A 137,095-nucleotide genomic window follows, 5' to 3' on the forward strand; every position below is an offset into this window, starting at 1 on the left:
TTGCAGCTGCATGAGTCACAGTCCTAAACCTCGCCCATTTACCCTCGACATCAGGAGAAGTGGGGGACGATGCTAATCCCAGCCGCAAGCGATGATGAAATTCTCGCTTGCAACTTTCATCAGATAACTGAGACCTGGCCACTTTAGGTTGGAATGGGGTCCTGGGTGTACACCCACCACCGGAGTGGAAGAATGGGAGGCGCATCTTACAGATGACTAGTCGATGGTCAGAGGGCAGATCAGCTCCACGGTAGGTCTTTGTGTCAAGGGCATGGGCTCGCATCCGCTGGTCCGCAACAACGAAGGGCGGTGGAGCGACGCTCACAACAACGAGCGGAGCGCCGGGTGGCTAAAGCACAGCAGGTTGGCACAGTAGGGGGCACAGGTGGTGCATCAGCCAGTCATCTCGGTCATCTCAGTCAGTCGACCCGTGGCACCTGCTGGGTCTGCCCCGTGACCTCCTGCCAGCGGGCGTTCGACACTTCACGTGGTAGCCTCAAGGTGCACGTGGCCTGGCACAAGCGTCGGGGATGACGTCACCGCCACTTAGTGGCGAATGGCGGTTGTTGTTGTTGTTGTGTGGGTCTCTATGAGTCTGAACAAAGCTGCGTTCAAAGCAGGCGTGGGGATCCTTTTGTTCTGCCAAGGGCCATTTGGAAACTTAAACAACGTAATTCGCGGGCCATAACAAAATTGATCGACTTAAAAGTTAGCCCCCTTGTATTCGGCCAAACGTTTAGTCAACTCGCCCCTAATGCGACGGGCTGGAACTGCTTTCTCTTTGGCGAGGCGTGGTGGTGACGTTGACCCGGGAACTGACGATGTCGTCGCTGCTCGCAACAGATCTTTCCAGGTTTTGCTCTCCTAGATTTTGTTGAATTTTCGAGTCCCGCCCGCCTGCGGTTGCCTTGGCAGGGCCAGAGACCCAAATAATTTCGCGGTGCCTCACTCGGCCTACGGTGGGCCGGACGTTTCTCCACCCCTGGTTGAAAGGGAATATGGTTGCTATACTCTTTGGGTTCTATTATGGGTAAAGTCACGTAGGTGAAAATAAAATAACAACTTTACCCAATAGAACCAAAGAGTATGGATCCTAGCAGTCACGAAAGCTTTAAATCTAGAATATGGTTACTAGGAATAGGTTTTACCCTTTTAACTGGCACAAAAACTGACACCTTTATTCAAGGCATCATGTTTGCAATAACCACAACACAAGCAGTCAAAATGCAAACAAAAAAGACAACTCTGATAATAATATTAATATTATTGATATTGGCACTGTCCTTGAATTTGATTGGTCCACACCCGAGACGGCTTTTCTTCGAGCCCCTTAGTCTCTCCCATTGGTGTTGGACCAGAAGACGCCAACATGATGCCTTGAATAAAGGTGTCAGTTTTTGTGCCAGTTAAAAGGGTAAAACCTATTCCTATATCTTGTTTCTGGCAAAGGAGGTCTCATAATATGGTTAATCTTTGTTTTTGTTCGGTAAAGTCACGTATAAATAGGAAATAATAAAATTAACATGATAGCGCACGACGTTTCGGTTGCGACATGAGCAGCCATCATCAGGTACAGAAGAGCTAAATTTAGGAGAGAGAGGGGAAACACACAACCCCAGATGTATATTTACAGACACCCAAGTAGGGGGGAACTGACGCAGATACAACAGGGGACACCAGAGAGAGAGAGAAGCATATCAGACAAACAGGGTTTAGCAACATTTTTGGAAACCATATAAAGCAACACAGACGGTCGGTCAAAACACAATTGACGCACAGTCCGGTTGACCACGCTATTTCAAAGATTGCTAAATTGCAAGTTAAGTATGAAACTCAAATTACAGACCACGCACACACACACAGACACACACAGACATCCAAGAAGAGCGGACCAGCACAGAGACAAGCACACGGCAAAGTCGCCTTAAACAGGCGGAGAAGGTAAGGCTGAGAGATAATGAAACTAAATGAGGAATATGATTGCTGCTTTGCATTTCCACGAAATGACGACGACGACGACGATGATCAGCCGCTCCGTTAAGTTGTCACTTGTGACGGGCAAGTCGCTTATGAGGAAAGATCTACATAGCTCAGCGAGCCTTACCTCTGGTAAAATAAAATAACAAATAAAATAGTTTCGCTTTCGTTTGGCTCTCTATGATTATAATCATGATTATAATCACGGAGAGCTATGTAACACGATTTTTGTTCTTCAGTAGTAAGCATTATTTCCTGATTGCTTATGCCTAAAAAGTATAGAAAATGTCTATTATTATTATTAGCGTTCACCAGAAACGTTGCTTTTGTGAGCAGGACGGTGATTTTTGTTAAAAATGTTTTTACCTATTTTTCAAACGAGAAAACGTGCGGATTTGTGTCTTATCGTCCGCATGCAGACAGAAAGAACACCCCACGAATCAAAACTAACATGCACATAAACTAAAGCGATGCTAAACAATTGCTGCAACAACAAAACAAAAGATTTAGAAGCGAGTCGTTTTTCGAGATTCACGATTGTACACTGCCGCAAATCACTTCCGCGAACCAGCCTTCCCGACCCCCCCCAAAATGTCGTCCCCCTCCCCCCCCCCCATCGCGTTCTCTTCACCGCTGCCCTTGGTAGCGGCCTTCAAAGTATCCCGGCACGTCTCGGTGGAAGTGCTCGCCTTGCTCCACCCTCCGAGCACGACTCCGACAGCCCGTCGCGTCTTATCTCTTCACACACCCCCCCACAAAAAATCCGCGACGGAGCCGCCCCAAGCCGCTTCCTCCTTTGCCGGCCGAGCTTCTTGGCGAATCCGCTTTTACTCCGGGATGATCCCAAACCCCACCCCCCCACCCACCCGTCCCACCCCCCTTTTTTATTTTATTTATATCCTGCGGTCCGTCGACGGACACCGGCTTTGGCCTTTGCCTCGGGCCGCTTCGGGAAGAGGTCTTGACGGTAACCTGAAGGGTACCGACTCCTCGTCCACGGCTCTTGCAGGCCGCTTCACGGGGGGCCCGAAATTTGACGCGCAGTGGCTCCACCGGCACCTTCCGGCGGTGGCGGTGGTGGTGGTGGTGGTGGTGGTGAGGGGTGGCGGTGAGCGGTGCGGTGGTGGGCGGTATCCACCAGTGGCTCCCGCTTTCCCACGGAGGGCTCGGTCCGCTGTGGCCAGTCCCGCTCGTGGCGTTTCCGCCTGCCACCGTTCGTGAACCCGACGTTGGGTCGAACTTTCCACGGCCCCTCAATGTCCCCGACTGCTCGTGCACCGGATCTCCCCTGCTGCCGGATCTCCTCTCCGTTGCGGAGAACAAATGCGACCCCGGGTTCTTCGCTCATCTACCAGATTCGCGTTGCCTATTTGCCGTAGCAAAAACAAAATACTGGAGGAAGGGCCTTTGCTTATTGATGCCCCCACCCCCCCCCCCCCCCCCCCCAGGGTCTGGAATGCTATTGCCAATAAACTGCAACTCGAATCGCTGTCCATGGGATCTTGACTGAAGACTGCTCTAGAGGAGTTGTACAACACTAGCTGCCACTGATATTCAGTGGCCTGAAATGAAATGTTTCGCTCCGGATGGCCGCTGCAAGCTATGATCTTGTGTTTTTCATTTAGAGTGCTGATCTTCAAAGGTGCACTGAAAATGTTGGATACTCCCACTGATGCTCCTGCTGTTGTGGAGTGACTCATGCAGCCAGCTATGGCTACAGGGTCTGGTGGCACATGTTGTTTATGTCGTTGATTGTGAAAATTCGGTCACTGTTCCTATGATCACTGTTACATTGCAATTATGGCTTTATTTTGGTGATTTAAAAACGTTGTTTTTTTTTTGGTTTGGCCATGTTTGTGTCTGTTGTAGTACGGAGTTCGACTGATGGCCTAAATCTAAGTTGTACACCACCTCTATGCTAAGTCGGCCAATCAAATGCTAATTGTTTATGCTAATTCCTTTGTCAAGGCACCTTGTTTCCTCTCACACAAGCTTAAAGGTCCGCGGTCTGAGCGTGGCTGTGTTTCCACTCCAGCGCTGTCCTCCAGACAGCCTGGTCCCTTCACCTGATGAAGGCCGCTTGTGTTGTGGCCGAAACGTCGTGATTTTTTGTTATTTTATTTTCACCTACGTGGTGACTTTACCCAATAGAACCAAAGAGTATGGACGATGTCGCTCTGCTGGAGACCCCTGGGAATATTCCCCCTGGAAGAAGCTAGGAGTGAGTGTGAGTGTGTGTGTATAGTGTAGTGTATAATGTAGTGCATAGTAGCGTGAAGTGTAATAGTAGTGTCGTGTTTTATGTTTGTTTTTTTTACCGACGTGACTTTACCGAATAGAACCAAAGAGTATCGAGCAGACTGGTCACATCGTGGCAGAAGATAAGCTGCAATAATGGTTTGGTGACACTTCCTCCGACCCGCGTTGACGTCTAGGGCGTTGACATGGCAGATATCTCTCCACTTTTGGGCAGCTGGAACTGAACTGAACTGGTGGGGCGTAAGGCCCCGGTAATTCACACCACGATTTAATACCACCAGAACGTTCGGGAATGTTCTAGAAGTTGCCCCAGGCTTACGCGGCGCTGAATCTACGTGGAATGTTCCGGGGAAGAGGCGAATTTGAAAACATCCCCTGGTCACGGAAGCAAACGTTTGTGGGGAATAATAGCTGAGTGTCTGTACTTTTATGAACTAACACTTACTACCCAGGAACAAAAATAATGTTACACAGTGTTATGGATGATCAGTTTAACATGTTAGGCTTTCGCGACCAATTTTATTCATAATAAAGGTTTTTTTTGGGGTGAGATCGGGTTATTTATAAATGTGTGTCGTAACCCTCCACCACCCGACACGGCCAATCAGCAAAATAAAGTGTCACGTTGACAAAGGACAAAATAGTTCACTACTTTAGCCCCCACACCGGAGGTGTTGTTGTTGAAGAGTGAATCCACAACATTTACAGTTTCACCATCATTACACAGCAATAATAAAAATATAAAACAATAAAATAATAAAAATATAAAACAATAAAATAATAAAAATATAAAACAATAAAATAATAAAAACATAAAACAATAAAATAATACAAATATAAAACAATAAAATAATAAAAATATAAAATAATAAAAATATAAAACAATAAAATTCTCACGACGCTTCTACTGCAACACAAAGCAGCAATCATCATCGTCATCAGGTAATGAAAACCACAACAACAATAAAATAACAAAAACATAAAACGAGAAAATTCTCGCGACGTTTCGACTGCGACGCAAAGCGGCAATCATCATCGTCGGCACCGCTTGGCTCGAACCAAAGTTGTCGAATCCGCGTTGACGCTTTGCCGGGGTTTTTTCCCGCACCCAAGCTGCTGGTGGGGATCCCCCTTGACTTCGAGAGGCTGCACAACGTGAAGCGGGTCCTGAACTTCGTCATTTTACTTGCGTGGTTTCTGGTCCATGGTCACTTACGGCATTGGCCGCCATCGGCGGCGTCTCGCTCTCTCTCTTTATTGTATTGAGTCGAGAAGGCTCAGAGCGCTCATCCTCGCCGGTGTTGCCGATTCGGTGTCCCGGCGTTTTTCCCGATGGTTGCAGCGATTTCCCAGATCTTGGCAGCGTCCCAAACCGTGATCTGGTGCCGTCTGTGGAAGATGCGATTCCGGACGCGCAGTAGCACCCTGGCGTCTACAAACTGAGTTGCCTCGGTGGTAGCAGTTACATTGGAGAAACCAAACGACATGTCTCGGACCGCATCCGCGAACACAAAGCAGACCTGAAACACGGTAGGACCAACACCTCGGCCGTGGCAGATCACTGTTATAATTCGGTAGGCTCACATGACATTGACTTCTCCAAGACGGAGGTTTTTTGCAAACCAACCGGCTACCATGAGAGATTCGTTCATGAGGCTATCCGCGTATACAAGCACAGAGAAAATTTAAACCGAGAAGATGGATTCTGGGCTTAGCAATCATTGGAAGGATTTGATAAACCATTTGGGGTCTTAATTGATTGTTCACGCTTACGGTTATCATGAGAGATTCGTTCATGAGGCTCTCCGCATATACAAGCACAGAGACAATTTCAACCGAGAAGATGGATTCTGGGCTTAGCAATCATTGGAAGGATTTGATAAACCATTTGGGGTCTTAATTGATTGTTCACGCTTACGGTTACCATGAGAGATTAGTTCATGAGGCTATCCACATATACAAGCACAGAGACAATTTCAACCGAGAAGATGGATTCTGGGCTTAGCAATCATTGGAAGGATTTAATAAACCATTTGGGGTCTTAATTGATTGTTCACGCTTACGGTTACCATGAGAGATTCGTTCATGAGGCTATCCGCATATACAAGCACGGAGACAATTTCAACCGAGAAGATGGATTCTGGGCTTAGCAATCATTGGAAGGATTTGATAAGCCATTTGGAGTCTTAATTTATTGTTCATGCTTACGGTGGCTTTCAGACAGCGTACATTAATTTTTCGTCTCCCCCCTCCTCTTTTCAGAACATAGATGGACTCGTCCTTCTAAACAAACTGCCAAATCGCTGCGCGTGGCGCTGACGTTTTTTAAAATAAATAAATAGTACACCGTTTAAAAATAAATAAATTTATGCTAACCGACACACCTGATGACGACCGTTTGTGTTATGGTCGAAACGTCGTGAGAATTTTTTTTATTGTTTTACATATATATTTTTTGTTGTTTTGTCATTTCCCTTCAACGTGACTTTACCGAAAGAGCTAAGAATGTGTGTCGCAAACCCTTAAGGGTCACGTGGACCTGGGCAAATGGCATCGTGCACTGGGAAGTGTCTAGGGGTGACTGCGAAATTGAACCATTTCGGCCAGAACCGATTTTTATTTTACGGCTGTCAGAAATTGGACTGTTACACCATGATCGATACTGCCTCTACTTGACTACTGTGACATCATATTCTTAGTTTTTTCGGTAAAGTCACGTTGAAGAGAAACAACAAAATAACAAAATATATATAAAACAATAAAAAATTCTCACGACGTTTCGACCATAACTCAAACGGTCATCATCAGGTGTGTCGGTTTGCATAAATTTATTTTAAAAACGGCACATTTATTTATTTATAAAAAACGTTTGCGTCACGCGCAACGATTGGCAGTTTGCCCAGGACTAGTCCATCTATTTTTTTTAAAAGAGGAGGGGGGAGACGAAATTTTTTATAATGTATGCTGTCTGAAAGCCACTGTAAGCGTGAACAATCAATCAAGAACTGAAATGATTTATCAAATCTTTCCAATGATTGCTAAGATAGAATCCATCTTCTCGGTTGAAATTGTCTCTGTGCTTGTATATGTGGATAGCCTCATGAACGAATCTCTCATGGAAGCCAGATGGCTTACAAAGAACCTCCGTCTTGGAAAAGTCAATGGCATGTGAGCCTACTGAATTAGAACAATGATCTGCTACGGCCGAGGTGTTGGTCCTACCGTGTTTAAGGTCTGCTTTATGATGATGACCGTTTGAGTTATGGTCGAAACGTCGTGAGATTTTTTTATTGTTTTATATTTTGTTATTTTGTTGTTTCTCTTCAACGTGACTTTACCGAAAAAACTAAGAATATGAATTACTGCAGTCACGAAAGCTTTAAATCAAAATTTACTGTGACATCGTGTATGAATCAGCCCCAAGAACTGTAAGGAAGAAGCTTGATTCCATCTATCGCTCGGCCTTAAGATTTGCACTGAACTGCCCGTATAGGACTCACCGTCTGTGATCTCTACATTGGGGGTCAAACTTTAACGTCTCTTAATGTCCGACGGCTTGTGCACCAGATGATCTTATTTATTCACGATGTGCTTACTAAAAAAATCCGCAGACTTACCTGCTGCTGGATCTCCTCGCTGTTTCAAAGGACAAATTTGACCTCAGGTCTTCGCTCATCAACCAGCTTCACATTCCCCTTATTGCCGTGTACAAAAACCGGAGGAAGGGCCTTTGCTATTGATGCCCCCAGGGTCTGGAATGATATTGCCAATAAACTGTAACTTGAATCGCTACCTATGAGATCTTCACTCAAAACTGTTCTAGAGGAGTTGTACAACCCTAGCTGCCACTGCTATTCAGTGGCCTAAAATACGGCTCTAGATTTTGGTGTTATAATTTATTTACGTAGTTTATTGTTAAAAAAATCGCTCACAGTCCCTATGATCACTGTTTACATTGCATTTATGGCTTTTATTTTGGTGATTTCGAAAACGTTTTTTGTTTGGTTTTGGCCATGTTTTTGTTTATTGTAGTACGGAGTTAGACTGATGGCCTTAATCTTAGTTGTCTTGTGGTTGATGTTGCTGTTGTTGTTATTTTGACTTGCATCCCACTGGGAATTTTGCACACAGCCTTGGTGTACACGGCGCTATTTCAGGAATATTTTGATATATTTTTTCCCCTGGATTTTCTGTTTGCACAGTCACACACAAAGTAGTCACTTTAAGATGTTTTTTTTTCTTGTTCATGTTTGTTTTGTTTGTTGCTGTTGCACCCGATTCAAGAGCCGAATGGCTCACAGGGCTATACCAACAACATAAATGCTGGATGTATTTACCAGCGAAACGTCGTACTACTCAAACTGCAAATGCTGTGGATTCACTCTTCAACACACCGATGTGGGGCTAAAGTAGTGAACTATTTGTGCCTTTTTTGGTCAACGTGACACTTTTTGTTTTGCTCATTGGCCGTGTCGGGTGGTGGAGGGGTTACGACACACATTTATAAATAAACGCCATCTACCCCAAAAAAAACCTTTATTATGAACGAACGAAACTATGAACTAACCGTGGACTATAACAACAGCTTGAACGTCGTCGGATTTTTTTTTGCTTGCTTTTGCGCGTCCTTTTCACTTGAGACCGATCCACGCGACGTTACCACGAGGCCCGGGTAACAGGAATTCCTGCAGCCAACCTTAAGCTTCAGGCCAGGGTTCGCGAATGCACCGCGTGGCGAAAGGCAACGCCAAAAAAACGTCAAACGCCACACGGCGTTCAAGCGGCGTTCGCATTACAAAGCGGCCGGCGTTGGTGATTCTCAATTTTTTTTTTTTGGAAACGTTTCAACTTTCTCAAGCCGCCGAGCGGAGCGGCCAAGGGGGCATACCTCCATCTCCTCGCCCTGTGTGTCGTGTGTGTGTCGTGTGTGTGGTGTGTGTGTGTCGTCCACCCACCCCTCCACCCACCCACCCATCCACCCACCCACCCACCCACCCACCCCTCCACCCACCCACCCACCCCTCCACCCACCCCTCCACCCACCCCTCCACCCACCCACCCACCCCTCCACCCACCCACCCCTCCACCCACCCACCCACCCACCCCTCCACCCACCCACCCACCCCTGTGTGGTGAGTCTATGGGTCTCTGTGTTGTGAGTCTATGGGTGTCTGTGTGAGTGAGTCTGTGGGTCTCTGTGTGAGTGAGTCTGTAGGTGTCTGTGTGAGTGAGTCTATGGGTCTCTGTGTTGTGAGTCTATGGGTGTCTGTGTGAGTGAGTCTGTGGGTCTCTGTGTGAGTGAGTCTGTAGGTGTCTGTGTGAGTGAGTCTGTGGGTGTCTGTGTGAGTGAGTCTGTGGGTCTCTGTGTGGTGAGTCTGTGGGTCTCTGTGTGAGTGAGTCTGTGGGTGTCTGTGTGAGTGAGTCTGTGGGTCTCTGTGTGAGTGAGTCTGTGGGTGTCTATGTGAGTGAGTCTGTGGGTGTCTGTGTGAGTGAGTCTGTGGGTGTCTGTGTGAGTGAGTCTGTGGGTTTCTGTGTGAGTGAGTCTGTGGGTGTCTGTGTGAGTGAGTCTGTGGGTGTCTGTGTGAGTGAGTCTGTGGGTCTCTGTGTGAGTGAGTCTATGGGTGTCTGTGTGAGTGAGTCTATGGGTCTCTGTGTGAGTGAGTCTATGGGTCTCTGTGTGAGTGAGTCTATGGGTCTCTGTGTGAGTGAGTCTATGGGTCTCTGTGTGAGTGAGTCTGTGGGTGTCTGTGTGAGTGAGTCTGTGGGTGTCTGTGTGGTGAGTCTATGGGTCTCTGTGTGAGTGAGTCTGTAGGTATCTGTGTGAGTGAGTCTATGGGTCTCTGTGTGAGTGAGTCTATGGGTCTCTGTGTGGTGAGTCTATGGGTCTCTGTGTGAGTGAGTCTATGGGTCTCTGTGTGAGTGAGTCTATGGGTGTCTGTGTGAGTGAGTCTATGGGTCTCTGTGTGAGTGACTCTATGGGTCTCTGTGTGGTGAGTCTATGGGTCTCTGTGTTGTGAGTCTATGGGTGTCTGTGTGAGTGAGTCTGTGGGTCTCTGTGTGAGTGAGTCTGTGGGTCTCTGTGTGAGTGAGTCTATGGGTCTCTGTGTGGTGAGTCTGTGGGTCTCTGTGTGGTGAGTCTGTGGGTCTCTGTGTGAGTGAGTCTATGGGTCTCTGTGTGAGTGAGTCTGTGGGTCTCTATGTGAGTGAGTCTATGGGTCTCTGTGTGAGTGAGTCTATGGGTCTCTGTGTGAGTGAGTCTGTGTGTCTCTGTGTGGTGAGTCTATGGGTCTCTGTGTAAGTGACTCTATGGGTCTCTGTGTGGTGAGTCTATGGGTCTCTGTGTTGTGAGTCTATGGGTGTCTGTGTGAGTGAGTCTGTGGGTGTCTGTGTGAGTGAGTCTGTGGGTGTCTGTGTGAGTGAGTCTGTGGGTGTCTGTGTGAGTGAGTCTGTGGGTGTCTGTGTGAGTGAGTCTGTGGGTGTCTGTGTGAGTGAGTCTGTGGGTCTCTGTGTGAGTGAGTCTATGGGTCTCTGTGTGAGTGAGTCTATGGGTCTCTGTGTGGGTGAGCCTGTGGGTCTCTGTGTGAGTGAGTCTGTGGGTCTCTGTGTGGCGAGTCTATGGGTCTCTGTGTGGTGAGTCTGTGGGTCTCTGTGTGGTGAGTCTATGGGTCTCTGTGTGAGTGAGTATATGGGTCTCTGTGTGAGTGAGTCTATGGGTCTCTGTGTGAGTGAGTCTATGGGGCTCTGTGTGAGTGAGTCTATGGGTCTCTGTGTTGTGAGTCTATGGGTGTCTGTGTGAGTGAGCCTGTGGGTCTCTGTGTGAGTGAGTCTATGGGTGTCTGTGTGAGTGAGTCAATGGCTCTCTGTGTGAGTGAGTCTATGGGGCTCTGTGTGAGTGAGTCTATGGGTCTCTGTGTGGTGAGTCTATGGGTGTCTGTGTGAGTGAGTCTGTGGGTCTCTGTGTGGTGAGTCTATGGGTGTCTGTGTGGTGAGTCTGTGGGTCTCTGTGTGAGTGAGTCGATGGGTGTCTGCGTGAGTGAGTCTGTGGGTCTCTGTGTGGTGAGTCTGTGGGTCTCTGTGTGAGTGAGTCTATCGGTCTCTGTGTGAGTGAGTCTGTGGGTCTCTGTGTGAATGAGTCTATGGGTCTCTGTGTGAGTGAGTCTATGGGTCTCTGTGTGGGTGAGGCGTGTGGGTCTCTGTGTGAGTGAGTCTGTGGGTCTCTGTGTGGCGAGTCTATGGGTCTCTGTGTGGTGAGTCTGTGGGTCTCTGTGTGGTGAGTCTATGGGTCTCTGTGTGAGTGAGTCTATGGGTCTCTGTGTGAGTGAGTCTATGGGTCTCTGTGTGAGTGAGTCTATGGGTCTCTGTGTGAGTGAGTCTATGGGTCTCTGTGTGAGTGAGTCCATGGGTCTCTGTGTGGTGAGTCTGTGGGTCTCTGTGTGGTGAGTCTGTGGGTCTCTATGTGGTGAGTCTGTGGGTTTCTGTGTAAGTCTATGGGTCTCTGTTTGGTGAGTCTCTGGGTCTCTGTGTTGTGAGTCTATGGGTCTCTGTGTGGCGAGTCTATGGGTCTCTGTGTGAGTCTCTGGGTCTCTGTGTGAGTGAGTCTATGGATCTCTGTGTGAGTGAGTCTATGGGTCTCTGTGTGAGTGAGTCTATGGGTCTCTGTGTGATGAGTCTATGGGTCTCTGTGTGGTGATTCTGTGGGTCTTTGTGTGAGTGAGTCTATGGGTCTCTGTGTGAGTGAGTCTATGGGTCTCTGTGTGTGTGAGTCTATGGGTGTCTGTGTGAGTGAGTCTGTGGGTCTGTGTGTGAGTGAGTCTGTGGGTCTCTGTGTGGGTGAGTCTATGGGTCTCTGTGTGAGTGAGTCTATGGGTCTCTGTGTGGTGAGTCTATGGCTCTCTGTGTGAGTGAGTCTGTGGGTCTCTGTGTGAGTGAGTCTGTGGGTCTCTGTGTGAGTGAGTCTATGGGTCTGCGTGTGAGTGAGTCTATGGGTCTCTGTGTGAGTGAGTCTATGGGTTTCTGTGTGAGTGAGTCTATGGGTCTCTGTGTGAGTGAGTCTATGGGTCTCTGTGTGAGTGAGTCTATGGCTCTCGGCGTGTGAGTCTGTGGGTCTCTGTGTGAGTGAGTCTATTGGTCTCTGTGTGAGTGAGTCTGTGGGTCTCTGTGTGAGTGAGTCTATGGGTCTCTGTGTGAGTGAGTCTGTGGGTCTCTGTGTGAGTGAGTCTATGGGTCTGCGTGTGAGTGAGTCTATGGGTCTCTGTGTGAGTGAGTCTATGGGTCTCTGTGTGAGTGAGTTTATGGGTCTCTGTGTGGTGAGTCTGTGGGTCTCTGTGTGAGTGAGTCTATGGGTCTCTGTGTGAGTGAGTCTGTGGGTCTCTGTGTGAGTGAGTCTATGGGTCTCTGTGTGGTGAGTCTATGGCTCTCTGTGTGAGTGAGTCTGTGGGTCTCTGTGTGAGTGAGTCTATGGGTCTGCGTGTGAGTGAGTCTATGGGTCTCTGTGTGAGTGAGTCTATGGGTCTCTGTGTGAGTGAGTCTATGGGTCTCTGTGTGAGTGAGGCTATGGGTCTCTGTGTGAGTGAGTCTGTGGGTCTCTGTGTGAGTGAGTCTGTGGGTCTCTGTGTGAGTGAGTCTATGGGTCTCTGTGTGAGTGAGTCTGTGGGTCTCTGTGTGAGTAAGTCTATGGGTCTCTGTGTGAGTGAGTCTATGGGTCTCTGTGTGAGTGAGTCTATGGGTCTTTGTGTGAGTGAGTCTATGGGTCTCTGTGTTAGTGAGTCTATAGGTCTCTGTGTGGTGAGTCTGTGGGTCTCTATGTGGTGAGTCTGTGGGTTTCTGTGTGAGTGAGTCTATGGGTCTCTGTGTGGTGAGTCTATGGCTCTCTGTGTGAGTGAGTCTGTGGGTCTCTGTGTGGTGAGTCTGTGGGTCTGCGTGTGAGTGAGTCTATGGGTCTTTGTGTGAGTGAGTCTGTGGGTGTCTGTGTGAGTGAGTCTATGGGTCTCTGTGTGAGTGAGTCAATGGCTCTCTGTGTGAGTGAGTCTATGGGTCTCTGTGTGAGTGAGTCTATGGGTCTCTGTGTGATGAGTCTATGGGTCTCTGTGTGGTGATTCTGTGGGTCTTTGTGTGAGTGAGTCTATGGGTCTCTGTGTGAGTGAGTCTATGGGTCTCTGTGTGTGTGAGTCTATGGGTGTCTGTGTGAGTGAGTCTGTGGGTCTGCGTGTGAGTGAGTCTGTGGGTCTCTGTGTGGGTGAGTCTATGGGTCTCTGTGTGAGTGAGTCTATGGGTCTCTGTGTGAGTGAGTATATGGGTCTCTGTGTGGTGAGTCTATGGCTCTCTGTGTGAGTGAGTCTGTGGGTCTCTGTGTGAGTGAGTCTGTGGGTCTCTGTGTAAGTGAGTCTATGGGTCTGCGTGTGAGTGAGTCTATGGGTCTCTGTGTGAGTGAGTCTATGGGTTTCTGTGTGAGTGAGTCTATGGGTCTCTGTGTGAGTGAGTCTATGGGTCTCTGTGTGAGTGAGTCTATGGCTCTCGGCGTGTGAGTCTGTGGGTCTCTGTGTGAGTGAGTCTATGGGTCTCTGTGTGAGTGAGTCTGTGGGTCTCTGTGTGAGTGAGTCTATGGGTCTCTGTGTGAGTGAGTCTGTGGGTCTCTGTGTGAGTGAGTCTATGGGTCTGCGTGTGAGTGAGTCTATGGGTCTCTGTGTGAGTGAGTCTATGGGTCTCTGTGTGAGTGAGTTTATGGGTCTCTGTGTGGTGAGTCTGTGGGTCTCTGTGTGAGTGAGTCTATGGGTCTCTGTGTGGTGAGTCTATGGCTCTCTGTGTGAGTGAGTCTGTGGGTCTCTGTGTGAGTGAGTCTATGAGTCTGCGTGTGAGTGAGTCTATGGGTCTCTGTGTGAGTGAGTCTATGGGTCTCTGTGTGAGTGAGTCTATGGGTCTCTGTGTGAGTGAGGCTATGGGTCTCTGTGTGAGTGAGTCTGTGGGTCTCTGTGTGAGTGAGTCTGTGGGTCTCTGTGTGAGTGAGTCTATGGGTCTCTGTGTGAGTGAGTCTGTGGGTCTCTGTGTGAGTGAGTCTATGGGTCTCTTTGTGAGTGAGTCTATGGGTCTCTGTGTGAGTGAGTCTATGGGTCTTTGTGTGAGTGAGTCTATGGGTCTCTGTGTGAGTGAGTCTATAGGTCTCTGTGTGGTGAGTCTGTGGGTCTCTATGTGGTGAGTCTGTGGGTTTCTGTGTGAGTGAGTCTATGGGTCTCTGTGTGGTGAGTCTATGGCTCTCTGTGTGAGTGAGTCTGTGGGTCTCTGTGTGGTGAGTCTGTGGGTCTGCGTGTGAGTGAGTCTATGGGTCTTTGTGTGAGTGAGTCTGTGGGTGTCTATGTGAGTGAGTCTATGGGTCTCTGTGTGAGTGAGTCAATGGCTCTCTTAGTGAGTGAGTCTATTGGTCTCTGTGTGAGTGAGTCTATGGGTCTCTGTGTGAGTGAGTCTATGGGTCTCTGTGTGGTGAGTCTGTGGGTCTCTGTGTGGTGAGTCTGTGGGTCTCTATGTGGTGAGTCTGTGGGTTTCTGTGTAAGTCTATGGGTCTCTGTTTGGTGAGTCTCTGGGTCTCTGTGTTGTGAGTCTATGGGTCTCTGTGTGGCGAGTCTATGGGTCTCTGTGTGAGTCTCTGGGTCTCTGTGTGAGTGAGTCTATGGATCTCTGTGTGAGTGAGTCTATGGGTCTCTGTGTGAGTGAGTCTATGGGTCTCTGTGTGATGAGTCTATGGGTCTCTGTGTGGTGATTCTGTGGGTCTTTGTGTGAGTGAGTCTATGGGTCTCTATGTGAGTGAGTCTATGGGTCTCTGTGTGTGTGAGTCTATGGGTGTCTGTGTGAGTGAGTCTGTGGGTCTGCGTGTGAGTGAGTCTGTGGGTCTCTGTGTGGGTGAGTCTATGGGTCTCTGTGTGAGTGAGTCTATGGGTCTCTGTGTGGTGAGTCTATGGCTCTCTGTGTGAGTGAGTCTGTGGGTCTCTGTGTGAGTGAGTCTGTGGGTCTCTGTGTGAGTGAGTCTATGGGTCTGCGTGTGAGTGAGTCTATGGGTCTCTGTGTGAGTGAGTCTATGGGTTTCTGTGTGAGTGAGTCTATGGGTCTCTGTGTGAGTGAGTCTATGGGTCTCTGTGTGAGTGAGTCTATGGCTCTCGGCGTGTGAGTCTGTGGGTCTCTGTGTGAGTGAGTCTATTGGTCTCTGTGTGAGTGAGTCTGTGGGTCTCTGTGTGAGTGAGTCTATGGGTCTCTGTGTGAGTGAGTCTGTGGGTCTCTGTGTGAGTGAGTCTATGGGTCTGCGTGTGAGTGAGTCTATGGGTCTCTGTGTGAGTGAGTCTATGGGTCTCTGTGTGAGTGAGTTTATGGGTCTCTGTGTGGTGAGTCTGTGGGTCTCTGTGTGAGTGAGTCTATGGGTCTCTGTGTGAGTGAGTCTGTGGGTCTCTGTGTGAGTGAGTCTATGGGTCTCTGTGTGGTGAGTCTATGGCTCTCTGTGTGAGTGAGTCTGTGGGTCTCTGTGTGAGTGAGTCTATGGGTCTGCGTGTGAGTGAGTCTATGGGTCTCTGTGTGAGTGAGTCTATGGGTCTCTGTGTGAGTGAGTCTATGGGTCTCTGTGTGAGTGAGGCTATGGGTCTCTGTGTGAGTGAGTCTGTGGGTCTCTGTGTGAGTGAGTCTGTGGGTCTCTGTGTGAGTGAGTCTATGGGTCTCTGTGTGAGTGAGTCTGTGGGTCTCTGTGTGAGTAAGTCTATGGGTCTCTGTGTGAGTGAGTCTATGGGTCTCTGTGTGAGTGAGTCTATGGGTCTTTGTGTGAGTGAGTCTATGGGTCTCTGTGTTAGTGAGTCTATAGGTCTCTGTGTGGTGAGTCTGTGGGTCTCTATGTGGTGAGTCTGTGGGTTTCTGTGTGAGTGAGTCTATGGGTCTCTGTGTGGTGAGTCTATGGCTCTCTGTGTGAGTGAGTCTGTGGGTCTCTGTGTGGTGAGTCTGTGGGTCTGCGTGTGAGTGAGTCTATGGGTCTTTGTGTGAGTGAGTCTGTGGGTGTCTGTGTGAGTGAGTCTATGGGTCTCTGTGTGAGTGAGTCAATGGCTCTCTGTGTGAGTGAGTCTATGGGTCTCTGTGTGAGTGAGTCTATGGGTCTCTGTGTGATGAGTCTATGGGTCTCTGTGTGGTGATTCTGTGGGTCTTTGTGTGAGTGAGTCTATGGGTCTCTGTGTGAGTGAGTCTATGGGTCTCTGTGTGTGTGAGTCTATGGGTGTCTGTGTGAGTGAGTCTGTGGGTCTGCGTGTGAGTGAGTCTGTGGGTCTCTGTGTGGGTGAGTCTATGGGTCTCTGTGTGAGTGAGTCTATGGGTCTCTGTGTGAGTGAGTATATGGGTCTCTGTGTGGTGAGTCTATGGCTCTCTGTGTGAGTGAGTCTGTGGGTCTCTGTGTGAGTGAGTCTGTGGGTCTCTGTGTAAGTGAGTCTATGGGTCTGCGTGTGAGTGAGTCTATGGGTCTCTGTGTGAGGGAGTCTATGGGTTTCTGTGTGAGTGAGTCTATGGGTCTCTGTGTGAGTGAGTCTATGGGTCTCTGTGTGAGTGAGTCTATGGCTCTCGGCGTGTGAGTCTGTGGGTCTCTGTGTGAGTGAGTCTATGGGTCTCTGTGTGAGTGAGTCTGTGGGTCTCTGTGTGAGTGAGTCTATGGGTCTCTGTGTGAGTGAGTCTGTGGGTCTCTGTGTGAGTGAGTCTATGGGTCTGCGTGTGAGTGAGTCTATGGGTCTCTGTGTGAGTGAGTCTATGGGTCTCTGTGTGAGTGAGTTTATGGGTCTCTGTGTGGTGAGTCTGTGGGTCTCTGTGTGAGAGAGTCTATGGGTCTCTGTGTGAGTGAGTCTGTGGGTCTCTGTGTGAGTGAGTCTATGGGTCTCTGTGTGGTGAGTCTATGGCTCTCTGTGTGAGTGAGTCTGTGGGTCTCTGTGTGAGTGAGTCTATGAGTCTGCGTGTGAGTGAGTCTATGGGTCTCTGTGTGAGTGAGTCTATGGGTCTCTGTGTGAGTGAGTCTATGGGTCTCTGTGTGAGTGAGGCTATGGGTCTCTGTGTGAGTGAGTCTGTGGGTCTCTGTGTGAGTGAGTCTGTGGGTCTCTGTGTGAGTGAGTCTATGGGTCTCTGTGTGAGTGAGTCTGTGGGTCTCTGTGTGAGTGAGTCTATGGGTCTCTTTGTGAGTGAGTCTATGGGTCTCTGTGTGAGTGAGTCTATGGGTCTTTGTGTGAGTGAGTCTATGGGTCTCTGTGTGAGTGAGTCTATAGGTCTCTGTGTGGTGAGTCTGTGGGTCTCTATGTGGTGAGTCTGTGGGTTTCTGTGTGAGTGAGTCTATGGGTCTCTGTGTGGTGAGTCTATGGCTCTCTGTGTGAGTGAGTCTGTGGGTCTCTGTGTGGTGAGTCTGTGGGTCTGCGTGTGAGTGAGTCTATGGGTCTTTGTGTGAGTGAGTCTGTGGGTGTCTGTGTGAGTGAGTCTATGGGTCTCTGTGTGAGTGAGTCAATGGCTCTCTGAGTGAGTGAGTCTATTGGTCTCTGTGTGAGTGAGTCTATGGGTCTCTGTGTGAGTGAGTCTATGGGTCTCTGTGTGAGTGAGTCTGTGGGTCTCTGTGTGAGTGAGTCTATGGGTCTCTGTGTGAGTGAGTCTATGGGTCTCTGTGTGAGTGAGTCTATGGGTCTCTGTGTGAGTGAGTCTATGAGTCTCTGTGTGAGTGAGTCTATGGGTGTCAGTGTGAGTGAGTCTATTGGTCTCTGTGTGAGTGAGTCTATGGGTTTCTGTGTGAGTGAGTCTGTGGGTCTCTGTGTGAGTGAGTCTGTGGGTCTCTGTGTGAGTGAGTCTATGGGTCTCTGTGTGAGTGAGTCTGTGGGTCTCTGTGTGAGTGAGTCTATGGGTCTCTGTGTGAGTGAGTCTATGGGTCTCTGTGTGAGTGAGTCTATGGGTCTCTGTGTGTGAGTGAGTCTATGAGTCTCTGTGTGAGTGAGTCTATGGGTCTCTGTGTGAGTGAGTCTATGGGTCTCTGTGTGTGAGTGAGTCTATGGGTCTCTGTGTGAGTGAGTCTATGGGTCTCTGTGTGAGTGAGTCTATGGGTCTCTGTGTGAGTGAGTCTATAGGTCTCTGTGTGAGTGAGTCTGTGGGTCTCTGTGTGAGTGAGTCTATGGATCTCTGTGTGAGTGAGTCTATGGGTCTCTGTGTGAGTGAGTCTGTGGGTCTCTGTGTGAGTGAGTCTATGGGTCTCTGTGTGAGTGAGTCTATGGGTCTCTGTGTGAGTGAGTCTATGGGTCTCTGTGTGAGTGAGTCTGTGGGTCTCTGTGTGAGTGAGTCTGTGGGTCTCTGTGTGAGTGAGTCTATGGGTCTCTGTGTGAGTGAGTCTGTGGGTCTCTGTGTGAGTCTATGGGTCTCTGTGTGAGTGAGTTTATGGGTCTCTGTGTGAGTGAGTCTATGGGTCTCTGTGTGAGTGAGTCTATGGGTCTCTGTGTGAGTGAGTCTGTGGGTCTCTGTGTGAGTGAGTCTGTGGGTCTCTGTGTGAGTGAGTCTGTGGGTCTCTGTGTGAGTGAGTCTATGGGTCTCTGTGTGAGTGAGTCTGTGGGTCTCTGTGTGAGTGAGTCTATGGCTCTGGGCGTGTGAGTTTGTGGCTCTCTGTGCGGTCTCGGGAAACCCCTTACGAAACTACAGGCAGTGACGTCACTTTTGAGTGACTAACAAAGACAAAGATCCCCCGTATAGCCTTAACAGACTGTAGGGGCAAGTGCTGTTAGCGAGCACCTATGAAGGCCGGCACGGTACACTAGGGGGTGGGTGGTCAGCACCACGCCCGACCGCCTTTGTCTCCCCAGTGGCAATGTTTACACACTGCACCAGGTACTCATTTGAGGCTGAGTCGACCTAGGGGAAGCCCGGGACCGGTTCAGATAATCGTCACTGGTGTTGGCCGTGAGCGGGAATCGAACCTGGGTCGCCAGGTTCGTTGCGACGAGTGGCGCTAACCGCTACACACACACACAGACATACACACAGACACACACACAGACACACACACAGACTCTAACACACACAGACACACACACATACACACAGACACACACACACAGTCACATACACACACAGACTCTAACACACACACACAGACACACACACAGACACACACAGACACACACACATACACACACAGACTCTAACACACACACAGACACACACACATACACACACACACAGACTCTCACACACACACAGACACACACACATACACACACACAGACTCTCACACACAAATACACACACAGACACACACACACATACAGACACACACACAGACTCTAACACACACACAGACACACACACATACACACACACAGACTCTCACACACACACAGACACACACACACATACACACACAGACTCTCACACACACATACACACACAGACACACACACACATACAGACACACACACAGACTCTAACACACACACAGATACACACATACACACACACAGACACACACACATACACACACAGACTCTAACACACACACAGACACACACACACAGACTCTCACACACCGACTCTCACACACACAAAGACCCTCACACACAGACTATCACACACAGACTCTCACAACACACACTCACACATACTCTCACACACACACTCTCACACACATACTCTCACACACAGACTATCACACACAGACTATCACACACATACATACCCTCACACACAGTGTCACACACAGTGTCACACACAGAGTACACACACACAGTGCACACACACACAGTGTACACACAGGTACACACACAGGTACACACACACAGACACACACACACACGCAGACTCTCACACACAGGTACACACAGGTACACACACAGACACACACACAGACACACACAGACTCTCACACACAGACACACACACAGACACACACACACATACACACAGACTCTAACACACACACAGACACACACACAGACACAGACTCTCACACACCGACTCTCACACACACACAGACTATCACACACAGACTCTCACAACACAGACACACACACACCCATACTCTCACACACACTCTCACACACAGACTATCACACACAGACTATCACACACATACATACCCTCACACACAGTGTCACACACACAGTGTCACACACAGAGTACCACACACAGTGTACACACAGTGTACACACACACACAGACACACACACAGATACACACACAGACACACACACAGACACACACAGACTCTCACACACAGACACACACACAGATACACACACAGACACACACACAGACACACACAGACCCTCACACACAGGTACACACACAGGTACACACACAGACACACACACAGACTCTCACACACAGGTGCACACACAGGTACACACACAGACACACACACAGACACACACAGACTCTCACACACAGGTGCACACACAGACACACACACAGACACACACACAGACACACACACAGACTCTCACACACAGACACACACACAGAGTCTCACGCACAGACACAAAGACAAAGACAAAGATCCCCCGTATAGCCTTAACAGACTGTAGGGGCAAGTGCTGTTAGCGAGCACCTTCACACAGACACACACACAGGTACACAGATACGCACACAGACACACACACAGACTCTCACGTACAGACGCTCACACACAGACACACACATACTCTCTCACACACACACACAAAGACACACACACAGACACACACACACAGACACACACACAGACACACACACAGACACACACACAGACTCTCTCTCACACACACAGACACACACACAAAGACACACACACAGACACACGCACAGACACACACAGACACACACAGACACAGACACACACACACAGACTCACACACACAGACACACACACACAGACACACACAGACTCCCACACACACACACAGACACACACACACGCAGAGCGCTGGTGCCAGGCTAGGTGCACCACTCACATCACCGCAGACTCGTCTGCTGGCGGGAACAGCAACAGAGGGATGGCCAGTGAATGAGAACAAGACGAACAAAAATCCCCAGGGACTTAGCAACGCCTCGGTTCGACTCCGGGAATCATCTCGCGTGAGCTACTGCTGCTGCTGTTGATGATGCTGATGATGCTGCTGCTGCTGATGATGCCGTTAATGGTAATGGAAGCTTACTGAAGGAATTCCTGGGAATCTGTAATTGTGAGAGCGCGTGGATGAGTGTGTGACAGAGGGAAAGAGAGGGAGGGAGGGAGATTTTTACATTTTCGAAGTAACCGAAAGTAATGGGAGACCGAAAGAAACTGGGATTTTTGTGGGAGGGGGAACTTTAAAATCTCGATGTATATATAGAGAGAGAAGGGTTGAGAGAGGTACTGAGACTCAGAGACACACACACACATACAGAGGGGCTGACTGAGAGACACTCACAGAGAGACAGAGAGACACACAGAGACACACACACACAGAGGGGCTGACTGAGAGACACTCACAGAAAGACAGAGAGAGACACAGAGACACACACATACAGAGGGGCTGACTGAGAGACACTCACAGAGAGACACAGAGAGAGGGACTGAGAGACACAGAGACACGCACACACACAGAGGCTGACTGAGAGACACTCACAGAGACACACAGAGAGACACACAGAGGCTGACTGAGAGACACAGAGACACACACACAGAGGGGCTGACTGAGAGACACTCACAGAGATACACACAGAGAGACAGAGAGAGACTGAGAGACACAGAGAGACACACACAGAGGGGTTGACTGAGAGATACTCACAGAGAGACACACAGAGACACAGAGAGAGAGACTGAGAGACTCAGAGACACACACACACAGAGGGGCTGACTGAGAGACACAGACACACAGAGACACACACAGACAGTGAGAGAGACACAGAGACACACACAGACAGTGAGAGAGACACAGACACACAGAGACACACACAGACAGTGAGAGAGACACAGAGACACACACAGACACTGAGAGAGACACAGACACACAGAGACACACACAGACAGTGAGAGAGACACAGAGACACACACAGACACTGAGAGAGACACACAGAGACACACACACAGACACTGAGAGAGACACAGACACACAGAGACACACACAGACAGTGAGAGAGACACAGAGACACACACACACAGACAGTGAGAGAGACACAGAGAGAGAATCTGGTCAACATAATTACGAGTACGTACCTAAGTTGTGATGGTGGTGATGGTGATCTTGTTAATGATCGTGGTGATGTTAATGGTGGTGATGGATGGTAGTGATTGTGGTGGTGGTGGTAATTATGGTGGTGATTAGGATGATGGTGATAATTGTGGTGATGGTGATGTTATTAATAATAATGGTGATGATGGTGGTGGTGTAAGGTGATGATGGTGGTGGTGGTGGTGATGGTAATAATGATGATGATGGTGGTGGTGAGGTCTGTGGCCTGGATAGTCGACGTTTCAAGCAATGGGCCTCCTTCAGAGAACCTGCTGCTGCTGCTGATGATGATATCGATGTTGAATTTAACAACGCACGGAATTCCACATTCCGTTGGCGAGTCCAGTCCATCCGCACAGAGACCACGTGGTTAACCAGAGTCACGTGGCTCCCTGTGTCCCCCCACCCCGCCCCCTTCCAGTGTCGCGCGCCGCAATCGTCCTCCTCCTGATTGGCTGCCTGGGCACGCGGTCCGTGACGTCACGGCCCGCGGCACCGCCGCCCGCGGTGACGTCGCAAAGAGAGGCCACGCCAACGGCGGCGATGACGTCACGCGAAGAGGGCTCGACCACGGCGATGACGTCACACGAGAACACGCCCGCCACAGCGATGACGTCACCCACAGAGGACTCAACCTCAGCGATGACGTCACACGAGAGCACGTCCGCCACAGCGATGACGTCACCCACAGAGGACTCGACCACCGTGATGACGTCACATACAGAGGACTCAACCACTGCGATGACGTCACCAAAAGAGGACTCGACCACCGTGATGACGCCACACACAGGGGACTCGACCACAGCGATGACGTCACACACAGAGGACTCGACCACAGCGATGACGTCACCCACAGAGGACTCAACCACAGCGATGACGTCACACACAGAGGACTCGACAACAGCAATGACGTCACCCACAGAGGACTCAAACACAGCGATGACGTCACACACAGAGGACTCGACCACAGCGATGACGTCACACACAGCGGACTCGACCACAGCGATGACGTCACCCACAGAGGACTCAACCACGGCGATGACGTCACACACAGAGGACTCGACCACAGCGATGACGTCACCCACAGAGGACTCAACCACAGTGATGACGTCACACACAGAGGACTTGACCACAGCGATGACGTCACCCACAGAAGACTCGACCACAGCGATGACGTCACACACAGAGAACTCGACCACAGCGATGACGTCACACACAGAGGACTCGACCACAGCGATGACGTCACACACAGAGGACTCGACCACGGCGATGACGTCACACACAGAGGCCTCAACCACAGCGATGGCGTCACACACAGAGGACTCGACCACAGCGATGACGTCACACACAGAGGACTCGACCACGGCGATGACGTCACACACAGAGGACTCAAGCACTGCGATGACGTCACCCACAGAGGACTCGACCACATCGATGACGTCACACGTGAATACGCCCGCCACAGCGATGACGTCAACCACAGAGAACTCAACCTCAGCGATGACGTCTCACGAGAGCACGTCCGCCACAGCGATGACGTCACCCACAGAGGACTCAACCACTGCGATGACGTCACCCACAGAGGACTCGCCCACGGCGATGACGTCACATGAGAGCACGCCCAACACGGCGATGACGTCACCCACAGACGACTCAACTACGGCGATGACGTCACCCACAGAGGACTCGACCACAGTGATGACGTCACACGAGGGCATGCCCGCCACGGAGATGGCGTCACCCAGAGAGGACTCGACCACGGCGATAACGTCACCCACAGAGGACTCGACCACGGCGATGACGTCACACGAGAGCACGTCCGCCACGGCGATGACGTCATCGGCAACCTCAACGCAGTCGCCTCCGCCGCCGCCGCGCGTGACGTCCCCGCGGCTGAAGGCCACGCCCCCGCCGCGCGTGACGTCGCGACGTGCGGCCACGCCCCCGCCGCGCGTGACGTCGCGAAGGGCGGCCACGCCCCTGCAGAAGGAAAGTCTCGAGTCGTGCCTCCTATTGGTCAGCAAGATGATGACGTGCGCGAAACGCCTACTCACAGACTACGTGAGTATTAAATTTTTATTTAAAGCTTTCGTGACTGCAGTAATTAATATTCTTAGCTCTTTCGGTAAAGTCACCACGATGAAGGGAAACAATAAAATAATAAAAATATATAAAACAATAAAAATTATCACGACGTTTCGACCATAACACAAACGGTCGTCATCAGGTGTGAGAATTTTTATTGTTATTATTTTTTATATTTTGTTATTTCATTGTTTCCCTTCAACGTGACTTTACCGAAAGAGCTAAGCATATAAAATAAAGGTTTTTAATGCTCAATATTCATCAGCTGTGCTATATATATAAAATAAAACCAGCTCGTTTGTAACGTTACATTGCTAGGGCCGTCATTTGCCAGATGGGAAAAAAAAATATTCCAGTAATAAATAATACCTATGAATATTTTGTCACTAAAGTAAAGGTTTTTAATGCTCAATATTCATCAGCAGTGCTATATATATAAAATAAAACCAGCTCGTTTGTAACGTTACGTTACAATTCGTAACGTTATATTGCTAGGGCCGTCATTTGCCGGAAGGGGAAAAAAATATTCCAGTAATAAATAATACCGATGAATATTTTGTTAGTAAAGTAAAGGTTTTTAACGCTCAATATTCATCAGCTGTGCTATATATATAAAATAAAACCAGCTCGTTTGTAACGTTACATTGCTAGGGCCGTCATTTGCCAGAAGGGGAAAAAAAATATTCCGGTAAAAAATAATACCGATGAATATTTTGTTAGTAAAGGTTTTTAATGCTCAACATTCATCAGCTGTGACATATATATAAAATAAAACCAGCGCGTTTGTAACGTTACGTTACAATTTGTAACGTAACGTTACGATTTGTAACGTTACATTGCTAGGGCCGTCATTTGCCAGATGGGGAAAAACAATATTCCAGTAATAAATAATACCGATGAATATTTCGTTACTAAAGTAAAGGTTTTTAATGCTCAATATTCATCAGCTGTGCTATATATATAAAATAAAACCAGCTCGTTTGTAACGTTACATTGCTAGGGCCGTCATTTGCCAGATGGGAAAAAAATATTCCGGTAAAAAATAATACCGATGAATATTTTGTTGCTAAAGTAAAGGTTTTTAATGCTCAATATTCATCAGCTGTGCTATATATATAAAATAAAACCAGCTCGTTTGTAACGTTACATTGCTAGGGCCGTCATTTGCCAGAAGGGGAAAAAAAATATTCCAGCAATAAATAATACCGATGAATATTTTGTTAGTAAAGTAAAGGTTTTTAATGCTCAACATTCATCAGCTGTGCTATATATATAAAATAAAACCAGCTCGTTTGTAACGTTACAATAGGATTCGTAACGTGACATTGCTGGGCGAATTATATAATCATTCGACCTCCTTTGCCAGTTCCGAAAAATCACAACAGTAGGGTTCTTCCACCTTTTTCCCCGGCAACAAATCTGAAACCTTTCTGCAAAAGGATTCACGTCGCTGCGTTCGAGGACAAATTAGTTCAACCACTTTAGCCCCCACGCCGCTGTGGTGGTGTTGTTGAAGAGTGAATCCACAACATTTACAGTTTGAGTTAGTAGTGCGACGTTTCGCTGGTAACTGCATCCCCAGCATCATCATCGTCGTCGTCGGGCAATTCGCCAGAATGGTGAATTGCCCTCTCCACTTGCTCCCGGTCTTAAATAGAGCAATAGTGTGACATCGTCATCATTGAACTTAATTCAGGTGCAGTGATTTGAGACGGAGGCCGTAATTATAATATTGAGTGGGACACATAATTCGTTCCGGAAACGTGTTTGGTAATCCAAAGCGCTCGTACGTCAAAGCGCTCGTACGTCAAAGCACTCGTACGTCAAAGCACTCGTACGTCAAAGCACTCGTACGTCAAAGCGCCCGTACGTCAAAGCACTCGTACGTCAATGCACTCGTACATCAAAGCACTCTTGCATCCAAGCACTCGTACGTCAAAGCACTCGTACATCCAAGCACTCGTACATAAAAGCACTCGTACATCAAAGCACTCGTACGTCAAAGCACTCGTACATAAAAGCACTCGTACATCAAAGCACTCGTACATAAAAGCACTCGTACATCCAAGCACTCGTACATAAAAGCGCTCAGACGTCAAAGCACTCGTACGTCAAAGCATTCGTACGTCAAAGCACTCGTACTTCAAAGCGCTCGTACGTCAAAGCACTCGTACGTCAAAGCACTCGTATGTCAAAGCGCTCGTACGTCAAATCACTCGTACGTCAAATCCCTCGTCATATATCAATTGTGATCACGTGACGCTCGGGCATTACAAAGCGTCTACCACGTGCTGCTGCTGCTGCTGCTCGTATTGCCAGACCCTCGCTCGTTTATCAAGTTAATGTTTATATTTAAACAACGTTTGCTCGTCTTGCAAAAACAGACCAAGTCGCTCGTAATCCAAGGTTTTTACTGTTTGCTATAAAATGTATTGCTATAAAATTGATTGTGGTTATGGTTTTACTTTATAAATCCCTAATCTCTGCCATTGCATACAATGCAATGTAATACAATAATGCACTCTTAGACATTATTGTAAAACCTAAATAAAAAGTCCATAGTGAATTTTTTTTTATAATATTTTAGGCAGGAAATGGCACGAAATTAGTTTTCAAATTAAGATTTTTTTTTGTTTTCCTGTGGGAGAGGGGGGGGGGCACCCCCAAACCGTCTGGGAAATTTCGTCCACCCCAACCCCCCCAATGTTGACTCCATGACTATGTACGACCTTGCAATGAACCACCACCACCACTACCACCACTACCACCACCACCACCACTACCACCACCTACCACCACTACCACCACCACTACCACCACCACAACCAGCACCACCACCTACCACCAGCACTACCACCACCACTACCACCACCACCACTACCACCACCACTACCACCACCACTACCACCACCACCACCACTACCACCACTACCACCTACCACCACCACCACTACCACCACCACCTACCACTATCACCACCTACCACCTACCATCACCTACCACCACCATCACCTACCACCACCACCACTACCACCACCACTACCACCACCACCTACCACCACCACCACTACCACCACCACTACCACCACCACCACTACCACCACCACTGCAACCACCTACCACCACCACCTACCACCACCACCACCACTACCACCACTACCACCACCACTACCACCACCACCACCTACCACCACCACTACCACCACCACCACCACCTACCATCACCTACCATCACTACCACCACCACCTACCACCACCACCACCACCACCTACCATCACCTACCATCACTACCACCACCACCTACCACCACCACCACCACCTACCATCACCTACCATTACCACCACCTACAACCACCACCTACCACCACCACCTACCACCACCACCACCTACCACCACCACCTACCACCACTGCAACCAAAATATGTGGTTGTTGTTGTAACCATACTTCACCGTTCTCACCCTCCCTCCCTCCCTCCCCTCTCTCCCTCCCCTCCCTCCCTCCCTCTCTCCCTCTCTCCCTCCCTCCCTCCCTCCCCTCCCTCCCTCCCTCGCAGGCCATGGAGAAGTTCCAATACGTGCCCACGTCCGTCGGTCTGGGTGTCCACCTACCGGGTGCTGAAGTCTCGTATAGCCACTGGCGTGCACTGTCGGTGAGTCGCCGGATCAATGGATCGATACTTCTGCTACACCACCACCACCACCACAACAACAACCACCACCACAACAACAACAACCACCACCACAACAACAACAACCACCACCACAACAACAACAACGACCACAACAACAACCACCACCACAACAACAACAACCACCACCACCACAACAACAACCACCACCACCACAACAACAACCACCACCACAACAACAACAACCACCACCACAACAACAACAACCACCACCACAACAACAACAACGACCACAACAACAACCACCACCACAACAACAACAACCACCACCACCACAACAACAACCACCACCACCACAACAACAACCACCACCACAACAACAACAACAACCACCACCACCACAACCACCACCACCACAACAACAACAACAACCACCACCACAACAACAACCACCACCACCACAACAACAACCACCACCACCACAACAACAACAACCACTACCACCACAACCACCACCACCACAACAACAACAACAACCACCACCACAACAACCACCACCACCACCACAACAACAACCACCACCACCACAACAACAACCACCACCACCACAACAACAACAACAACCACCACAACAACAACCACCACCACAACAACCACCACCACCACCACAACAACAACCACCACCACCACCCCCTTAAGAACCCAACCCTCTATATATTTCGATTTGAAGTTTTCGTGACTGCAAGGATTCATCTTCTGTTGGTTCTTTCGGTAAAGTCACCGCCACCACGTAGAATGAGAATAAAAATAATAAATTGATAAAATACAAATAACGCGAGGATAATATTCTCACGACGTTTCGGCCACAACACAAGCGGCCTTCATCAGGTGAAGGGACGAGACTGTCTGGTAGGACAGCGCTGGAGTGAACAAAGCCACGTTCAGATCACGACCTTTAAGCTGTGTCAGAAGAAACAAAGCGCCTTGACAAAGGAATTAGCATAGAATTTAGCATTGAAATAGCTGAGTGATTAGCTTGTGACTGGTCACAGAAATGGCTATGTTAAAGTCAAAGCCTACACATCCACAGAGGCACCTAGTACAAATCAAACAGGAAAATTTAGCATTGAAATGGCTGAGTGATTAGCTTGTGACTGGTCACAGAAATGGCTATGTTAAAGTCAAAGCATACACATCCACAGAGGCACCTTAGTACCAATCAAACAGGAGAATTTAGCATTGAAATGGCTGAGTGATTAGCTTGTGACTGGTCACAGAAATGGCTATGTTAAAGTTAAAGTATACACGTGGCGACTTTACCGATAGAACCAAGAATATTAATTTTATTGTTTTATATTTTTATTATTTTATTGTTTCCCTTCTACGTGGTGGTGACTTTACCGAAATAACCAAGAATAATAATTTTATTATTTTATATTTTTATTGTTTTATATTTTTATTATTTTATTGTTTCCCTTCTACGTGGTGAATTTACCGAAAGAACCAAGAATATTAATTTTATTGTTTTACAATAATTTTATTGTTTTATATTTTTATTATTTTATTGTTTCCCTTCTACGTGGTGACTTTACCGAAAGAACCAAGAATATTAATTTTATTGTTTTATATTTTTATTATTTTATTGTTTCCCTTCTACGTGGTGGTGACTTTACCGAAAGAACCAAGAATAATAATTTTATTGTTTTATATTTTTATTATTTTATTGTTTCCCTTCTACGTTGTGACTGTACCGATAGAACCAAGAATAATAATTTTATTGTTTTATATTTTTATTATTTTATATTTTAATTATTTTATTGGTTCCCTTCTACGTGGCCCCGACTTTACCAAAAGAACCAAGAATAATAATTTTATTATTTAACAATAATTTAATTGTTTTATATTTTTATTATTTTATTATTTCCCTTCTACATGGTGGTCACTTTACCAAAGGAACCAAAAATAATACTTTTTATTGTTTAACAACAATTTTATTGTTTTATATATATTTTTTATTTTTTTATTGTTTCCCTTAGGTACTTTCTCTACTTTTTAGGCATAAAGCAATTACAAAATAACATGCTCAATTTAAAATAAATCATAAAGTTAACATTTACGAAAGCTTCAATTCTCGATTAGAAAATAACGCTGCACAGGGAACAACCAAACAAACCCAAACAAACAAAATTTGTTCCACAGTCTTATAAAGGCGCCGGTTTATTTTTTTTTTAATCATAACGAACGAATATACACCGTTAAAAACCAAACTTTTATTTTGAAAAAAAGTTAATTATTACAGCGAAAACATTTTTAATTCATTAACAATTTCCACACCCCCTTGCCCCCAACAGGAGATTTCCCGCGTCCAGGCCGCGTGGAGCGCCCTCGGACGCTTAAGCCGCGAGCTGAGCGAGCTGAGCGCGCGCAGGGGAGGGGGAGGGGCGGAGCGGGAGAAGATTTTGGCGGGAACGGCGACCGGAAGAGGAGGGGCGCGCGCCGGGAGCTCCCTGGGACGCTCCCTGCGCGTGCTCGCCACGGACATGGCGGACCTGAGGGAGCGCCTGCGCGTGCAGGTGCACTGTACACACACACACCCCCGGGGCCCCGCCACTGTACACACACACCCCCCCGGGGCCCCGCCACTGTACACCCTCGGCCCGCCACTGTACACCCCGGGCTCGTACTGTACACCCGGCTCGTACAGTACACCCCGACTCCTACTGTACACCCGACTCCTACTGTACACCCGACCCGTACTGTACACCCCGACTCGCACTGTACACCCCCGGCCCGCACTGTACACCCCGGCCAGCACTGTACACCCCGGCTCGCACTGTACACCCCGGCTCGCACTGTACACCCAGACTCGTACTGTACACCCCGGGCCAGCCACTGTACACCCCCGGCCCGCACTGTACACCCCCGGGCCCGCCACTGTACACCCCGGCTCGCACTGTACACCCCGGGCTAGCACTACACCCCCCGGGCTCGCACTGTACACCCCGGGCTCGTACTGTACACCCCGGCCCGCACTGTACACCCCTGCCCGCACTGTACACCCGACTCAGCACTGCCCCATAGACTTAACACTGCCCCATAGACTCAACACTGCACCATAGACTCAACACTGCACCACAGACTCAACACTGCACCACCACAGACTCAACACTACACCATAGACTCAACACTGCACCATAGACTCAACACTGCACCACCATAGACTCAACACTGCACCACAGACTCAACACTGCACCATAGACTCAACACTGCACCACAGACTCAACACTGCACCACCACAGACTCAACACTGCACCATAGACTCAACACTGCCCATAGACTCAGCACTGCACCATAGACTCAGCACTGCCCATAGACTCAACACTGCACCATAGACTCAACACTGCACAACCACAGACTCAACACTGCACCATAGACTCAGCACTGCACCATAGACTCAGCACTGCCCATAGACTCAACACTGCACCATAGACTCAACACTGCACAATAGACTCAACACTGCACCATAGACTCAGCACTGCACCACAGACTCAACACTGCACCATAGACTCAACACTGCACCATAGACTCAACACTGCACCATAGACTCAACACTGCACCACAGACTCAACACTGCACCACAGACTCAACACTGCACCACAGACTCAACACTGCACCATAGACTCAAAACTGCACCATAGACTCAACACTGCACAATAGACTCAACACTGCACCATAGACTCAACACTGCACCATAGACTCAACACTGCACCATAGACTCAACACTGCACCACAGACTCAACACTGCCCATAGACTCAACACTGCACCATAGACTCAACACTGCACCACAGACTCAACACTGCACCACAGACTCAGCACTGCCCATAGACTCAACACTGCACCATAGACTCAACACTGCACGACAGACTCAACACTGCACCATAGACTCAACACTGCACCACAGACTCAACACTGCACCACAGACTCAACACTGCACCACAGACTCAACACTGCACCATAGACTCAACACTGCACCATAGACTCAACACTGCACCATAGACTCAACACTGCACCATAGACTCAACACTGCACCATAGACTCAACACTGCACCATAGACTCAACACTGCACCACAGACTCAACACTGCCCATAGACTCAACACTGCACCATAGACTCAACACTGCACCACAGACTCAACACTGCCCATAGACTCAACACTGCACCATAGACTCAACACTGCACCACAGACTCAACACTGCACCATAGACTCAACACTGCCCCATAGACTCAACACTGCACCATAGACTCAACACTGCACAATAGACTCAGCACTGCACCATAGACTCAACACTGCACCATAGACTCAGCACTGCACCATAGACTCAACACTGCACCATAGACTCAACACTGCACCACAGACTCAACACTGCACCACAGACTCAGCACTGCACCATAGACTCAACACTGCACCATAGACTTAACACTGCACCACAGACTCAACACTGCACCACAGACTCAACACTGCACCATAGACTCAACACTGCCCCATAGACTCAACACTGCACCATAGACTCAACACTGCACCATAGACTCAGCACTGCACCATAGACTCAACACTGCACCATAGACTCAGCACTGCACCATAGACTCAACACTGCACCATAGACTCAACACTGCACCACAGACTCAACACTGCACCACAGACTCAGCACTGCACCATAGACTCAACACTGCACCATAGACTTAACACTGCACCATAGACTCAACACTGCACCATAGACTCAACACTGCCCCATAGACTCAACACTGCACCATAGACTCAACACTGCACCATAGACTCAGCACTGCACCATAGACTCAACACTGCACCATAGACTCAACACTGCACCACAGACTCAACACTGCACCACAGACTCAGCACTGCACCATAGACTCAACACTGCACCATAGACTTAACACTGCACCATAGACTCAACACTGCACCATAGACTCAACACTGCACCATAGACTCAACACTGCACCATATACTCAATACTGCACCATACACTCAACACTGCCCATAGACTCAACACTGCACCATAGACTCAACACTGCACCACAGACTCAACACTGCACCATAGACTCAACACTGCACCATAGACTCAACACTGCACCATAGACTCAGTACTGCACCATAGACTCAACACTGCACCATAGACTCAACACTACACCGTAGACTAACGTTGAATGTCCATCTCCACCTCCCTTCCCCCCATTCCACAGCTGTCGTCTCTGGGGGCGGAGCCACAGCCTGGAGCCTCCTCCCCCCCAGGCCCCGCCCACACGCTCACCCAATCATCACGCGACCTGCACGGCTTCCTCGTGCTGAGCGAGCTGGGGGTGTGGCTCCAGCGGCTGGGTCGCGACCTCGTGAGACTCCGACTCCTGGCGGCCTAGCCCACACCCACCACCCCCACCAACCTTGTCCACCGTGCCACTAGCCACGCCCATTACACTACTTGCCACGCCTACCACCCCCACTGGCCACGCCCACCACTAGACACGTCCATTACACTACTTGCCACGCCTACCACCCCCACTAGCCACGCCAACCACTAGCCACGCCCATTACACTACTTGCCACGCCTACCACCCCCCACTAGCCATGCCCACCACTAGCCACGTCCATTACCCCACTATAGCCACTCCTACCACCCCCACTAGCCACGCCCACCACTAGTCACGCCCACCACAAGCCACGCCCATTAACACTACTTGCCACGCCTACCACCCCCACTAGCCACGCCCACCACTAGCCACGTCCATTACCCCACTAGCCACTTCCTAACCACCCTGCTAGCCACGCCCACCACTAGCCACGCCCATTACACTACTTGCCACGCCTACCACACCACTAGCCACGCCCACCCATCACTAGCCACGTATATATACGTACACATACGTGTGTGTACGTATGTATACGTGGGTATGCATGGCACCTGGGTCTGCCCCGTGACCTCCTGCCAGCGGGCGTTCGACACTTTACGTGGCCTCAAGGTGCACATGGCCTGGCACAAGCGTCGTGGTGACGTCACCGCCACTTAGTGGCGAATGGCGGTTGTTGTTGTTGTATACCCACGTGCGTATGTAAATCCTGCCGACCTGAGTTCGATTCCCGCTCACGGCCGACACCACTGTGACGATTATCTGAAATGGTTCTGGGCCTCACCTAGGTCGACTCAGCCTCAAATGAGTTCCTGGTGCGGTGTGTAGTGATGGTGCTGCTGCTGCTACTCACTGCTAACGGCACTTGCCCCCCAAACAGTCTGTTAAGGCTTTCAGGGGGGATCTTTCTATTTATATACGTATACGCGCGCGTGAACACACGCACACACACGCGCGTGCTTTATTTATTACTAATTGTTGTTACGACTGACCGATTAATATACGCGTATTTATGGCTTTTATATATTTGTATTTATTTGTAATAAACGACTTCCACGGCGAACTCTTAAACCGGCGTCTTTCATTCAACGGAGGTGTCTGCACAGTTCCGCGTTCTCTCTCTCTCTGTCTCTCTGTCTCTCTCTCTGTCTCTCTGGGTATAATGTTCCCTCGCTTCCCCGCCAACTCTGCCCTGACGATCCGCCCTCCGGAGATGCGGCGTCGCCGGTGGTTCGCCACTCGTGTCCGCGGCGAGGCGGAGCGGCCGATGCAGTCCGGAGTCCCGAGGGGTTCCCACACACCGACCCCGAGTCCTCTCCCGTAACCCCCCGCTTATAAGCCTCCCCGCCGTACGGCCACGCCCCACTCTCCACCCTCCTCTCCTCCTCCTCTCCTCCTCCACCATCGTGGAAGAAGCCTCCTCTGGATGGTTCACGAATGTTCCCCCGTAGCTCCGCCCCGTTACCTTTGGCCTAGAATCGGACGCTGGGCGTTTTGATCCGGCCCGCCGAGCCTGTCCAAATATCGTTATCATTATTATTCATATTCTTAGCTCTTTCGGTAAAGTCACGTTGAAGGGAAACAATAAAACAATAAAGAATAAAAAATATAAATATATGTATTGTTATATATTTTATTATTTTACTGTTTCCCTTCTACGTGGTGACTTTACCGAAAGAGCTAAGAATATGAATTACTGCAGTCACGAAAAGCTTTAAATCAAAATATTAAATTAAATTTTACCTTTCTCCTGCAATGCCCCCATTCACCCATTAGATGGCGCACTTTGACCGGCGAGTGGCCCGGACCCCTCCGTCGAATCTTGGAACCCATTTGTGGCCCAGCGAGTCCAAAAATTTGCCCCCCCGCCCCCCCGGCCGAGATCGAATCCCCCATACTCCAGATCGGATACCGGTTACCCAGCGGCGGACATGCAGATGTCCCCTGTAACAGCCCTCCCCTCCAGGTGACGCTCTCTCATTACATATTCATGATCGGGTGACTGTTTCGTTGGGACTACGCGGATGGAAGTGAAGAGCTGTGTCGAGGTGTCGGCTTTTTTTTTTTGTGGTCGCGAATTTATCCGCGGGGGGAAATTCCACGTTTCCGCGGCAGGGTCATCCGCCCGTGGGTTCCTCGGCCTCCGGGATGGCGGCTGTTGACGGGCGTGAGCGGTGGTGACGGTTGATGCTGTCGCGACGCCGATGCCGGATTATAAATGTTTGATTTGAAGCTTTCGTGACTGCGGGGATTCATTCATGTTCGTGGTTCTTTCGGTAAAGTCACCGCCACCACGTTGGAAGGGAAGCAATGAATTAAAAAATATAAAACAATAAAATAATAAAAATATAAAACAATAAAATTATTTTTTGATTTAAAGCTTTCGTGACTGCAATAATTCATATTCTTAGTTTTTTCGGTAAAGTCACGTTGAAGAGAAACAACAAAATAACAAAATATATATAAAACAATAAAAAACAATAAAAAAATATATATATTTTGTTATTTTGTTGTTTCTCTTCAACGTGACTTTACCGAAAAAACTAAGAATAATAAAATTATTGTAAAACAATAAAATTAATATTCGTGGTTCTTTCGGTAAAGTCACCACCGCGTTAGAAGGGAAACAATAAAATAATAAAAAAATAAAACAATAAAATTAATATTCGTGGTTCTTTCGGTAAAGTCACCACCACGTTAGAAGGGAAACAATAAAATGATAAAAATATAAAACAATAAAATTATTATTCTTGGTTCTTTCGGTAAAGTCACCACCACGTTAGAAGGGAAACAATGAAATGATAAAAATATAAAACAATAAAATTATTATTCTTGGTTCTTTCGGTAAAGTCACGTGGTGGTGACTTTACCGAAAGAACCAAGAATAATAATTGTATCAATATTTTTATTGTTTTATATTTTTATTATTTTATTGTTTTATATTTTTATTCTTTTATTGTTTCCCTTCTACGTGGTGGTGGTGACTTTACCGAAAGAACCAAGAATGTTGTTGTTGTTCATATTCTTAGCTGTTCACATTCTTAGCTCTTTCGGTGGTGTACGCGGTGAATTTTTCAGGAATATTTTGCTGTTTTTTCTTTTCCCATGGATTTTTAGTTTTGCACAGTCAACACGCGTGGTCACTTTAAGATGGTTTTTTTTCTTGTTCGTCAATTTTTTTGGTTTGTTGCTGTTGCACCCGATTCAAGAGCCGAACGGCTCACAGGGCTGTACCAAAATAAATAAACTGAAAATAAAATAAATAAAACTGACAGGTGAGGCTCTGTAGGGACTTAACCACGGAATATGAATTTTCTGAAGTCACCAACGTTTAAAAGTCAGCATTTATTTAAACGTTATAAATATTTTATTTAATATTCTTGGTTCTTTCGGTAAAGTCACGTGGATAAAAAAGTTAAAATTAATTAAAACAATACATAAAAATTAACAATAAAAGCAAATTGGAATTTAACTTTTTAATTAAAATTATTTTTTTATTTTCTATCTGCGTGACTTTACCGAAAGAACCATAGAATATGAATTTTCTGCAGTGACGAAAGTTTAAAGTCAACATTTATTTAAACGTTATAAATATCTTATTAATATTCTTGGTTCTTTCGGTAAAGTCACGTGGATAAAAATATAAAATTAATTAAAAAATAAATAAAAATTGAAGTCAACATTTATTTAAACGTTATAAATATCTCATTAATATTCTTGGTTCTTTCGGTAAAGTCACGTGGATAAAAAATAAAATGAATTTAAAAAATAAATAAAAAATAAGCCAACATTTATTTAAACGTTATAAATATCTTATTAATATTCTTGGTTCTTTCGGTAAAGTCACGTGGATAAAAAATAAAATTAATAAGAAAATAAATACAAATTTAAGTCAACATTTATTTAAACGTTATAAATATCTCATGATATTCTTGGTTCTTTCGGTAAAGTCACGTGGATAAAAATTAATAATTAAAAATAAATAAAAATTTAAGTCAACACTTATTTAAACGTTATAAATATCTCATAATATTCTTGGTTCTTTCGGTAAAGTTACGTGGATAAAAATGAAATTAATAAGTAAATAAATAAAAATGTAAGTCAACATTTATTTAAACGTTATAAATATCTCATTAATATTCTTGGTTCTTTCGGTAGAGTCACGTGGATAAAAAATATAATTAATTTAAAAAATAAAGAAAAATTAAAGTCAACATTTATTTAAACGTTATAAATATCTTATTAATATTCTTGGTTCTTTCGGTAAAGTCACGTGGATAAAAAATAAAATTAATAATGAAATAAAAATTAAAGTCAACATTTATTTAAACGTTATAAATATCTCATTAATATTCTTGGTTCTTTCGGTAAAGTCACGTGGATAAAAAATATAATTAATTTAAAAAATAAATAAAAATTAAGCCAACATTTATTTAAACGTTATAAATATCTCATTAATATTCTTGGTTCTTTCGGTAAAGTCACGTGGATAAAAAATAAAAATTAATAAAATAAATACAAATTTCAGTCAACATTTATTTAAACGTTATAAATATCTCATTAATATTCTTGGTTCTTTTCGGTAAAGTCACGTGGATAAAAAATAAAATTAATTTTAAAAATAAATAAAAATTTAAGTCAACATTTATTTAAACGTTATAAATATCTCATTAATATTCTTGGTTCTTTCGGTAAAGTCACGTGGATAAAAAGATAAAATTAATAAGAAAATAAATAAAAATTTAAGTCAACATTTATTTAACGTTATAAATATCTTATTAATATTCTTGGTTCTTTCGGTAAAGTCACGTGGATAAAAAATATAATTAATTTAAAAAATAAATAAAAATGTAAGTCAACATTTATTTAAACGTTATAAATATATTATGTAATATTCTTGGTTCTTTCGGTAAAGTCACGTGGATAAAAAATAAAATTAATAATAAAATACAAATTTAAGTCAACATTTATTTAAACGTCATAAATATCTCATTAATATTCTTGGTTCTTTCGGTAGAGTCACGTGGATAAAAAATTAAATTAATAAGAAAATAAATAAAAATTTAAGTCAACATTTATTTAAACGTTATAAATATCTCATTAATATTCTTGGTTCTTTCGGTAAAGTCACGTGGGGAAAAAATAATTAAAAAATAAAAAATTAACAATTTAAGCAAATTAGAATTTTACTTTTTAATTATTTTTTTTTATTTTCTATCTGCGTGACTTTACCGAAAGAACCATAGAATATGAATGTTCTGCAGTCACGAAGGTTTAAAGTCAACATTTATTTAAACGTTATAACGTTATAAATATATTATATTAAGCTCACGCGCGCGCGCCTAACCTCTGACCCCCTGCAGCGGAAGTGGTGGGTGGTGGGGAGGCGGAGACTTTCCCGCCAAAACCCTCGGCCCCGGTCACGTGACGCCGACGGCCGCTGTTGCTGGCTGCGGCCCTTACAAACTCTTACCGCTGTTGGTTGACGAACGTCGCTGTTCGGACGTCGCCACGACGTTGGCTCTCGATTCGCTGTTAGGTTTCTTCTTTTTTTTTGTTGTTTAAGGGTTCACACAGACGACCGCGGTTTTTCCCCCCTCAGAACCGCTGTTGTTTTTTCGCCTCCGAGACCCGCCACTCGCGAACGCCTCCACCACCACCACAACCACTATCACAACCACCACCACAACTATCACCACAACCATCATCACCACAACCATCATCACCACCATCATCACCACAACCATCACCACAGCCATCACCACAACCATCACCACAACCATCATCCTCATCACCACAACCACCACAACCACCACCACAACCATCATCACCACAACCATCACCACAACCATCATCATCACAACCACCATCCTCATCACCACAACCACCACCACAACCACCACCACAACCATCATCACCACAACCATCATCACCACAACCATCATCACAACCACCACCACCACAACCACCATCATCACCACAACCATCACCACAACCACCACCATCACCACAACCATAACCACTACCACCACTACAACCACAACCACCATCATCACCACAACCATCCTCATCACCACAACCACCACCATCACCACCACCACAACCATCCTCACCACCACCACCACAACCACCACCATCCTCATCACCACCATCATCGTATCGTCTCCCGCCGTGGACATGACGGACGTGCTGGAGTTTAACGAGGTGTTCCAGGAGGTGAAAGGAGTCATGGTGAGACGCCCGGGATAAATCATCGTCGACGCATTCTTGTTCGATTATTGATCGTCGGTCATCGATAAGCAGCTGGAGGAGCGAGAGAGAGAGAGAGAGAGGTTAGGGGTGGTGCATTACATTGGAAGGGGTGGGTGGACGACGTCCTCTGAGGAGACGGAGCGATGTAATGGTCTCGTCTTGTGTGGATTGTTAATTACCAATGATCTATGCATTTTTGTGGAGTCTTTAAGCCATCGGTGGTTAGACCATCTCCTATGAATTATAATATTAGCGTTGTATAGTTATCGTTAATGCATAGGCGGGCGCACTCTCTTGAGGAGATGGAATGATGAAATCGTCACGTGTGGATTATGAATTCCTAGGATCTAATGGATTGGAGAATCCTTTAATCTAGCGGCGGCTTTACCACGGCTGAGTAGTAATTATTGTAATATTGTATCGTGTTATTTTATTACTGGGTGAGTGGATGGGTGGTTGGGTGGGTGGGAGGGTGGTTGAGTGGGTGGGTGGGAGGGTGGTTGGGTGGGTGGTTTGGTGAGTGAGTGGGTGAGTGTGTGGGTGGGTGAGTGGGTGGTTGGGTGAGTGGGTGAGTGGGTGGGTGATTGAGTGGTTGGGTGGGTGAGTGGGTGGGTGAGTGAGTGAGTGGGTGGATGGGAGGGTGGGTGGGAGGGTGGGTGAGTGGGTGGGTGAGTGGGTGGATGGGAGGGTGGTTGGGTGAGTGGGTGGGAGGGTGGGTGGTTGAGTGGGTGGTTGAGTGGGTGGGATGGTGGTTGGGTGAGTGGGTGGGTGATTGAGTGGGTGGGTGGGTGAGTGGGTGGTTGGGTGATTGAGTGGGTGGGATGGTGGTTGGGTGGGTGGGAGGGTGATTGAGTGGGTGGGAGGGTGATTGAGTGGGTGGTTGGGTGGATGAGTGGGTGGTTGAGTGGGTGGGATGGTGGTTGGGTGAGTGGGTGGGTGGTTGGGTGATTGAGTGGGTGATTGAGTGGGTGGGATGGTGGTTGGGTGGGTGGTTGGGAGGGTGAGTGGGTGGGTGGTTGAGTGGATGGGAGGGTGATTGAGTGGGTGGGAGGGTGGTTGAGTGGGTGAGTGGGTGGGAGGGTGGTTGGGTGGGTGAGTGGGTGGGAGGGTGGTTGAGTGAATGGGAGGGTGATTGAGTGGGTGGTTGGGTGGATGAGTGGGTGGGATGGTAGTTGGGTGAGTGGGTGGGAGGGTGGTTGGGTGAGTGGGTGGGAGGGTGGTTGGGTGGGTGGGAGGGTGGGTGGGAGGGTGGGTGGGAGGGTGATTGAGTGGTGGGAGGGTGATTGAGTGGGTGGTTGGGTGGATGAGTGGGTGGTTGAGTGGGTGGGATGGTGGTTGGGTGGGTGGTTGGGAGGGTGGTTGGGTGAGTGGGTGGGTGGGTGAGTGAGTGGGTGGTTGAGTGGGTGGTTGGGTGGGTGGGTGGGAGAGTGGGTGGGTGAGTGGGTGGGTGGGTGAGTGGGTGAGTGGGTGGGTGAGTGGGTGGGTGGGTGAGTGGGTGGGTGAGTGGGTGAGTGGGTGGGAGAGTGGGTGAGTGGGTGGGAGGGTGGGTGAGTGGGTGGGAGGGTGGGAGGGTGGTTGGGTGGGTAGTAAACATCGCCACTGGGGGAGACAAAGGCGGACGGGCGGACGTGGTGGTGCTGGCCACCCACCCCCTCTGTGTGTGCCACAGTGCCGGACTTCATAGGCGGTGCTGCTGCTACTCGCTACTAACAGCACTTGCTTACACACCCTCACAAACCCACACGCTCACACCCACCCACACACACCCACACACACCCTCACAAACCCACACACACCCACACACACCCTCACAAACCCACACGCTCACACCCACCCACTCATTCACCCACACACGCTCACACCCACCCACACACACCCACACACACCCACACACACCCACTCATTCACCCTCACACACCCACACACACCCACACACACGCTCACACCCACTCACTCATTCACCCACACACACCCACACACACCCACACACACCCTCACGCTCACACCCACACACACCCACACACACACCCACACACACCCTCACAAACCCACACGCTCACACCCACCCACTCATTCACCCACACACACCCACACACACCCACACACACCCTCACAAACCCACACACTTACACCCACCCACTCATTCACCCACACACACCCTCACGCTCACACCCACCCACTCATTTACCCACACACACCCACACACACCCTCACACACCCACGCGCTCACACGCCCACACCCACCCACTCATTCACCCACACACATCCACACACACCCTCACACTCACACGCTCACACCCACCCACTCATTCACCCACACACCCACACACACCCTCACACACCCTCACAAACCCACACGCTCACACCCACCCACTTATTCACCCACACACACCCTCACAAACCCTCACACGCCCACACAAACCCTCACAAACCCTCACAAACCCACACAAACCCACACACACACCCTCACACACCAACACCCACACACACACCCACACACACCCACACACACCCACACACACCCACCCACACACACACACACGCCCACACACACACCCACACACACCCACACCCACCCACTCATTCACCCAAACCCACACACACCCACACCCACACACATCCACACACACCCTCACACACCCACACACACCCACACACACCCACTCATTCACCCACACACATCCACACACACCCTCACAAACCCACACACACCCACACACCCGCACGCTCACACCCACCCACTCATTCACCCACCCACACACACACCCACCCACACACACCCACACACACACCCACACAAACCCACACACAAACCCACACACACACACACCCACACACACACCCACACACACACACCCACACCCCCGCCGCCGTGACGGTCTCCCCTAACGCTTTCCCACGCTGGTATCCCCCTCTCTCCCCCTTCCCCGCCTCTCCCTCTCCTTCCCCGCCTCTCCCTCCGCCCCTGTCCCAGATGGACGGCCGTCTGCGCCTGGGGCGCCAGGGCGTGGTGTTCAAGAACCAGCGCACGGGCAAAGTGGACTCGGTGTCGGGTGCCGAGCTCAGCGAGGGCCTCTGGCGTAGGGTGGCACGCGGGCACGGACTCCGACTCAGCACGCACGCGGGCATGGTGCACAAGTTCCACGGGTTCAGAGACAACGTGAGTGTGTGTGATGGTGTGTGTGTGTGTGTGGTGGTGTGTTAGTGTGTGTGTGTGTGATGGTGTGTGTGTGTGATGGTGTGTTTGTGAGTGTGAGGCATGGTGCACAAGTTCCACGGGTTCAGGGACAACGTGAGTGTGTGTGATGGTGTGTGTGTGTGAGAGAGAGTGTGTGATGGTGTGTGTGTGTGTTAGTGTGTGTGTGTGGTGTGTGTGTGATGGTGTGTGAGAGTGTGTGATGGTGTGTGTGTGTGTTAGTGTGTGATGGTGTGTGAGAGTGTGTGATGGTGTGTGTGTGTGTGTGTGGTGGTGTGTGATGGTGTGTGTGTGATGGTGTGTGAGTGAGAGTGTGTGAGAGTGTGAGGCATGGTGCACAAGTTCCACGGGTTCAGAGACAACGTGAGTGAGATGGTGTGTGTGATGGTGTGTGTGTGTGTGTTAGTGTGTGATGGTGTGTGTGTGTGTGTGATGGTGTGTGTGTGATGGTGTGTGTGTGAGTGTGTGTGATGGTGTGAGTGTGAGGCATGGTGCACAAGTTCCACGGGTTCAGGGACAACGTGAGTGAGAGAGTGATGGTGTGTGTGTGTGTGATGGTGTGATGGTGTGTGTGTGTTAGTGTGTGTTAGTGTGTGTGTGTGGTGTGTGTGTGATGGTGTGTGAGTGAGAGTGTGTGAGAGTGTGAGGCATGGTGCACAAGTTCCACGGGTTCAGGGACAACGTGAGTGAGAGAGTGTGTGATGGTGTTAGTGAGAGTGTAATGGTGTGTGTGATGGTGTGTGTGTGTGAGAGAGAGTGTGTGATGGTGTGTGTGTGTGAGTGTGTGTGATGGTGTGTGTGTGTGAGAGAGAGTGTGTGATGGTGTGTGTGTGTGAGTGTGTGTGATGGTGTGTGTGTGTGAGAGAGAGTGTGTGATGGTGTGTGAGTGTGTGATGGTGTGTGTGTGTGTGTGTGAGAGAGAGTGTGTGATGGGGTGTGTGTGTGTGTGAGAGAGAGTGTGTGATGGTGTGTGAGTGTGTGATGGTGAGTGAGTGTGGTGATGTGAGTGTGTGATGGTGTGTGTGTGTGATGGTGTCTGTGATGGTGTTAGTGTGATGGTGTGTGTGTGTGAGTGTGTGTGATGGTGTGTGAGTGAGAGTGTGAGGCATGGTGCACAAGTTCAACGGGTTCAGGGACAACGTGAGTGTGATGGTGTGTGTGTGATGGTGTTAGTGTGTGTGTGGTGGTGTGTGTGTGTGAGAGAGAGTGTGATGGTGTTAGTGTGTGTGTTAGTGTGTGTGTGTGTGAGAGTGTGTGATGGTGTGTGTGTGATGGTGTGAGTGTGAGGCATGGTGCACAAGTTCCACGGGTTCAGGGACAACGTGAGTGTGATGGTGTGTTTGATGGTGTGTGTGTTAGTGAGAGTGTGTGATGGTGTGTGAGTGTGTGATGGTGTGTGTGTGTGTGTTAGTGTGTGTGTGATGGTGTGAGTGTGTGATGGTGTGTGTGTGAGTGTGATGGTGTGTGTGTGTTAGTGTGTGTGTGATGGTGTGTGTGATGGTGTGTGTGTGTGTGATGGTGTGTGTGTGTGTGTGAGAGTGTGAGGCATGGTGCACAAGTTCCACGGGTTCAGAGACAACGTGAGTGAGAGAGTGTGTGATGGTGTGTGTGTGTTAGTGTGTGTGTGTGAGTGTGTGATGGTGTGTGAGAGTGTGATGGTGTGTGAGTGAGAGTGTGAGGCATGGTGCACAAGTTCCACGGGTTCAGGGACAACGTGAGTGAGAGAGTGATGGTGTTAGTGGGAGTGTTAGTGTGTGATGGTGTGTGTGTGTGTGAGTGTGTGATGGTGTGTGTGTGTGTGGTGGTGTGTGTGTGATGGTGTGTGTGTGTGTGATAGTGTGTGTGTGTGATGGTGTGTAAGTGAGAGTGTGAGGCATGGTGCACAAGTTCCACGGGTTCAGAGACAACGTGAGTGAGAGTGTGATGGTGTGTGTGTGTGTGGTGGTGTGTGTGTGGTGGTGTGTGTGTGATGGTGTGTGTGTGATGGTGTGTGTGTGTGTGATGGTGTGTGTGTGTGTGATGGTGTGATAGTGTGTGAGTGTGTGTGTTTGTGTGATAGTGTGTGAGTGTGTGTGTGATGGTGTGTGTGTGTGATGGTGTGATGGTGTGATGGTGTGATAGGGTGTGATAGTGTGTGAGTGTGTGTGTGAGTGTGTGTGTGATGGTGTGGGTGAGTGTGTGATGGTGAGTGAGAGAGTGTGTGATGGTGTGTGAGTGTGTGATGGTGTGTGTGTGTGTGATGGTGTGAAAGTGAGTGATGGTGAGTGTGTGTGATGGTGTGAAAGTGAGTGATGGTGAGTGTGTGTGTGTTAGTGTGAGGGTGTGTGTGTGTGTGTGATGGTGTTAGTGAGAGTGTCCGATGGTGTTAGTGAGAGTGTGTGATGGTGAGAGTGAGTGTGATGGTGTGTGTGAGAGTGTGTGATGGTGTGTGTATGTGATGGTGTATGAGTGTGATGGTGTGTGAGTGTGTGTGATGGTGTGTGAGTATGTGTGATGGTGTGTGTGAGAGTGATTGTGATGGTGTGTATGAGAGTGTGTGATGGTGAGAGTGAGTGTGATGGTGAGAGTGAGTGTGATGGTGTGAGTGAGAGTGTGTGATGGTGTGAGTGAGAGTGTGTGATGGTGTGAGTGTGAGTGTGTGTGATGGTGTGAGTGAGAGTGTGTGATGGTGTGAGTGAGAGTGTGTGATGGTGTGAGTGAGAGTGTGTGATGGTGAGTGTGTGTGATGGTGTGAGTGAGAGTGTGTGATGGTGTGAGTGAGAGTGTGTGATGGTGTGAGTGATGGTGTGTGATGGTGTGAGTGAGAGTGTGTGATGGTGTGAGTGAGAGTGTGTGATGGTGTGAGTGAGAGTGTGTGATGGTGTGAGTGAGAGTGTGTGATGGTGTGAGTGATGGTGTGTGATGGTGTGAGTGAGAGTGTGTGATGGTGTGAGTGATGGTGTGTGATGGTGTGAGTGATGGTGTGTGATGGTGTGAGTGATGGTGTGTGATGGTGTGGGTGTGAGTGTGTGTGATGGTGAGTGTGTGTGATGGTGTGTGATGGTGTGTGATGGTGTGGGATGGTGTGGGTGTGAGTGATGGTGTGATGGTGAGTGTGTGTGATGGTGTGAGTGTGTGTGATGGTGTGAGTGAGAGTGTGTGATGGTGTGAGTGAGAGTGTGTGATGGTGTGAGTGATGGTGTGTGATGGTGTGAGTGATGGTGTGTGATGGTGTGTGTGATGGTGTGTGATGGTGTGAGTGATGGTGTGTGATGGTGAGTGTGTGTGATGGTGTGAGTGAGAGTGTGTGATGGTGTGAGTGAGAGAGTGTGATGGTGTGAGTGAGAGTGTGTGATGGTGTGAGTGAGAGTGTGTGATGGTGTGAGTGAGTGTGTGTGATGGTGTGAGTGTGTGTGATGGTGTGAGTGAGAGTGTGTGATGGTGTGAGTGAGAGTGTGTGATGGTGTGAGTGATGGTATGTGATGGTGTGAGTGAGAGTGTGTGATGGTGTGAGTGATGGTGTGTGATGGTGTGAGTGATGGTGTGTGATGGTGTGGGTGTGAGTGTGTGTGATGGTGAGTGTGTGTGATGGTGTGAGTGAGAGTGTGTGATGGTGTGAGTGATGGTGTGAGTGATGGTGTGTGATGGTGTGAGTGAGAGTGTGTGATGGTGTGAGTGAGAGTGTGTGATGGGGTGAGTGAGAGTGTGTGATGGTGTGAGTGAGAGTGTGTGATGGTGTGAGTGTGATGGTGTGAGTGAGAGTGTGTGATGGTGTGAGTGAGAGTGAGTGATGGTGTGTGATGGTGTGTGTGATGGTGTGAGTGATGGTGTGTGATGGTGTGTGATGGTGAGTGTGTGTGATGGTGTGAGTGAGAGTGTGTGATGGTGTGAGTGAGAGAGTGTGATGGTGTGAGTGAGAGTGTGTGATGGTGTGAGTGAGAGTGTGTGATGGTGTGAGTGATGGTGTGTGATGGTGTGTGTGATGGTGTGTGATGGTGTGAGTGATGGTGTGTGATGGTGAGTGTGTGTGATGGTGTGAGTGAGAGTGTGTGATGGTGTGAGTGAGAGAGTGTGATGGTGTGAGTGAGAGTGTGTGATGGTGTGAGTGAGAGTGTGTGATGGTGTGAGTGAGTGTGTGTGATGGTGTGAGTGTGTGTGATGGTGTGAGTGAGAGTGTGTGATGGTGTGAGTGAGAGTGTGTGATGGTGTGAGTGATGGTATGTGATGGTGTGAGTGAGAGTGTGTGATGGTGTGAGTGATGGTGTGTGATGGTGTGAGTGATGGTGTGTGATGGTGTGGGTGTGAGTGTGTGTGATGGTGTGAGTGTGTGATGGTGTGAGTGAGAGTGTGTGATGGTGTGCGTGATGGTGTGAGTGATGGTGTGTGATGGTGTGAGTGAGAGTGTGTGATGGTGTGAGTGAGAGTGTGTGATGGGGTGAGTGAGAGTGTGTGATGGTGTGAGTGAGAGTGTGTGATGGTGTGAGTGTGATGGTGTGAGTGAGAGTGTGTGATGGTGTGAGTGAGAGTGTGTGATGGTGTGAGTGTGTGATGGTGTGAGTGTGTGTGATGGTGTGAGTGTGTGTGATGGTGTGAGTAAGAGTGTGTGATGGTGTGAGTGAGAGTGTGTGATGGTGTGAGTGAGAGTGTGTGATGGTGTGAGTGAGTGGGTGTGAGTGTGTGAGAGAGTGAGGGTGTGAGTGTGAGGGTGTGAGTGTGAGGGTGTGAGTGTGTGATGCCTTGTGTGAGAGTGTGAGTGTGTGAGGGTGTGAGTGTGAGAGGGTGAGAGTGTGAGAGTGTGAGTGGGTGAGAGTGTGAATGTGAGAGTGTGAGTGGGTGTGAGTGAGTGTGTGATGGTGTGAGTGTGAAGGTGAGAGTGTGAGTGGGTGTGAGTGTGAGTGGGTGTGAGTGTGAGAGAGGGTGAGAGTGTGAGTGGGTGAGAGTGTGAGTGGGTGTGAGCGTGAGAGGGTGGTTGCCAGTGTGACCGGGTGAGTGTGGTGAGCGGTAGTGTAGTGGTTAGCGCTACGCTGCGCTATGAACCCGGCGATCCGGCTTCGATTCCCGCTCACGGCCAACACCAGTGACGATTATATGGACCGGTCCCGGTCCTCCCCTAGGTCGACTCAGCCTCAAATGAGTACCTGGTGCGGTGTGTAGTAAACATCGCCACCGGGGAGACAAAGGCGGTCGGGCGTGGTGCTGGCCACCCACCCCCTCGTGTACGGTTACCGACCTTCATAGATGCTGCTCGCTAACAGCACTTGCCCCTACAGTCTGTCAAGGCTACACGGGGGATCTTTGTGTGAGTGTGACCGGCTCCAGTTTAGCAGCAGAGGTCTCACTCCGAATCAGTCGAGCGGCAATATCTTTTCATCGGTTGCGTAACGCTGTGTGGAAGCTGCCTGGTCTGTCGCTCCGCACTAAGCTTCAGGTCTTCTCGGCCACGGTCATTCCCTCCCTTCTCTACGCTTGCGAAACGTGGACCCCCCTAATGGAACATCTTCGCCGGTTAGAAACATTTAGGCTGGCCTGCCTACGACCCATCCTGGGTTTAACCAGGCTGGATTGTGTGAGGAGCTCACAAATCCTTGAAAGATCTGGGCGCAAGGTCCCATCGGTGAGCTGGGTCATGTAGCCCGCATGCCCAGCCACCGCATGCCGAAACAGCTTTAGTTCGGCCGGATCGAGGGGGCTAAACGGGCGCGGCACGGGCTAGAGAAGAGATGGAGTGATGTGGTACAGGAGGACGTGGAGCTGAGTGGACTTGCCGATGACTGGTACCAGCGGTGTCAAGATCGGCCTCTGTGGAGGAGGCTCGTGAAGGATGCTACTGGGCAGTTGGAGGCAGTCGCCCTCCAACAACAACGGAGGGCGGAGGAGCGACGCTCACAACAGCGAGCGGAGCGCCGGGTGGCTAAAGCACAGCAGGTTGGCACAGTAGGGGGCACAGGTGGTGCATCAGCCAGTCATCTCAGTCAGTCGACCCGTGGCACCTGGGTCTGCCCCGTGACCTCCTGCCAGCGGGCGTTCGACACTTCACGTGGCCTCAGGGTGCACCTAGCCTGGCACAAGCGTCGTGGTGACGTCACCGCCACTTAGTAGCGAATGGCGGTTGTTGTTGTTGTTGTGGCAGGGTGAGCGTGACAGGGTGAGTGTGACAGGGTGAGTGTGACAGGGTGATCGTGACAGGGTGAGTGTGACAGGGTGAGTGTGACAGGGTGAGTGTGACAGGGTGATCGTGACAGGGTGAGTGTGACAGGGTGAGTGTGACAGGGTGAGTGTGACAGGGTGAGTGTGACAGGGTGATCGTGACAGGGTGAGTGTGACAGGGTGAGTGTGACGGGGTGAGTGTGACAGGGTGAGTGTGACAGGGTGAGTGTGACAGGGTGATCGTGACAGGGTGAGTGTGACAGGGTGAGTGTGACAGGGTGAGTGTGACAGGGTGATCGTGACAGGGTGAGTGTGACAGGGTGAGTGTGACAGGGTGAGTGTGACAGGGTGATCGTGACAGGGTGAGTGTGACAGGGTGATCGTGACAGGGTGAGTGTGACAGGGTGAGTGTGACAGGGTGAGTGTGACAGGGTGAGTGTGACGGGGTGAGTGTGACGGGGTGAGTGTGACAGGGTGATCGTGACAGGGTGAGTGTGACAGGGTGAGTGTGACAGGGTGAGCGTGACAGGGTGAGCATGACAGGGTGATCGTGACAGGGTGAGTGTGACAGGGTGATCGTGACAGAGTGAGTGTGACAGGGTGAGTGTGACAGGGTGAGTGTGACAGGGTGAGCGTGACAGGGTGAGTGTGACAGGGTGAGTGTGACAGGGTGAGTGTGACAGGGTGAGTGTGACAGGGTGATCGTGACAGGGTGATCGTGACAGGGTGAGCGTGACAGGGTGAGTGTGACAGGGTGAGTGTGACAGGGTGATCGTGACAGGGTGAGTGTGACAGGGTGAGTGTGACAGGGTGAGTGTGACAGGGTGAGTGTGACAGGGTGAGTGTGACAGGGTGAGCGTGACAGGGTGAGCGTGACAGGGTGAGCGTGACAGGGTGAGCGTGACAGGGTGAGTGTGACAGGGTGAGTGTGACAGGGTGAGTGTGACAGGGTGAGTGTGACAGGGTGAGTGTGACAGGGTGAGTGTGACAGGGTGAGTGTGACAGGGTGAGTGTGACAGGGTGAGTGTGACAGGGTGAGTGTGACAGGGTGAGTGTGACAGGGTGATCGTGACAGGGTGAGTGTGACAGGGTGAGTGTGACAGGGTGAGTGTGACAGGGTGAGTGTGACAGGGTGAGTGTGACAGGGTGAGTGTGACAGGGTGAGCGTGACAGGGTGAGTGTGACAGGGTGAGTGTGACAGGGTGAGTGTGACAGGGTGAGTGTGACAGGGTGAATGTGACAGGGTGAGTGTGACAGGGTGATCGTGACAGGGTGAGTGTGACAGGGTGAGTGTGACAGGGTGAGTGTGACAGGGTGAGTGTGACAGGGTGAGTGTGACAGGGTGAGTGTGACAGGGTGAGTGTGACAGGGTGAGTGTGACAGGGTGAGCGTGACAGGGTGAGTGTGACAGGGTGAGTGTGACAGGGTGAGCGTGACAGGGTGAGTGTGACAGGGTGAGTGTGACAGGGTGAGTGTGACAGGGTGAGCGTGACAGGGTGAGTGTGACAGGGTGAGCGTGACAGGGTGAGTGTGACAGGGTGAGTGTGACAGGGTGAGTGTGACAGGGTGAGTGTGACAGGGTGAGTGTGACAGGGTGAGTGTGACAGGGTGATCGTGACAGGGTGAGTGTGACAGGGTGAGTGTGACAGGGTGAGTGTGACAGGGTGAGCGTGACAGGGTGAGCGTGACAGGGTGAGCGTGACAGGGTGAGTGTGACAGGGTGAGTGTGACAGGGTGAGTGTGACAGGGTGAGTGTGACAGGGTGAGCGTGACAGGGTGATCGTGACAGGGTGAGTGTGACAGGGTGAGTGTGACAGGGTGAGTGTGACAGGGTGAGTGTGACAGGGTGAGTGTGACAGGGTGAGTGTGACAGGGTGAGTGTGACAGGGTGAGTGTGACAGGGTGAGTGTGACAGGGTGAGTGTGACAGGGTGAGTGTGACAGGGTGATCGTGACAGGGTGAGTGTGACAGGGTGATCGTGACAGGGTGAGTGTGACAGGGTGATCGTGACGGGGTGAGTGTGACAGGGTGAGTGTGACAGGGTGATCGTGACAGGGTGAGCGTAACAGGGTGATCGTGACAGGGTGAGTGTGACAGGGTGAGTGTGACAGGGTGAGTGTGACAGGGTGAGTGTGACAGGGTGAGCGTGACAGGGTGAGCGTGACAGGGTGATCGTGACAGGGTGAGTGTGACAGGGTGAGTGTGACAGGGTGATCGTGACAGGGTGATCGTGACAGGGTGAGTGTGACAGGGTGATCTTGACAGGGTGAGTGTGACAGGGTGAGCGTGACAGGGTGAGCGTGACAGGGTGAGTGTGACAGGGTGAGCGTGACAGGGTGAGCGTGACAGGGTGAGCGTGACAGGGTGAGTGTGACAGGGTGAGTGTGACAGGGTGAGTGTGACAGGGTGAGTGTGACAGGGTGAGTGTGGCAGGGTGAGTGTGACAGGGTGATCGTGACAGGGTGAGTGTGACAGGGTGAGTGTGACAGGGTGAGTGTGGCAGGGTGAGTGTGACAGGGTGATCGTGACAGGGTGAGTGTGACAGGGTGAGTGTGACAGGGTGAGTGTGGCAGGGTGATCGTGACAGGGTGATCGTGACAGGGTGATCGTGACAGGGTGAGCGTGACAGGGTGATCGTGACAGGGTGAGTGTGACAGGGTGAGTGTGACAGGGTGAGTGTGACAGGGTGAGTGTGACAGGGTGATCGTGACAGGGTGATCGTGACAGCGTGATCGTGACAGGGTGATCGTGACAGGGTGAGCGTGACAGGGTGATCGTGACAGGGTGAGTGTGACAGGGTGAGTGTGACAGGGTGAGTGTGACAGGGTGAGTGTGACAGGGTGAGTGTGACAGGGTAATCGTGACGGGGTGAGTGTGACGGGGTGAGTGTGACAGGGTGAGTGTGACAGGGTGAGTGTGACAGGGTGAGTGTGACAGGGTGAGTGTGACAGGGTGAGTGTGACAGGGTGAGTGTGACGGGGTGAGTGTGACGGGGTGAGTGTGACGGGGTGAGTGTGACAGGGTGAGTGTGACAGGGTGAGTGTGACAGGGTGAGTGTGACAGGGTGAGTGTGACAGGGTGATCGTGACAGGGTGATCGTGACAGGGTGAGTGTGACAGGGTGATCGTGACAGGGTGATCGTGACAGGGTGAGTGTGACAGGGTGATCGTGACAGGGTGAGTGTGGCAGGGTGAGTGTGACAGGGTGAGCGTGACAGGGTGAGCGTGACAGGGTGAGTGTGACAGGGTGAGTGTGACAGGGTGAGTGTGACAGGGTGAGTGTGACAGGGTGATCGTGACAGGGTGAGTGTGACAGGGTGATCGTGACAGGGTGAGTGTGACAGGGTGATCGTGACAGGGTGAGTGTGACAGGGTGAGTGTGACGGGGTGAGTGTGACGGGGTGAGCGTGACGGGGTGAGTGTGACAGGGTGAGTGTGACAGGGTGAGTGTGACAGGGTGATCGTGACAGGGTGAGTGTGACAGGGTGAGTGTGACAGGGTGAGTGTGACAGGGTGAGTGTGACAGGGTGAGCGTGACAGGGTGAGCGTGACAGGGTGAGCGTGACGGGGTGAGTGTGACGGGGTGAGTGTGACGGGGTGAGTGTGACGGGGTGATCGTGACGGGGTGAGTGTGACGGGGTGAGTGTGACAGGGTGAGTGTGACAGGGTGAGTGTGACAGGGTGAGTGTGACAGGGTGAGTGTGACAGGGTGAGTGTGACAGGGTGAGTGTGACAGGGTGAGTGTGACAGGGTGAGTGTGACAGGGTGAGTGTGACAGGGTGAGTGTGACAGGGTGAGTGTGACAGGGTGAGTGTGACAGGGTGAGTGTGACAGGGTGATCGTGACAGGGTGAGTGTGACAGGGTGAGTGTGACAGGGTGAGTGTGACAGGGTGAGTGTGACAGGGTGAGTGTGACAGGGTGAGTGTGACAGGGTGAGCGTGACAGGGTGAGCGTGACAGGGTGAGTGTGACAGGGTGAGTGTGACAGGGTGAGTGTGACAGGGTGAATGTGACAGGGTGAGTGTGACAGGGTGATCGTGACAGGGTGAGTGTGACAGGGTGAGTGTGACAGGGTGAGTGTGACAGGGTGAGTGTGACAGGGTGAGTGTGACAGGGTGAGTGTGACAGGGTGAGTGTGACAGGGTGAGCGTGACAGGGTGAGCGTGACAGGGTGAGTGTGACAGGGTGAGCGTGACAGGGTGAGTGTGACAGGGTGAGTGTGACAGGGTGAGTGTGACAGGGTGAGCGTGACAGGGTGAGTGTGACAGGGTGAGCGTGACAGGGTGAGTGTGACAGGGTGAGTGTGACAGGGTGAGTGTGACAGGGTGAGTGTGACAGGGTGAGTGTGACAGGGTGAGTGTGACAGGGTGAGTGTGACAGGGTGATCGTGACAGGGTGAGTGTGACAGGGTGAGTGTGACAGGGTGAGTGTGACAGGGTGAGCGTGACAGGGTGAGCGTGACAGGGTGAGCGTGACAGGGTGAGCGTGACAGGGTGAGTGTGACAGGGTGAGTGTGACAGGGTGAGTGTGACAGGGTGAGCGTGACAGGGTGATCGTGACAGGGTGAGTGTGACAGGGTGAGTGTGACAGGGTGAGTGTGACAGGGTGAGTGTGACAGGGTGAGTGTGACAGGGTGAGTGTGACAGGGTGAGTGTGACAGGGTGAGTGTGACAGGGTGAGTGTGACAGGGTGAGTGTGACAGGGTGAGTGTGACAGGGTGATCGTGACAGGGTGAGTGTGACAGGGTGATCGTGACAGGGTGAGTGTGACAGGGTGATCGTGACGGGGTGAGTGTGACAGGGTGAGTGTGACAGGGTGATCGTGACAGGGTGAGCGTAACAGGGTGATCGTGACAGGGTGAGTGTGACAGGGTGAGTGTGACAGGGTGAGTGTGACAGGGTGAGCGTGACAGGGTGAGCGTGACAGGGTGATCGTGACAGGGTGAGTGTGACAGGGTGAGTGTGACAGGGTGATCGTGACAGGGTGATCGTGACAGGGTGAGTGTGACAGGGTGATCGTGACAGGGTGAGTGTGACAGGGTGAGCGTGACAGGGTGAGTGTGACAGGGTGAGTGTGACAGGGTGAGCGTGACAGGGTGAGCGTGACAGGGTGAGCGTGACAGGGTGAGCGTGACAGGGTGAGCGTGACAGGGTGATCGTGACAGGGTGAGTGTGACAGGGTGAGTGTGACAGGGTGAGTGTGACAGGGTGAGTGTGACAGGGTGAGTGTGACAGGGTGAGTGTGGCAGGGTGAGTGTGACAGGGTGATCGTGACAGGGTGAGTGTGACAGGGTGAGTGTGACAGGGTGAGTGTGGCAGGGTGAGTGTGACAGGGTGATCGTGACAGGGTGAGTGTGACAGGGTGAGTGTGACAGGGTGAGTGTGGCAGGGTGATCGTGACAGGGTGATCGTGACAGGGTGATCGTGACAGGGTGAGCGTGACAGGGTGATCGTGACAGGGTGAGTGTGACAGGGTGAGTGTGACAGGGTGAGTGTGACAGGGTGAGTGTGACAGGGTGAGTGTGACAGGGTGAGTGTGACAGGGTGAGTGTGACAGGGTGAGTGTGACAGGGTGAGCGTGACAGGGTGAGCGTGACAGGGTGAGCGTGACAGGGTGAGCGTGACAGGGTGAGTGTGACAGGGTGAGTGTGACAGGGTGAGTGTGACAGGGTGAGTGTGACAGGGTGAGTGTGGCAGGGTGAGTGTGACAGGGTGATCGTGACAGGGTGAGTGTGACAGGGTGAGTGTGACAGGGTGAGTGTGGCAGGGTGATCGTGACAGGGTGATCGTGACAGCGTGATCGTGACAGGGTGATCGTGACAGGGTGAGCGTGACAGGGTGATCGTGACAGGGTGAGTGTGACAGGGTGAGTGTGACAGGGTGAGTGTGACAGGGTGAGTGTGACAGGGTGAGTGTGACAGGGTGAGTGTGACAGGGTGATCGTGACGGGGTGAGTGTGACAGGGTGAGTGTGACAGGGTGAGTGTGACAGGGTGAGTGTGACAGGGTGAGTGTGACAGGGTGAGTGTGACAGGGTGAGTGTGACAGGGTGATCGTGACAGGGTGATCGTGACAGGGTGATCGTGACAGGGTGATCGTGACAGGGTGAGTGTGACAGGGTGAGTGTGACAGGGTGATCGTGACAGGGTGAGTGTGACAGGGTGAGTGTGACAGGGTGATTGTGACAGGGTGATCGTGACAGGGTGAGTGTGACAGGGTGAGCGTGACAGGGTGAGTGTGACAGGGTGAGCGTGACAGGGTGAGTGTGACAGGGTGAGCGTGACAGGGTGAGTGTGACAGGGTGAGTGTGACAGGGTGAGTGTGACAGGGTGATTGTGACAGGGTGATCGTGACAGGGTGAGTGTGACAGGGTGAGTGTGACAGGGTGAGTGTGACAGGGTGAGCGTGACAGGGTGAGCGTGACAGGGTGATCGTGACAGGGTGAGTGTGACAGGGTGAGTGTGACAGGGTGAGTGTGACAGGGTGAGTGTGACAGGGTGAGTGTGACAGGGTGAGTGTGACAGGGTGAGTGTGACAGGGTGAGTGTGACAGGGTGAGTGTGACAGGGTGAGTGTGACAGGGTGAGTGTGACAGGGTGAGTGTGACAGGGTGAGTGTGACAGGGTGAGTGTGACAGGGTGAGTGTGACAGGGTGAGCGTGACAGGGTGATCGTGACAGGGTGAGTGTGACAGGGTGAGTGTGACAGGGTGAGTGTGGCAGGGTGATCGTGACAGGGTGATCGTGACAGGGTGATCGTGACAGGGTGAGCGTGACAGGGTGATCGTGACAGGGTGAGTGTGACAGGGTGAGTGTGACAGGGTGAGTGTGACAGGGTGATCGTGACAGGGTGATCGTGACAGCGTGATCGTGACAGGGTGATCGTGACAGGGTGAGCGTGACAGGGTGATCGTGACAGGGTGAGTGTGACAGGGTGAGTGTGACAGGGTGAGTGTGACAGGGTGAGTGTGACGGGGTGAGTGTGACGGGGTGAGTGTGACGGGGTGAGTGTGACGGGGTGAGTGTGACGGGGTGAGTGTGACGGGGTGAGTGTGACAGGGTGAGTGTGACAGGGTGAGTGTGACAGGGTGAGTGTGACAGGGTGAGTGTGACAGGGTGATCGTGACAGGGTGATCGTGACAGGGTGAGTGTGACAGGGTGATCGTGACAGGGTGATCGTGACAGGGTGAGTGTGACAGGGTGATCGTGACAGGGTGAGTGTGGCAGGGTGAGTGTGACAGGGTGAGCGTGACAGGGTGAGCGTGACAGGGTGAGCGTGACAGGGTGAGTGTGACAGGGTGAGTGTGACAGGGTGAGTGTGACAGGGTGAGTGTGACAGGGTGATCGTGACAGGGTGAGTGTGACAGGGTGATCGTGACAGGGTGAGTGTGACAGGGTGATCGTGACAGGGTGAGTGTGACTGGGTGAGTGTGACGGGGTGAGTGTGACGGGGTGAGCGTGACAGGGTGAGTGTGACAGGGTGAGTGTGACAGGGTGAGTGTGACAGGGTGATCGTGACAGGGTGAGTGTGACAGGGTGAGTGTGACAGGGTGAGTGTGACAGGGTGAGCGTGACAGCGTGAGTGTGACAGGGTGAGTGTGACAGCGTGATCGTGACAGGGTGAGTGTGACGGGGTGAGTGTGACAGGGTGAGTGTGACAGGGTGAGTGTGACAGGGTGAGTGTGACAGGGTGAGTGTGACAGGGTGAGTGTGACAGGGTGAGTGTGACAGGGTGAGCGTGACAGGGTGAGCGTGACAGGGTGAGTGTGACAGGGTGAGCGTGACAGGGTGAGTGTGACAGGGTGAGTGTGACAGGGTGAGTGTGACAGGGTGAGCGTGACAGGGTGAGCGTGACAGGGTGAGCGTGACAGGGTGAGTGTGACAGGGTGAGTGTGACAGGGTGAGTGTGACAGGGTGAGTGTGACAGGGTGAGTGTGACAGGGTGAGTGTGACAGGGTGATCGTGACAGGGTGAGTGTGACAGGGTGAGTGTGACAGGGTGAGTGTGACAGGGTGAGCGTGACAGGGTGAGCGTGACAGGGTGAGCGTGACAGGGTGAGCGTGACAGGGTGAGTGTGACAGGGTGAGTGTGACAGGGTGAGTGTGACAGGGTGAGCGTGACAGGGTGATCGTGACAGGGTGAGTGTGACAGGGTGAGTGTGACAGGGTGAGTGTGACAGGGTGAGTGTGACAGGGTGAGTGTGACAGGGTGAGTGTGACAGGGTGAGTGTGACAGGGTGAGTGTGACAGGGTGAGTGTGACAGGGTGAGTGTGACAGGGTGAGTGTGACAGGGTGATCGTGACAGGGTGAGTGTGACAGGGTGATCGTGACAGGGTGAGTGTGACAGGGTGATCGTGACGGGGTGAGTGTGACAGGGTGAGTGTGACAGGGTGATCGTGACAGGGTGAGCGTAACAGGGTGATCGTGACAGGGTGAGTGTGACAGGGTGAGTGTGACAGGGTGAGTGTGACAGGGTGAGCGTGACAGGGTGAGCGTGACAGGGTGATCGTGACAGGGTGAGTGTGACAGGGTGAGTGTGACAGGGTGATCGTGACAGGGTGATCGTGACAGGGTGAGTGTGACAGGGTGATCGTGACAGGGTGAGTGTGACAGGGTGAGCGTGACAGGGTGAGTGTGACAGGGTGAGTGTGACAGGGTGAGCGTGACAGGGTGAGCGTGACAGGGTGAGCGTGACAGGGTGAGCGTGACAGGGTGAGCGTGACAGGGTGATCGTGACAGGGTGAGTGTGACAGGGTGAGTGTGACAGGGTGAGTGTGACAGGGTGAGTGTGACAGGGTGAGTGTGACAGGGTGAGTGTGGCAGGGTGAGTGTGACAGGGTGATCGTGACAGGGTGAGTGTGACAGGGTGAGTGTGACAGGGTGAGTGTGGCAGGGTGAGTGTGACAGGGTGATCGTGACAGGGTGAGTGTGACAGGGTGAGTGTGACAGGGTGAGTGTGGCAGGGTGATCGTGACAGGGTGATCGTGACAGGGTGATCGTGACAGGGTGAGCGTGACAGGGTGATCGTGACAGGGTGAGTGTGACAGGGTGAGTGTGACAGGGTGAGTGTGACAGGGTGAGTGTGACAGGGTGAGTGTGACAGGGTGAGTGTGACAGGGTGAGTGTGACAGGGTGAGTGTGACAGGGTGAGCGTGACAGGGTGAGCGTGACAGGGTGAGCGTGACAGGGTGAGCGTGACAGGGTGAGCGTGACAGGGTGAGTGTGACAGGGTGAGTGTGACAGGGTGAGTGTGACAGGGTGAGTGTGGCAGGGTGAGTGTGACAGGGTGATCGTGACAGGGTGAGTGTGACAGGGTGAGTGTGACAGGGTGAGTGTGGCAGGGTGATCGTGACAGGGTGATCGTGACAGCGTGATCGTGACAGGGTGATCGTGACAGGGTGAGCGTGACAGGGTGATCGTGACAGGGTGAGTGTGACAGGGTGAGTGTGACAGGGTGAGTGTGACAGGGTGAGTGTGACAGGGTGAGTGTGACAGGGTGAGTGTGACAGGGTGATCGTGACGGGGTGAGTGTGACAGGGTGAGTGTGACAGGGTGAGTGTGACAGGGTGAGTGTGACAGGGTGAGTGTGACAGGGTGAGTGTGACAGGGTGAGTGTGACAGGGTGATCGTGACAGGGTGATCGTGACAGGGTGATCGTGACAGGGTGATCGTGACAGGGTGAGTGTGACAGGGTGAGTGTGACAGGGTGATCGTGACAGGGTGAGTGTGACAGGGTGAGTGTGACAGGGTGATTGTGACAGGGTGATCGTGACAGGGTGAGTGTGACAGGGTGAGCGTGACAGGGTGAGTGTGACAGGGTGAGCGTGACAGGGTGAGTGTGACAGGGTGAGCGTGACAGGGTGAGTGTGACAGGGTGAGTGTGACAGGGTGAGTGTGACAGGGTGATTGTGACAGGGTGATCGTGACAGGGTGAGTGTGACAGGGTGAGTGTGACAGGGTGAGCGTGACAGGGTGAGCGTGACAGGGTGATCGTGACAGGGTGATTGTGACAGGGTGATCGTGACAGGGTGAGTGTGACAGGGTGAGCGTGACAGGGTGAGTGTGACAGGGTGAGCGTGACAGGGTGAGTGTGACAGGGTGAGTGTGACAGGGTGAGTGTGACAGGGTGAGTGTGACAGGGTGAGTGTGACAGGGTGAGTGTGACAGGGTGAGTGTGACAGGGTGAGTGTGACAGGGTGAGTGTGACAGGGTGAGTGTGACAGGGTGAGTGTGACAGGGTGAGTGTGACAGGGTGAGTGTGACAGGGTGAGTGTGACAGGGTGAGTGTGACAGGGTGAGTGTGACAGGGTGAGTGTGACAGGGTGAGTGTGACAGGGTGAGTGTGACAGGGTGAGCGTGACAGGGTGATCGTGACAGGGTGAGTGTGACAGGGTGAGTGTGACAGGGTGAGTGTGGCAGGGTGATCGTGACAGGGTGATCGTGACAGGGTGATCGTGACAGGGTGAGCGTGACAGGGTGATCGTGACAGGGTGAGTGTGACAGGGTGAGTGTGACAGGGTGAGTGTGACAGGGTGAGTGTGACAGGGTGATCGTGACAGGGTGATCGTGACAGCGTGATCGTGACAGGGTGATCGTGACAGGGTGAGCGTGACAGGGTGATCGTGACAGGGTGAGTGTGACAGGGTGAGTGTGACAGGGTGAGTGTGACAGGGTGAGTGTGACGGGGTGAGTGTGACGGGGTGAGTGTGACGGGGTGAGTGTGACGGGGTGAGTGTGACGGGGTGAGTGTGACGGGGTGAGTGTGACAGGGTGAGTGTGACAGGGTGAGTGTGACAGGGTGAGTGTGACAGGGTGAGTGTGACAGGGTGATCGTGACAGGGTGATCGTGACAGGGTGAGTGTGACAGGGTGATCGTGACAGGGTGATCGTGACAGGGTGAGTGTGACAGGGTGATCGTGACAGGGTGAGTGTGGCAGGGTGAGTGTGACAGGGTGAGCGTGACAGGGTGAGCGTGACAGGGTGAGTGTGACAGGGTGAGTGTGACAGGGTGAGTGTGACAGGGTGAGTGTAACAGGGTGAGTGTGACAGGGTGAGTGTGACAGGGTGATCGTGACAGGGTGAGTGTGACAGGGTGATCGTGACAGGGTGAGTGTGACAGGGTGATCGTGACAGGGTGAGTGTGACTGGGTGAGTGTGACGGGGTGAGTGTGACGGGGTGAGCGTGACAGGGTGAGTGTGACAGGGTGAGTGTGACAGGGTGAGTGTGACAGGGTGATCGTGACAGGGTGAGTGTGACAGGGTGAGTGTGACAGGGTGAGTGTGACAGGGTGAGCGTGACAGCGTGAGTGTGACAGGGTGAGTGTGACAGCGTGATCGTGACAGGGTGAGTGTGACGGGGTGATCGTGACGGGGTGAGTGTGACAGGGTGATCGTGACAGGGTGAGTGTGACAGGGTGAGTGTGACAGGGTGATCGTGACAGGGTGATCGTGACAGGGTGATCGTGACAGGGTGATCGTGACAGGGTGAGTGTGACAGGGTGAGCGTGACAGGGTGAGCGTGACAGGGTGAGCGTGACAGGGTGAGCGTGACAGGGTGAGCGTGACAGGGTGAGTGTGACAGGGTGAGTGTGACAGGGTGAGTGTGACAGGGTGAGTGTGACAGGGTGAGTGTGACAGGGTGAGTGTGACAGGGTGAGTGTGACAGCGTGATCGTGACAGGGTGAGTGTGACAGGGTGAGTGTGACAGGGTGAGTGTGACAAGGTGAGTGTGACAGGGTGATCGTGACAGGGTGAGCGTGACAGGGTGATCGTGACAGGGTGATCGTGACAGGGTGATCGTGACAGGGTGAGTGTGACAGGGTGAGTGTGACAGGGTGAGTGTGACAGGGTGAGTGTGACAGGGTGAGTGTGACAGGGTGAGTGTGACAGGGTGAGTGTGACAGGGTGAGTGTGACAGGGTGAGTGTGACAGGGTGAGTGTGACAGGGTGAGTGTGACAGGGTGAGTGTGACAGGGTGAGTGTGACAGGGTGAGCGTGACAGGGTGAGCGTGACAGGGTGAGTGTGACAGGGTGAGCGTGACAGGGTGAGCGTGACAGGGTGAGCGTGACAGGGTGAGTGTGACAGGGTGAGTGTGACAGGGTGAGTGTGACAGGGTGAGTGTGACAGGGTGAGTGTGACAGGGTGATTGTGACAGGGTGATCGTGACAGGGTGATCGTGACAGGGTGAGTGTGACAGGGTGAGTGTGACAGGGTGAGTGTGACAGGGTGATCGTGACAGGGTGAGCGTGACAGGGTGAGCGTGACAGGGTGAGCGTGACAGGGTGAGTGTGACAGGGTGAGTGTGACAGGGTGATCGTGACAGGGTGAGTGTGACAGGGTGAGTGTGACAGGGTGAGTGTGACAGGGTGAGTGTGACAGGGTGAGTCTGACAGGGTGAGTGTGACAGGGTGATCGTGACAGGGTGAGTGTGACAGGGTGAGTGTGACAGGGTGAGTGTGACAGGGTGATCGTGACAGGGTGAGTGTGACAGGGTGAGTGTGACAGGGTGAGTGTGGCAGGGTGATCGTGACAGGGTGAGTGTGACAGGGTGAGTGTGACAGGGTGATCGTGACAGGGTGATCGTGACAGGGTGAGTGTGACAGGGTGAGTGTGACAGGGTGAGTGTGACAGGGTGAGTGTGACAGGGTGAGTGTGAGGCATGGTGTGTCTCCCCGTGTCTCTGTCTCTCTCCCCGTGTCTCTGTGTCTCTGTCTCTCTCCCCGTGTCTCTGTGAGTAGGAGTTTGACAAGTTGGCAGTCTTCTTTAAAACTCACTTCTCTCCCTCCCCGTGTCTCTGTCTCTCTCCCCGTGTCTCTGTCTCTCTCCTCGTGTCTCTGTGTCTCTCCCCGTGTCTCTGTGAGTAGGAGTTTGAGAAACTGGCAGTCTTCTTTAGAACTCACTACAAGTTGGAGCTGCAGCAGAAGGAGCTTTGTGTCAAGGGGTGGAACTGGGGCTCCGTGAAATTCGCAGGTGATGGTGGTGGTGGTGATGATGGTGGTGATGGTGGTGGTGATGATGGTGGTGGTGGTGATGATGGTGGTGGTGGTGATGGTGGTGATGGTGGTGGTGATGGTGGTGGGGGTGGTGGTGATGGTGGTGGTGATGGTGGTGATGGTGGTGATGATGGTGGTGGTGATGGTGGTGGTGATGGTGGTGGTGATGGTGGTGGTGATGGTGGTGGTGATGGTGGTGATGATGATTGAGGCGGTGATGATGGTGATGATGGTGATGATGGTGATGATGGTGATGGTGGTGGCAGTGATGGAGGTGGTGATGGTGATGATGGTGATGATGGTCGTGATGATGATGGTGTTGATGGTGGTGGTGGCGATGATCTTCATGACGACGATGATTTTATTGATCACAAGAGTGTCATCACATCATCATCACCAACAGCATCATCGTCGTCGTCTTCATCACACACGCTTCACGTTAAACAAAGACAGGTCCCCCATATAGCCACCACAGCCTCTTGGGGCAAGTGCTGGCCTCCTGTCACCTCCTTAACAGCTCACCTCCTCTGTCTGTCACTCACCTCCTCTGTCTGTCACTCACCTCCTCTGTCTGTCTGTCACCTCCTCTGTCTGTCTCTCACCTCCTCTGTCTGTCACCTCCTCTGTCTGTCACTCACCTCCTCTGTCTGTCACCTCCTCTGTCTGTCCCTCACCTCCTCTGTCTGTCCCTCACCTCCTCTGTCTGTCACTCACCTCCTCTGTCTGTCACTCACCTCGTCTGTCTGTCACTCACCTCCTCTGTCTGTCACTCACCTCCTCTGTCTGTCACTCACCTCGTCTGTCTGTCACTCACCTCCTCTGTCTGTCACTCACCTCCTCTGTCTGTCACCTCCTCTGTCTGTCACTCACCTCCTCTGTCTGTCCCTCACCTCCTCTGTCTGTCACTCACCTCCTCTGTCACTCACCTCCTCTGTCTGTCCCTCACCTCCTCTGTCTGTCACTCACCTCCTCTGTCTGTCCCTCACCTCCTCTGTCTGTCCCTCACCACCTCTGTCTGTCTGTCACCTCCTCTGTCTATCACTCACCTCCTCTGTCACTCACCTCCTCTGTCTGTCACCTCCTCTGTCTGTCACTCACCTCCTCTGTCACTCACCTCCTCTGTCTGTCACCTCCTCTGTCTGTCACTCACCTCCTCTGTCACTCACCTCCTCTGTCTGTCACTCACCTCCTCTGTCTGTCACTCACCTCCTCTGTCACTCACCTCCTCTGTCTGTCACTCACCTCCTCTGTCTGTCACTCACCTCCTCTGTCACTCACCTCCTCTGTCTGTCACTCACCTCCTCTGTCTGTCACTCACCTCCTCTGTCCCTCACCTCCTCTGTCTGTCACTCACCTCCTCTGTCACTCACCTCCTCTGTCTGTCACTCACCTCCTCTGTCTGTCCCTCACCTCCTCTGTCTGTCACTCACCTCCTCTGTCTGTCACTCACCTCCTCTGTCTGTCACTCACCTCCTCTGTCTGTCCCTCACCTCCTCTGTCTGTCACCTCCTCTGTCTGTCACTCACCTCCTCTGTCACTCACCTCCTCTGTCTGTCACTCACCTCCTCTGTCTGTCACCTCCTCTGTCTGTCACTCACCTCCTCTGTCTGTCACTCACCTCCTCTGTCACTCACCTCCTCTGTCTGTCACTCACCTCCTCTGTCTGTCACCTCCTCTGTCTGTCACTCACCTCCTCTGTCTGTCACTCACCTCCTCTGTCACCTCCTCTGTCTGTCACTCACCTCCTCTGTCTGTCACTCACCTCCTCTGTCTGTCACCTCCTCTGTCTGTCACTCACCTCCTCTGTCACCTCCTCTGTCTGTCACTCACCTCCTCTGTCACTCACCTCCTCTGTCTGTCACTCACCTCCTCTGTCTGTCCCTCACCTCCTCTGTCTGTCACTCACCTCCTCTGTCTGTCACTCACCTCCTCTGTCTGTCTGTCACCTCCTCTGTCTGTCTCTCACCTCCTCTGTCTGTCACTCACCTCGTCTGTCTGTCACTCACCTCCTCTGTCTGTCACCTCCTCTGTCTGTCACTCACCTCGTCTGTCTGTCACTCACCTCCTCTGTCTGTCACTCACCTCCTCTGTCACTCACCTCCTCTGTCTGTCACTCACCTCCTCTGTCTGTCACTCACCTCCTCTGTCTGTCACTCACCTCCTCTGTCTGTCTGTCACCTCCTCTGTCTGTCACTCACCTCCTCTGTCACTCACCTCCTCTGTCTCTCCCTCACCTCCTCTGTCTGTCACTCACCTCGTCTGTCTGTCCCTCACCTCCTCTGTCTGTCACTCACCTCCTCTGTCACTCACCTCCTCTGTCTGTCCCTCACCTCCTCTGTCTGTCACTCACCTCCTCTGTCTGTCACCTCCTCTGTCTGTCACCTCCTCTGTCTGTCACCTCCTCTGTCTGTCACTCACCTCCTCTGTCTGCCACTCACCTCCTCTGTCTGTCACTCACCTCCTCTGTCTGCCACTCACCTCCTCTGTCTGTCTGTCACCTCCTCTGTCTGTCACCTCCTCTGTCTGCCACTCACCTCCTCTGTCTGTCTCTCACCTCCTCTGTCTGTCACTCACCTCGTCTGTCTGTCACTCACCTCCTCTCCCCGTCTCTCACCTCCTCTGTCTGCCACTCACCTCTTCTGTCTGCCACTCACCTCCTCTGTCACCTCCTCTGTCTGCCACTCACCTCCTCTGTCTGTCCCTCACCTCCTCTGTCTGTCACTCACCTCCTCTGTCTGTCACTCACCTCCTCTGTCACTCACCTCCTCTGTCTGTCACTCACCTCCTCTGTCTGTCACTCACCTCCTCTGTCTGTCACTCACCTCTTCTGTCTCACCTCTGTCTGTCCCTCACCTCCTCTGTCTGTCACTCACCTCCTCTGTCTGTCACCTCCTCTGTCTGTCACTCACCTCGTCTGTCTGTCACTCACCTCCTCTGTCTGTCGCTCACCTCCTCTCCCCGTCTCTCACCTCCTCTGTCTGTCACTCACCTCCTCTGTCTGTCACTCACCTCCTCTGTCTCTCACCTCCTCTGTCTGTCACTCACCTCCTCTGTCTCTCACCTCCTCTGTCTGTCACTCACCTCCTCTGTCTGTCTCTCACCTCCTCTGTCTGTCACTCACCTCCTCCTCCCCCTCACCTCGTCGCGGCTCCAGGCCAGCTGCTGTCGTTTGACGTGGGTGACGTCACCTCGTTTGAGATCCCGCTGGGCACGGTGTCGCAGTGCGCCACCGGCAAGAACGAGGTGACGCTGGAGTTCCACCAGAACGACGACACAGATGTCTCCCTCATGGAGGTGCGCTTCTACGTGCCTCCCGGCCAGGAGGGAGGGGCGGACGCTGTGGAGGTGAGTGGGAGGTGGTGAGGGTGGTGGTGGTGAGGGTGGTGGTGAGGGTGGTGAGGGAGGTGACGCTGGAGTTCCACCAGAACGATGATGCATATGTCTCCCTCATGGAGGTGCGCTTCTACGTGCCTCCCGGCCAGGAGGGAGGGGCGGACGCTGTGGAGGTGAGTGGGAGGTGGTGAGGGTGGTGGTGGTGAGGGTGGTGGTGAGGGTGGTGAGGGAGGTGACGCTGGAGTTCCACCAGAACGACGACACAGATGTCTCCCTCATGGAGGTGCGCTTCTACGTGCCTCCCGGCCAGGAGGGAGGGGCGGATGCTGTGGAGGTGAGTGGGAGGTGGTGAGGGTGGTGGTGGTGAGGGTGGTGAGGGTGGTGAGGGTGGAGGTGGTGGTGGTGGTGGTGAGGGTGGTGGTGAGGGTGGAGATGATGTGGTGGTAAGGGTGGTGGTGGTAAGGGTGGTGGTGGTGGTGAGGGTGGTGAGGGTGGAGGTGAGGGTGAGGGTGGTGGTGAGGGTGAGGGTGGTGGTGGTGGTGGTGAGGGTGAGGGTGGTGGTGGTGGTGAGGATGGTGGTGGTGAGGGTGGTGGTGGTGGTGAGGATGGTGGTGGTGAGGGTGGTGGTGGTGGTGGTGAGTGAGAGGAGGTGAGGGTGGAGGTGAGGGTGGAGGTGAGGGTGGAGGTGAGGGTGGAGGTGAGGGTGGAGGTGAGGGTGGTGGTGGTGGTGATGGTGGTGAGGGTGGTGAGGGAGGTGACGCTGGAGTTCCACCAGAACGATGATGCAGATGTCTCCCTCATGGAGGTGCGCTTCTACGTGCCTCCCGGCCAGGAGGGAGAGGCGGACGCTGTGGAGGTGAGTGAGGGTGGTGGTGAGGGTGGTGAGGGTGGTGAGGGTGGTGGTGGTGGTGAGGGTGGTGGTGATGGTGGTGGTGAGGGTGGTGGTAAGGGTGGTGGTGATGGTGGTGAGGGTGGTGGTGGTGAGTGAGAGGAGGTGAGGGTGGAGGTGAGGGTGGAGGTGAGGGTGGTGGTGGTGAGTGAGAGGAGGTGAGGGTGGTGGTGAGGGTGGTGGTGGTGAGGGTGGTGGTGGTGAGTGAGAGGAGGTGAGGGTGGAGGTGAGGGTGAGGGTGGTGGTGATGGTGGTGAGGGTGGAGATGATGTGGTGGTAAGGGTGGTGGTGGTGAGGGTGGTGGTGGTGGTGAGGGTGAGGGTGGTGAGGGTGAGGGAGGTGACGCTGGAGTTCCACCAGAACGATGATGCATATGTCTCCCTCATGGAGGTGCGCTTCTACGTGCCTCCCGGCCAGGAGGGAGGGGCGGACGCTGTGGAGGTGAGTGAGGGTGGTGGTGAGGGTGGTGGTGAGGGTGGTGGTGAGGGTGAGGGTGGTGAGGGTGGTGGTGGTGGCGGTGAGGGTGGTGGTGAGGGTGGTGGTGGTGAGGGTGGTGGTGAGGGTGGTGGTGAGGGTGGTGGTGAGGGTGGTGGTGGTGGTGGTGAGGGTGGTGGTGAGGGTGGTGGTGGTGGTGAGGGTGGTGGTGAGGGTGGTGGTGGTGAGGGCGGTGGTGGTGAGGGCGGTGGTGGTGAGGGTGAGGGTGGTGGTGGTGAGGGTGGTGGTGGTGAGGGTGGTGGTGGTGAGGGTGGTGGTGGTGGTGGTGAGGGTGGTGGTGGTGAGGGTGGTGGTGGTGAGGGTGGTGGTGGTGAGGGTGGTGGTGGTGGTGAGGGTGGTGGTGGTGAGGGTGGTGGGGGTGAGGGTGGTGGGGGTGGTGATGGTGATAATGATGATGGTGGTGGTGATGGTGATAATGATGGTGGTGGTGATGGTGATAATGATGGTGGTGGTGGTAGTGGTGATGGTGATAATGATGGTGGTGGTGATGATGATAATGATGGTGGTGGTGATGGTGATAATGATGGTGGTGGTGGTGATGATGATAATGATGGTGGTGGTGATGGTGATAATGATAATGGTTGTGATGATGGTGGTGTTGATGGTGATAATGATGGTGGTGGTGTTGATGATAATGATGGTGATGATGATAATGGTGGTGGTGATGGTGATAATGATGATGGTGGTGGTGATGGTGATAATGATGGTGATGGTGGTGGTGGTGGTGGTGATGGTGGTGGTGATGGTGGTGGTGATGCTGGTGGTGATGGTGGTGGTGATGGTGATGATGATGGTGGTGGTGATGGTGATAATGATGGTGGTGGTGATGGTGATAATGATGGTGGTGATGGTGATAATGATGGTGGTTATGGTGATAATGATGGTGGTGATGGTGATAATGGTGGTGGTGGTGGTGATAATGGTGGTGGTGATAATGGTGGTGGTGATAATGGTGGTGGTGATAATGGTGGTGGTGGTGGTGATAATGGTAGTGGTGATAATGATGGTGGTGGTGATAATGATGGTGGTGGTGATGATGATGATGGTGGTGGTGGTGATAATGGTGGTGGTGGTGATAATGGTGGTGGTGGTGATAATGGTGGTGGTGGTGATAATGGTGGTGGTGGTGATAATGATGGTGGTGGTGGTGGTGATAATGATGGTGGCGGTGGTGATAATGATGGTGGTGATGGTGATAATGATGGTGGTGGTGATAATGATGGTGGTGGTGATGGTGATAATGGTGGTGGTGGTGATAATGATGGTGGTGATAATGATGGTGGTGATGGTGATAATGATGGTGGTGGTGATAATGATGGTGGTGGTGATAATGATGGTGGTGATTATGATGGTGGTGATAATGATGGTGGTGGTGGTGATTGGTGAGGTCACAGTGGAGGTGGTTGTGAAGTCGATGATGACGACGATGTCGGTGATGTTGATGACTGATAATGATGATGTTGATGATGTCAATGACTTTTGCTGTTGACGATGTTGATGACTGATAACGATGATGATGTTGATGACTGATATGGATGATGATGTTGATGATGATAACGATGATGATGTTGATGATGATGTCAATGCCCTTGTTTTGCTGTTGACGATGCTGACGATGATGTTGATGATGATGTCAATGACTTTGTTTTGCTGTTGACGATGCTGACGCTGCTGACGATGTTGACGATGTTGACGAAGCTGACGATGTTGACGATGATGTTGATGATGATGTCAATGACTTTGTTTTGTTGTTGACGCTGTTGACGATGATGTTGACGATGCTGACGATGCTGACGATGCTGACGCTGCTGACGATGTTGACGATGATGTTGATGTTGATGATGATGTCAATGACTTTGTTTTGCTGTTGACGCTGTTGACGATGTTGACGATGCTGACGATGCTGACGATGCTGACGATGCTGACGATGTTGATGATGTTGACAATGATGTTGATGATGATGTCAATGACTTTGTTTTGCTGTTGACGCTGTTGACGATGATGTTGACGATGCTGACGATGCTGACGATGTTGATGATGTTGACAATGATGTTGATGATGATGTCAATGACTTTGTTTTGCTGTTGACGCTGTTGACGATGATGTTGACGATGCTGACGATGCTGACGATGCTGACGATGCTGACGATGCTGACGATGATGATGTTGATGATGATGTCAATGACTTTGTTTTGCTGTTGACGCTGTTGATGACGATGTTGACGATGATGTTGACGATGCTGACGATGCTGACGATGTTGACGACGATGTTAATGACTTTGTTTTGTTGTTGACGATGATGCTGACGATGTTGCTGACGGTGTCGGTGCCAGGTGTTCTCCCAGAGCGTGCTGTCCAAGGCGGACGTGATCCAGGCGACGGGCGACGCTCTGTGCATCTTCCGCGAACTCCAGTGCCTCACCCCGCGCGGCCGCTACGACATCCGCATCTACCCCAGCTTCCTGCACCTGCACGGCAAAACCTTCGACTACAAGATCCCCTACACCACCGTCCTGCGTCTCTTCCTGCTGCCGCACAAGGACCAGCGGCAGATCTTCTTTGTGGTGAGCGGCGGGGGAGATGGTGGTGGTGGGGGAGGTGGTGAGGGAGATGGAGGAGGAGGTGATGATGGTGGAGAAGGAGGTGATGGTGATGGTGGTGTAGTTGGTGAGGAAGATGGAGGAGGAGGTGATGGTGGTGTAGTTGGTGAGGGAGATGGAGGAGGAGGTGATGGTGGTGGAGGTGATGGTGGTGTAGTTGGTGAGGGAGATGGAGGATGTGATGATGGTGGAGAAGGAGGTGATGGTGATGGTGGTGTAGTTGGTGAGGGAGATGGAGGAGGTGATGATGGTGGAGAAGGAGGTGATGGTGGTGGTGGTGGTGGAGATGGAGGAGGAGGTGGTGATGGTGGAGAAGGAGGTGATGGTGGTGGTGGTGGAGATGGAGGAGGAGGTGGTGGTGGTGGAGAAGGAGGTGATGGTGGTGTAGTTGGTGAGGGAGATGGAGGAGGAGAGAGAGAGGGGTAGAGACCCCCTACACCACCGTCCTGCGTCTCTTCCTGCTGCCGCACAAGGACCAGCGGCAGATCTTCTTTGTGGTGAGCGGCGGGGGAGATGGTGGTGGTGGGGGAGGTGGTGAGGGAGATGGAGGAGGAGGTGATGATGGTGGAGAAGGAGGTGATGGTGATGGTGGTGTAGTTGGTGAGGAAGATGGAGGAGGAGGTGATGGTGGTGTAGTTGGTGAGGGAGATGGAGGAGGAGGTGATGGTGGTGGAGGTGATGGTGGTGTAGTTGGTGAGGGAGATGGAGGATGTGATGATGGTGGAGAAGGAGGTGATGGTGATGGTGGTGTAGTTGGTGAGGGAGATGGAGGAGGTGATGATGGTGGAGAAGGAGGTGATGGTGGTGGTGGTGGTGGAGATGGAGGAGGAGGTGGTGGTGGTGGAGAAGGAGGTGATGGTGGTGTAGTTGGTGAGGGAGATGGAGGAGGAGGTGATGGTGGTGGAGGTGATGGTGGTGTAGTTGGTGAGGGAGATGGAGGAGGTGATGATGGTGGAGAAGGAGGTGATGGTGATGGTGGTGTAGTTGGTGAGGGAGATGGAGGAGGAGGTGATGGTGGTGGAGAAGGAGGTGATGGTGGTGGAGGTGGTGAGGGAGATGGAGGAGGAGGTGGTGGTGGTTGAGAAGGAGGTGATGGTGGTGTAGTTGGTGAGGGAGATGGAGGAGGAGGAGAGAGAGGGGTAGAGATCCCCTACACCACCGTCCTGCGTCTCTTCCTGCTGCCGCACAAGGACCAGCGGCAGATCTTCTTTGTGGTGAGCGGCGGGGGAGATGGTGGTGGTGGGGGAGGTGGTGAGGGAGATGGAGGAGGAGGTGATGATGGTGGAGAAGGAGGTGATGGTGATGGTGGTGTAGTTGGTGAGGAAGATGGAGGAGGAGGTGATGGTGGTGTAGTTGGTGAGGGAGATGGAGGAGGAGGTGATGGTGGTGGAGGTGATGGTGGTGTAGTTGGTGAGGGAGATGGAGGATGTGATGATGGTGGAGAAGGAGGTGATGGTGATGGTGGTGTAGTTGGTGAGGGAGATGGAGGAGGTGATGATGGTGGAGAAGGAGGTGATGGTGGTGGTGGTGGTGGAGATGGAGGAGGAGGTGGTGATGGTGGAGAAGGAGGTGATGGTGGTGGTGGTGGAGATGGAGGAGGAGGTGGTGGTGGTGGAGAAGGAGGTGATGGTGGTGTAGTTGGTGAGGGAGATGGAGGAGGAGAGAGAGAGGGGTAGAGACCCCCTACACCACCGTCCTGCGTCTCTTCCTGCTGCCGCACAAGGACCAGCGGCAGATCTTCTTTGTGGTGAGCGGCGGGGGAGATGGTGGAGGTGGTGGTGGTGGAGATGGTGGTGGTGGTGGTGGTGGTGGAGAAGGAGGTGATGATGGTGTAGTTGGTGAGGGAGATGGAGGAGGTGATGATGGTGGAGAAGGAGGTGATGGTGATGGTGGTGTAGTTGGTGAGGGAGATGGAGGAGGAGGTGATGGTGGTGGAGAAGGAGGTGATGGTGGTGGAGGTGGTGAGGGAGATGGAGGAGGAGGTGGTGGTGGTTGAGAAGGAGGTGATGGTGGTGTAGTTGGTGAGGGAGATGGAGGAGGAGGAGAGAGAGGGGTAGAGATCCCCTACACCACCGTCCTGCGTCTCTTCCTGCTGCCGCACAAGGACCAGCGGCAGATCTTCTTTGTGGTGAACGATGGGGGAGATGGTGGTGGTGGTGATGGGGGAGATGGTGGTGGAGTTGGTGATGGGGGAGATGGTGGTGGTGGTGGTGATGGGGGAGATGGTGGTGGTGGTGGTGATGGGGGAGATGGTGGTGGTGGTGGTGATGGGGGAGGTGGTGGTGGTGGTGGTGATGGGGGATATGGAGGTGGTGGTGATGGGGGATATGGAGGTGGTGGTGAAGGGGGAGATGGTGGTGGTGGTGGTGGTGAAGGGGGCGATGGAGGTGGTGGTGGTGAAGGTGGTGGTGAAGGGGGCGATGGAGGTGGTGGTGGTGGGGGATATGGAGGTGGTGGTGAAGGGGGATATGGAGGTGGTGGTGAAGGGGGCGATGGAGGTGGTGGTGGAGGTGGCGGTGGTGGTGGTGGTGAAGGGGGCGATGGAGGTGGTGGTGCTGGCCACCCACCCCCTCTGTGTATACCTCAGTGTCGGCAGCCTTCATAGGTGCTGCTGCTGCTACTCGCTACTAACAGCACTTGCCCCTACAGTCTGTTAGAGGCTACACGGGGGACCTTTGTGTGGTTATAGGCGCTGCTATTGCTGCTACTCGCTACTAACAGCACTTGCCCCTACAGTCTGTTAAAGGCTACATGGCGAACCTTTGCCTTTATCTTTGCAGGTGAGTCTGGACCCGCCAATCAAACAGGGGCAGACTCGGTACCACTTCCTTATCCTGCTCTTCAGCAAAGACGAGACCGACACACTCACCATTAGCATGTCCGAGTACGTGTACATCCATACACTCGCTCATGCACTCGCTCATACACTCGCTCATGCACTCGCTCATACACCCATACACTCGCTCATACACTCGCTCATACACTCGCTCATACACTCGCTCATACACTCACTCATACACTCACTCATACACTCAGTCACTCATACACTCGCTCATACACTCGCTCATACACTCGCTCATGCACTCGCTCATGCACTCGCTCATGCACTCGCTCATACACTCGCTCATGCACTCGCTCATGCACTCACTCATGCACTCGCTCATACACTCGCTCATAAACTCGCTCATACACTCACTCATACTCTCACTCATACACTCGCTCATGCACTCGCTCATACACTCGCTCATATACTCACTCATACACTCACTCATGCACTCGCTCATACACTTAGTCACTCATACACTCACTCATACACTCACTCATGCACTCGCTCATGCACTCGCTCATACACTCATCCATACACTCGCTCATGTACTCGCTCATACACTCACTCATACTCTCACTCATACACTCGCTCATACACTCACTCATACTCTCACTCATACACTCGCTCATACACTCGCTCATACACTCGCTCATACTCTCACTCATACTCTCGCTCATGCACTCGCTCATACACTCACTCATGCACTCGCTCATACACTTAGTCACTCATACACTCACTCATGCACTCACTCATGCACTCGCTCATACACTCACTCATACACTCGCTCATACACTCGCTCATACTCTCACTCATACTCTCGCTCATGCACTCGCTCATGCACTCGCTCATACACTCACTCATGCACTCGCTCATACACTTAGTCACTCATACACTCACTCATTCACTCACTCATACACTCGCTCATACACTCACTCATGCACTCGCTCATACACTCACTCATACTCTCACTCATACACTCGCTCATACACTCACTCATACACTCATTCACTCATACACTCACTCATACACTCACTCATACACTCGTTCATACACTCGCTCATACACTCGCTCATACACTCACTCATACTCTCACTCATACACTCATTCACTCATACACTCGCTCATACACTCACTCATACACTCACTCATACACTCGCTCATACACTCGCTCATACACTCGCTCATACTCTCGCTCATACACTCGCTCATACACTCGCTCATACACTCGCTCATACACTCGCTCATACACTCACTCATACACTCACTCATACACTCATTCACTCGTACAGTCACTCATACACTCACTCATACACTCACTCATACACTCATTCATACACTCAGTCTCTCATACACTCTCTCATACACACGCTCATACACTCGCTCATACTCTCGCTCATACACTCGCTCATACACTCACTCATACACTCATTCACTCGTACACTCGCTCATACACTCACTCATACACTCATTCACTCATACACTCACTCATACACTCACTCATACACTCATACACTCGCTCATACACTCACTCATACTGTCATTCATACTCACTCATACTCATACACTCACTCACTCATACACTCACTCATACACTCACTCATACACTCACTCATACACTCACTCATACACTCATACACTCACTCATACACTCACTCATACACTCATACACTCAGTCACTCATACACTCACTCATACTCACTCATACACTCACTCACTCATACACTCACTCATACACTCACTCATACACTCACTCATACACTCATTCACTCACTCATTCACTCAGTCATACACTCACTCATACACTCACTCGCTCATACACTCGCTCATACACTCATACACTCAGTCACTCATACACTCACTCAAACACTCACTCATACTCACTCATACACTCAATCACTCATACACTCACTCATACTCACTCATACACTCACTCATACACTCACACACTCATACACTCACTCATACACTCATTCACTCACTCATACACTCACATACTCACTCATACACTCACTCATACACTCACACACTCACACATTCACTCACTTATACACTCACTTATACACTCACATACTCGCTCACACACGTGTACATCCACTTTCTCATACTCGCACACAGTATGTGTGTTTGTTTATAACTATGTGCCAGTGTGTGTGGGGAGTGGTGGTGCAGCGGTTAGCGCTACGCTGCACTACGAACCTGGCGACCCAAGTTCGATTCCCGCTCACGGCCAACACCGGTGACGATTATCTGAACCGGTCCTGGGCATCGCCTAGGTCGACTCAGCCTCCAAATGAGTACCTGGTGCGGTGTGTAGTAAACATCGTCACTGGGGAGACAAAGGCGGCCGGGCGTGGTGCTGGCCACCCACCCCCTTCATAGGCGGTGCTGCTGCTACTCGCTACTAACAGCACTTGCCCCTACAGTCTGTTACAGGCTATATGGGGGAGCTTTGTCTTTGTGTGTGTACCTGTACTTGTGTGTGTACCTGTGTGTGTACCTGTGTGTGTACGTGTGTGTATGTACCTGTCTGTGTGTACCTGTGTGTGTGTACCGGTGTGTGTGTTCCTGTGTGTGTGCATGTGTGTGTGTGTACCTGTGTGTGTGCATGTGTGTGTGTGTGTGTGCATGTGTGTGTGTACCTGTGTGTGTGTACCTGTGTGTGTGTACCTGTGTGTGTGTGTACCTGTGTGTGTGTGTGTAACTGTGTGTGTGTGTGTGTACGTGTGTGTACCTGTGTGTGTGTGTACCTGTGTGTGTGTGTACCTGTGTGTGTACCTGTGTGTGTGTACCTGTGTGTGTGTGTGTACCTGTGTACGTGTGTGTACCTGTGTACGTGTGTGTATGTAACTGTGTGTGTGTGTACCTGTGTGTGTACCTGTGTGTGTATGTAACTGTGTGTGTGTGTACCTGTGTGTGTGTGTGTAGCTGTGTGTGTATGTACCTGTGTGTGTATGTACCTGTGTGTGTGTGTACCTGTGTGTGTGTACCTGTGTGTGTGTACATGTGTGTGTGTACGTGTGTGTGTGTGTACCTGTGTGTGTGTGTGTACCTGTGTGTGTGTGTGTGTACCTGTGTGTGTGTACATGTGTGTGTGTGTGTACCTGTGTGTGTGTGTGTACCTGTGTGTGTGTACATGTGTGTGTGTACATGCATGTGTACCTGTGTGTGTACCTGTGTATGCAGCTGTGTGTGTGTACCTGTGTATGTAGCTGTGTGTGTACCTGTGTGTGTGTAACTGTGTGTGTGTGTGTACCTGTGTGTGTGTACTAGTGTGTGTGTACCAGTGTCAGCACTTGCCCCTACAGTCTGTTAAGGCTATACGGGGGATCTTTGTCTTTGTGTACCAGTGTGTATGTATCTGTGTGTGTACCAGTGTGTATGTACCTGTGTGTGTGTGTACCTGTGTGTGTGTACCTGTGTGTGTGTGTACCTGTGTGTGTGTGTGTGTACCTGTGTTTGTGTACCTGTGTGTGTGTAACTGTGTGTGTGTGTGTGTGTACCTGTGTGTGTGTACCTGTGTGTGTGTACCTGTGTGTGTGTGTACCTGTGTGTGTATATACCTGTCTGTGTGTACCTGTGTGTGTGTGTACCTGTGTGTGTGTGTACCTGTGTGTGTGTGTACCTGTGTGTGTGTGTAACTGTGTGTGTGTGTGTACCTGTGTGTGTACCTGTGTGTGTGTGTACCTGTGTGTGTGTGTACCTGTGTGTGTACCTGTGTGTGTGTGTACCTGTGTGTGTGTACCTGTGTGTGTGTGTGTGTATGTGTGTGTACCTGTGTGTGTGTGTGTACCTGTGTGTGTGTGTGTACCTGTGTGTGTGTGTACCTGTGTGTAACTGTGTGTGTGTGTACCTGTGTGTAACTGTGTGTGTGTGTACCTGTGTGTGTGTGTGTACCTGTGTGTGTGTGTGTACCTGTGTGTGTGTGTGTACCTGTGTGTGTGTGTACCTGTGTGTGTGTGTACCTGTGTGTACCTGTGTGTGTGTAACTGTGTGTGTGTGTAACTGTGTGTGTACCTGTGTGTGTGTGTACCTGTGTGTGTACCTGTGTGTGTGTGTACCTGTGTGTGTGTGTACCTGTGTGTGTGTGTGTACCTGTGTGTGTGTGTACCTGTGTGTGTGTGTGTACCTGTGTGTGTGTGTGTGTACCTGTGTGTGTGTACCTGTGTGTGTGTATGTAACTGTGTGTGTACCTGTGTGTGTGTAACTGTGTGTGTGTGTGTACCTGTGTGTGTGTGTGTTTAACTGTGTGTATGTGTACCTGTGTGTGTGTGTACCTGTGTGTGTGTGTGTACCTGTGTGTGTGTGTGTACCTGTGTGTGTGTAACTGTGTGTGTGTGTGTACCTGTGTGTGTGTAACTGTGTGTGTGTGTACCTGTGTGTGTACCTGTGTGTGTGTGTGTGTGTACCTGTGTGTGTATATACCTGTCTGTGTGTACCTGTGTGTGTGTGTACCTGTGTGTGTGTGTACCTGTGTGTGTGTGTACCTGTGTGTGTGTGTGTAACTGTGTGTGTGTGTACCTGTGTGTGTGTGTACCTGTGTGTACCTGTGTGTGTACCTGTGTGTGTGTGTACCTGTGTGTGTGTGTACCTGTGTGTGTGTGTACCTGTGTGTGTGTGTAACTGTGTGTACCTGTGTGTGTGTGTGTACCTGTGTGTGTGTGTGTACCTGTGTGTGTGTGTGTACCTGTGTGTGTGTGTGTGTGGGGAGCGGTAGTGTAGCGGTTAGCGCTACCCTGCACTATGAACCTGGCGACCCGGGTTCGATTCCCGCTCACGGCCAACACCAGTGACGATTATCTGAACCGGTCCCGGGCCTCCCCTAGGTCGACTCAGCCTCAAATGAGTACCTGGTGCGGTGTGTAAACATCGCCACTGGGGAGACAAAGGCGGTCGGGCGTGGTGCTGGCCACCCACCCCCTCGAGTACCGTTTCGGCCTTCATAGGTGCTCGCTAACAGCACTTGCCCCTACAGTCTGTTAAGGCTATATGGGGGATCTTTGTCTTTGTGTGTGTGTGTACCTGTGTGTGTGTGTGTGTACCTGTGTGTGTGTGTACCTGTGTGTGTGTGTACCTGTGTGTGTGTGTACCTGTGTGTAACTGTGTGTGTGTGTACCTGTGTGTGTGTGTACCTGTGTGTGTGTGTACCTGTGTGTGTGTACCTGTGTGTGTGTGTACCTGTGTGTGTGTGTACCTGTGTGTGTGTGTACCTGTGTGTGTGTGTACCTGTGTGTGTGTACACCTGTGTGTGTGTACCTGTGTGTGTGTACCTGTGTGTGTGTGTACCTGTGTGTGTGTACCTGTGTGTAACTGTGTGTGTGTGTGTACCTGTGTGTGTGTAACTGTGTGTGTGTGTGTAACTGTGTGTGTGTGTGTACCTGTGTGTGTGTGTGTAACTGTGTGTGTGTGTACCTGTGTGTGTGTACCTGTGTGTGTGTACCTGTGTGTGTGTGTACCTGTGTGTGTGTGTAACTGTGTGTGTGTACCTGTGTGTGTGTGTGTAACTGTGTGTGTGTGTGTACCTGTGTGTGTGTAACTGTGTGTGTGTGTGTAACTGTGTGTGTGTGTGTACCTGTGTGTGTGTGTACCTGTGTGTGTGTGTGTACCTGTGTGTGTGTGTGCGTGAGCGCAGGGAGGAGCTGGCTAAGCGGTTTGAGGGCAAGCTGCAGATGGAGATGACGGGACCCTTGCACGAGCTGGTGGGGCGCATCATGAAGGCGCTGGTCAACCGCAAGATCACCGTGCCTGGCACCTTCCTGGGGTACGTGCGGACAGACACACGGACACACACAGAGACGCGGAGACACGCAGAGACACGCACGCAAAGAGACGCACGCACAGAGATGCGCAGAGACACACAGAGACACTCACACACAGAGACACTCACACACAGAGACACTCACACACAGAGACACTCACACACAGAGACACGCACGGACAGACGCACTCACACAGAGACACACACACAGAGACACTCACACACAGAGACACTCACACACAGAGACACTCACACACAGAGACACTCACACACAGAGACACTCACACACAGAGACACTCACACACAGAGACACGCACGGACAGACACACGGACACACACAGAGACGCGGAGACACGCAGAGAGACACACGCACAGAGACGCGCAGAGACACACGGAGACACTCGCACACAGAGACACTCGCACACAGAGACACTCGCACACAGAGACACTCACACACAGAGACACTCACACACAGAGACACCCACGCACAGAGACACTCACGCACAGAGACACTCACGCACAGAGACCCTCACACACAGAGACACTCGCACAGAGACACTCGCACAGAGACACTCGCACAGAGACAAACGGAGACACGCAGAGACACTCACACACAGAGACACTCACACACAGAGACACTCACACACAGAGACACGCGCACAGACACGCACACAGACACGCACACAGACACACACAAACACACACATGTTCGTACAAGGCTAGCTCGGGCTTTCTGTACCCCGCTGTGTGTACACTGCCTGTCTGTGTGTGTGTGTGCCTGTCTGTGAGACTGTCTGTCCGTGTGTGTACCACCGTGTCTATGAATGACTCACAGACACACGTGGTCTGGCTGCATCACGTGCTTGTACAAGGCTAGCCGGTGCTTTCTGTACCCCGCTGTGTGTACACTGCCTGTCTGTGAGACTCTGTCTGTCTGTGTGTGTGTGTACACTGCCTGTGTGTGTGTCTGCCTGTCTGTCTGTCCGTGCGTGTACCACCGTGTCTATGAATGACTCACAGACACGCGGGTTCGAGCTGCATCACGTGCTCGTACAAGGCGAGCTCGGGCTTTCTGTACCCGCTGGAGAGAGGCTTCATCTACGTCCACAAGCCACCGATACACGTGCGCTTTGACGAGATCTCCAGCGTCAACTTCGCTCGCGGCAACACCACCACCCGTTCGTTCGACTTTGAGGTGGAGACGCGTCAGGGCCACGTCTACACCTTCAGCAGCATCGAGCGGTGAGGGAGCGGTGAGCGTGGTGAGCGTGGTGAGCGTGGTGAGCGTGGTGAGTGGTGTGTGGTGAGTGGTGTGAGTGTGGGGAGCGGTGTGTGGTGAGCGGTGTGTGGTGAGCGGTGTGTGGTGAGCGGTGTGTGGTGAGCGGTGTGTGGTGAGCGGTGTGTGGTGAGTGTGGTGTGGTGTGAGTGGTGTGGTGTGAGTGGTGTGGTGTGAGTGGTGTGGTGTGAGTGGTGAGTGTGGTGTAGCGGTAGTGTAGTGGTTAGCGCTTCGCTACGCTATGAACCTGGCGAACGGAGTTCGATTCCCGCTCACGGCCAACGCCACCGGTGACGATCATCTGAACCGGTCCCGGGCCTCCCCTAGGTCGACTCGGCCTCAAATGAGTACCTGGTGCGGCTGTGGGTAGCGAACATCGCCACCGGGGATACAAAGGCGGCCGGGCGTGGTTTGCTGGCCACCCACCCCCTTCATAGGCGGCCCTGCTGCTGCTAACAGCACTTGCCCCTGCAGTCTGTTGTTACAGGCTACATTTGGGAAGCTTTGTCTTTGGCGAGGGCCGTGGTGAGGGCCGTGGTGGTGAGGGCCGTGGTGAGGGCCGTGGTGGTGAGGGCCGTGGTGGTGAGGGCCGTGGTGGTGAGGGCTGTGGTGAGGGCCGTGGTGGTGAGGGCCGTGGTGAGGGCCGTGGTGGTGAGGGCCGTGGTGAGGGCCGTGGTGAGGGCCGTGGTGGTGAGGGCCGTGGTGGTGAGGGCCGTGGTGAGGGCCGTGGTGAGGGCCGTGGTGAGGGCCGTGGTGGTGAGGGCCGTGGTGAGGGCCGTGGTGAGGGCCGTGGTGGTGAGGGCCGTGGTGGTGAGGGCCGTGGTGAGGGCTGTGGTGGTGAGGGCCGTGGTGGTGAGGGCCGTGGTGAGGGCCGTGGTGAGGGCCGTGGTGGTGAGGGCCGTGGTGGTGAGGGCCGTGGTGGTGAGGGCCGTGGTGAGGGCCGTGGTGGTGAGGGCCGTGGTGGTGAGGGCCGTGGTGGTGAGGGCTGTGGTGAGGGCTGTGGTGAGGTAGGAGAGGGAGGAAGCTCCCTCCTCCCGTCTGTTAAGGCTACCTGAAAGGAGCACGTTCATCCTGCGGGAGGGAGGAGGCTGCTGGGAGTGACGCGTTTGGGTGGCTGGGTCGATGGTCAGGTTCATCAACATCAACAACAACAACAACGGGGTCACCACCACCACCAGCAGCATCACGTGGTGGTGCTGGTGGTGGTGGTGCTGGTGGTGGTGGTGCTGGTGGTGGTGCTGGTGGTGGTGCTGGTGCTGGTGGTGATGGTGGTGGTGATGGTGGTGATGGTGGTGGTGATGGTGGTGATGGTGGTGATGGTGGTGATGGTGGTGATGGTGGTGGTGGTGGTGATGGTGGTGGTGATGGTGGTGGTGATGGTGGTAGTGGTGATGGTGGTGGTGATGGTGATGGTGGTGGTGATGGTGGTGGTGATGGTGGTAGTGGTGATGGTGGTGGTGGTGGTGGTGATGGTGATGGTGGTGGTGGTGGTGATGGTGGTGGTAGTGGTGATGGTGGTGGTGATGGTGATGGTGGTGGTGGTGGTGATGGTGGTGGTGATGGTGGTGGTGATGGTGATGGTGGTGGTGATGGTGGTGGTGCTGGTGGTGGTGGTGCTGGTGGTGGTGGTGCTGGTGGTGGTGCTGGTGGTGGTGCTGGTGCTGGTGGTGATGGTGGTGGTGATGGTGGTGATGGTGGTGGTGATGGTGGTGATGGTGGTGATGGTGGTGATGGTGGTGATGGTGGTGGTGATGGTGGTGATGGTGGTGGTGGTGGTGATGGTGGTGGTGATGGTGGTAGTGGTGATGGTGGTGGTGATGGTGATGGTGGTGGTGGTGGTGATGGTGGTGGTGATGGTGGTAGTGGTGATGGTGATGGTGGTGGTGGTGGTGGTGATGGTGATGGTGGTGGTGGTGGTGATGGTGGTGGTAGTGGTGATGGTGGTGGTGATGGTGATGGTGGTGGTGATGGTGGTGGTGGTGGTGATGGTGGTGGTGATGGTGGTGCTGGTGGTGCTGGTGGTGCTGGTGGTGATGGTGGTGATGGTGGTGGTGATGGTGGTGATGGTGGTGATGGTGGTGGTGATGGTGGTGGTGGTGATGGTGGTGGTGGTGATGGTGGTGGTGGTGGTGGTGATGGTGGTGATGGTGGTGGTGATGGTGGTGGTGGTGCTGGTGGTGATGGTGGTGATGGTGGTGGTGATGGTGGTGATGGTGGTGATGGTGGTGATGGTGGTAGTGATGGTGGTAGTGATGGTGGTGGTGGTGGTGATGGTGGTGGTGATGGTGGTGGTGGTGATGGTGGTGGTGGTGATGGTGGTGGTGGTGGTGATGGTGGTGGTGATGGTGGTGGTGGTGGTGGTGATGGTGGTGGTGGTGATGGTGGTGGTGATGGTGGTGGTGATGGTGGTGATGGTGGTGATGGTGGTGATGGTGGTGGTGGTGATGGTGATGGTGGTGATGGTGGTGATGGTGATGGTGGTGGTGATGGTGATGGTGGTGGTGGTCATGGTGATGGTGGTGGTGATGATGGTGATGGTGGTGATGGTGGTGATGGTGGTAGTGATGGTCATGGTGGTAGTGATGATGGTGGTGGTGATGGTGGTAGTGATGGTCATGGTGGTAGTGGTGATGGTGGTGGTGGTGGTGATGATGGTGGTCATGGTCATGTTGTTGCGTTCAGCACGAGATGTCCCCCCCCCCACTGTGAGGGCGGGCCACAGGCCTGGCGTGAGCAGCCCCTCCCCCACACCCAGCCCCTCCCCTCCCACCCCCCACCCAGCCCCTCCCCCCCACCCAGCCCCTCCCTCACACCCAGCCCCTCCCCTCCCACCCCCCACCCAGCCCCTCCCCCACACCCAGCCCCTCCCACCCCACCCAGCCCCTCCCCTCCCACCCCCCACCCAGCCCCTCCCACCCCACCCAGCCCCTCCCCACCCAGCCCCTCCCCACCCATGTTTGAATGCAAGACGGACGGACACAACAACAACAACAATAATAATAATCCCCTGTGTGCTGGTGTGGTAACCACCAGGAGGTTCCTACACAGCAAAATTTACTTTGTTTTGTAACTTCTCTCTGTGTGTCTCCCCCGTGTCTCCCCCGTGTCTCCATCGTGTCTCCATCGTGTCTCTGTGTGTCTCCCCTCCTCCCGTGTCTCCCCCGTGTCCCCCCCGTGTCTCCCCCGTGTCTCCATCGTGTCTCCCCCGTGTCTCCCCCGTGTCTCCCCCGTGTCTCCCCCGTGTCTCTGTGTGTCTCCCCCGTGTCTCCCCCGTGTCTCCCCCGTGTCTCCCCTCCTCCCGTGTCTCCCCCGTGTCTCCCCCGTGTCTCCCCCGTGTCTCCCCGTGTCTCCCCCGTGTCTCCCCCGTGTCTCCCTCGTGTCTCCCCTCCTCCCGTGTCTCCCCCGTGTCTCCCCCGTGTCTCCCCCGTGTCTCCCCCGTGTCTCCCCGTGTCTCCCCCGTGTCTCCCCCGTGTCTCCCTCGTGTCTCCATCATGTCTCCCTCGTGTCTCCCCTCCTCCCGTGTCTCCCCCGTGTCTCCCCCGTGTCTCCCCTCCTCCCATGTCTCCCCCGTGTCTCCCCCGTGTCTCCCCCGTGTCTCCCCGTGTCTCCCCCGTGTCTCCCCCGTGTCTCCCCCGTGTCTCCCTCGTGTCTCCCCTCCTCCCGTGTCTCCCCCGTGTCTCCCCCGTGTCTCCCCCGTGTCTCCCCGTGTCTCCCCCGTGTCTCCCCCGTGTCTCCCCCGTGTCTCCCTCGTGTCTCCATCATGTCTCCCTCGTGTCTCCCCTCCTCCCGTGTCTCCCCCGTGTCTCCCCCGTGTCTCCCCTCCTCCCATGTCTCCCCCGTGTCTCCCCCGTGTCTCCCCCGTGTCTCCCCGTGTCTCCCCCGTGTCTCCCCCGTGTCTCCCTCGTGTCTCCCCTCCTCCCGTGTCTCCCCCGTGTCTCCCCCGTGTCTCCCCCGTGTCTCCCCGTGTCTCCCCCGTGTCTCCCCCGTGTCTCCCCCGTGTCTCCCTCGTGTCTCCATCATGTCTCCCTCGTGTCTCCCCTCCTCCCGTGTCTCCCCCGTGTCTCCCCCGTGTCTCCCCTCCTCCCATGTCTCCCCCGTGTCTCCCCCGTGTCTCCCCCGTGTCTCCCCGTGTCTCCCCCGTGTCTCCCCCGTGTCTCCCCCGTGTCTCCATCGTGTCTCCCCCGTGTCCCCCGTGTCTCCCCCGTGTCTCCCCCGTGTCTCCCCCGTGTCTCCCCACGTCTCCCCCGTGTCTCCCCCGTGTCTCCCCCGTGTCTCCATCGTGTCTCCCCCGTGTCTCCCCCGTGTCTCCCCCGTGTCTCCCTACGTCTCCCCCGTGTCTCCCCCGTGTCTCCCCACGTCTCCCCCGTGTCTCCCCCGTGTCTCCCCCGTGTCTCCCCCGTGTCTCGCCCGTAGTGAGGAGTACGGAAAACTTTTTGACTTCGTCAACGGAAAGAAACTGAACATCAAAAACCGCGGTCTCAAGCAGGTAAGGGGCTGACTGACTGTGTGTAGTGTAGTGTGTAGTGTAGTGTATAGTGTAGTGTAGTGTGTAGTGTAGTGTGTAGTGTAGTGTATAGTAGTGTAGTGTGTGACAGTGTGTGTGTAGTGTAGTGTGTAGTGTAGTGTAGTGTGTAGTGTGTGTAGTGTAGTGTAGTGTGTAGTGTAGTGTGTGTGTAGTGTGTGTGTAGTGTAGTGTGTGTGTAGTGTAGTGTGTATAGTGTAGTGTGTAGTGTAGTGTGTATAGTGTAGTGTGTAGTGTAGTGTGTAGTGTAGTGTGTAGTGTAGTGTGTAGTGTAGTGTAGTGTGTAGTGTAGTGTGTAGTGTAGTGTGTGTGTAGTGTGTGTGTAGTGTGTAGTGTAGTGTGTGTGTAGTGTGTAGTGTAGTGTATAGTGTAGTGTATAGTGTAGTGTATAGTGTAGTGTGTAGTGTAGTGTGTAGTGTAGTGTGTAGTGTAGTGTGTAGTGTAGTGTGTAGTGTAGTGTCTGTGTGTGTAGTGTGTGTGTGACTGTGTGTGTGTGTGTGACTGTGTGTGTCTGTGTGTGTGTAGTGTAGTGTGTGTGTGTCTGTGTAGTGTGTGTGTGTATGTGTGTGTATGTGTGTGTGTGTGTAGTGTGTGTGTGTGTCTGTGTGTAGTGTAGTGTGTAGTGTAGTGTGTAGTGTAGTGTAGTGTGTCTGTGTGTGTAGTGTAGTGTATAGTGTAGTGTATAGTGTAGTGTGTGTGTGTGACTGTGTGTGTGTAGTGTAGTGTGTAGTGTGTCTGTGTGTGTGTGTCTGTGTGTGTCTGTGTGTGTGTAGTGTAGTGTGTCTGTGTGTGTGTGTGTGACTGTGTGTGTGTGTGTAGTGTGTGTGTGACTGTGTGTGTGTGTCTGTGTGTGTGTGTGTCTGTGTGTGTGTGTGTGGTGTAGTGTGTAGTGTAGTGTGTGTGTCTGTGTGTGTGTGTGTCTGTGTGTGTGTGTGACTGTGTGTGTGTGTCTGTGTGTGTGTGTGTGTCTGTGTGTGTGTGTGACTGTGTGTGTGTGTGTGTCTGTGTGTGTGACTGTGTGTGTGTGTGTCTGTGTGTGTGTGTCTGTGTGTGTGACTGTGTGTGTGTGTGACTGTGTGTGTGTGTGACTGTCTGTGTGTGTGTGTGTGTCTGTGTGTGTGTGTCTCAAGCAGGTGAGGGGCTGACTGTCTGTGTGTGTGTGTGTCTGTGTGTGTGTGTGTCTGTGTGTGTGTGTGTGACTGTGTGTGTGTGTCTGTGTGTGTGTGTCTGTGTGTGTGACTGTCTGTGTGTGTGTCTGTGTGTGTGTGTGACTGTCTGTGTGTGTGACTGTCTGTGTGTGTGTCTGTGTGTGTGTGTGTGTGTCTGTGTGTGTGTGTGTCTGTGTGTGTGTGTGTGTGTCTGTGTGTGTGTGTGTGTCTGTGTGTGTGTGTGTGTCTGTGTGTGTGTGTGTGTCTGTGTGTGTCTCTGTGTGTGTGTGTGTGTCTCTGTGTGTGTGTGTGTCTGTGTGTGTGTGTCTGTGTGTGTGTGTGTCTGTGTGTGTCTCTGTCTGTGTCTGTGTGTGTGTCTCTGTCTGTGTCTGTGTGTGTGTCTCTGTCTGTGTCTGTGTGTGTGTGTGTGTCTCTGTCTGTGTCTGTCTCAAGCAGGTGAGGGGCTGACTGTCTGTGTGTGTCTCTGTGTCTCTGTCTGTGTCTCTGTCTGTGTCTCTGTGTGTGTCTCTGTGTCTCTGTCTGTGTCTCTGTCTGTGTCTCTGCCTGCGTGTCTCTGTGTGTACATCCGTGAACAAGAGCCCATTGAATCCCTCCAGTATAAATACCGATTCGGTCCGTCCTCTTGTCTTGTGATGAGAGGTGCATGCTGGGAATTACACTGAGAGACAGACACAATCACCGCCGCCACCACCACCACCACCACCGCGTTGATCTTCATCCAGCAGTGGAGTTTGTGTGCCTTGGCGTATGTGGGGCGAGCGGTGGTGCAGCGGTTAGCGCTACGCTGTGTTACGAACCCAGCACAGACTCGAGTTGGATTCCCAGCTCACAGCCACCGACACGACCCCCGCAATCACGATCCACGCTTTGATTTCGCCCCCCGTGGTTCGATTTTGTGTCTACGTACGCGTGTGTCTCTACGTACGTGTGTCTACGTACGTGTGTCTACGTGTGTCTACGTGTGTGTCTACGTGTGTCTACGTGTGTCTACGTGTGTCTACGTACACGTGTGTCTACGTGTGTCTACGTGTGTCTATGTACGTGTGTGTCTACGTACGTGTGTGTCTACGTACGTGTGTCTACGCACGTGTGTCTATGTACGTGTGTGTCTACGTACGTGTGTGTCTACGTGTGTGTGTCTACGTACGTGTGTCTACGTACGTGTGTCTACGTACGTGTGTGTCTACGTACGTGTGTCTACGTACGTGTGTGTCTACGTACGTGTGTCTACGTACGTGTGTCTACGTACACGTGTGTCTACGTACGTGTGTGTTTACGTACGTGTGTCTACGTACACGTGTGTCTACGTACGTGTGTCTACGTACGTGTGTGTCTACGTACGTGTGTGTCTACGTACGTGTGTGTCTACGTACGTGTGTGTCTACGTACGTGTGTCTACGTACGTGTGTGTCTACGTACGTGTGTGTCTACGTACGTGTCTCTACGTACGTGTGTCTACGTACGTGTCTACGTACGTGTGTCTACGTACGTGTGTCTATGTACGTGTCTACGTACGTGTGTCTACGTACGTGTGTCTACGTACGTGTGTGTCTACGTACGTGTGTGTCTACGTACGTGTGTGTCTACGCACGTGTGTCTACGTACGTGTGTGTCTACGCACGTGTGTCTATGTACGTGTGTCTACGTACGTGTGTCTACGTGTGTCTATGTACGTGTGTGTCTACGTACGTGTGTCTACGTACACGTGTGTCTGCGTACGTGTGTGTCTACGTACGTGTGTGTCTACGTACGTGTGTCTACGTACGTGTGTCTACGCACGTGTGTCTACGTACGTGTGTCTACGTACGTGTGTCTACGTACGTGTGTCTACGTACGTGTGTCTACGTACGTGTGTCTACGTACGTGTGTGTCTACGTACATGTGTGTCTACGTACGTGTGTGTCTACGTACGTGTGTGTCTACGCGTGTGTGTCTACGCACGTGTGTCTACGCACGTGTGTCTACGCACGTGTGTCTACGTACGTGTGTCTACGTACGTGTGTGTCTACGTACGTGTGTGTCTACGTGTGTGTGTGTCTACGTGTGTGTGTGTCTACGTGTGTGTGTCTACGTACGTGTGTCTACGTACGTGTGTCTACGTACGTGTGTGTCTACGTACACGTGTGTCTACGTACACGTGTGTCTACGTACACGTGTGTCTACGTACGTGTGTCTACGTACGTGTGTCTACGTACGTGTGTGTCTACGTACGTGTGTGTCTACGTACGTGTGTGTTTACGCACGTGTGTGTCTACGTACGTCTGTCTACGTACGTGTGTCTACGTACGTGTGTGTCTACGTACGTGTGTCTACGTACGTGTGTGTCTACGTACGTGTGTCTACGTACGTGTGTGTCTATGTACGTGTGTCTACGTGTGCACTGGTGGGGAGTGGTGGTGCAGCGGTTAGCGCTATGCCGCGCTATGAACCTGGCGACCCGGGTTCGATTCCCGCTCGCGGCCAACACCGGTGACGATTATCTGAACCGGTCCCGGGCCTCCCCTAGGTCGACTCGGCCTCAAATTAATACCTGGTGCGGTGTGTAGTAAACATCGCCACTAGGGAGACAAAGGCGGTCGGGCGTGGTGCTGGCCACCCACCCCCTCGTGTACCGTTTCGGCCTTCATAGCTGCTCGCTAACAGCACTTGCCCCTACAGTCTGTTAAGGCTATATGGGGGATCTTTGTCTTTGTTAGTCACTTGCCCCTACAGTCTGTTAAGGCTGTACGCGTGGGGGTCTTTGTGTGCGTGTCTGTGCGTGTGTCTACGTGCGTGTGTGTGCGTGTGTGTGTTGAACTTCTATCGCACAGTACAACCGTGCTCATCGGGGGTGTGTTCGTGTGTGTGTGTACGTGCGTGTGTGTGTCCGTGTGTGTGTGTCCGTGTGTGTATGTGGGTGTGTGTACGTGCGTGTGTGTACGTCCGTGTGTGTGTGTACGTCCGTGTGTGTGTACGTCCGTGCGTACGTGTGTGTGTGTATACGTCCGTGCGTACGTGTGTGTGTGTGTACGTCCGTGCGTACGTGTGTGTGTGTGTACGTCCGTGCGTACGTGTGTACGTGCGTGTGTACGTGCGTGTGTGTGTGTACTTGCTCCAGCAGTCTGTTCAGGCTATACGGGGGGGGGGAGTGGAGTCTTTGTGTGTACGTGTGTGTGTGTGTTGGTGACGCTAAATAATGTATCTTGTGTGTTTCTCTAGAGGAAGAAGGTAAGGAAAGTGCAGTGAGCTTGTGTGTGTGCGCGTGTGTTAATGCACGTGGCAGTGTGTGTGTGTTAATGCACGTGGCAGTGTGTTAATGCACGTGGCAGTGTGTTAATGCACGTGGCAGTGTGCGTGTGTTAATGCACGTGGCAGTGTGCGTGTGTTAATGCACGTGGCAGTGTGTTAATGCACGTGGCAGTGTGTTAATGCACGTGGCAGTGTGTTAATGCACGTGGCAGTGTGTGTGTGTTAATGCACGTGGCAGTGTGCGTGTGTTAATGCACGTGGCAGTGTGCGTGTGTTAATGCACGTGGTAGTGTGTTAATGCACGTGGCAGTGTGCGTGTGTTAATGCACGTGGCAGTGTGTTAATGCACGTGGCAGTGTGCGTGTGTTAATGCACGTGGCAGTGTGTTAATGCACGTGGCAGTGTGCGTGTGTTAATGCACGTGGCAGTGTGTTAATGCACGTGGCAGTGTGCGTGTGTTAATGCACGTGGCAGTGTGTTAATGCACGTGGCAGTGTGTTAATGCACGTGGCAGTGTGCGTGTGTGTTAATGGCACGTGGCTAAATGTGTGTTCATGCTTGTGGCGGTGTGTCAATTACGTGAGTCTCTGTGTGGCTGTGGATGTTTGTGAGTGTGTGTGTACGTGTGTGTGTACGTGTGTGTGCCTGTCTGCGTGTGTGTGTGTGCGCATGTCTGTGTGTTCCGGTGTGTTTGTGTGTGTCTGTGTGTGTGTGTGTACGTTTCTGAGTGTGTGTGTACGTGTCTGATGAGTGTGCGTGTCTGAGTGTGTGTGCGTGTACGTGTCTTGAGTGCGTGTCTGAGTGTGTGTGTGTCTCTCTTGCTTGGGTTCTCACTGCTGCTGCACTAAACCAACTTCCACCACTACTCCGCGTGACTGCGTGTGTGTGTGTGTGTGCCTGCGTGTGTCACCGTGTGTGTGTGCCTGCGTGTGTCACCGTGTGTGTGTGTGTGCCTGCGTGTGTCACCGTGCACGTGTGTGTGTGTGTGTCACCGTGCACGTGTGTGTGTGTGTGTCACCGTGCACGTGTGTGTGTGTGTGTCACCGTGCACGTGTGTGTGTGTCACCGTGCACGTGTGTGTGTGTGTGTGTGTCACCGTGCACGTGCGTGTGTGTGTGTGTCACCGTGTGTGTGTGTGTGTCACCGTGTGTGTGTGTGTGTCACCGTGCACGTGTGTGTGTGTGTGTGTGTCACCGTGCACGTGCGTGTGTGTGTGTGTCACCGTGCACGTGTGTGTGTGTGCCTGCGTGTGTCACCGTGTGTGTGTGTGTGTCACCGTGCAACGTGTGTGTGTGTGTCACCGTGCACGTGTGTGTGTGTGTCACCGTGCACGTGCGTGTGTGTGTCACCGTGTGTGTGTGTGTCACCGTGCACGTGTGTGTGTGTGTCACCGTGCACGTGTGTGTGTGTGTGTCACCGTGCACGTGCGTGTGTGTGTCACCGTGCACGTGTGTGTGTGTGTCACCGTGCACGTGTGTGTGTGTGTCACCGTGTGTGTGTGTGTGTCACCGTGCACGTGTGTGTGTGTGTGTCACCGTGTGTGTGTGTGTCACCGTGTGTGTGTGTGTCACCGTGCACGTGTGTGTGTGCCTGCGTGTGTCACCGTGTGTGTGTGTCACCGTGTGTGTGTGTGTGTCACCGTGTGTGTGTGTGTCACCGTGTGTGTGTGTGTGTCACCGTGTGTGTGTGTGTCACCGTGCACGTGTGTGTGTGTGTGTCACCGTGCACGTGTGTGTGTGTGTGTCACCGTGCACGTGTGTGTGTGTGTGTCACCGTGTGTGTGTGTGTGTCACCGTGTGTGTGTGTGTCACTGTGTGTGTGTCACCGTGCACGTGTGTGTGTGTGTGTGTCACTGTGTGTGTGTGTGTGTGTCACTGTGTGTGTGTGTGTGTCACTGTGTGTGTGTGTGTCACTGTGTGTGTGTGTGTCACTGTGTGTGTGTGTGTGTGTCACCGTGTGTGTGTGTGTGTGTGTCACCGTGTGTGTGTGTGTGTCACCGTGTGTGTGTGTGTGTCACCGTGCACGTGTGTGTGTGTGTCACCGTGCACATGTGTGTGTGTGTGTCACCGTGTGTGTGTGTGTGTCACCGTGTGTGTGTGTGTGTGTCACCGTGTGTGTGTGTGTCACCGTGTGTGTGTGTGTCACTGTGTGTGTGTGTGTGTCACTGTGTGTGTGTGTGTGTCACTGTGTGTGTGTCACTGTGTGTGTGTGTGTGTGTCACTGTGTGTGTGTCACCGTGTGTGTGTGTGTGTGTCACCGTGTGTGTGTGTGTGTCACCGTGCACGTGTGTGTGTGTGTGTGTGTCACTGTGTGTGTGTCACTGTGTGTGTGTGTGTGTGTCACTGTGTGTGTGTCACCGTGTGTGTGTGTGTGTCACCGTGTGTGTGTGTGTCACCGTGTGTGTGTGTGTGTCACCGTGCACGTGTGTGTGTCACCATGCACGTGTGTGTGTGTGTCACCGTGTGTGTGTGTGTGTCACCGTGTGTGTGTGTGTGTGTGTGTCACCGTGTGTGTGTGTGTGTCACCGTGCACGTGTGTGTGTGTGTGTCACCGTGCACGTGTGTGTGTGTGTCACCGTGTGTGTGTGTGTGTCACCGTGCACGTGTGTGTGTCACCGTGCACGTGTGTGTGTGTGTCACTGTGTGTGTGTGTGTGTCACCGTGTGTGTGTGTGTCACCGTGCACGTGTGTGTGTGTGTGTCACCGTGTGTGTGTGTGTGTGTCACTGTGTGTGTGTGTGTCACTGTGTGTGTGTGTGTCACTGTGTGTGTGTGTGTCACTGTGTGTGTGTGTGTCACTGTGTGTGTGTGTGTGTCACCGTGTGTGTGTGTGTGTCACCGTGTGTGTGTGTGTGTCACCGTGTGTGTGTGTGTGTGTCACCGTGTGTGTGTGTGTGTGTGTCACCGTGTGTGTGTGTGTGTGTCACCGTGTGTGTGTGTCACCGTGTGTGTGTGTCACCGTGTGTGTGTGTGTCACCGTGTGTGTGTGTGTGTCACCGTGTGTGTGTGTGTCACCGTGTGTGTGTGTGTGTCACCGTGTGTGTGTGTGTCACTGTGTGTGTGTGTCACCGTGTGTGTGTGTGTCACCGTGTGTGTGTGTGTCACCGTGTGTGCGTGTGTGTGTGTCACTGTGTGTGTGTGTCACTGTGTGTGTGTGTGTCACTGTGTGTGTGTGTGTCACTGTGTGTGTGTGTGTCATTGTGTGTGTGTGTGTCACCGTGTGTGTGTGTCACCGTGTGTGTGTGTGTGTGTCACCGTGTGTGTGTGTGTGTGTCACCGTGTGTGTGTGTGTCACTGTGTGTGTGTGTGTGTCACCGTGTGTGTGTGTGTGTGTCACCGTGTGTGTGTGTGTCACCGTGTGTGTGTGTGTGTCACTGTGTGTGTGTGTGTCACTGTGTGTGTGTGTGTGTCACTGTGTGTGTGTGTCATTGTGTGTGTGTGTGTCACCGTGTGTGTGTGTCACCGTGTGTGTGTGTGTCACCGTGTGTGTGTGTCACTGTGTGTGTGTGTGTCACTGTGTGTGTGTGTGTGTCAGCGTGTGTGTGTGTGTGTGTCACCGTGTGTGTGTGTGTGTCACTGTGTGTGTGTGTGTCACCGTGTGTGTGTGTGTGTGTCACCGTGTGTGTGTCACTGTGTGTGTGTGTGTGTCACTGTGTGTGTGTGTGTGTCACCGTGTGTGTGTGTCACTGTGTGTGTGTGTGTCACCGTGTGTGTGTGTCACTGTGTGTGTGTGTGTCACTGTGTGTGTGTGTGTCACTGTGTGTGTGTGTCACCGTGTGTGTGTGTCACTGTGTGTGTGTGTGTCACCGTGTGTGTGTGTCACCGTGTGTGTGTGTCACTGTGTGTGTGTGTGTCACTGTGTGTGTGTGTGTCACTGTGTGTGTGTCACTGTGTGTGTGTCACCGTGTGTGTGTGTGTGTGTCACTGTGTGTGTGTGTGTGTGTCACCGTGTGTGTGTGTGTGTCACTGTGTGTGTGTGTCACCGTGTGTGTGTGTGTCACCGTGTGTGTGTGTGTCACCGTGTGTGTGTGTCACCGTGTGTGTGTGTCACTGTGTGTGTGTGTCACCGTGTGTGTGTGTGTCACCGTGTGTGTGTGTGTGTGTCACCGTGCACGTGTGTGTGTGTGTCACTGTGTGTGTGTGTCACTGTGTGTGTGTGTGTCACCGTGTGTGTGTGTGTCACCGTGTGTGTGTGTGTGTGTCACTGTGTGTGTGTGTGTGTGTCACCGTGTGTGTGTGTGTGTGTCACCGTGTGTGTGTGTGTGTCACTGTGTGTGTGTGTGTCACTGTGTGTGTGTGTGTGTCACCGTGTGTGTGTGTGTGTGTCACCGTGTGTGTGTGTCACCGTGTGTGTGTGTGTCACTGTGTGTGTGTGTCACCGTGTGTGTGTGTCACCGTGTGTGTGTGTGTGTGTCACCGTGTGTGTGTGTGTGTCACTGTGTGTGTGTGTGTCACTGTGTGTGTGTGTGTGTCACCGTGTGTGTGTGTGTGTGTCACCGTGTGTGTGTGTCACTGTGTGTGTGTGTGTCACCGTGTGTGTGTGTGTCACTGTGTGTGTGTGTCACCGTGTGTGTGTGTCACCGTGTGTGTGTGTGTGTGTGTCACCGTGCACGTGCGTGCCCTACGAATCTGACGGAGGCCCGAATTCTATTCCCCGCTAGCTAGCGCGACAGTGGCGATAATCTGAACCGTCGATCCTGGGCCTCATCCCCTAGGTTGGCTCAGCCTCAAATGAGTTCCCTGGTTGGAGCGGTGGTGGTGGTGGTGGTGGCGGTGGTGGTGGTGGTGGCGGTGGTGGTGGTGGCCACCCACCCACCCACCCACTCTGTGTGTGTGTGTGCTGCTACCCGCTACTCACAGCACTTGCCCCCTACAGACTAACGGAGTTGCTGTGATGGTGATGTTACTAACAGTGCGACTTAATGATGCGGGATGTATGATGATGATGGTGATGGTGACCGTGTGACTGATGATGGTGACCGTGTGACTGTGATGATGATGATGATGGTGACGGTGTGACTGTGATGATGATGATGCGGTGGTGACCGTGTGACTGATGATGATGATGGTGACTGTGTGACTGTGACTGATGATGATGGTGGTGGTGGTGACCGTGTGACTGTGATGATGGTGACCGTGTGACTGTGATGATGATGGTGGTGACCGTGTGACTGTGATGATGATGATGATGGTGACCGTGTGACTGTGATGATGATGATGGTGGTGGTGGTGACCGTGTGACTGTGATGATGATGATGGTGACCGTGTGACTGTGATGATGATGGTGGTGACCGTGTGACTGTGATGATGATGATGATGCGATGATGACCGTGTGACTTTGATGATGATGATGGAGACCGTGTGACTGTGATGATGATGGTGACCGTGTGACTGTGATGATGATGGTGACTGTGATGATGATGATGATGGTGACCGTGTGACTGTGATGATGATGATTGTGGTGACCGTGTGACTGTGATGATGATGATGATGGTGACCGTGTGACTGTGATGATGATGGTGACCGTGTGACTGATGATGATGATGGTGACCGTGTGACTGATGATGATGGTGGTGACCGTGTGGCTGTGATGATGATGATGGTGACCATGTGACTGTGATGATGATGGTGGTGACCGTGTGACTGATGATGATGGTGACCGTGTGACTGTGATGATGATGGTGGTGACCGTGTGACTGATGATGATGGTGACCGTGTGACTGTGATGATGATGGTGGTGACCGTGTGACTGATGATGATGATGGTGACCATGTGACTGTGATGATGATGGTGACCGTGTGACTGTGATGATGATGATGGTGACCGTGTGACTGTGATGATGATGCGATGGTGTGGTGGATCAGGGCATGGTTTTGCGGTGATGGGCCACGGCGATGGTGGTGAAGATGTGGTGGTGGTGGTGGTGGTGGAGGAGAGAGGAGGTTGTGATGGATGTGGTGATGGTGGAGGTGGTGGTGATGGTGGTGGTGGTGGTGAGGATGTGATGATGATAATGGTGGTGGTGATAATGGTGGTGGTGGTGATGGTGGTGATGATGGTGATGATGACGACGACGATGGTGGGGTTGACTATGGTGTCGGTGGTGACGGTGGCCGTGTGGTGGTGCTGCTGCTGCTCCTGCAGGGAATGGTGAAGTATGACGAGGAGCTGGTGGACTCTGATGACGAGGAGCACGACGCCTACCTCGTCCGCATGAAGGAGGAGGGGAAGATCCGGGAGGAGGCCGGAGACTCAAACAACTCGGGGGAGTCGACCGGTGAGGGGACATCGCTCACCACCACGCTCACCACCACCACGCTCACCACCACGCTCACCACCACTACCACGCTCACCACCACGCTCACCACCACTACCACGCTCACCACCACGCTCACCACCACTACCACGCTCACCACCACCACGCTCACCACCACGCTCACCACCACCACGCTCACCACCACCACCACGCTCACCACCACCACGCTCACCACCACGCTCACCACCACCACGCTCACCACCACGCTCACCACCACCACGCTCACCACCACGCTCACCACCACGCTCACCACCACGCTCACCACCACGCTCACCACTAAGCTCACCACCACCACGCTCACCACCACGCTCACCACCACGCTCACCACCACCACGCTCACCACCACGCTCACCACCACCACCACGCTCACCACCACGCTCACCACCACGCTCACCACCACGCTCACCACCACGCTCACCACCACCACGCTCACCACCACGCTCACCACCACGCTCACCACCACCACGCTCACCACCACCACGCTCACCACCACGCTCACCACCACGCTCACCACCACCACGCTCACCACCACGCTCACCACCACCACGCTCACCACCACCACGCTCACCACCACGCTCACCACCACCACGCTCACCACCACGCTCACCACCACCACCACGCTCACCACCACCACCACGCTCACCACCAAGCTCACCACCACGCTCACCACCACCACGCTCACCACCACGCTCACCACCACCACCACGCTCACCACCACCACCACGCTCACCACCAAGCTCACCACCACGCTCACCACCACGCTCACCACCACCACACTCACCACCACCACGCTCACCACTACGCTCACCACCACGCTCACCACCACCACCACGCTCACCACCAAGCTCACCACCACTACCACGCTCACCACCACCACGCTCACCACCACGCTCACCACCACCACGCTCACCACCACCACCACGCTCACCACCAAGCTCACCACCACTACCACGCTCACCACCACCACCACGCTCACCACCACGCTCACCACCACGCTCACCACCACCACGCTCACCACCACGCTCACCACCACCACCACGCTCACCACCACGCTCACCACTAAGCTCACCACTACCACGCTCACCACCACCACGCTCACCACCACCACGCTCACCACCACGCTCACCACCACGCTCACCACCACCACGCTCACCACCACTACGCTCACCACCACGCTCACCACCACTACGCTCACCACCACGCTCACCACCACGCTCACCACCACCACGCTCACCACCACCACGCTCACCACCACCACGCTCACCACCACCACGCTCACCACCACCACGCTCACCACTACCACCACGCTCACCACCACTACGCTCACCACCACGCTCACCACCACCACGCTCACCACCACGCTCACCACCACGCTCACCACCACCACGCTCACCACCACTACGCTCACCACCACGCTCACCACCACTACGCTCACCACCACGCTCACCACCACGCTCACCACCACCACGCTCACCACCACCACGCTCACCACCACCACGCTCACCACCACCACGCTCACCACTACCACCACGCTCACCACCACGCTCACCACCACGCTCACCACCACCACGCTCACCACTACCACCACGCTCACCACCACGCTCACCACCACGCTCACCACCACGCTCACCACCACGCTCACCACCACCACGCTCACCACCACGCTCACCACCACGCTCACCACCACGCTCACCACTACCACGCTCACCACCACGCTCACCACCAAGCTCACCACTACCACGCTCACCACCACGCTCACCACTACCACGCTCACCACCACCACGCTCACCACCACGCTCACCACCACGCTCACCACCACGCTCACCACCACCACGCTCACCACCACGCTCACCACCACGCTCACCACCACGCTCACCACCACGCTCACCACCACCACGCTCACCACCACCACGCTCACCACCACCACGCTCACCACCACGCTCACCACCACGCTCACCACTACCACGCTCACCACCACGCTCACCACCAAGCTCAACACTACCACGCTCACCACCACGCTCACCACTACCACGCTCACCACCACCACGCTCACCACCACGCTCACCACCATGCTCACCACCACGCTCACCACCACCACGCTCACCACCACGCTCACCACCACGCTCACCACCACGCTCACCACCACGCTCACCACCACGCTCACCACCACGCTCACCACTAAGCTCACCACCACCACGCTCACCACCACGCTCACCACCACGCTCACCACCACGCTCACCACCACGCTCACCACCACCACGCTCACCACTACCACCACGCTCACCACCACGCTCACCACCACGCTCACCACCACGCTCACCACCACGCTCACCACTACCACGCTCACCACCACGCTCACCACTACCACGCTCACCACCACCACGCTCACCACCACGCTCACCACCACGCTCACCACCACGCTCACCACCACGCTCACCACCACGCTCACCACCACCACGCTCACCACCACGCTCACCACCACGCTCACCACCACGCTCACCACCACGCTCACCACCACCACGCTCACCACCACGCTCACCACCACGCTCACCACCACGCTCACCACCACGCTCACCACCACGCTCACCACTACCACGCTCACCACCACGCTCACCACCACGCTCACCACCACGCTCACCACTACCAAGCTCACCACTACCACGCTCACCACTACCACGCTCACCACCACGCTCACCACCACGCTCACCACCACGCTCACCACTACCAAGCTCACCACTACCACGCTCACCACTACCACGCTCACCACCACGTTCACCACTACCACGCTCACCACTACCACCACGCTCACCACCACTACCAAGCTCACCACTACCACGCTCACCACCACGCTCACCACTACCACGCTCACCACTACCACGCTCACCACTACCACGCTCACCACCACTACCACGCTCACCACCGCTCACCACTACCACACTCACCACTACCACGCTCACCACCACTACCAAGCTCACCACTACGCTCACCACTACCACCACGCTCACCACTACCACGCTCACCACTACGCTCACCACCACGCTCACCACTAAGCTCACCACTACCAAGCTCACCACTACGCTCACCACCACGCTCACCACTACCACCACGCTCACCACTACCACCACGCTCACCACTACCACGCTCACCACTACCACACTCACCACCGCTAAGCTCACCACCACTACCACGCTCACCACTACCACACTCACCACCGCTAAGCTCACCACCACTACCACGCTCACCACTACCACGCTCACCACCACGCTCACCACTAAGCTCACCACTACTACCATGCTCACCACTACCACGCTCACCACCGCTACCACGCTCACCACTACCACGCTCACCACTAAGCTCACCACTACTACCATGCTCACCACCGCTCACCACCAAGCTCACCACCACGCTCACCACTACCACCACGCTCACCACTACTACCACGCTCACCACTAAGCTCACCACTACCACGCTCACCACTACCACGCTCACCACCATTACCACGCTCACCACCAAGCTCACCACTAAGCTCACCACTAAGCTCACCACTAAGCTCACCACTACCACGCTCACCACTACCACGCTCACCACGCTCACCATTACCACGCTCACCACCACTACCACGCTCACCACCACTACCACGCTCACCACCACTACCACGCTCACCACCGCTCACCACTACTACCACACTCACCACCATTACCACACTCACCACCACTACCACGCTCACCACCGCTCACCACCACTACCACGCTCACCACCACTACCACGCTCACCACCGCTCACCACCACTACCACGCTCACCACCGCTCACCACTACCACGCTCACCACCACTACCACCGCTCACCACTACCACGCTCACCACTACCACGCTCACCACTACCACGCTCACCACTACTACCACGCTCACCACTACTACCACGCTCACCACCACTACCACGCTCACCACTACTACCACGCTCACCACTACTACCACGCTCACCACTACTACCACGCTCACCACTACCACGCTCACCACTACCACTACTGTGTGTGACTGTGTGACCGTGACTGTGTGTGACACTGTGTGGGACACTGTGTGTGACTGAGTGTGACTGAGTGTGTGACTGTGTGTGTGACTGCGTGTGACTGCGTGACTGTGAGTGTGTGTGACACTGTGTGTGACTGTGTGTGTGTGACTGAGTGTGTGACTGAGTGTGTGACTGTGTGACTGTGTGTGTGACTGTGTGTGTGTGACTGTGACACTGTGCGACTGTGTGTGTGACTGTGTGTGTGTGTGACTGTGACTGTGACACTGTGTGACTGTGTGTGTGACTGTGTGTGTGTGTGTGACTGTGACTGTGACACTGTGTGACTGTGACACTGTGTGACTGTGTGTGTGACTGTGTGTGTGTGACTGTGACTGTGACACTGTGTGACTGTGACACTGTGTGACTGTGTGTGTGACTGTGTGTGTGTGTGACTGTGTATGTGACTGTGTGTGTGTGTGACTGTGACTGTGTGACTGTGTGTGTGACTGTGACACTGTGTGACTGTGTGTGACTGTGTGTGTGACTGTGACACTGTGTGACTGTGTGTGACACTGTGTGACTGTGTGTGTGTGTGACTGTGTGTGTGTGTGACTGTGTGACTGTGTGTGACTGTGTGACTGTGTGTGTGTGTGTGACTGTGTGACTGTGAGTGTGTGTGTGACTGTGTGTGTGTGTGACTGTGTGTGTGTGACTGTGTGTTTCCCCAGATGAGTCGTTCAACCCTGGCGATGAGGAGGATGATGTGGCAGAGGAGTGAGTGCATCGCTCACCACCCACACGCTCGCCACACGCTCACCACTCACCACTCACTCACCACTCCTCACTCACCACCCACACGCTCGCCACACGCTCACCACTCACCACTCACTCACCACTCGCTCACCACACGCTCACCACTCACTCACTCACCACTCACTCACCACTCACTCACCACTCACTCACTCACCACTCACTACTCACCAATCGCTCACCACAATCACGCTCGCACTCACCTCCTCACTCTCACCTCCTCACTCTCACCTCCTCACTCTCACTCACCTCCTCACTCTCACTCACCTCCTCACTCTCACTCACCTCCTCACTCACCTCCTCACTCTCACCCTCACCTCCTCACCCTCTCCTCCTCACTCTCACCTCCTCACTCTCACTCACCTCGCTCACACCTCCTCACTCTCACTCACCTCCTCACTCACCTCCTCCTCACCTCCTCACCCTCACCTCCTCACTCTCACCTCCTCACTCTCACCTCCTCACTCTCACCTCCTCACTCTCACTCAGCTCCTCACTCTCACCTCCTCACTCTCACCTCCTCACTCTCACCTCCTCACTCTCACCTCCTCACTCACTCACCACCTCACTCTCACCTCCTCGCTCACACTCACTCACTCACCTCCTCGCTCTCACTCACCTCCTCACTCTCACCTCCTCACTCTCACTCACTCACCTCCTCACTCACTCACTCACCACCTCACTCTCACCTCCTCGCTCACACTCACTCACTCACCACCTCACTCACCTCCTCGCTCTCACCTCACTCACCTCCTCACCTCCTCTCTCGTCTCCCCCCCTCACCTCTTCCGCCCCCAGGTTTGACAGTAATGCTGAGAGCAGCGCGTCCAGCGCCGACGAGAAGGAGGGTGGAGGAGGTGGAGGAGGTGGAGGAGGTGGAGGTGGAGGAGGAGGTGGAGGAGGTGGAGGAGGTGGAGGAGGTGGTGGTGACGAGGTGGACGACGAGGAGGTGGTGGACCGCCACCACGACCACGAGGAGGACGATGACGAGGACGATGACGATGAGGACGAGGAGGAGGAGGAGGAGGAGGGGGAGAAGAGGAAGAGGAAGAAGCCCGCCAGGAAAGAGGTGAAGTCGCAAGAGAAGCCGAGCAGGAAGGCGGCGTCCAGCAGAGCGAAGAGGAGCGAGGATGGAGGGAAACGTGCCAAGGGGGAGGTGGGTGGGGGGTGGGTGGGGGGGTGGGTGGGGGGGTGGGGGGGTGGGGGGGTGGGTGGGTGGGGGTGGGTGAGTGGGGGGGTGGGGGTGGGTGGGGGGGTGGGGGGGTGGGTGGGGGGGTGAGTGGGTGACTGGCTGGGTGAGTGAGTGGAGGAGTTAGTGGGTGAGTGAGTGGCCTCTCTCCCTCCCCGTGTCTCTCTCTCCCCGTGTCTCTCCCTGTGTCTCTTACTGTGTCTCTCTCCCCGTGTCTCTCTCCCCGTGTCTCTCTCCCCGTGTCTCTCTCCCCGTGTCTCTCTCCCCGTGTCTCCCTGTGTCTCCCCGTGTCTCTCACCGTGTCTCTCACCGTGTCTCTCTCTCACCGTGTCTCTCTCTCTCCCCGTGTCTCTCACCGCGTCCCTCTCCCCGTGTCTCTCTCCCCGTGTCTCTCCCTCCCTCCCCGTGTCTCCCCGTGTCTCTCTCCCCGTGTCTCTCCCCGTGTCTCTCCCTGTGTCTCTTACTGTGTCTCTCTCCCCGTGTCTCTCTCCCCGTGTCTCTCTCCCCGTGTCCCTCTCCCCGTGTCTCCCTGTGTCTCCCCGTGTCTCTCACCGTGTCTCTCTCTCACCGTGTCTCTCTCTCACCGTGTCTCTCTCTCCCCGTGTCTCTCACCGCGTCCCTCTCCCCGTGTCTCTCTCCCCGTGTCTCTCCCTCCCTCCCCGTGTCTCCCCGTGTCTCTCTCCACGTGTCTCTCACCGCGTCTCTCTCTCCCCGTGTCTCTCACCGTGTCTCTCACCGTGTCTCCCTCCCCGTGTCTCTCTCTCCCCATGTCTCTCTGTATCTCTCTCCCCGTGTCTCTCTGTGTCTCTCTCCCTGTGTCTCACCATGTCTCTCTCCCCGCGTCTCTCTCCCCGCGTCTCTCTCCTCGTGTCTCCCTCCCCGTGTCTCTCTCCCTGTGTCTCCTCGTCTCACTCCCCGTGTCTCTCTCCCTGTCTCTCACCGTGTCTCTCTCCCCGTGTCTCTCTCCCCGTGTCTCACTCCCTGTGTCTCCCCGTGTCTCACTCCCCGTGACTCTCTCCCTGTCTCTCATCGTGTCTCTCTCACCGTGTCTCGCTCCCCGTGTCTCTCTCCCCGTGTCTCTCCCCGTGTCTCTCCCTGTGTCTCCCCGTGTCTCCCTCCCCGTGTCTCTCTCTCCCCGTGTCCCTCTCCCCGTGTCTATGCCCGTGTCTCTCACCGTGTCTCCCTCCCTCCCCGTGTCTCCCTCCCCGTGTCTCTCTCTCCCCGTGTCTCTCTCTCCCCGTGTCTCTCTCTCCCCGTGTCTCTCTCTCCGTGTCTCTCCCCGTGTCTCTCACTGTGTCTCTCTCCCCGTGTCTCTCTCCCCGTGTCTCTCTCCCTGTGTCTCTCTCCCCGTGTCTCCCCGTGTCTCTCTCACCGTGTCTCTCTCTCCCCGTGTCTCTCACCGCGTCTCTCTCTCCCCGTGTCTCTCTCCCCGTGTCTCTCACCGTGTCCCTCTCCCCGTGTCTCTCTCCCCGTGTCTCTCCCTCCCTCCCCGTGTCTCTCACCGTGTCTCTCACCGTGTCTCTCACCGCGTCTCTCTCTCCCCGTGTCTCTCCCCGTGTCTCTCTCTCTCTCCCCCTGTGTCTTCCCGTGTCTCCCCGTGTCTCCCCGTCTCTCCCCGTGTCTCTCACCGTGTCCCTCTCCCCGTGTTTCTCTCCCCGTGTCTCTCCCTCCCTCCCCGTGTCTCCCCGTGTCTCTCTCACCGTGTCTCCCTCCCCGTGTCTCTCTCTCCCCGTGTCTCTCCCCGTGTCTCCCCGTGTCTCTCTCACCGTGTCTCCCCGTGTCTCACCGCGTCTCTCACCGCGTCTCTCTCTCCGTCTCTCCCCGTGTCTCTCCCCGTGTCTCTCCCCGTGTCTCTCTCTCCGTGTCTCCCCGTCTCTCCCCGTGTCTCTCCCCGTGTCTCCCCGTGTCTCCCCGTGTCTCACCGCGTCTCTCACCGCGTCTCTCTCTCCCCGTGTCTCCCTGTGTCTCCCTGTCTCTCCCCGTGTCTCTCCCTGTGTCTCCCCCGTGTCTCACCGCCTCTCTCTCTCCCCTTGTCTCCCTCCCTCCCCGTGTCTCCCCGTGTCTCTCTCACCGTGTCTCTCCCCGTGTCTCTCCCCGTGTCTCCCTGTGTCTCCCCGTGTCTCACCGCGTCTCTCACCGCGTCTCTCTCTCCCCTTGTCTCCCCGTGTCTCTCTCCCCCTGTGTCTCCCCGTGTCTCTCTTCCCGTGTCTCCCTGTGTCTCCCTGTGTCTCCCCGTGTCTCTCCCTGTGTCTCCCCCGTGTCTCCCCGCGTCTCTCACCGCGTCTCTCTCTCCCCTTGTCTGCCTCCCTCCCCGTGTCTCCCCGTGTCTCTCTCACCGTGTCTCCCTCCCCGTGTCTCTCTCTCCCCGTGTCTCTCCCCGTGTCTCCCCGTGTCTCTCCCCGTGTCTCCCCGTGTCTCTCTCCCCGTGTCTCTCTCCCCGTGTCTCTCCCCGTGTCTTCCTGTGTCTCCCCGTGTCTCCCTGCGTCTCTCTCACCGTGTCTCTCACCGCGTCTCTCTCTCCCCTTGTCTCCCTCCCTCTCCGTGTCTCTCCCATGTGTCTCTCTCACCGTGTCTCTCACCGCGTCTCTCTCTCCCCTTGTCTCCCTCCCTCCCCGTGTCTCTCCCCCGTGTCTCTCTCACCGTGTCTCTCACCGCGTCTCTCTCTCCCCTTGTCTCCCTCCCTCTCCGTGTCTCTCCCACCATGTCTCTCACCGCGTGTCTCTCTCCCCTTGTCTCCTCCCTCCCCGTGTCTCTCCCCCGTGTCTCTCTCACTGTGTCTCTCACCGTGTCTCTCTCTCCCCTTGTCTCCCTCCCTCTCCGTGTCTCTCCCACCATGTCTCTCACCGCGTGTCTCTCTCCCCTTGTCTCCCTCCCTCCCCGTGTCTCTCCCCCGTGTCTCTCTCACCGTGTCTCTCACCGCGTCTCTCTCTCCCCTTGTCTCCCTCCCTTCCCGTGTCTCACCGTCTCTCACCGTGTCTCTCACCGCGTCTCTCTCTCCCCGTGTCTCCCTGTGTCTCACCGTGTCTCTCACCGCGTCTCTCTCTCACCGTGTCTCTCACCGCGTCTCTCTCTCCCCGTGTCTCCCTGTGTCTCCCTGTGTCTCCCTGTGTCTCTCACCGCGTCTCTCTCTCACCGTGTCTCTCACCGCGTCTCTCTCTCCCCGTGTCTCCCTGTGTCTCCCTGTGTCTCCCTGTGTCTCTCACCGCGTCTCTCTCTCACCGTGTCTCTCACCGCGTCTCTCTCTCCCCGTGTCTCCCTGTGTCTCCCTGTGTCTCCCTGTGTCTCTCACCGCGTCTCTCTCTCACCGTGTCTCTCACCGCGTCTCTCTCTCCCCTTGTCTGCCTCCCTCCCCGTGTCTCTCTCACCGCGTCTCTCTCACCGCGTGTCTCTCTCCCCGTGTCTGCCTCCCTCCCCAGGGTAAGAAGCGGAGGGAGAAGAAGGCCAAGGACCCTGCCGCTCCCAAGCGGCCCCAGTCGGCCTACTTCCTCTGGCTCAACTCAAGCCGAGAGCGAATCCGCTCGGAGAACCCTGGCATAGCCCTCACTGAGCTATCGCGCAAGGCGGGGGAGCAGTGGCAGAGCATGGGGGCAGACGTCAAGAAGGTAGCCCTGGGCGGGCGAATGGGCGGGCGGACGAGTGGATGGGTGGGTGGGTGGGTGAGCGAGTGAATGTGTGGGTGGGTGGGTGAGCGAGTGAATGGGTGGGTGGGTGGGTGAGCGAGTGAATGGGTGGGTGGGTGGGTGGACGAGTGAGTCAGTGACTGGTTTTAGTGAATGAGTAGGTGAGTGGATGGGTGGGTGGGTGAGCGAGTGAATGGGAGGGTGGGTGGGTGGGTGAGTGGGTGAGTGAGTGGGTGAGTGGGTGAGTGAGTGGGTGAGTGGGTGAGCGAGTGGGTGAGTGGCTGGGTGGGTGAGTGAGTGAGTGAGTCAGTGACTGGTTTAGTGAATGAGTGGGTGAGTGGCTGGGTGAGCGAGTGAATGGGTGGGTGATTCAGTGAGTCAGTGACTGGTTTAGTGAATGGGTGGGTGGGTGGGCGAGTGAGTCAGTGACTGGTTTAGTGAATGAGTGGGTGGGTGGGTGAGCGAGTGAGTCAGTGACTGGTTTAGTGAATGGGTGGGTGGGTGGGCGAGTGAGTCAGTGACTGGTTTAGTGAATGAGTGGGTGGGTGGGTGAGCGAGTGAGTCAGTGACTGGTTTAGTGAATGGGTGGGTGGGCGAGTGAGTCAGTGACTGGTTTAGTGAATGAGTGGGTGGGTGGGTGAGCGAGTGAGTCAGTGACTGGTTTAGTGAATGAGTGGGTGGGTGGGCGAGTGAGTCAGTGACTGGTTTAGTGAATGAGTGGGTGGGTGGGTGGGTGAGCGAGTGAGTCAGTGACTGGTTTAGTGAATGGGTGGGTGGGTGGGCGAGTGAGTCAGTGACTGGTTTAGTGAATGAGTGGGTGGGTGGGTGAGCGAGTGAGTCAGTGACTGGTTTAGTGAATGGGTGGGTGGGTGGGTGGGCGAGTGAGTCAGTGACTGGTTTAGTGAATGAGTGGGTGGGTGGGTGAGCGAGTGAGTCAGTGACTGGTTTAGTGAATGAGTGGGTGGGTGGGCGAGTGAGTCAGTGACTGGTTTAGTGAATGAGTGGGTGGGTGGGTGGGTGAGCGAGTGAGTCAGTGACTGGTTTAGTGAATGGGTGGGTGGGTGGGCGAGTGAGTCAGTGACTGGTTTAGTGAATGAGTGGGTGGGTGGGTGAGCGAGTGAGTCAGTGACTGGTTTAGTGAATGGGTGGGTGGGTGGGTGGGCGAGTGAGTCAGTGACTGGTTTAGTGAATGAGTGGGTGGGTGGGTGAGCGAGTGAGTCAGTGACTGGTTTAGTGAATGGGTGGGTGGGTGGGCGAGTGAGTCAGTGACTGGTTTAGTGAATGAGTGGGTGGGTGGGTGAGCGAGTGAGTCAGTGACTGGTTTAGTGAATGGGTGGGTGGGTGGGTGAGTGAGTCAGTGACTGGTTTAGTGAATGGGTGGGTGGGTGGGTGAGCGAGTGAGTCAGTGACTGGTTTAGTGAATGGGTGGGTGGGTGGGCGAGTGAGTCAGTGACTGGTTTAGTGAATGAGTGAGTGGGTGGGTGAGCGAGTGAGTCAGTGACTGGTTTAGTGAAAGGGTGGGTGGGTGGGCGAGTGAGTCAGTGACTGGTTTAGTGAATGGGTGGGTGGGTGGGTGAGCGAGTGAGTCAGTGACTGGTTTAGTGAATGGGTGGGTGGGTGGGTGAGCGAGTGAATGGGTGGGTGGGTGGGTGAGCGAGTGAATGGGTGGGTGGGTGGGTGGGTGAGCGAGTGAATGGGTGGGTGGGTGGGTGAGCGAGTGAGTCAGTGACTGGTTTAGTGAATGGGTGGGTGGGTGAGCGAGTGAGTCAGTGACTGGTTTAGTGAATGGGTGGGTGGGTGGGTGAGCGAGTGAGTCAGTGACTGGTTTAGTGAATGGGTGGGTGGGTGGGCGAGTGAGTCAGTGACTGGTTTAGTGAATGAGTGGGTGGGTGGGTGAGCGAGTGAGTCAGTGACTGGTTTAGTGAATGGGTGGGTGGGTGGGTGGGCGAGTGAGTCAGTGACTGGTTTAGTGAATGAGTGGGTGGGTGGGTGAGCGAGTGAGTCAGTGACTGGTTTAGTGAATGGGTGGGTGGGCGAGTGAGTCAGTGACTGGTTTAGTGAATGAGTGGGTGGGTGAGCGAGTGAGTCAGTGACTGGTTTAGTGAATGGGTGGGTGGGTGGGTGGGCGAGTGAGTCAGTGACTGGTTTAGTGAATGAGTGGGTGGGTGGGTGAGCGAGTGAGTCAGTGACTGGTTTAGTGAATGGGTGGGTGGGTGGGCGAGTGAGTCAGTGACTGGTTTAGTGAATGAGTGGGTGGGTGGGTGAGCGAGTGAGTCAGTGACTGGTTTAGTGAATGGGTGGGTGGGCGAGTGAGTCAGTGACTGGTTTAGTGAATGAGTGGGTGGGTGGGTGAGCGAGTGAGTCAGTGACTGGTTTAGTGAATGGGTGGGTGGGTGGGTGGGCGAGTGAGTCAGTGACTGGTTTAGTGAATGAGTGGGTGGGTGGGTGAGCGAGTGAGTCAGTGACTGGTTTAGTGAATGGGTGGGTGGGTGGGCGAGTGAATGGGTGGGTTGGTGGGTGAGCGAGTGAATGGGTGGGTGGGTGGGTGAGCGAGTGAGTCAGTGACTGGTTTTAGTGAATGAGTGGATGGGCGGGTGGGTGATCGAGTGAATGGGTGGGTGGGTGGGTGAGCGAGTGAGTCAGTGACTGGTTTAGTGAATGGGTGGGTGGGTGGGTGAGCGAGTGAATGTGTGGGTGGGTGGGTGAGCGAGTGAGTCAGTGACTGGTTTAGTGAATGGGTGGGTGGGTGGGTGAGCGAGTGAATGGGTGGGTGGGTGGGTGAGCGAGTGAATGGGTGGGTGGGTGGGTGAGCGAGTGAATGGGTGGGTGGGTGGGTGAGCGAGTGAGTCAGTGACTGGTTTTAGTGAATGAGTGGATGGGTGGGTGGGTGATCGAGTGAATGGGTGGGTGGGTGATCGAGTGAGTCAGTGACTGGTTTAGTGAATGAGTAGGTGAGTGGGTGGGTGGGTGAGTGAGTGAGTCAGTGACTGGTTTAGTGAATGAGTCGGTGAGTGGCTGGGTGGGTGAGCGATTGAATGTGTGGGTGGGTGGGTGAGCGAGTGAGTCAGTGACTGGTTTAGTGAATGAGTGGGTGGGTGGCTGGGTGGGTGAGCGAGTGGATGGGTGAGTGAGTCAGTGACTGGTTTAGTGAATGAGTGGGTGAGTGGCTGGGTGGGTGAGTGAGTGAATGGGTGGATGGGTGAGTGAGTGAGTCAGTGACTGGTTTAGTGAATGAGTGGGTGAGTCAGTGACTGGTTTAGTGAATGAGTGGGTGAATGGGTGGGTGTCTGGATGGGTGAGCGAGTGGGTGGGTGAGAGAGTGAGTGAGTCAGTGACTGGTTTAGTGCATGAGTGGGTGAGTGGCTGGGTGGGTGAGTGAGTGAGTGAGTCAGTGACTGGTTTAGTGAATGAGTGGGTGAGTGGGTGGGTGGCTGGGTGGGTGAGCGAGTGGGTGAGTGAGTGAGTCAGTGACTTGTTTAGTGAATGAGTGGATGGGTGGGTGGGTGAGCGAGTGAATGGGTGGGTGGGTGAGCGAGTGAGTCAGTGACTGGTTTAGTGAATGAGTGGGTGAGTGGGTGGGTGGGTGGGTGAGCGAGTGAATGGGTGGCTGGGTGGGTGGGTGAGCGAGTGAGTCAGTGACTGGTTTAGTGAATGAGTGGGTGGGTGGGTGAGCAAGTGAGTCAGTGACTGGTTTAGTGAATGAGTGGGTGGGTGGGTGAGTGAGTCAGTGACTGTTTTAGTGAATGAGTGGGTGAGTGGCTGGATGGGTGGGTGAGCGAGTGAATGGGTGGCTGGGTGGGTGGGTGAGCGAGTGAGTCAGTGACTGGTTTAGTGAATGAGTGGGTGGGTGGGTGAGCGAGTGAGTCAGTGACTGGTTTAGTGAATGAGTGGGTGGGTGGGTGAGTGAGTGAGTCAGTGACTGTTTTAGTGAATGAGTGGGTGAGTGGCTGGATGGGTGGGTGAGCAAGTGAATGGGTGGGTGGGTGAATGAGTGAGTGGGTGAATGAGTGAGTGGGTGAATGAGTGAGTGGGTGAATGAGTGAGTGGGTGAATGAGTGAGTGGGTGAATGAGTGAGTGGGTGAATGAGTGAGTCGGTGAATGAGTGAGCGGGTGAATGAATGAGCGGGTGGGTGAATGAGCAAGTGGGTGAATGAGCGAGTGGGTGAATGAGCGAGTGGGTGAATGAGCGAGTGGGTGAATGAATGAGTGAGTGGGTGAATGAATGAGTGAGTGGGTGAATGAGTGAGTGGGTGGGTGAATGAGTGAGCGGGTGAATGAGTGAGCGGGTGAATGAGTGAGCGGGTGAATGAGTGGGTGGGTGAATGAGTGAGTGGGTGGGTGAATGAGTGAGTGGGTGGGTGAATGAGTGAGTGGGTGGGTGAATGAGTGAGTGGGTGGGTGAATGAGTGAGTGGGTGGGTGAATGAGTGATTGGGTGAATGAGTGAGTGGGTGGGTGAATGAGTGACTAGGTGGGTGAATGAGTGACTGGGTGAATGAGTGAGTGGGTGGGTGAATGAGTGACTGGGTGAATGAGTGAGTGGGTGGGTGAATGAGTGACTGGGTGGGTGAATGAGTGACTGGGTGAATGAGTGAGTGGGTGGGTGAATGAGTCACTGGGTGGGTGAATGAGTGACTGGGTGAATGAGTGAGTTGGAGAGGTGGTGGGAAACCAGTTCACCAGTTTGTTTCACTGTGTGTGTGTGTTTCACTGTGTGTGTGTCACTGTGTGTGTGTGTTTCACTGTGTGTGTGTCACTGTGTGTGTGTGTCACTGTGTGTGTGTGTCACTGTGTGTGTTACTGTGTGTGTGTCACTATGTGTGTGTGTGTGTGTCACTATGTGTGTGTCACTATGTGTGTGTGTGTCACTATGTGTGTGTGTCACTATGTGTGTGTGTGTGTCACTGTGTGTGTGTCACTGTGTGTGTCACTGTGTGTGTCACTGTGTGTGTGTGTCACTGTGTGTGTGTGTGTCACTGTGTGTGTGTGTGTCACTGTGTGTGTGTGTCACTGTGTGTGTGTGTGTCACTGTGTGTGTGTGTCACTGTGTGTGTGTGTCACTGTGTGTGTGTGCGTGCGCGTGTGCGTGTCACTGTGTGTGTGCGTGTGTGTATGCGTGTGTGTATGCGTGTGTGTGACTGTGCGTGTGTGACTGTGTGCGTGTGTGTGTGTGTGACTGTGTGCGTGTGTGTGTGTATATGCGTGTGTGTGTGTGTGTGAGACTGTGTGTGTGACTGTGTGCGTGTGTGTGTGACTGTGCGTGTGTGTGTGTGACTGTGCGCGTGTGTGTGTGACTGTGCGCGTGTGTGTGTGACTGTGTGTGTGTCTGTGTGTGTGTGACTGTGTGTGTGTCTGTGTGTGTGTGACTGTGTGTGTGTGTATGTGACTGTGTGTGTGACTGTGTGTGTCTGTGTGACTGTGTGTGTCTGTGTGTGACTGTGTGACTGTGTGTGTGTGACTGTGTGTGTGTGACTGTGTGTGACTGTGTGTGACTGTGTGTGTGTGTGTGTGACTGTGTGTGTGTGTGACTGTGTGTGTGTGTGACTGTGTGTGTGTGTGACTGTGTGTGTGTGTGACTGTGTGTGTGACTGTGTGTGTGTGACTGTGTGTGTGTTTACACTGTGTGTGTGTGTACACTGTGTGTGTGTGTACACTGTGTGTGTGTGTGACTGTGTGTGTGTACACTGTGTGTGTGTGACTGTGTGTGTGTACACTGTATGTATGTGTGTACACTGTGTGTGTGTGACTGTGTGTGTGTACACTGTATGTATGTGTGTACACTGTGTGTGTGTGACTGTGTGTGTGTACACTGTATGTATGTGTGTACACTGTGTGTGTGTGACTGTGTGTGTGTACACTGTATGTATGTGTGTACACTGTGTACACTGTGTGTGACTGTGTATGTGTGTGTGTGACTGTGTGTGTATGAGTGACTGTATGTGTGTGTGTGTACACTGTGTATGTACACTGTGTGTGTGTGTACACTGTGTGTGTACACTGTGTGTGTACACTGTGTGTGTGTGACTGTGTGTATACACTGTATGTGACTGTGTGTGACTGTGTGTACACTGTATGTGTGTGTGACTGTATGTGTGACTGTATGTATGACTGTGTGTGACTGTGTGTGTGTGTGTACACTGTGTGTGTGTGTGACTGTGTGTGTGTGTGTACACTGTGTGTGTACACTGTATGTGTGTGTGTGTGACTGTGTGTGTGTACACTGTATGTATGTGTGTACACTGTGTGTGTGTGACTGTGTGTGTGTACACTGTATGTATGTGTGTACACTGTGTGTACACTGTGTGTGTGACTGTGTATGTGTGTGTGTGTGACTGTGTGTGTACACCGTGTGTGTCTGTGTGTGTACACTGTATGTATGTGTGTACACTGTGTACACTGTGTGTGACTGTGTGTGTGTGTGTGACTGTGTGTGTATGTGTGACTGTATGTGTGTGTGTGTACACTGTGTGTGTACACTGTGTGTGTGTGTGTGACTGTGTGTGTACACTGTATGTGACTGTGTGTGTACACTGTGTGTGTGTGTGACTGTGTGTGTACACTGTGTGTGTGTGTGACTGTGTGTGTACACTGTGTGTGTGTGTGACTGTGTGTGTACACTGTGTGTGTGACTGTGTGTGTACACTGTATGTGTCTGACTGTGTGTGTACACTGTGTGTATGTGACTGTATGTGTGTGTGTGACTGTGTGTGTACACTGTGTGTGACTGTATGTGTGTGTGTGTACACTGTGTGTGACTGTATGTGTGTGTGTGTACACTGTGTGTGTGTGTACACTGTGTGTGTGTGTACACTGTGTGTGTGTGTGTACACTGTGTGTGTGTGTGTACACTGTATGTATGTGTGTACACTGTGTGTGTGACTGTGTATGTGTGTGTGTGTGACTGTGTGTGTACACTGTGTGTGTCTGTGTGTGTACACTGTATGTATGTGTGTACAATGTGTGTACACTGTGTGTACACTGTGTGTGACTGTGTGTGTGTGTGTGACTGTGTGTGTATGTGTGACTGTATGTATGTATGTGTGTGTGTACACTGTGTGTGTACACTGTGTGTGTGTGTGTACACTGTGTGTGTGTGTGTACACTGTGTGTGTGTGTGACTGTGTGTGTGTGTGACTGTGTGTGTACACTGTGTGTGTGTGTGACTGTGTGTGTACACTGTGTGTGTGTGACTGTGTGTGTACACTGTGTGTGTGTGTGACTGTGTGTGTACACTGTGTGTGTGTGTGACTGTGTGTGTACACTGTGTGTGTGTGTGACTGTGTGTGTACACTGTGTGTGTGTGTGACTGTGTGTGTACATTGTGTGTGTGTGTGACTGTGTGTGTACACTGTGTGTGTGTGTGTGACTGTGTGTGTACACTGTATGTGTCTGACTGTGTGTGTACACTGTGTGTATGTGACTGTATGTGTGTGTGTGTGACTGTGTGTGTACACTGTGTGTGTGTGACTGTGTGTGTACACTGTGTGACTGTATGTATGTGTGTGAGACTCTGTGTGTGTACACTGTATGTGACTGTGTGTGTGTACACTGTGTGACTGTGTGTGTACACTGTATGTGAATGTGTGTGTGTACACTGTATGTGTGTACACTGTATGTGACTGTGTGTGTGTGTACACTGTATGTGTGTACACTGTATGTGACTGTGTGTACACTGTATGTGTGTACACTGTATGTGACTGTGTGTGACTGTATGTGTGTGTGTACACTGTATGTGTGTGTGTGTACACTGTATGTGTGTGTGTGAGACTCTGTGTGTGTGTGTACACTGTGTGTGTACACTGTGTGTGACTGTATGTATGTGTGTGTGAGACTGTGTGTGTGTACACTGTGTGTGTGACTGTGTGTGTACACTGTATGTGTGTGTGTGTGCGTTCGCGCTCAGGAGTGGGAGCGGAAGGCCGACGAGGGCAAGCGAGAGTACGCGGCGGCCATGACAGAATACAGGAGCAGCGGAGCAGCTGATGCACACAAGTAAGGGCTCGCTCGCGTGCACGGGTACACACACACACACATACACACACGTGTACACACACATACACACACGTGTACACACACATACACACACGTGTACACACACACGGCTACACACACACACGTGTACACACACACACACACGTGTACACACACACACACGTGTACACACACACACACGTGCACACACACACACGTGTACACACACACACGTGTACACACACACACACGTGTACACACACACACACACACGTCTACACACACACACACGTGTACACACACACACACACGTGTACACACACACGTGTACACACACACACACACGTGTACACACACACACACACGTGTACACACACACACACACACGTGTACACACACACGTGTACACACACACGGGTACACACACATACTGGTACACACATACACACACATACACACACACATACACACACACACGTATACACACACACAGGTACACACACAGGTACACACACACAGGTACACACACATGTACACACACACACGTGTACACACGTACACACAGATACACACACACACGGGTACACACACACACACGTGTACACACACACACGTGTACACACACACACGGGTACACACACGGGTACACACACACACACACGTGTACACACACACGGGTACACACACACACGGGTACACACACACACACGGGTACACACACGGGTACACACACACACACACACGTGTACACACACACACACACGGGTACACACACGGGTACACACACACACGGGCACACACACACACACGGGTACACACACACACATGTGCAGGAAAGCCTGCCATTCCCCGCAAGATTCTTTCACGACCAATGTAATCTATAATAGAGGTGTTTTTGTTTATTTGGGTTAGATCACGTCAGTTTAACCCGCCACCACCTGACAAATCCAATCGGTAAAGGGTTACACAACACATCTCGCGTGAGCCAATCGGAGTGCGATGAACGCGACGATGTCGTCACCCCGGTGAGCCAATCGGGGTGCGATGAACACGATGATGTCATCACGCGTGAGCCAACCCGGGTGCGATGAACGCGATGACGTCGTCACCCCGTGAGCCAATCAGAGTGCGATGAACGCGATGATGTCATCACCCGTTAGCCAATCGGGCTGCGATGAACGCGATGATGTCATCACGCGTGAGCCAATCCGGGTGCGATGAACGCGATAATGTCGTCACCCGGTGAGCCAATCGGAGTGCGATGAACGCGACGACGTCGTCACCCGGTGAGCCAATCGGGGTGCGATGAACTGCGACGACGTCGTCACCCGGTGAGCCAATCGGAGTGCGATGAACTGCGATGATGTGTCGTCACCCCGGTGAGCCAATCGGAGTGCGATGAACTGCGACGACGTCGTCACCCGGTGAGCCAATCGGGGTGCGATGAACTGCGACGATGGGATACGCATTACCGGCTGGGCTATCCATAGCAGGGTATTTGACGTGCACGTTGCTCGCTGTGCTCCACGCTGTGCTCCACGCTGTGCTCCACGCTGTGCCCCACGACCCGCCCGCGCAGGGAGCTGATGAGCCGCAGGGAGAAGCCCTCCTCCCCACCTCCCTCGTCGTCCTCCTCCAAGAAGACCTCGGGCACCTCGTCGTCACGGAAGCCCAAGGCGGCCGCCGCCGCCACCTCGTCGCCCATCGTCGCCAAGAGCAAGGAGTACGTGTCCAGCAGCAGCGGCAGCAGCAGCAGCAGCGGCGGCGACGACGACGATAGCGACGGCGATGGCGACAGCCAGGCGAAGAAGAAGAAGGAGAAGGAGGTGGCGGCCAAGAAGGAGGTGGCCAAGAAGGAGGTGGCGGCCAAGAAGGAGGTGGCCAAGAAGGAGGTGGCCAAGAAGGAGGCGGCGGCCAAGAAGGAGGTGGCCAGGAAGAGGCCGGCGGCGTCGCCTGCGGGGAAGAAGAAAAAGCAGAAGAAGGGGGGCGACAGCAGCGAGGTGAGTGAGTGAGGAGGTGAGTGAGGAGGTGAGTGAGGAGGTGAGTGAGGAGGTGAGTGAGGAGGTGAGTGAGTGAGGTGAGTGAGTGAGGTGAGTGAGCGTGTGAGTGAGGAGGTGAGGAGTTGAGTGAGCGTGTGGGTGAGGAGTTGAGTGAGCGTGTGAGTGAGGAGGTGAGGAGTTGAGTGAGCGTGTGAGTGAGGAGGTGAGTTGAGTGAGCGTGTGAGTGAGGAGGTGAGTGAGCGTGTGAGTGAGGAGGTGAGTTGAGTGAGCGTGTGAGTGAGGAGGTGAGTTGAGTGAGCGTGTGAGTGAGGAGGTGAGTGAGCGTGTGAGTGAGAAGGTGAGGAGGTGAGTGAGCGTGTGAGTGAGCGTGTGAGTGAGTGAGGAGGTGAGTGTGTACGAGTGAGTCAGGCGAGTGAGTGTGTACGAGTGAGTCAGGCGAGTGAGTATGCGAGTGAGTGTGTGTGTGTGCGAGTGAGTCAGGCGAGTGAGTGTGTGCGGGTAAGTGTGTGCGAGTGAGTGTGTGCGAGTGAGTCAGGCGAGTGAGTGTGTGTGAGTGAGTCAGGCGAGTGAGTGTGTGTGAGTGAGTCAGGCGAGTGTGTGTGTGTGCGAGTGAGTCAGGCGAGTGAGTGTGTGCGGGTAAGTGTGTGCGAGTGAGTGTGTGCGAGTGAGTCAGGCGAGTGAGTGTGTGTGAGTGAGTCAGGCGAGTGAGTGTGTGTGAGTGAGTCAGGCGAGTGTGTGTGTGTGCGAGTGAGTCAGGCGAGTGAGTGTGTGCGGGTAAGTGTGTGCGAGTGAGTGTGCGAGTGAGTCAGGCGAGTGAGTGTGTGTGAGTGAGTCAGGAGAGTGAGTGTGTGTGAGTGAGTCAGGCGAGTGAGTCAGGCGAGTGAGTCAGGCGAGTGAGTGTGCGAGTGAGTGTGCGAGTGAGTGTGTGCGAGTGAGTCAGGCGAGTGAGTGTGTGCTAGTGAGCTAGGCGAGTGAGTCAGGTGAGTCAGGTGAGTGAGTCAGGTGAGTCAGGTGAGTGAGCTAGGCGAGGGAGTTAGGTGAGTGAGTCAGGCGAGTGAGTTAGGTGAGTGACTAAGTGAGGAGGTGAGTGTGTGTGAGGGAGTTAGTTAGGTGAGGTGAATATGAGTGAATATGAGTGATCGTGTGTGAGTGAGCTAGGTGAGTGAGCTAGGTGAGCGAGTTAGGTGAGTGAGTGTGTGCGAGTGAGTCAGGCGAGTGAGTCAGGCGAGTGAGTGTGTGCGAGTGAGTCAGGCGAGTGAGTGTGTGCGAGTGAGTGTGTGCGAGTGAGTCAGGCGAGTGAGTGTGTGCGAGTGAGTGTGTGCGAGTGAGTGCGTGCGAGTGAGTGCGTGCGAGTGAGTCAGGCGAGTGAGTCAGGCGAGTGAGTGTGTACGAGTGAGTGTGCGAGTGAGTCAGGCGAGTGAGTGTGTGTGAGTGAGTGTGTGCGAGTGAGTCAGGCGAGTGAGTGTGTGCGAGTGAGCTAGGCGAGTGAGTCAGGTGAGTCAGGTGAGTGAGTCAGGTGAGTGAGTCAGGTGAGTCAGGTGAGTGAGCTAGGCGAGTGAGTTAGGTGAGTGAGTCAGGCGAGTGAGTTAGGTGAGTGTCTAAGTGAGGAGGTGAGTGTGTGTGAGTGAGTTAGTTAGGTGAGGTGAATATGAGTGAATATGAGTGATCGTGTGTGAGTGAGCTAGGTGAGTGAGTTAGGTGAGTGAGTTAGCGTGTGTGAGTGAGTTAGGTGAGTGAGCTAGGTGAGTGAGTTAGGTGAGTGAGTGCGTGCGAGTGAGTCAGGCGAGTGAGTGTGCGACTGAGTGTGTGCGAGTGAGTCAGGCGAGTGAGTGTGCGAGTGAGTGTGTGCGAGTGAGTCAGGCGAGTGAGTGTGCGAGTGAGTGTGTGCGAGTGAGTCAGGCGAGTGAGTGTGCGAGTGAGTGTGTGCGAGTGAGTCAGGCGAGTGAGTGTGCGAGTGAGTGTGTGCGAGTGAGTCAGGCGAGTGAGTGTGCGAGTGAGTGTGCGAGTGAGTCAGGCGAGTGAGTGTGTGCGAGTGAGTCAGGCGAGTGAGTGTGTGCGAGTGAGTGTGTGCGAGTGAGTCAGGCGAGTGAGTGCGTGCGAGTGAGTCAGGCGAGTGAGTGTGCGAGTGAGTGTGTGCGAGTGAGTCAGGCGAGTGAGTGTGCGAGTGAGTGTGTGCGAGTGAGTCAGGCGAGTGAGTGTGCGAGTGAGTGCGTGTGAGTGAGTGTGTGCTGGTGACCCCCCCCACCCCACCTCCCCCTTCTCCACGTTAAATCAAATGACCACAAAACCACAACTTAAACATCGGGCTAAGCCTGCGCCTGAGGCCGCCGAGGGCCCGGGGGGGGGGGATAGGGGCGCTACAGTCGTCGGTGACGTCCCCTGGCCCAAGCACACCGCACGTGGCGGAGCCGGGAGACTGAACCCCGCTGCAGCCTCGGGGGCTCGTCCACGAAGGGGGGGGGGGGGGCGAAATCCACGGCGTGGAATGCCGGAGCGCTCGCTGCGGGAGGCAGAGGCTGTGCCCCACTCCTCCGTCGGCAGCTGGGACCGCTGCCGACTGGATCTCTGCGGCATTCAGGAGGGCTCCGGCGGTTACCGGCTCCGGCTCCGGCTCCGGCTCCGGCTCCTTCTGCCGCCTTTCGGGGCGGACGGTCCTTAAACTCGGGGCAGCGGGCTGCCAAGCAACAGGGGGGGGGGGGGGGAGCGGTGAGGTGTGTGGGAAGCTGTAAAAGCACCGGGGCTACCGTGGGCTCGCCTTGCCATCAACCGGAGGGCGAGGAGTGGCGGTCGTGGTTGCTTGTGCCCCCCCCCCCCCCCCACCGAAGACGGACACCCGTGGCGGAGGGATGCGGGCAAGGCCGACGAGCCGGATGCCTCCCTATGACCTCCCGTCGCAGGCGCTGGCTAAAGCGGCCCCCTCGGGATGGAGTCATCTTGTTTGGGGCGACTTCAACGCCCGAGTTGGCCATGACGCAGACGCCTGGGTCAGAGTGGATTGGAGGCCATGGGCCAGATCAGCTGAGTAGCAACGGTAGGAGGCCGTCAGACTTCCGTGCAACGCATGGGCTTGTAATTACCAACGCGCTGTTCCGGCATCGGCGCATCCGCACAACATCACGGACGCATGCCGGGTCCAAGCAAGAACATCTGCTGGACTGCGTAGCGACGGAACAGCGGATGCGGGCCCACGTCCTTGACACCAGGACCTACCGTGGAGCTGATCTGCCCACTGACCATCGGCTTGTCATCTGTGAGAGGCGCCTGCCGTTCTTCCACTTTTACGGCAGCCTTCACTCTCGAGAGAGCCGTGCGGCACGGCTAGGGTGAGTGGTGATCACAATGCGCTCTTGGAATTGTGCGGTGATCCGATCTCCGAACTTCCGGGAAATTGTCTGCAGGTTGGGCCGAGCGTTTCTGTGATGTCCTGGGGGAGGGGGAATCTCTCATGCCCGGAAAACATCGTGGCGCAAAGCGGGGATGACCCTGCTGAGGCTTGCGGTGCCTCAAATATTGGAAGAAGTCACCCCCTGTGAGTGGCTGGCTGAGGTGCCATCTGTTGAGGAAGTACTGAAGGCGATCCGGAGTCTGAGACCAGGAAAGGCGCCGGGCAGAGATGATCTCCCAAGCGAAATGCTGAGGGAGGGTGCCGTCTGTGTTTCAGACTGCCCTACGTGACATCATAACAACAGTCTGGACCACTGGACGGGTTCCGCAGGTTTGGAAGGATGCCCTGGTGGTCCCCCTCTTTAAGAATGGGGGACCGCACAGACTGTAACAACTACAGGGGCATCTCGCTTCCTCAGTGTGCCGGGAAAGGTCCCTGGCAAGGATTATTTAACATCGCCTTGCCAGGCACGCTGAGGAGAGGCTTGCGGAGCCCCAATGCGGTTTCAGGAAAGGTCGGTCCTGCACAGATGCCATGTTTTCTGTCTGGCTGCTACAGCAGAGGTGTAGGGAATTCCAGCAATACCTACATCTCTGCTTTATTGACCTGGTCAATGCCTATGATACCATCAGTAGGCCTGGGCTCTGGGTTGTTCTTCGTGCTTTTGGAGTACCTGACCCTCTGCTCACGATCATTAAGGACCTTCATGATGGTGAGCGGGCCCGGGTAAAACTACGTGACCGGGAGTCAAAGCCATTCCCTGTTCACCTTCGGGTGCGACAGGGATGCCATCTGGCTCCCACATTACTTAACATCTTTTTTGACCACGTAGTTCGTGAAGCCTTCAATAGCTGTATCGGAGGAATTTCCATCTTGTACAGATACAATGGGAGGCTGATCGATGCCCGGGTGCGGTCAAGGAATGACTCCCTATATTGGTCAACCACGTTATGTATGCCGATGATTTGGTAATAGCTGCTCACTCGGAGGAGGAGTTGGAGGCGCTGCTGCTGAGACTGGAGCGTGCCACTAAGAGATGGGGCCTTACCATCAGCCCCACCAAAACTAAGCACCTGCCTGGGTATTTTGTACCATCGGACACTCCACCCGCACAACTCCCAGGTGGTGATGAGGCATTTGTAGAGAGAGTGGAGAGTTGCCCATACCTGGGCAGTGTGCTCATGGCCGGCTCCGGTTTGACAGCAGAGGTCTCACTCTGAATCAGTCGAGCGGAAATATATTTTCATCGTGTGCGTAACGATGTGTGGAAGCTACCTGGTCTGTCGCTTTACACAAAGCTTCAGGTCTTCTCGGCCACGGTCATTCCCTCCCTTCTCTACGCTCGTTAAACGTAGACCCCCCGAATGGAACATCTTCGCCGGTTAGAAACATTCAGGCTGGCCTGCCTACCACCCATCCTGGGTTCAACCAGCTCACAAATCCTTGAAAGATCTGGACAAAGTCCCATCGGTGAGCTCCTCCGGCGGGCAAGGCTGCATTGGCTGGGTCATGTAGCCCACATGCCCAGCCACCGCATGCCCAAACAGCTTTTGTTCGGCCGGATCGAGGGGGCTAAACGGGCGCGGCACGGGCTAGAGAAGAGATGGAGTGACGTGGTACAGGAGGATGTGGAGCTGAGTGGACTTGCCGATGACCGCTACCAGCGGTGTCAAGATCGGCCTCTGCGGAGGAGGCTCGTGAAGGACGCTACTGGGCATTTGGAGGCAGTCGCCCTTCAACAACAACGGAGGGCGGAGGAGCGACGCTCACAACAACGAGCGGAGCGCCGGGTGGCTAAAGCACAGCAGGTTGGCACAGTAGGGGGCACAGGTGGTGCATCAGCCAGTCATCTCAGTCAGTGACCCGTGGCACCTGGGTCTGCCCCGTGACCTCCTGTCAGCGGGCGTTCGACACTTCACGTGGCCTCAATGTGCACATAGCCTGGCACAAGTGTCGTGGTGACATCACCGCCACTTAGTGGCGAATGGTGGTTGTGTTAGGTGAGTGTGTTGGTGTGAGTGTGAGGTGAGTGTGAGGTGAGTGTGTTGGTGTGAGTGTGAGGTGAGTGTGAGGTGTGTTGGTGTGAGGTGAGTGTGTTGGTGTGAGTGTAAGGTGTGTGTGTGAGTGTGAGGTGAGTGTTGGTGTGAGTGTGAGGTGAGTGTGAGGTGAGTGAGTGTGTTGGTGTGAGTGTGAGGTGAGTGTCAGGTGAGTGAGTGTGTTGGTGTGAGTGTGAGGTGAGTGTTGGTGTGAGTGTGAGGTGAGTGTGTGAGTGTGAGGTGAGTGTTGGTGTGAGTGTGAGGTGAGTGTGTGAGGTGAGTGTTGGTGTGAGTGTGAGGTTAGTGTTGGTGTGAGGTGAGTGAGCTGGTGTGAGGTGAGTGTTGGTGTGAGTGTGAGGTGAGTGCGTTGGTGTGAGTGTGAGGTGAGTGTGTTGGTGTGAGTGTGAGGTGAGTGTTGGTGTGAGTGTGAGGTGAGTGTGTTGGTGTGAGTGTGAGGTGAGTGTTGGTGTGAGTGTGAGGTGAGTGTGTTGGTGTGAGTGTGAGGTGAGTGTTAGTGTGAGGAGTGTGTTGGTGTGAGGTGAGTGTGTTGGTGTGAGTGTGAGGTGAGTGTGAGGTGAGTGAGTGTGTTGGTGTGTGAGGTGAGTGTGTTGGTGTGAGTGTGAGGTGAGTGTGTTGGTGTGAGTGTGAGGTGAGTGTTGGTGTGAGTGTGAGGTGAGTGTGTTGGTGTGAGTGTGAGGTGAGTGTTAGTGTGAGGAGTGTGTTGGTGTGAGGTGAGTGTGTTGGTGTGAGTGTGAGGTGAGTGTGAGGTGAGTGAGTGTGTTGGTGTGAGGTGAGTGTGTTGGTGTGAGTGTGAGGTGAGTGTGAGTGTGAGGTGAGTGTGTTGGTGTGTGAGGTGAGTGTGTTGGTGTGAGTGTGAGGTGAGTGTGTTGGTGTGAGTGTGAGGTGAGTGTGTTAGTGTGAGGAGTGTGTTGGTGTGAGGTGAGTGTGTTGGTGTGAGGTGAGGTGAGTGTGAGGTGAGTGAGTGTGTTGGTGTGTGAGGTGAGTGTGTTGGTGTGAGGTGAGTGTGTTGGTGTGAGTGTGAGGTGAGTGTGTTGGTGTGAGTGTGAGGTGAGTGTGTTGGTGTGTGAGGTGAGTGTGTTGGTGTGTGAGGTGAGTGTGTTGGTGTGAGTGTGAGGTGAGTGTTGGTGTGAGTGTGAGGTGTGTGCGTTGGTGTGAGGAGTGTGTTGGTATGAGTGTGAGGTGAGTGTGAGTGAGTGTGTTGGTGTGAGTGTGAGGTGAGTGAGTTGGTGTGAGTGTGTTGGTGTGAGTGTGAGGTGAGTGAGTGTTGGTGTGAGTGTGAGGTGAGTGTGAGGTGAGTGTGAGGTGAGTGTGTTGGTGTGAGTGTGAGGTGAGTGTGAGGTGAGTGTGTGTGGTGTGAGTGTGAGGTGAGTGTGTTGGTGTGAGGTGAGTGTGAGGTGAGTGTGTTGGTGTGAGTGTGAGGTGAGTGTGTTGGTGTGAGTGTGAGGTGAGTGTGTGTGGTGTGAGTGTGAGGTGAGTGTGTGTGGTGTGTGAGGTTAGTGTTGGTGTGAGTGTGAGGTGAGTGTAACCGTGTGGTTGTCTGCCCACTTCTCCAGGGTTCTGATGATGATGATGAGATGGAGGAGGAGGAGGAGGAGGCGGTGAGCACCCCCTCATCGTCAAAGTCAGACGACGACTGAAGAGAAGGCTGGAGCCAGCGTCATCATCGCCATCGTCATGACATCATGTGATCATATCATCATCGTCGTCATGGTGACATCATCGCCCAATCATGACATCGTCATCGCCGTCCGGATGATGACATCACCGCTGCATCACCGTCATGACATCATATGATCATACCGTCGTCATCATGGTGACATCCGTCCGGATGATGACATCACCGCTTCATCACCATCATGAAATCATATGATCGTATCGTCGTCGTCATGGTGACATCCGTCCGTATGATGACATCACCACTTCATCACCGTCATGACATCGCCATCGTGATGACTGCTACACATTGTCATCGTGACAGCATCGCCTCGTGACATCAGCATCATGACATCATCGCCGCCATGATGATGACACCACATCGTGACATCATCACCATCGTGATAACGTCATCGTCGCCGTCATGACATCATCCCACCTTGACCACATCGTCATCACGTACGTTAATGTAACGTCATCACACGTCGCTGTAACATCATCACACGTCACTCTAACATCATCACACGTCACTCTAACATCATCACACGTCACTCTAACATCATCACACGTCACTCTAACATCATCACACGTCACTCTAACATCGTCACACGTCACGGTAACATCGTCACACGTCACTGTAACATCATCACACGTCACTCTAACATCGTCACACGTCGCTCTAACATCATCACACGTCGCTCTAACATCATCACACGTCACTGTAACATCATCACACGTCACTGTTACATCATCACACGTCACTGTTACATCATCACACGTCACTGTTACATCATCACACGTTACTGTAACGTCATCACACGTCACTCTAACATCATCACACGTCACTGTAACGTCATCACACGTCACCGTAACATCATCACACGTCACTCTAACGTCATCACACGTCACTCTAACGTCATCACACGTCACTCTAACGTCATCACACGTCACTCTAACGTCATCACGCGTCACTCTAACATCATCACACGTCACTCTAACATCATCACACGTCACTCTAACGTCATCACACGTCACTCTAACATCATCACACGTCACTCTAACATCATCACACGTCGCTGTAACATCGTCACACGTCACTCTAACATCGTCACACGTCACTGTAACATCATCACACGTCACTCTAACATCGTCACACGTCACTCTAACATCATCACACGTCACTGTTACATCATCACACGTGACTCTAACATCACCACACGTCACTCTAACATCATCACACGTCACTCTAACATCATCACACGTCACTCTAACATCATCACACGTCACTCTAACATCATCACACGTCACTAACATTGTCACACGTCGCTGTAACATCATCACACGTCACTCTAACATCATCACACGTCACTCTAACATCATCACACGTCACTCTAACGTCATCACACGTCACTCTAACATCATCACACGTCACTCTAACATCATCACACGTCGCTGTAACATCGTCACACGTCACTCTAACATCGTCACACGTCACTCTAACATCATCACACGTCACTCTAACATCATCACACGTCACTCTAACATCATCACACGTCGCTGTAACATCATCACACGTCACTCTAACATCGTCACACGTCACTCTAACATCATCACACGTCACTCTAACATCATCACACGTCACTCTAACATCATCACACGTCACTCTAACATCATCACACGTCGCTCTAACATCATCACACGTCACTCTAACATCATCACACGTCGCTGTAACATCGTCACACGTCACTCTAACATCGTCACACGTCACTCTAACATCATCACACGTCACTCTAACATCGTCACGCGTCACTCTAACATCATCACACGTCACTCTAACATCATCACACGTCACTCTAACGTCATCACACGTCGCTCTAACGTCATCACACGTCACTCTAACATCATCACACGTCACTGTTACATCATCACACGTCACTGTTACATCATCACACGTCACCCTAACGTCATCACACGTCACTGTTACATCATCACACGTCACTCTAACATCATCACACGTCACTCTAACATCATCACACGTCACTCTAACATCATCACACGTCACTCTAACATCGTCACGCGTCACTCTAACATCATCACACGTCACTGTAACATCATCACACGTCACTCTAACATCATCACACGTCACTCTAACATCGTCACGCGTCACTCTAACATCATCACACGTCACTCTAACATCATCACACGTCGCTCTAACATCATCACACGTCACTGTAACATCATCACACGTCACTCTAACATCATCACACGTCGCTGTAACATCATCACACGTCACTCTACCATCGTCACACGTCACTGTAACATCATCACACGTCACTCTAACGTCATCACACGTCGCTGTAACATCATCACACGTCACTCTAACATCATCACACGTCACTATAACATCATCACGCGTCACTGTTACATCATCACACGTCACTCTAACATCATCACACGTCACTCTAACATCATCACACGTCACTATAACATCATCACGCGTCACGGTAACGTCATCACACCTCGCTGTTACATAGTCACACGTCACTGTAACATCATCACACGTCACTCTAACATCGTCACACGTCACTGTAACATCATCACACGTCACTGTTACATCATCACACGTCACGGTAACGTCATCACACGTCGCGGTAACATCACGTTCCGGTAAAATCACGGTAACATCGTGAGCAGAGAGGAGCTTGTGAGTGGATTTTTCTAAAATAAACGTTAAGTTAAACCATTGCCTCTCGCTCTCCCGGCTTTATTCTGAACCCCCCACCGTTTTGCAGGAACGTTTGTGCTTACGGAATATTCCAGTGACGAACTTTCAGAGGTACAAAGAAACCTGTCCCCCCCCCCCACCGTAGGTCCAGCTGCAGCTGTTCGAACTCGAGAGTCGTAAGTTCAGCCGCCGTGCAATAGATGGCGGTGGTGGCGTCTACATCTGTAGAACGTGAAGAACCAGTGGCGTCTACGTCTGTAGAACGTGAAGAACCAGTGGCATCTACAGAACATAAAGAACCAGTGGCATCTACATTTACAGAACATAAAGAACCAGTGGCATCTACATCTACAGAACGTGAAGAACCAGTGGCGTTTACAGAACGTGAAGAACCAGTGGCATCTACATCTACAGAACGTGAAGAATCAGTGGCATCTACATCTACAGAACGTGAAGAACCAGTGGCATCTACATCTACAGAACGTGAAGAACCAGTGGCGTTTACAGAACGTGAAGAACCAGTGGCATCTACATCTACAGAACGTGAAGAATCAGTGGCATCTACATCTACAGAACGTGAAGAACCAGTGGCGTTTACATCTACAGAACGTGAAGAACCAGTGGCGTTTACATCTACAGAACGTGAAGAACCAGTGGCGTTTACATCTACAGAACGTGAAGAACCAGTGGCATCTACATCTGCAGAACGTGAAGAACTAGTGGCATCTACATCTGTAGAACGTGAAGAACCAGTGGCGTCTACGTCTGTAGAACGTGAAGAACCAGTGGCATCTACATCTGCAGAACGTGAAGAACCAGTGGCATCTACATCTGCAGAACGTGAAGAACCAGTGGCATCTACATCTGCAGAACGTGAAGAACCAGTGGCATCTACATCTACAGAACGTGAAGAACCAGTGGCATCTACAGAACGTGAAGAACCAGTGGCATCTACATCTGCAGAACGTGAAGAACCAGTGGCATCTACATCTACAGAACGTGAAGAACCAGTGGCATCTACATCTACAGAACATGAAGAACCAGTGGCGTCTACATCTGCAGAACGTGAAGAACCAGTGGCATCTACATCTGCAGAAGGTGAAGAACCAGTGGCATCTACATCTGTAGAACGTGAAGAACCAGTGGCGTCTACAGAACGTGAAGAACCAGTGGCATCTACATCTGCAGAACGTGAAGAACCAGTGGCATCTACAGAACGTGAAGAACCAGTGGCATCTACATCTGTAGAACGTGAAGAACCAGTGGCGTCTACAGAACGTGAAGAACCAGTGGCATCTGCAGAACAGAAAGAACCAGTGGCATCTACAGAACGTGAAGAACCAGTGGCATCTACATCTGCAGAACGTGAAGAACCAGTGGCGTCTACATCTACAGAACGTGAAGAACCAGTGGCGTCTACATCTACAGAACGTGAAGAACCAGTGGCGTCTACATCTGCAGAACGTGAAGAACCAGTGGCGTCTACATCTGCAGAACATGAAGAACCAGTGGCATCTACATCTGCAGAACGTGAAGAACCAGTGGCGTCTACATCTACAGAACGTGAAGAACCAGTGGCATCTACATCTGCAGAACATGAAGAACCAGTGGCATCTACATCTACAGAACGTGAAGAACCAGTGGCATCTACATCTACAGAACGTGAAGAACCAGTGACATCTACATCTACAGAACGTGAAGAACCTGTGGCATCTACATCTGCAGAACGTGAAGAACCAGTGGCATCTACAGAACAGAAAGAACCAGTGGCATCTACGTCTACAGAACGTGAAGAACCAGTGGCGTCTACAGAACAGAAAGAACCAGTAGCAATCTACATTTACAGAACGTGAAGAACCAGTGGCATCAACGTCTACAGAACGTGAAGAACCAGTGGCATCTACATCTACAGAACGTGAAGAACCAGTGGCATCTACATCTGCAGAACGTGAAGAACCAGTGGCATCTACATCTACAGAACGTGAAGAACCAGTGGCATCTACATCTGCAGAACATGAAGAACCAGTGGCATCTACATCTACAGAACGTGAAGAACCAGTGGCATCTACATCTACAGAACGTGAAGAACCAGTGGCATCTACATCTACAGAACGTGAAGAACCAGTGGCATCTACATCTACAGAACGTGAAGAACCAGTGACATCTACATCTACAGAACGTGAAGAACCTGTGGCATCTACAGAACAGAAAGAACCAGTGGCATCTACGTCTACAGAACGTGAAGAACCAGTGGCGTCTACAGAACAGAAAGAACCAGTAGCAATCTACATTTACAGAACGTGAAGAACCAGTGGCATCAACGTCTACAGAACGTGAAGAACCAGTGGCATCTACATCTACAGAACGTGAAGAACCAGTGGCATCTACATCTGCAGAACGTGAAGAACCAGTGGCGTCTACATCTGCAGAACGTGAAGAACCAGTGGCATCTACATCTGCAGAACGTGAAGAACCAGTGGCATCTACGTCTACAGAACGTGAAGAACCAGTGGCATCTACATCTACAGAACGTGAAGAACCAGTGGCATCTACATCTGCAGAACGTGAAGAACCAGTGGCGTCTACATCTGCAGAACGTGAAGAACCAGTGGCATCTACATCTGCAGAACGTGAAGAACCAGTGGTATCTACATCTATAGAACGTGAAGAACCAGTGACATCTACATCTGCAGAACGTGAAGAACCAGTGGCGTCTACATCTGTAGAAGGTGAAGAACCAGTGGCATCTACAGAACGTGAAGAACCAGTGGCGTCTACATCTGTAGAACGTGAAGAACCAGTGGCATCTACATCTACAGAACGTGAAGAACCAGTGGCATCTACAGAACAGAAAGAACCAGTGGCGTCTACAGAACATAAAGAACCAGTGGCAACTTTAAAAAACAGCGCACCATCAGAGTTATTGAGGTGCTTGGGGTGAGCCATTTACATTATGAGACCTCTTTTGCCAGTAACAAGATAGAGGAATAGGTTTTACCCTTGTTTGCATTTTGACTGCTTGTGTTGTGGTTATTGTAGAAACGTTGACGCCTTAAATAAAGGTGTCAGTTTGTGTGCCAGTTAAAAGGGTAAAAACCTATTCCTATATCTTGTTACTGGCAAAGGAGGTCTCATAATGTAAATGGCTCACCCCAAGCACCTCAATAACTCTGATGGTGCGCTGTTTTTAAAGTTGTACGCCTTTTGGCGTTTTCTGGTCCAACACCAATTGAGACTAGGGGCTCTTAGAAAATCCGTCTCCGGTGTGGACCAATCAAATTCAAGGACAGTGCCAATATCAATATTATTATCATCAGAGTTGTCTTTTTGTTTGCATTTTGACTGCATGTGTGTTGTGGTTATTGCAGACATGATGCCTTGAATAAAGGTGTCAGTTTTTATGCCAGTTAAAAGGGTAAAACCTATTCCTACTGCTACGCCCATCTCTAAACCTTTATAAACAGTTCGCCTGTTGAGGCTACCCCCCCAGTCAGACCAGTGACGATGTGTGAGTTGACGAGGTGGTGAGAGAGAGATGAGTGTGGTGGTGATTCAGACAGTGACGATGTGTAAGTTGACGAGGTGGTGGGAGAGAGATGAGTGTGGTGGTGATTCAGACAGTGACGATGTGTGAGTTGACGAGGTGGTGGGAGAGAGATGAGTGTGGTGGTGATTCAGACAGTGACGAGGTGAGAGAGAGAGAGATGAGTGTGGTGGTGATTCAGACAGTGACGAGGTGTGAGTTGACGAGGTGGTGAGAGAGAGATGAGTGTGGTGGTGATTCAGACAGTGACGAGGTGGTGGGAGAGAGATGAGTGTGGTGGTGATTCAGACAGTGACGAGGTGTGAGTTGACGAGGTGGTGAGAGAGATGAGTGTGGTGGTGATTCAGACAGTGACGAGGTGGTGAGAGAGATGAGTGTGGTGGTGATTCAGACAGTGACGAGGTGGTGGGAGAGAGATGAGTGTGGTGGTGATTCAGACAGTGACGAGGTGGTGGGAGAGAGATGAGTGTGGTGGTGATTCAGACAGTGACGAGGTGGGATAGAGAGAGATGAGTGTGGTGGTGATTCAGACAGTGACGAGGTGGTGAGAGAGAGATGAGTGTGGTGGTGATTCAGACTGTGACGAGGTGTGAGTTGACGAGGTGGTGAGAGAGATGAGTCTGGTGGTGATTCAGACAGTGACGAGGTGGTGAGAGAGAGATGAGTGTGGTGGTGATTCAGACTGTGACGAGGTGTGAGTTGACGAGGTGGTGAGAGAGATGAGTGTGGTGGTGATTCAGACAGTGATGAGGTGAGAGAGAGAGAGATGAGTGTGGTGGTGATTCAGACAGTGACGAGGTGTGAGTTGACGAGGTGGTGAGAGATGAGTGTGGTGGTGATTCAGACAGTGACGATGTGAGAGTTGACGAGGTGAGAGAGAGAGAGATGAGTGTGGTGGTGATTCAGACAGTGACGAGGTGGGATAGAGAGAGATGAGTGTGGTGGTGATTCAGACAGTGACGAGGTGTGAGTTGACGAGGTGGTGAGAGAGAGATGAGTGTGGTGGTGATTCAGACAGTGACGAGGTGTGAGTTGACGAGGTGGTGAGAGAGAGATGAGTGTGGTGGTGATTCAGACAGTGACGAGGTGTGAGTTGACGAGGTGGTGGGAGAGAGATGAGTGTGGTGGTGATTCAGACAGTGACGATGTTTGAGTTGACGAGGTGGTGGGAGAGAGATGAGTGTGGTGATGATTCAGACAGTGACGATGTTTAAGTTGACGAGGTGGTGAGAGAGAGATGAGTGTGGTGGTGATTCAGACAGTGACGAGGTGGGATAGAGAGAGATGAGTGTGGTGGTGATTCAGACAGTGACGAGGTGGTGAGAGAGAGATGAGTGTGGTGGTGATTCAGACTGTGACGAGGTGGTGAGAGAGAGATGAGTGTGGTGGTGATTCAGACTGTGACGAGGTGTGAGTTGACGAGGTGGTGAGAGAGATGAGTGTGGTGGTGATTCAGACAGTGATGAGGTGAGAGAGAGAGAGATGAGTGTGGTGGTGATTCAGACAGTGACGAGGTGTGAGTTGACGAGGTGGTGAGAGATGAGTGTGGTGGTGATTCAGACAGTGACGATGTGAGAGTTGACGAGGTGAGAGAGAGAGAGATGAGTGTGGTGGTGATTCAGACAGTGACGAGGTGGGATAGAGAGAGATGAGTGTGGTGGTGATTCAGACAGTGACGAGGTGTGAGTTGACGAGGTGGTGAGAGAGAGATGAGTGTGGTGGTGATTCAGACAGTGACGAGGTGTGAGTTGACGAGGTGGTGAGAGAGAGATGAGTGTGGTGGTGATTCAGACAGTGACGAGGTGTGAGTTGACGAGGTGGTGGGAGAGAGATGAGTGTGGTGGTGATTCAGACAGTGACGATGTTTGAGTTGACGAGGTGGTGGGAGAGAGATGAGTGTGGTGATGATTCAGACAGTGACGATGTTTAAGTTGACGAGGTGGTGAGAGAGAGATGAGTGTGGTGGTGATTCAGACAGTGACGAGGTGGGATAGAGAGAGATGAGTGTGGTGGTGATTCAGACAGTGACGAGGTGGTGAGAGAGAGATGAGTGTGGTGGTGATTCAGACTGTGACGAGGTGGTGAGAGAGAGATGAGTGTGGTGGTGATTCAGACTGTGACGAGGTGTGAGTTGACGAGGTGGTGAGAGAGAGATGAGTGTGGTGGTGATTCAGACAGTGACGAGGTGGGATAGAGAGAGATGAGTGTGGTGGTGATTCAGACAGTGACGAGGTGGTGAGAGAGAGATGAGTGTGGTGGTGATTCAGACTGTGACGAGGTGGTGAGAGAGAGATGAGTGTGGTGGTGATTCAGACTGTGACGAGGTGTGAGTTGACGAGGTGGTGAGAGAGAGATGAGTGTGGTGGTGATTCAGACAGTGACGAGGTGTGAGTTGACGAGGTGGTGAGAGAGATGAGTGTGGTGGTGAGTCAGACAGTGACGAGGTGAGAGAGAGAGAGATGAGTGTGGTGGTGATTCAGACAGTGACGATGTTTGAGTTGACGAGGTGGTGGGAGAGAGATGAGTGTGGTGGTGATTCAGACAGTGACGAGGTGGTGAGAGAGATGAGTGTGGTGGTGATTCAGACAGTGACGAGGTGAGAGTTGACGAGGTGGTGGGAGAGAGATGAGTGTGGTGGTGATTCAGACAGTGACGAGGTGTAAGTTGACGAGGTGGTGAGAGAGATGAGTGTGGTGGTGATTCAGACAGTGACGAGGTGGTGGGAGAGAGATGAGTGTGGTGGTGATTCAGACAGTGACGAGGTGTGAGTTGACGAGGTGGTGAGAGAGATGAGTGTGGTGATGATTCAGACAGTGACGATGTTTAAGTTGACGAGGTGGTGAGAGAGAGATGAGTGTGGTGGTGATTCAGACAGTGACGAGGTGGTGAGAGAGATGAGTGTGGTGGTGATTCAGACTGTGACGAGGTGTGAGTTGACGAGGTGGTGAGAGAGATGAGTGTGGTGGTGATTCAGACAGTGACGAGGTGGTGAGAGAGATGAGTGTGGTGGTGATTCAGACAGTGACGAGGTGTGAGTTGACGAGGTGGTGGGAGAGAGATGAGTGTGGTGGTGATTCAGACAGTGACGAGGTGTGAGTTGACGAGGTGAGAGAGATGAGTGTGGTGGTGATTCAGACAGTGATGAGGTGAGAGTTGACGAGGTGGTGGGAGAGAGATGAGTGTGGTGGTGATTCAGACAGTGACGAGGTGAGAGAGATGAGTGTGGTGGTGATTCAGACAGTGACGAGGTGTGAGTTGACGAGGTGGGATAGAGAGAGATGAGTGTGGTGGTGATTCAGACAGTGACGAGGTGGTGGGAGAGAGATGAGTGTGGTGGTGATTCAGACAGTGACGAGGTGGTGGGAGAGAGATGAGTGTGGTGGTGATTCAGACAGTGACGAGGTGTGAGTTGACGAGGTGAGAGAGAGAGAGAGATGAGTGTGGTGGTGATTCAGACAGTGACGAGGTGGTGGGAGAGAGATGAGTGTGGTGGTGATTCAGACAGTGACGAGGTGTGAGTTGACGAGGTGAGAGAGATGAGTGTGGTGGTGATTCAGACAGTGACGAGGTGGTTAGAGAGATGAGTGTGGTGGTGATTCAGACAGTGACGAGGTGGGAGAGAGAGATGAGTGTGGTGGTGATTCAGACAGTGACGAGGTGGGAGAGAGAGATGAGTGTGGTGGTGAATCAGACAGTGACGAGGTGGTGGGAGAGAGATGAGTGTGGTGGTGGTGATTCAGACAGTGACGAGGTGTGAGTTGACGAGGTGAGAGAGATGAGTGTGGTGGTGATTCAGACAGTGACGATGTGAGAGTTGACGAGGTGGTGGGAGAGATGAGTGTGGTGGTGATTCAGACAGTGACGAGGTGGTGGGAGAGAGATGAGTGTGGTGGTGATTCAGACAGTGACGAGGTGTGAGTTGACGAGGTGGTGAGAGGGATGAGTGTGGTGGTGATTCAGACAGTGACGAGGTGGTGGGAGAGAGATGAGTGTGGTGGTGATTCAGACAGTGACGAGGTGGTGAGAGAGATGAGTGTGGTGGTGATTCAGACAGTGACGAGGTGTGAGTTGACGAGGTGGTGAGAGAGAGATGAGTGTGGTGGTGATTCAGACAGTGACGAGGTGGTGGGAGAGAGATGAGTGTGGTGGTGATTCAGACAGTGACGAGGTGTGAGTTGACGAGGTGGTGAGAGAGATGAGTGTGGTGGTGATTCAGACAGTGACGAGGTGGTTAGAGAGATGAGTGTGGTGGTGATTCAGACAGTGACGATGTGTGAGTTGACGAGGTGGTGAGAGAGATGAGTGTGGTGGTGATTCAGACAGTGACGAGGTGGTGAGAGAGATGAGTGTGGTGGTGATTCAGACAGTGACGAGGTGGTGAGAGAGATGAGTGTGGTGGTGATTCAGACAGTGACGAGGTGTGAGTTGACGAGGTGGTGAGAGAGAGATGAGTGTGGTGGTGATTCAGACAGTGACGAGGTGTGAGTTGACGAGGTGGTGGGAGAGAGATGAGTGTGGTGGTGATTCAGACAGTGACGAGGTGGTGAGAGAGAGATGAGTGTGGTGGTGATTCAGACAGTGACGAGGTGTAAGTTGACGAGGTGGTGAGAGAGATGAGTGTGGTGGTGATTCAGACAGTGACGATGTGAGAGTTGACGAGGTGAGAGAGATGAGTGTGGTGGTGATTCAGACAGTGACGAGGTGTGAGTTGACGAGGTGGCTGCCCCAATTACCACACACACACACCCACACACACACCTACACACACACCCACACACACACCCACACACACGTACAAAGACAAAGATCCCCCGTGTAGCCTTGACAGACTGTAGGGGCAAGTGCTGTCAGCGAGCACCTATGAAGGCCGGAACGGTACACGAGGGGGTGGGTGGCCAGCACCACGCCCGACCGCCTTTGTCTCCCCAGTGGCGATGTTTACTACACACCGCTACACCAGGTACTCAGAGATCCACACACGTATACATACACGCACACGCTCTCACACACACAAAAACACACACCCACAGACACAAAAACACTCACTCACTCACCCACTCACACACTCACCCACTCACCCACACACTCACCCACTCACCCACACGCTCACCCACTCACTCACCCGCTCACCCACTCACTCACCCACTCACTCACTCACCCACTCACCCACCCACCCACCCACTCACCCACTCACTCACTCACCCACTCACCCACTCACACACTCACCTACTCACTCACGCACTCACCCACTCACTCACCCACTCACTCACTCACCCACCCACTCACCCACTCACTAACTCACCCACTCACCCACTTACCCACTCACCCACCCACTCACTCACCCACCCACTCACCCACCCACTCACTCACCCACTCACCACTCACCCACTGACTCACCCACCCACTCACTCACCCACCCACTCACCCACACACCCACTCACCCACTCACCCACTGACTCACCCACCCACTCACTCAACCACCCACTCACCCACCCACCCACCCACTCACCCACTCACCCACTCACTCACCCACTCACCCACTCACTCACCCACTCACCCACTCACTCACACACTCACCTACTCACTCACCCGCTCACCCACCCACCCACTCACCCACTCACCAACCCACTCACCAACCCACTCACCAACCCACTCACCCACTCACTCACCCACCCACTCACTCACCCACCCACTCACTCACCCACTCACCCACTCACCCACCCACTCACCCACTCACACACTCACCCACTCACCCACTCACACACTAACCACTCACTCACCCACCCACTCACTCACCCACTCAACCACACACTCACCCACTCACCCACACACTCACCCACCCACTCACCCACTCACTCACTCACCCACTCACCAACCCACTCACCCACTCACTCACTCACCCACTCACCAACCCACTCACCCACCCACTCACCCCCCACTCACCCACTGACACTCACGACTTGTTAAGATTGTTTAATGCAACTCCCTGACAACAAGACAAGCGACCCAGACTAATAATAATAAACAAGTGGCTATGGACGCCTCGCGCGAATCGGCCCCTCACCGCAGGTGCACGCCTCTCCCACAGCCTTATGGCTTAGACAGTGACACTGTGGGTGTGTCACTGTGTGTGTGTCACTGTGTGTGTCACTGTGTGTGTCACTGTGTGTCACTGTGTGTGTGTCACTGTGTGTGTGTGTCACTGTGTGTGTCACTGTGTGTGTCACTGTGTGTGTGTGTCACTGTGTGTGTCACTGTGTGTGTCACTCTGTGTGTGTGTCACTGTGTGTTTGTCAGTGTGTGTGTCACTCTGTGTGTGTGTCACTCTGTGTGTGTGTCACTGTGTGTCACTGTGTGTGTGTCACTGTGTATGTGTCACTGTGTGTGTCACTGTGTGTGTGTGTGTCACTGTGTGTGTCACTGTGTGTGTCACTGTGTGTGTGTCACTGTGTGTGTGTGTGTCACTGTGTGTGTGATTGTGTGTGTCACTGTGTGTGTGTCAGTGTGTGTGTGTGTCACTGTGTGTGTCACTGTGTGTGTGTGTCAGTGTGTGTGTGTGTCACTGTGTGTGTCAGTGTGTGTGTCATTGTGTGTGTCGCTGTGTGTGTCGCTGTGTGTGTCGCTGTGTGTGTCACTCTGTGTGTCACTGTGTGTGTGTCACTGTGTGTGTGTCACTGTGTGTTTGTCAGTGTGTGTGTCACTCTGTGTGTGTGTCACTCTGTGTGTCACTGTGTGTCACTGTGTGTGTGTGTCACTGTGTATGTGTCACTGTGTGTGTCACTGTGTGTGTGTGTGTCAGTGTGTGTCACTGTGTGTGTCACTGTGTGTGTGTCACTGTGTGTGTGTGTGTCACTGTGTGTGTGTGTCACTGTGTGTGTCAGTGTGTGTGTGTGTCACTGTGTGTGTCACTGTGTGTGTCACTGTGTGTGTGTGTCACTGTGTCATTGTGTGTCACTGTGTGTGTGGCTGTGTGTGTGGCTGTGTGTGTCGTTGTGTGTCACTGTGTGTGTCACTGTGTGTGTGTCACTCTGTGTGTGTGTCACTGTGTGTGTCACTCTGTGTGTGTGTCACTGTGTGTGTGTCACTGTGTTTGTCAGTGTGTGTGTCACTCTGTGTGTGTCACTCTGTGTGTGTGTCACTCTGTGTGTGTGTCACTGTGTGTGTGTCACAGTGTGTGTGTCACTGTGTGTGTCACTGTGTGTCAGTGTGTGTGTGTCAGTGTGTGTGTCAGTGTGTGTGTGTCACTGTGTGTGTGTCACTGTGTCAGTGTGTGTGTCAGTGTGTGTGTCACTGTGTGTGTCACTTTGTGTGTCACTGTGTGTGTCACTGTGTGTGTCACTGTGTGTGTCACTGTGTGTGTCAGTGTGTCACTGTGTGTGTCATTGTGTGTCACTGTGTGTGTCACTGTGTGTGTCACTGTGTGTCACTGTGTGTCATTGTGTCAGTGTGTCAGTGTGTCACTGTGTGTGTCACTGTGTGTGTCACTGTGTGTGTGTGTCACTGTGTGTGTTTAACAGCAGAGGTCTCACTCCGAATCAGTCGAGCGGCAATATCTTTTCATCGGCTGCGTAACGCTGTGTGGAAGCTACCTGGTCTGTCGCTCCGCACTAAGCTTCAGGTCTTCTCGGCCACGGTCATTCCCTCCCTTCTCTACGCTTGCGAAACGTGGACACCCCTGGTGGAACATTTTCGCCGGTTAGAAACATTTAGGCTGGCCTGCCTACGATCCATCCTGGGTTTAACCTGCAGGCTGGATTGTGTGAGGAGCTCACAAATCCTTGAAAGATCTGGGCAAGGTCCCATCGGTGAGCTCCTCCGGCGGGCAAGGCTGCGATGGCTGGGTCATGTAGCCCGCATGCCCAGCCACCGCATGCCGAAACAGCTTTTGTTCGGCCGGATTGAGGGGGCTAAGCGGGTGCGGCACGGGCTAGAGAAGAGATGGAGTGATGTGGTACAGGAGGACGTGGAGCTGAGTGGACTTGCCGATGACTGGTACCAGCGGTGTCAAGATCGGCCTCTGTGGAGGAGGCTCGTGAAGGACGCTCCTGGGCAGTTGGAGGCAGTCGCCCTCCAACAACAACGGAGGGCGGAGGAGCGACACTCACAACAACGAGCGGAGCGCCGGGTGGCTAAAGCACAGCAAGTTGGCACAGGAGGCACAGGTGGTGCATCAGCCACTCATCTCAGTCAGTCGACCCGTGGCACCTGGGTCTGCCCCGTGACCTCCTGCCAGCGGGCGTTCGACACTTCACGTGGCCTCAAGGTGCACGTGGCCTGGCACAAGCGTCGTGGTGACGTCACCGCCACTTAGTGGCGAATGGCGGTTGTTGTTCTTGTGTGTATGTGTGTGTCTGTATGTATCTATCTGTGTGTGTATCTGTGTGTATCTGTGTGTGTATCTGTGTGTATGTATCTCTATGTATCTGTATCTGTGTGTATCTATGTGTGTATATATGTGTGTATCTGTGTGTATGTATCTGTGTGTATCTGTGTGTATGTATCTGTATGTATGTATGTATCTGTGTGTGTATCTGTGTGTGTATCTGTGTGTGTGTATGTATCTGTGTGTATCTGTGTATCTGTATGTATCCGTATGTATCTGTGTGTGTGTATCTGTGTGTATGTATCTGTGTGTATGTATCTGTGTGTATGTATCTGTGTGTATGTATCTGTGTGTATCTGTATGTATCTGTGTGTATGTATCTGCATGTATCTGTGTGTATGTATTTGTGTGTGTGTATCTGTGTGTATGTATCTGTATCTGTGTGTATGTACCTGTGTGTATGTATCTGTATGCATCTGTGTGTGTATCTGTATGTATGTATCTGTGTGTGTGTATATGTATCTGTGTGTGTGTATCTGTGTGTGTGTATATGTATCTGTGTGTATCTCTATCTGTGTGTATCTGTATGTGTGTGTATGTATCTGTGTGTAGTGCACGCGACCTTACAGCGGCACGAATCTCATCATCACGGCCAGCACAGAAACTCCCAGACAACCAACACGAGCCCCCGAACGAATGAATACCGATTATGTTAGTAACCACATCATCATCATTAACATCATTAACATCATCATTAATATCATTAACATCATCATTAATATCATTAACATCATCATTATCAACGGTAAACTTAAGTGACCCTTAATTGGCGAGTCATTAGCAGTGCATAGTGAACCAATTTGCTATTTGGTTGTCAAGAGCTGTGTGTGTAGTGTAGTGTGTAGTGTGTGTAGTGTGTGTGTAGTGTGTGTGTAGTGTGTGTGGTGTAGTGTGTGTAGTGTAGTGTGTGTGTGTAGTGTGTGTAGTGTAGTGTGTGTAGTGTCTGTAGTGTGTGTGTGTAGTGTCTGTAGTGTGGTGTGTGTAGTGTGGTGTAGTGTGTGTGTGTAGTGTGGTGTGTAGTGTGGTGTGTGTGTAGTGTGGTGTGTGTAGTGTGTGTGTGTAGTGTGTGTAGTGTGTGTGGTGTGTGTAGTGTGTGTGGTGTGTATAGTGTGTAGTGTGTGTGGTGTGTAGTGTGTGTGGTGTGTAGTGTGTGTGTAGTGTATGGTGTGTGTAGTGTGGTGTGTAGTGTGTGGTGT

General features: G+C 52.8%; 2 protein-coding genes and 1 long non-coding RNA gene across 7 annotated transcripts in view; 2 read left to right on the plus strand and 1 right to left on the minus strand.

Moving 5' to 3' along the window:
• The first annotated feature begins 30,594 nt into the window (after positions 1–30,594).
• Positions 30,595–34,649, plus strand: LOC116957584 (uncharacterized). Its single transcript, XR_004405199.2, has 2 exons — positions 30,595–30,737; positions 33,425–34,649. It is a non-coding gene; the product is annotated as an uncharacterized LOC116957584 (long non-coding RNA).
• Positions 34,650–39,016: 4,367 nt separating this feature from the next.
• SSRP1 (structure specific recognition protein 1) lies at positions 39,017–121,288 on the plus strand. Of its 5 annotated transcripts, none has more exons than XM_076056691.1 (17): positions 39,193–39,817; positions 42,813–42,998; positions 62,019–62,124; positions 65,302–65,492; positions 69,197–69,427; positions 72,244–72,347; positions 77,920–78,048; positions 79,066–79,287; positions 83,735–83,807; positions 94,383–94,515; positions 99,291–99,336; positions 100,171–100,528; positions 103,978–104,163; positions 112,085–112,173; positions 113,732–113,996; positions 114,045–114,152; positions 121,148–121,288. In XM_076056691.1, the coding sequence occupies exons 1-17, from the start codon at positions 39,764–39,766 to the stop codon at positions 121,229–121,231; spliced, it is 2,565 nt and encodes an 854-aa protein (XP_075912806.1). In that variant the 5' UTR covers positions 39,193–39,763; the 3' UTR covers positions 121,232–121,288. The 5 variants fall into 5 exon arrangements, with proteins under 5 accessions (XP_075912804.1, XP_075912806.1, XP_075912805.1 ...); XM_076056690.1 differs by having other exon boundaries at positions 113,732–113,978; positions 114,012–114,152; XM_076056689.1 differs by having other exon boundaries at positions 39,017–39,817; positions 113,732–114,152.
• A 12,186-nt stretch (positions 121,289–133,474) lies between these two features.
• LOC142907316 (uncharacterized) overlaps positions 133,475–137,095 on the minus strand; it is a 63,859-nt gene continuing 60,238 nt past the window's right edge. The window contains exon 6 of the mRNA XM_076056688.1: positions 133,475–137,095. This exon is cut by the window's right edge and continues 3,070 nt beyond it. The gene's annotated coding sequence lies outside the window, so the exon portion shown is untranslated.

The sequence above is a fragment of the Petromyzon marinus genome, chromosome 77, assembly GCF_048934315.1.
Source record: "Petromyzon marinus isolate PM22_M1 ecotype Great Lakes invasive population chromosome 77, UKy_Petmar_22M1.pri1.0, whole genome shotgun sequence".
Taxonomy (NCBI): Eukaryota; Metazoa; Chordata; class Hyperoartia; order Petromyzontiformes; family Petromyzontidae; genus Petromyzon; species Petromyzon marinus.

Bases quoted from the DNA above. Each gene is read 5' to 3' on its own strand.
- SSRP1 (XM_076056689.1), top strand. From the start codon at position 39,764: ATGACGGACGTGCTGGAGTTTAACGAGGTGTTCCAGGAGGTGAAAGGA. The intron at 83,808-94,382 runs GTAAGGGGCTGA...CTGCTCCTGCAG, and splicing joins AAAACCGCGGTCTCAAGCAG to GGAATGGTGAAGTATGACGA. The intron at 114,153-121,147 runs GTGAGTGAGTGA...CCACTTCTCCAG, and splicing joins AGGGGGGCGACAGCAGCGAG to GGTTCTGATGATGATGATGA.